General features: G+C 42.6%; 2 protein-coding genes across 5 annotated transcripts in view; one reads left to right on the forward strand and one right to left on the reverse strand.

Annotated features, from left to right (window-relative positions):
* Nucleotides 1–5,935: 5,935 nt before the first annotated feature.
* rab27b (RAB27B, member RAS oncogene family) lies at nt 5,936–112,586 on the reverse strand. Of its 2 annotated transcripts, none has more exons than XM_041872382.1 (7): nt 112,319–112,586; nt 37,289–37,390; nt 30,541–30,610; nt 26,867–26,952; nt 20,835–20,938; nt 9,981–10,104; nt 5,936–7,811 (listed from the first exon to the last, which is right to left on the reverse strand). In XM_041872382.1, coding segments are annotated over exons 1-7 (675 nt in total). In that variant the 5' UTR covers nt 112,321–112,586; the 3' UTR covers nt 5,936–7,624. The 2 variants fall into 2 exon arrangements, with proteins under 2 accessions (XP_041728316.1, XP_041728317.1); XM_041872383.1 differs by lacking the exon at nt 112,319–112,586 and adding an exon at nt 47,455–47,536.
* Nucleotides 112,587–132,011: 19,425 nt separating this feature from the next.
* wdr91 (WD repeat domain 91) overlaps nt 132,012–144,179 on the forward strand; it is a 44,517-nt gene continuing 32,349 nt past the window's right edge. For all 3 annotated transcript variants that reach the window (XM_045214631.1, XM_041872385.1, XM_045214632.1), the window contains exons 1-6: nt 132,012–132,081; nt 133,024–133,158; nt 135,925–136,104; nt 136,485–136,692; nt 140,097–140,179; nt 140,587–140,693. In XM_045214631.1, the coding sequence (XP_045070566.1) occupies nt 133,036–133,158; nt 135,925–136,104; nt 136,485–136,692; nt 140,097–140,179; nt 140,587–140,693 (701 nt within the window). In that variant the 5' untranslated portion in view covers nt 132,012–132,081; nt 133,024–133,035. The remainder of the gene's footprint in view (nt 132,082–133,023; nt 133,159–135,924; nt 136,105–136,484; nt 136,693–140,096; nt 140,180–140,586; nt 140,694–144,179) is intronic.

Below are 144,179 nucleotides of genomic sequence, written 5' to 3' on the forward strand. Positions count from 1 at the left end.
ACTTCACCTAAGGACTACTTAACAGAGATCAACCTGCGGATGTTGACATAAGGACTACATAATAGAGATCAACCTGCGGATGTTGACATAAGGACTACTTAACAGAGATCAACCTGTGGATGTTGACATAAGCATTTATGCACTCGTGTGGAATGATCTCCAATGAATGATCTCCAATGAATGAATGATCTCCAATGAATGAATGATCTCCAATGAATGAATGATCTCCAATGAATGAATGATCTCCAATGAATGAATGATCTCCAATGAATGAATTATCTCCAATGAATGATCTCCAATGAATGAATGATCTCCAATGAATGATCTCCAATGAATGATCTCCAATTAATTAATGATCTCCAATGAATGATCTCCAATTACCTCCAATGCACTTTAAAATAGAGGGGGACCTTCTTACTGAAGATTGTCTGTTTTTTATGATTGTGTTTTGCTTTTCATGTATGTTGTGCATAACAACGTGTATTTTAATGTTGAATGTGTTTATTGTATTGTGATGTGTATTGTGGTGCTGTACAGGGCTCACCTGGAAAAGAGATATTGGTCTTAGCATTGACTCCCTGTCAAAAGAAAGGTTAAGTCCTTATGTAGGTACCCTTCAATAAAGTGTTACCAACTATGTAGTGAGGCTGGAGTTCAGACTAACTGAGAAGAGAGGAAATGTTATGGCACCCACAGCTGGTTTGGCACTAGTCTGGGTTTGGCACTAGTCTTGGTTTGGCACTAGTCTGGGTTTGGCACTAGTCTTGGTTTGGCACTAGTGTTGGTTTGGCACTAGTCTTGGTTTGGCACTAGTGTTGGTTTGGCACTAGTCTGGGTTTGGCACTAGTCTTGGTTTGGCACTAGTCTGGGTTTGGCACTAGTCTGGGTTTGGCACTAGTCTTGGTTTGGCACTAGTGTTGGTTTGGCACTAGTCTTGGTTTGGCACTAGTGTTGGTTTGGCACTAGTGTTGGTTTGGCACTAGGCTTGGTTTGGCACTAGGCTTGGTTTGGCACTAGGCTTGGTTTGGCACTAGGCTTGGTTTGGCAGGTTGGCTAACAATAACTCAGAGCCTTTGATTCAAAATCTAAAATGTACACTAGATTGAATTACAGAAATCTGATCAAGCTTTTCCTCTGATGCAAATAAACATGCATCACTAACACCACAGTCACACAGTCACCACGGTCACACAGTCACACAGTCACACAGTCACACAGTCACACAGTCACCACAGTCACACAGTCACACAGTCACAGTCACAGTCACCACAGTCACACAGTCACACAGTCACCACAGTCACACAGTCACCACAGTCACACAGTCACCACAGTCACACAGTCACACAGTCACCACTGTCACACAGTCACACAGTCACCACAGTCACAGTCACCACAGTCACAGTCACCACAGTCACACAGTCACCACAGTCACACAGTCACACAGTCACCACAGTCACACAGTCACCACAGTCACACAGTCACACAGTCACACAGTCACCACAGTCACCACAGTCACAGTCACCACAGTCACACAGTCACCACAGGCTGCTCTTCCTCACACTACTGAGGTTCTCCACAGAAATACAGTTGAAGTCGGAGGTTTACAAATACATTTAAACTCAGTTTTTCACAATTCCTGACATTTAATCCTAGTAAAGATTCCCTGTCTTAGGTCAGTTAGGATCACCACTTTATTTTAAGAATTTTAAATGTCAGAATAATGGTAGAGAGAATGATTTATTCTCAGGTATTTCTTTCATCACATTCCCAGTGGGTCAGATGTTTACATACACTCAATTAGTATTTGGTAGCAATGCCTTTAAATTGTTTAACTTGGGTCAAACGTTTCAGGTAGCCGTCCACAATCTTCCCACAATAAGTTGAGTGAATTTTGGCCCATTCTTCCTGACAGAGCTGGTGTAACTGAGTCAGGTTTGTAGGCCTCATTGCTCGCACACACTTTTTCAGTTCTGCCCACAAATTGTCTATAGGATTGAGGTCAGGGCTTTGTGATGACCACTCCAATACCTTGACTTTGTTGTCCTTAAGCCATTTTGCCACAACTTTGGAAGTATGCTTGGGGTCATTGTCCATTTGGGAGACCCATTTGTGACCAAGGTTTAACTTCCTGACTGATGTCTTGAGATGTTGCTTCAATATATCCACATCATTTTCCTTCCTCATGATGCCATCGATTTTATGAAGTGCACCAGTCCCTCCTGCAGCAAAGCACCCCCACAGCATGATGCTGCCACCTCCGTGCTTCACGGTTGGGATGGTGTTCTTCGGCTTGCAAGCCACCCCGTTTTTCCTCCAAACATAACAATGGTCATTATGGCCAAACAGTTCTATTTTTGTTTCATCAGACCAGAGGACATTTCTCCAAAAAGTACGATCTTTGTCCCCATGTGCAGTTGCAAACCGTAGTCTGGCTTTTTTATGGCGGTTTTGGAGCAGTTGCTTCTTCCTTGCTGAGCGACCTTTCAGGTTATGTCAATATAGGACTCGTTTTACTGTGGATATAGATACTTTTGTACCTGTTTCCTCCAGCATCTTCACAAGGTCCTTTGCTGTTGTTCTGGGATTGATTTTCACTTTTCGCACCAAAGTACGTTAATCTCTAGGAGACAGAACGCATCTCCTTCCTGAGCGGTATGACGGCTGCGTGGTCCCATGGTGTTTATACTTGCGTACTATTGTTTGTACAGATGAACGTGGTACCTTCAGGCGTTTGGAAATTGCTCCCAAGGATGAACTAGACTTGTGGAGGTCTACAATTGTTTTTCCGAGGTCTTGGCTGATTTATTTTGATTTTCCCATGATGTCAAGCAAAGAGGCACTGAGTTTGAAGGTAGGCCTTGAAATACATCCACAGGTACACCTCCAATTGACTCAAATGATGTCAATTAGCCCACCAGAAGCTTCTAAAGCCATGACATCATTTTCTGGAATTTTCCAAGCTGTTTAAAGGCACAGTCAACTTAGTGTATGTAAACTTCTGACCCACTGGAATTGTGATACATTGAATTATAAGTGAAATAATCTGTCTGTAAACAATTGTTGTCATGCACAAAGTAGATGTCCTAACCGACTTGCCAAAATTATAGTTTGTTAACAAGACATTTGTGGAGTGGTTGAAAAATAAGTTTTAATGACTCCAACCTAAGTGTATGTAAACATCCGACTTCAACTGCATAACTGAGTCAGTCTATTTCTCTGGGGTTCAGATGACACTACTGAAATATATAACTGAGTCAGTCTATTTCTCCGGGGTTCAGATGACACTACTGAAATATATAACTGAGTCAGTCTATTTCTCCGGGGTTCAGATGACACTACTGAAATATATAACTGAGTCAGTCTATTTCTCCGGGGTTCAGATGACACTACTGAAATATATAACTGAGTCAGTCTATTTCTCCGGGGTTCAGATGACACTACTGAAATATATAACTGAGTCAGTCTATTTCTCCGGGGTTCAGATGACACTACTGAAATATATAACTGAGTCAGTCTATTTCTCCGGGGTTCAGATGACACTACTGAAATATATTACTGAGTCAGTCTATTTCTCTGGGGTTCAGATGACACTACTGAAATATATTACTGAGTCAGTCTATTTCTCTGGGGTTCAGATGACACTACTGAAATATATTACTGAGTCAGTCTATTTCTCTGGGGTTCAGATGACACTACTGAAATATATTACTGAGTCAGTCTATTTCTCCGGGGTTCAGATGACACTACTGAAATATATTACTGAGTCAGTCTATTTTTCTGGGGTTCAGATGACACTACTGAAATATATTACTGAGTCAGTCTATTTCTCTGGGGTTCAGATGAAGCAGTAGCTACAGTAACTGGTAGAGACCAGCAACTACACTAAAGACTGGCAGGCAGCATGCTTTACTGTACACAGTTTGACTCAATTCATGATGTGACAAGATAACAGACTTATTGGTCTTTTTTATAAATACAGTATATTCCCTGGGCTGGTCTTTTTAATAAATACAGTATATTCCCTGGGCTGGCCAAAATCAAAAAACAAGTTGGTGCCATCGATCACCAAAGAGGCTTCTTACTGGTAGTAGTAAATACAAATGTGAGTGATCCAGGAGAGAAGATGAGGGTTACTCCGCAGTATTTTTTGTCATTTAGCAGACGCTCTTATCCAGAGCGACTTACAGGAGCAATTAGGGTTAAGTGCCTTGCTCAAGGGCACATCGACAGTTCCTGGCACAACGCTCTTAACCACTATGCTACCTGCCGCCCGATTAGTGAACTAATCTAGTGGCCTATGATATCTCCTGTATTCAAATGGATAAAACAATCATCCATAAGTTTACATTTAAATTAGGGCTGTCAAATGATTAAAATTTTTAATCAAATTAATCAGAATTTTCAGTGGATTAATCATGATTAATCACTATTTGCAATTACACCTGAATCCTAACCATTTTTTTTCTGAAATGCATACCAAAAGATAAATAAAGATATGATTTACTTGAGCCAAGACCTCTTTCCTTTTTTCTTTTTCGTTTTCATAGAGCTCGTGGATTTTCTTCATAACTGTGGCTCTTGACGGTGGCTTATAGAATGAGTCTTGAGACGCCACTTGCAAAACATCAAGGAAACCTGAGTCTTCTACAATGCTAATGGGTCTACAATCCTTTGCAATCCATTTTGCTATTGTGTTGGTCAAATTATCTGAGGTTGATTTTGTTAATTGCCTGCAAACATTCAGCGTGGTCTGGCGCAAACCACTTGCTGAATCTGACGGCCCAGCAAACGCATGTTTGGCGTTGACATGGTACTTCAAGCTTGAACAGCTCCGGTGAAATTGAAACTCCTTCTTACAAATCTTGCAAATAACCTTGTACTTGTTAACTGTACCATCATCATTCTTTTTATATTTGAATCCGTCAATAGGCCCACTTTGCTCACCTTGCTCCATCTCGCCTCTAGCTCCCAACCACTTTCCTGACCTGAATAATTTGTCACACTGCGCATGCGTGAAATGCGTTAAAAAAATTGACGTAATTAACAGCAAACAACTAATTAACGTCGTTAACGCGCTATTTTTGACAGCCCTAATTTAAATATAACTTTTGGTCACCACACCTTGTTATTGGATTTTTTTACATTGCAGAACCAATTTTATTTTTTTGTAAATGGACAAAATGATTGGCACCCCGGAGCTACATAGTACTTGGTTGCACAGCCTTTGGCCGAGATAACTGCCATCAAATGCTTGTTGTAGCCATACGTGAGCTTACTGCACCTTTCTCCTGGCAAGACCCACAACCTTCAATGGAGACCCAGTTTTGGGACGCTGGATTGAACATTGGACTTCAAAACACCTGATAATCTGCAGATTTCATGCCTTGCGCACGTCCAAGGCCCCCCAGTACCAGAAGCAGCAAAGCAACCCCACAGCATTATCAAATCATCTTTGATTGTAGGGAAGCTGTTCTTTTTATTGAACGCTTCATTTGGTCACCGGTAAACATAGCACTGATCTGTATTGTCAAAGAGCTCAAATGTTGTTTCATTGGTCCACAGAACATTTCAGGGTTGTTCAGGTGGGTTTTTGAGAAGTTCAATCAGGCATTCCTGTGTCTCCTTCAGCAGCTGGGTCTTCCTATGTTTACCAACGATCAAATGAAGCGTTCAAAGAAAAGATTACACATCAAAAGGACCCTGGAATGGTTCAAAAAGAAACGCTGGACTGTTCTGGAGTGGCCAGCGAAGAGTCCAGATCTGAATCACATCCATAACCTACGGCGAGATAACAGCGCCCCTCAAACATTGAAGAATTAGAGCAGTTGCTGCTAAAGAGTGGGGCCAACTTGCCAGTAGAAAGGTGCAGCAAGCTCATTGATGGCTGCAAGAGGCATTTGTTGGCAGTTTGTCTTGGTCAAAGGCGATGCAGCCAAGTACTATCTCCGGGGTGACGATCATTTTCTCCATGCCGTTTGTCTTTATTTTCTATAATAAAAATAGTAAAACGTAAGTTTACAAAAATAAAATTGGTTCTGCAATGTTGAAATGATAATAACAATGTGCGGAGACCAAAAGTTTTTTTTCAATTTCACCTTATTTGACAAGAAATAGAGAATTATTTAAGAAAAGCTATCTCTGATAACAAATATCCACTGATGAATCTCTAATCTCAGCCAAACTCCATTGCCGTAAGTAAGGAATACAATTTTCTCTCCAAGTTATAGAACCACCAGTACACCACAGAACTCGATCCGTTTAAAGCCAAACATGACCTAAAGTATGGTACTATTGGGTTTATTAAACCAGTGATATGCAGAACAGTCACTACATTGTGGACTATGTCTTGTCTTAAAAACAACAATAGCTGTTAACACTGCCTGCCTGTCTGTCCTGGTCACTATGTATACGATCATGTTATTATTTTGTAATAGAAAAGGTGTGTTGTGGAGTTAGTCCTGTAAAACTGGTAGATGTGGCATGCTACTTCTGTAGGAACGTGAACACAGAACTACATCTTGAGTGCGCTTAGCTAACTAGCTAGATTTTACGTTAAAAGGCCGTCACACGAGATTAGTAGCTAGGAACGTCCAAGGCCCTTGGTAACAACCACAGAAGGACACCCTTGGTAACAACCACAGAAGGACACCCTTGGTAACAACCACAGAAGGACACCCTTGGTAACAACCACAGAAGGACACCCTTGGTAACAACCACAGAAGGACACCCTTGGTAACAACCACAGAAGGACACCCTTGGTAACAACCACAGAAGGACACCCTTGGTAACAACCACAGAAGGACAGACGATCCTGACCTGGACTACAGGCAATGTGAAGGTAATTTTTGGCACACAGACAGACAGATCAAAAGCAGTTATCAACAGATGAGATTTTGTGCTTGGCGATGTATTTTCCTGACTGTAATATTATTTGAGTACTGACTGAGGTGATATTACAATACGATAAAATTGTCTTTTATGCACATTTAGCTAGACACTGTTGTCAAAAACTCCTGTTATTTGGGGATTCAATTAATATGTGGAACCATAATCTAATCTAAAACAAAAAGTACACAAAAAAAACTAGAATGAGAACTTAAATTTAAATACACAAAAACTAAATTCTAAATCTAAACCATATATAAATAACTGGTCACATTTTTTATTAATATAATATTGGTACTGCAATATGGATGGGGCCTTAAGAGCCAAGGCAGTAGATTAGATTGGACAGATACTTCTAAACAACATGGGGATACAAAGTCTTATAAAGCAGAGGCCTCCGGTAGGCCAGGCTCTCGTCCCAAATGGCACCCTATTCCCTATATTAGTGCACTACTTTTGACCAGGGCCCTATGGGCTAGTAGTGCACTTTATAGGGAACAAGGTGACGTTTGGGACACAACACAGGACAGGACAGGCAGGAGAGACACATAGCCAGGACCAGCACAGTACACTCAGGCCATGCAAGGCCAGAACCACAGACCCATTGCAGTGTGGCTGACTGAGCTGCCCATCACACGTCATGCTATCGTAATGCTGCTGCACTTCTATATCTGGCCACCAGAGGGGGTGCTAGAGCACCAATCAGAGTAGGGAGAAGGGGACGTGGGAGGGGCCAGGTCTAGCATGCACACTTCTTCTGGTCAGGCGCAGCGTCCTCCAGCTTGGCGGCTCCTCCCCCGTTGGCGGGCTCGGCGGTGGGTTTGTCGACACACTGCTCCATCCTCTTCATGACCAGGTCTAGTAGGGTGATGACCGCCTTGTCCACCTCAGACCCCGTCGCTGCCGACGTCTCAAAGTACGGGATCCTACAGGGGACATACAGAACCCACATCAGACAGGACTACACCAACACCCACATCAGACAGGACCACACCAACACCCACATCAGACAGGACCACACCAACATCAGACAGGACCACACCAACATCAGACAGGACCACACCAACACCAGACAGGACCACACCAACACCCACATCAGACAGGACCACACCAACATCAGACAGGACCACACCAACATCAGACAGGACCACACCAACATCAGACAGGACCACACCAACATCAGACAGGACCACACCAACATCAGACAGGACCACACCAACATCAGACAGGACCACACCAACATCAGACAGGACCACACCAACATCAGACAGGACCACACCAACACCAGACAGGACCACACCAACACCCACATCAGACAGGACCACACCAACACCAGACAGGACCACACCAACACCCACATCAGACAGGACCACACCAACACCCACATCAGACAGGACCACACCAACACCCACATCAGACAGGACCACACCAACACCCACATCAGACAGGACCACACCCACATCAGACAGGACCACACCAACATCAGACAGGACCACACCAACATCAGACAGGACCACACCCACATCAGACAGGACCACACCAACACCCACATCAGACAGGACCACACCAACACCCACATCAGACAGGACCACACCAACATCAGACAGGACCCCACCAACACCCACATCAGAGCATTCTACCTCGTCTTACTAGTCATATCTTATGTCTAAAAGTTAAATCGAGGGACCATGTCAAGCACATCAGGGTTGTAAAAAAACAGGGACTGAAAATGATAGATTGTGAGGAGAAAATAAATAAATTCTGTTGTAATAATCAAATAGTTTTAACGACTTGAGAAGAGATCCACCAGGTCTTCTTTTAGTAAGGAATGAGATGTTAATGAACCACCAACTCCGCTAGTACAGCTCAGAATGACAAGCCCAGCACTCAGACAGCACCTTGAATATAGGGCCCATCGATTGCGTCCCAAATGGCACCCTATTCCCTATATAGTGCACTACTTTTGACCAGGGCCCATCTACAGTACGTGTATTGGTCGGCGACTATGTGGAGAGTGAGAGATGTTCTCCGTAATAAAACCCCTGACAATGACATCATCACTAGCGCTATGACAGCAGCCTCAGCAACAGTCAAAGCAAATTTAGCCTCTCTCAGACGACACTAATACTACACTTTGGACCACAATACGGTTACTGATCTTTCAGAGTAAGAGGAACCTAATGCTCATTATGCCTGTGACAGTGGTGCCGGTTCTCTCCCACCGATGAGTGTGTGTCTGTGTTTGTGCGTGTGCGTGCAAATTTCTGTATGTTTGTGTGTGCGAGCTCCAAAAGTATTGGGACAGTGACAAATGTTTGGTTGTTTTGGCTCTGTACTCCAGCACTTTGAATTTGAAATGATACAATGACTATGAGGTTAAAGTGCAGACTGTCAGCTTTAATTGGAGGGTATTTTCCTCCATATTGGGTGAACCGTTTAGAAATTACAGCACTTTTTGCACATAGTCCCTCCATTTTAGGGGACCAAAAGTATTGGGACAAATTCACTTATATGTGTATTAAAGTAGTAAAAAGTGATGTATTGGGGGTGTGATATTTGTGTGATTCATTCAGGATTATCGGTGATGATGGTAGTATCCACATTAATGTAGAAGTGTTAAGAAACATTCTATTCTTATTTACAGTAAAAGTGAATCCAAAATGACACAATACATTATTTACCATTCATTTCTATTGGGCACAAAATAATCTGAAACACAACCAAAACAAACAGCAAATGCATCCAACAAGTTTATAGAGTCACAAGCTTGATGTAGTCATTTCGTGCTAGGAATATGGGACCAAAACGTTTCACTACTTTAATATACATAAGGGAATTTGTCCCAATACTTTTGGTCCCCTAAAATGGGGGGACTATGTACAAAAGGTGCTGTAAATTCTAAACGGTTCACATGATATGAATGAAAATACCCTCAAATTAAAGCTGACAGTCTGCACTTTAACCTCATAGTCATTGTGTAATTCCAAATCCAAAGTGCTGGAGTACAGAGCCAAAACAACAAAACATTTGTCACTGTCCCAATACTTTGAGCTCACCGTATGTGTGCATGACGGGGCTAGCTCTCTCCTACTCACCCGTACTTGTCGGCTAGTTCTTTAGCCTGCTCCTCCTGCACCTCTCTCTGGTCCGCCAGGTCTGCCTTGTTGCCCACCAACACCATGTCTGGGTTTTCACAGTAAGCATTGGCCTGCAGCTGGCCTGGGGACAACATGAAACAGTTAACATTGGCCTGCAGCTGGCCTGGGGACAACATGAAACAGTTAACATTGGCCTGCAGCTGGCCTGGGGACAACATGAAACAGTTAACATTGGCCTGCAGCTGGCCTGGGGACAACATGAAACAGTTAACATTGGCCTGCAGCTGGCCTGGGGACAACATGAAACAGTTAACATGTTAACATTGTGGACATGGAATAAAAAACACTAACCACTATTTTTCTTTGGAACACCATGTGAAGCGCTGTGTGCCCACGTAGCATTACATGAGAAGCGCTGTGTGCCCACGTAGCATTACATGTGAAGCGCTGTGTGCCCACATAGCATTACATGAGAAGCGCTGTGTGCCCACGTAGCATTACATGTGAAGCGCTGTGTGCCCACGTAGCATTACATGAGAAGCGCTGTGTGCCCACGTAGCATTACATGTGAAGCGCTGTGTGCCCACGTAGCATTACATGTGAAGCGCTGTGTGCCCACATAGCATTACATGTGAAGCGCTGTGTGCCCACATAGCATTACATGAGAAGCGCTGTGTGCCCACATAGCATTACATGTGAAGCGCTGTGTGCCCACATAGCATTACATGTGAAGCGCTGTGTGCCCACATACTCATTCTATAGTTTACTAGTCACCTTTTCTACCTTCACCTTCATCTTGTGCCGTCGCTAAATCTAAAGCCAGGATGATTTATTTAACCTTTATTTTCACAGGGAAGGCATACTGAGACCTAGGTTTCTTTCACAGGGAAGGCATACTGAGACCTAGGTATCTTTCACAGGGAAGGCATACTGAGACCAAGGTATCTTTAACAGGGAAGGCATACTGAGACCTAGGTTTCTTTAACAGGGAAGGCATACTGAGACCTAGGTATCTTTACCAGGGAAGGCATACTGAGACCAAGGTATCTTTCACAGGGAAGGCATACTGAGACCTAGGTATCTTTAACAGGGAAGGCATACTGAGACCTAGGTATCTTTAACAGGGAAGGCATACTGAGACCTAGGTTTCTTTAACAGGGAAGGCATACTGAGACCTAGGTATCTTTAACAGGGAAGGCATACTGAGACCTAGGTATCTTTAACAGGGAAGGCATACTGAGACCTAGGTTTCTTTAACAGGGAAGGCATACTGAGACCAAGGTTTCTTTCACAGGGAAGGCATACTGAGACCAAGGTATCTTTAACAGGGAAGGCATACTGAGACCAAGGTATCTTTAACAGGGAAGGCATACTGAGACCTAGGTATCTTTAACAGGGAAGGCATACTGAGACCTAGGTTTCTTTAACAGGGAAGGCATACTGAGACCAAGGTTTCTTTCACAGGGAAGGCATACTGAGACCAAGGTATCTTTAACAGGGAAGGCATACTGAGACCAAGGTATCTTTAACAGGGAAGGCATACTGAGACCTAGGTATCTTTAACAGGGAAGGCATACTGAGACCAAGGTATCTTTCACAGGGAAGGCATACTGAGACCTAGGTTTCTTTCACAGGGAAGGCATACTGAGACCTAGGTATCTTTCACAGGGAAGGCATACTGAGACCAAGGTATCTTTACCAGGGAAGGCATACTGTCACGATCGTCGACTGAAGACACGGACCAAGGCGCAGCGTGATAAGCGTACATTTTATTTAACGTACTCAACACACGATCAAAAACAACAAACCAAACGATACGTGAAGTCCTAGGTTATACACAAAACCTTACGGAACAAGATCCCATAAAATACTATGTCAAAAGGCTGCCTAAGTATGGTACCCAATCAGAGACAACGAGCTACAGCTGTCTCTGATTGGGAACCACCCTGGCCAACATAGATCAACACGATCTAGAAACTAAAACATAGAAAACAAAACATAGAAAATCCACACCCTGGCTCAACATATAAGAGTCCCCAGAGCCAGGGCGTGACAGTACCCCCCCCCAAAGGCGCGGACTGCGACCGCGCCACACAAACACAAGAGGGTAGGGGCCGGGTGGGCATTCCGCCTCGGAGGCGGATCCGGCTCCGGGCGTGACCACCACTCTCTCTCTATCCCCCTGTTGCGCCCCTGGTCTGGTCTGGCCCCCCTGGCCGGAGCTGGACTGAACACAGGTGGAGCGGATTGCTCTGGCTCCGGTGTGGAGCAGCTGACCGGTGCCGGACCAGACACCGGTGGAACAGGCACGGACCGTGGTGGACTGACGACGCGCACCACTGGCTTGGTGCGGGGAGCAGGAACGGGCCGGACTGGGCTGGCGACGCGCACCACTGTCTTGGTGCGGGGAGTAGGAACGGGCCGGACCGGGCTGCCGACGCGCACCACTGGCTTGGTGCGGGGAGCAGGAACGGGCCGGACCGGCTGACGACGCGCACCACTGGCTTGGTGCGGGGAGCAGGAACAGGCCGGACCGGGCTGGCGACGCACACCACTGGCTTGGTGCGAGGGACAGGAACAGGCCGGACCGGGCTGGCGGCGCGCACCCCTGGCTTGGTGCGGGGAGCAGGAACAGGCCGGACCGGGCTGGCGACGCGCACCACTGGCTTGGTGCGGGGAGCAGGAACAGGCCGGACCGGGCTGGCGATGTGCACCACTGGCTTGGTGCGGGGAGCAGGAACTGGCCGGACTGGGCTGACGACGCGTACCACAGGTTTGGTGCGGGGGACAGGAACAGGTCGGGCCGGACTGGGAACACACACCACTGGCCTTGTGCGGGAATCAGGAACGGGCCGGACCGGACTGGAGCGGGACTGGGTTTCCTCATAAACCTCCGCTCCCTCTGCTGCCTAACCAGTTCCTCTCGCCGTGCCTCTACACTCTCCTTCTCCCTCGTGACCAATAGCCCCCGTAACCTGGTGGCCTCCTCTCCTAGTCCGCCGATTCGCCCTGTAGCTGCCTCCAGCAGCCCCGTCGTCCACGCCGTGTGCCCCCCCAAAAAAATTACTTGGGGTTGCCTCTCGCGTGACCGTCGTCGGCACGGTTGGCGCCGTTTCTCCTCTCCTGCCTGGGCATTTATTTTTGCCCATGGCCCTCTGCCCGCGAATATGTCCTCCCAAGACCACCATTCGCCCCCTTGGGACATCGCCAACTTCTCCTGTTTGGCACGCTGCTTGGTCCTCTCTTGGTGGGATCTTCTGTCACGATTGTTAAATGATTAAGCGGACCAAGGCGCAGCGTGATAAGCGTACATTTTATTTAACGTACTCAACACACGATCAAAAACAACAAACCAAACGATACGTGAAGTCCTAGGTTATACACAAAACCTTACGGAAGAAGATCCCACAAAATACTATGCCAACAGGCTGCCTAAGTATGGTCCCCAATCAGAGACAATGAGCTACAGCTGTCTCTGATTGGGAACCACCCTAGCCAACATAGATCAACACGATCTAGAAACTAAAACATAGAAAACAAAACATAGAAAATCCACACCCTGGATCAACATATAAGAGTCCCCCGAGCCAGGGCGTGACACATACTGAGACCTAGGTCTCAGACCCCTTGACTTTTTCCACATTTTGTTACGTTACAGCCTTATTCTGAAATGGATTAAATAAAAAATGTACCTCATCAATCTACCCAAAATACCTCATTATGACAAAGCTAAAACAAGTTTTTAGAATTTTCTGCCAATTTATTACAAATAAAAAACAAAAATACCTTATTTACATAAGTATTCAGACCCTTTGCTATGAGACTCGAAATTTAGCTCAGGTGCCTCCTGTTTCCATTGATCATCCTTTAGATGTTTCTACTACTTGATTGGAGTCCACCTGTGGTAAATACAATTGACTGGACATGATTTGGAAAGGCTCACACCTGTCTATTTATGGTCGCACAGTTGACAGGGCATGTCAGAACAAAAGCCATGAGGTCGAAGGAATTGTCCGTAGAGGTCAGAGGATGGTGCCGAGGCACAGTTCTGAGGAAGGGTACCAAAAAATGTCTGCAGCATTGAAAGTCCTCAAGAACACAGTGGCCTCCATCATTCTTAAATGGAAGAAGTTTGGAACCACCAAGACTCTTCCTAGAGCTGGCCGCCCGGCCAAACTGAGCAATCGGTGGAGAAGGGCCTTGGTCAGGGAGGTGACCAAGAACCCGAAGGTCACTCTGATAGATCTCCATAGTTCATCTGTGGAGATGGGAGAACCTTCCAGAAGGACAACCATCTCTGCAGCACTCCACCAATCAGACCTTTATGGTAGAGTGGCCAGACAGAATCCTCAGTAAAAGGCACATGACAGCCCGCTTGGAGTTTGCCAAAAGGCACCTAAATGACTCTCAGAACATGAGAAAAAAGTTTATCTGGTCTGATGAAACCAAGATTGAACTCTTTGGCCTGAATGCCAAGTGTCACATGTGGAGGAAACCTGGCACCATCCCTACGGTGAAGCATGGTGGTGACAGCATCCTGCTGTGGGAAAGTTTTTCAGCAGCAGGGACTGGGAGACTAGTCAGGATCGAGGGAAAGATGAACGGAGCAAAGTACAGAGAGATCCTTGATGAAAACCTGCTCCAGAGCGCTCAGGGCCTCAGACTGGGGCGAAGGTTCACCTTCCAATAGGACAACGACCCAAAGCACACGGCCAAGACAACGCAGGAGTGGCTTCGGGACAAGTCTCTGAATGTCCTTGAGTGGCCCAGCCAGAGCCCAGACTTGAACCCGATCAAACATCTCTGGAGAGACCTGAAAATAGCTGTGCAGCGACGCTCCCCATCCAACCTGACAGAGCTTGGGAGGATCTGCAGAGAAGAATGGGAGAAACTCCCCCAAAAAAGGTGTGCCAAGCTTGTAGCATCATACCCAAGAAGACTCGAGTCTGTAATCGCTGCCAAAGGTGCTTCAACAAAGTACTGAGTAAAGGGTCTGAATACTTACGTAAATGTGACATTTCAGTTTTTGCTTTGTCACTAAGGGGTATTGTGTGTAGATTGATGAGGGGGGAAAAACAATTTAATCCATTTTAGAATAAGGCTGTAGCGTAACAAAATGTGGAAAAAGTCAAGGGGTCTAAATACCTTCCGAATGCACTGTATATACAGTACCAGTCAAAGGTTTGGACACAGCTGCTCATTCAAGGGTTTTTCTTAATTTTTTTACTCTTTTCTACATTGTAGAATAACAGTGAAGCCAACCAAACTATGAAATAACACACATGAAATCATGTAGTAACCAAAAAAGTCTTCAACAAATCCAAGTATATTTTATATTTGAGATTCTTCAAATAGCCACCCTTTGCCTTGATGACAGCTTTGCAAACTCTTGGCATTCTCTCAACCAGCTTCATGAGGTAGTCACCTGGAATGCATTTCAATGAACAGGTGTGCCTTCTTAAAAGTTAATTTGTGGAATTTCTTTCCTTCTTAATGTGTTTGAGCCAATCAGTTGTGTTGTGACAAGGGGGGTATACAGAAGATAGCCCTATTTGGTGAAAGACAAAGTCCATATTATGGCATGAACAGCTAAAATAAGCAAAGAGAAACTACAGTCCATCATTACTTTAAGACATGAAGGTCAGTCAATACGGAAAATATCAAGAACTTTGAAAGTTTCTTCAAGTGCAGTCGCAAAAACCATCAAGCGTATGATGAAACTGGCTCTCATGAGGACCGCCACAGGAATGGAAGACCTAGAGTTACCTCTGCTGCAGAGGATAAGTTCATTAGAGTTACCAGCCTCAGAAATTGCAGCCCAAATAAATGCTTCACAGAGTTCAAGTCACAGACACATCTCAACATCAACTGTTCAGAGGGGACTGTGTGAATCAGGCATTCATGGTCGAATTGCTGCAAGGAAACCACTACTAAAGGACACCAATAAGAAGAAGTGACCTGCTTGGGCCAAGAAACACAATATTTTTGGTTCCAACCGCCATGTCTTTGTGAGACGCGGTGTGGGTGAACAGATCATCTCTGCATGTGTATTTCCCACTGTAAAGCATGGAGGAGGAGGTGTTATGGTTTGGGGGTGCATTTTTGGTGACACTGTCTGTGATGTATTTAGAATTCAAGGCACACTTAACCAGCATGTCCACCACAGCATTCTGCAGTGATAAGCCATCCCATCTGGTTTGGGCTTAGTGGGACAGTCATTTCTTTTTCAACAGGACAATGACCAAACACACCTCCAGGCTGAGTAAGGGCTATTTGACCAAGAAGGAGAGTGATGGAGTGCTGCATTAGATGACCTGGCCTCCACAATCCCCCGACCTCAACCCAATTGAGATGGTTTGGGATGAGTCGGACGGCAGAGTGAAGGAAAAGCAGCCAACAAATGCTCAGTATATGTGGGAACTCCTTCAAGACGGTTGGAAAAGCATTCCAGGTGAAGCTGGTTGAGAGAATGCCAAGAGTGTGCAAAGCTGTTATCAAGGCAAAGGGTGACTATTTGAAGAATCTCAAATATATTTTGATATGTTTAACACTTCTTTGGTTACTACATGATTCCATATGTGTTATTTCATAGTTTTGATGTCTTCACTATTATTATACAATGTAGAAAATAGTAAAAATAAAGAAAAACCCTTGAATGAGTAGGTGTGTCCAAACTTTTGACTGGTACTGTGTGTATATATATATATATATATATATATATATACAGTATATATATATACATATACACTGTATGTACACACACATTAGAATAGAAAAACACAGTCATGGGAAGCACAAATAAAACATCACAAATCACCCAGAAAAACAGTTACATTCCTCCACAAATAAGTACCCAGTCAATACTTTAAATTGCCCGAACGGCACCAGAACATCAAGATGAAATGTATAAAGAATTTTGTTCCAGAAATACGGTGCATCACAACTAAAAGCAGATTTACCTAGCTAGGTGGAGACCCTAGGAACCTCAAGAGTGAACCAATCCTGTGAACGGGTTAGGCAACTCAGGTGTCTATACTTCAACAGCAATGTTGGATAAGATGGACGTTTATGAAGTAGGTTCTTGTAAACAAAAACGGAGTAATGTAGAGATGTATGGGGGGAGAGGAGAGGAGGAGAGACTCTGACCCAGTGGCAGAACAGGCCCACTGCTCAGGGTGAATATGACACGAGAGGGAGAATTGTGTACCTGTAATTGTGCCCGCTAGCTGCCTACCATTCAGCTGTTTTTCTAACCTCATTATCTGAAGCGTTAACGTTAGGTAGTTAGTAGCTACTGTACTCGAAATGTAGCTAGCTTGTTGCTACCTGGATAGCTACTAAACAATAGCTGGAACGACCTTGCGAACAGACGCGAACTGGCTGAATCGATTCAGTGGCTAGCTTTGCACTTAACTGGCTAACAGTAGCTACTAAGGGTAAGTTATAACCTACATTTGTGTTTTGTTTTTACATACTGGTAACCAGAGTCATTCAAGGGAATTCGGGACATGGGTGACTAGTTAATGTTAGCTTGGCTCTCTCTGTGTGTTCGTGCTGTGGGAGGAGGGTTTTTTTCGTTGGCAGAGAGCAATGGCTAGCTAGTATGCTAACTATTCTAGCTAACTAACTGGCTGAATATGTTGACGACGGACTCACTCAAACTGTCAAAACTAACCCCAAACTTTACACAACGTTAGACACGGACACAAATGATCTGCTTGGCGTGTTAACACACTGGTGGTTTGTTGTAACTGAGTATTGGTGCTAAACCGTGTTATTGGAGGCTGGCATGCTAGTTGGCTATGGCGTCATAGGATTCGATGCCCTGGACGGTTTTCACGGAAGAATACTGTACCAAGTTAGCTAGCTGAATAAACTAAGTTAGAGTCTATTCCTAGAAAACATTGAACCGCTGTAGTTTACAACAATTATAATTTCTAAAGTGGAAGTTGGGAGAGTTATATTTGAGTGTTTCAGTGAAACGTAAGTGAGGGAGGCCCCGCTCTCTCGCTTTCCCAGATGTTTAGTTCATTTCATTCCGATCTCCTTTGCATTATTGTAGCCTTTTTCTGTAGCCTGTCAACTATGTGTCTGTCTATCCCTGTTCTCTCCTCTCTGCACAGGCCATACAAACGCCTCACACCGCGTGGCTGCTGCCACTCTAACCTGGTGGTCCCTGCACGCACGACCCACGTGGAGTTCCAGGTCTCTGGCAGCCTCTGGAACTGCCGTTCTGCGGCCAACAAGGCAGAGTTCATCTCAGCCTATGCTACCCTCCAGTCCCTCGACTTCTTGGCGCTGACGGAAACATGGATTACCACTGAAAACACTGCTACTCCTACTGCTCTTTCCTCGTCTGACCATGTGTTCTCGCATACCCCGAGAGCATCTGGTCAGCGCGGCGGTGGCACAGGAATCTTCATCTCTCCCAAGTGGACATTCACTCTTATTCCCCTGACCCATCTGTCTATCTCCTCATTTGAATTCCATGCTGTCACAGTCACTAGCCCATTCAAGCTTAACATCCTTGTCATTTATCGCCCTCCAGGTTCCCTTGGAGAGTTCATCAATGAGCTTGACGCCTTGATAAGTTCCTTTCCTGAGGATGGCTCACCCCTCACAGTTCTGGGTGACTTTAACCTCCCTACGTCTGCCTTTGACTCATTTCTCTCTGCCTCCTTCTTTCCACTCCTCTCCTCTTTTGACCTCACCCTCTCACCGCCCCCCCCTACTCACAAGGCAGGCAATACGCTTGACCTCATCTTTATTAGATGCTGTACTTCTTCTAATCTCACTGCAACTCCCCTCCAAGACTCCGACCACTACTTTGTATCCTTTTCTCTCTCGCTCTCCTCCAACACTACTCACTCTGCCCCTACTCAAATGGTAATGTGCCGTCGCAAACCTTGTGGAAGGTGGTTGTCCCACTGACTATAAGTTGAATGCACCAATTTGTAAGTTGCTCTGGATAAGAGCGTCTGCTAAATTATGTAAATGTTAATGTAAATGTATGGGTCTTTAGCAAAGTTCAGCCAACCTTTTGATATAGGACACAGTGATGAGTATCAAAACGAATAATAATAGTAATTTGATGGTATAAATATAGTATAATATAATAATATAATATAATATAGTATAATATACATATATAATATAATATAGTATAATATAATATACATATATAATATAATATGGTATAATATACATATATAATATAATAATAATATAATATAATATACATATATAATATATACTCCTGAGTGGCGCAGTGGTCTAAGGCACTGCATCGCAGTGCTAACTGTGCCACTAGAGATCCTGGTTCGAAACAACATGTACGTTTTAAATCAGCAAGGGATTCCTGCATAGCTATACAATCTGACTGTAGTTTTGACACAGCCAGATCAACAGTCGGGGCAGTAGCATACATAATAGTATCATCCACTTATAGATGAAGTGTAAAATCTTTTACAGATTGACCAATGGTGTTTATATAAATAGTGAAGAGAACAGGTCCCAAAATGGACCCCTGTGGTACACCTTTATGTACTTCAAGAAATTCAGACTTAACCCCATCAATCACGATGGCTTGAGTTCTGTCACTAAGATAATCATGAAACCATGAACAGGCGTCAGAGCTCAGGCCTATCGAGGACAACTTATTCAATAAAATAACACGATCAACAGAATGAAAAGCTTTTGACAGGTCCACAAACAAAACAGCACATTTCATTTTAGTGTCTAAAGCGTTGACAAGATCATTAACAACTAAAGTGGTTGCTGTAATAGTGCTATGGCCAGGCCTGAACCCTGATTGGTTTACATTAAATCAGGCTGATTAGAGTACAGAATGCCACAGCTGAAAACTAATACTCTGAAACCCTGATGAAGGCAGCTTGCTGTCAAAACATTGGCTAATTAATACAAGTATTGTATCAAGAGTAATACAGGGTGAGGATAACTTTTTTTTAAATGTTTTGAACCACTGGACTGGGCCTCGCCAAAGCTGGACTGGACGCTGGACTGGGCCTCGCCAACTCTGGACTGGGCCTCGCTAACTCTGGACTGGGTCTCGCCAACGATGGACTGGGCCTCGCCAATGCTGGACTGGGCCTCGCCAATGCTGGACTGGGCCTCGCCAACTCTGGACTGGGCCTCGCTAACTCTGGACTGGGTCTCGCCAACGCTGGACTGGGCCTCGCCAACGCTGGACTGGGCCTCGCTAACTCAGGTCTGCGTTTTCCCTTCTCCAGAAAACAGTTTACTACTAACCTTCGCCTACTTCCTGTGCCCTCAATCCAGGCCTAGATCTGAGGATGATTAGGGTATTGATTCATATTGATCACTGAGGAGCTGTCTGCTCTTCCAATACCTCCTTAATGAAACTGTCTTCCTTTCAAATGCCAGGATGTCACTGTCAATAAGAATGTGTTATTAACTGACTGGTTAAGTAAAGGTAAGGGGGGAAACTTTGTATTTCTATTCAATTGAATAAGTGAATTGACTGAATCCCCAACCTTGGCCTGGCCATGTTCTGTACCATTCAGGTTGAAGCATGCTGATGTTTAGAAGATAAGTTTCTTGTAAAGTGGTCCTGTGTAGCTCAGTTGGTAGAGCATGGCGCTTGCATCGCCAATGGTAATGGGTTTGATTCCCGTTGGGGACACCCATGAGAACAATGTATGCACACATGAGTTGCTTTGGATAAAAGTGTCTGCTAAATGGCATATATTATCTCAAGAGTGAGTGTGTGTGTGTGTGTGTGTGTGTGTGTGTGTGTGTGTGTGTGTGTGTGTGTGTGTGTGTGTGTGTGTGTGTGTGTGTGTGTGTGTGTGTACCTAGACCACAACTTACTCATCCAGTTGCGGACGTTGAGAAAGCTCTGTTGGCTGGTGAGGTCAAACATGAGAAGGAAGCCCATAGCATCTCTGAAGAAGGCTGTGGTTAGACTCCTGAACCTGGGGGGGACAACAACAGACGTATACAAATAGAAGGCTGTGGTTAGACTCCTGGACCTGGGGGGGTCAACAACAGACCTTTACAAATGGCGTTCCAATTTAGAACCGGGATGGTGACACAATTCTGCCCCAGGTCTCCAGTTTACAATCCTATTATTTTAACAAGGTTTGTTAGCTAGGGCCGGGGAAACGTCTGACACCAATCAGCCGAGGACTGGCTCAGAGAAGGTTTGAGAATGGTGATGGCAACATCCGTTTTGGGTTCGATTCCCGCATGGGTCACATATACTGAATATATCTCTGTCAATGTGGGCCCTGGTCAAAAGTAGAGAACTATATAGGGAATAAGGATGTAGGCTAATCTACTCTTCAACCATCAGTTGTCTGAGAAGAGGCTCAAGGAATTTGAGCCAGTGTTCATTGCGTCAAAAATACTGACTAAAATATATATGTCAAACACCTATTTTTCAGTGGCAATTGATGAGACTACAACTGACTAAACAAAACTGGAACTAATCGAAAATTATTTTTCATTTCAGTTGACTAAAACGAGACGAGACAAAGTTATATCTGACTAAAATCTGACTACAAGTTTATTGGACAAGAGTTTTTGGAGAGATTGAGAGCTTTTCAGTGATAAGCACAATTAATATTAGCAGTACAGATGCACAGTTCTGTTCAGCAGTGGACGCCACACCCTGCACACTCAGCCTACATCAGCCTACACAGCCTACATCAGCCTACACAGCCTACACAGCCTACACAGCCTACATCAGCCTACACAGCCTACACAGCCTACACAGCCTACATCAGCCTACACAGCCTACACAGCCTGCATCAGCTGGTGAGCTGCGGGGGAGCAAGCGATGAGTGTGGGCAGACAGGCAGACAGGCTCCGCTCCGGCTCCGCCTACGATTATACACATCGCGCTGGCGACTCTCTTGCTTCCCCGTAGCTAACCAGTGACCACCAGCCTTCTGGTTAGCTACCCTTTGCCTGGTTAAGAAACACAAGCTGCTTTACGAAATTAAAAACAATAGCAGCATTGAGTTTAATAGTAAAACAACAGTCTAGCTATGTTTTTCTCCCCCTTGAGTATAGAGAAGTAGTCTGTCTTTGAATTTGTAGTCTTGTTCAACCCTCCCACTTTCCTGACTGCATTTCATAGCCAGGATCTACACTATATCTGACTGGTTGGCACGCCCTGACTCATGGGACTCTTGTATGTTGAGTCAGGGTGTGGATATTCTATGTTAGTGTATTTCTATGTTGCATTCTAGGTTGTGTATTTTTATGTTTGGCCGGGTGTGATCCCCAATCAGAGGCAGCTGTCGCTCGTTGTCTCTGATTGGGGATCATACTTAGGCAGCCTGTCATTAGTTGTGGGATTAGAGGCTTGTTTTGTGTTTAGCCTTCGGACTTCACGTTTTGTTGGTTTGTTGTTTTGTTCGTGTGTTTATCGTTGTAATAAACATGTATGCCTTTCACGCTGCGCCTTGGTCTGACCCGTCCTTAAACGACCGTGACACTGGGTTAATAACTCCTCTCACCACTACACTATATCTGACTGGTAAATAACTCCTCTTACCACTACACTATATCTGACTGGTTAATAACTCCTCTTACCACTACACTATATCTGACTGGTAAATAACTCCTCTTACCACTACACTATATCTGACTGGTTAATAACTCCTCTCACCACTACACTATATCTGACTGGTTAATAACTCCTCTTACCACTACACTATATCTGACTGGGTTAATAACTCCTCTTACCACTACACTATATCTGACTGGTTAATAACTCCTCTTACCACTACACTATATCTGACTGGGTTAATAACTCCTCTTACCACTACACTATATCTGACTGGGTTAATAACTCCTCTTACCAATACACTATATCTGACTGGTTAATAACTCCTCTTACCACTACACTATATCTGACTGGTTAATAACTCCTCTTACCAATACACTATATCTGACTGGGTTAATAACTCCTCTTACCACTACACTATATCTGACTGGGTTAATAACTCCTCTTACCACCATATCTGACTGTGTTAATAACTCCTCTCACCACTACACTATATCTGACTGGTTAATAACTCCTCTTACCACTACACTATATCTGACTGGGTTAATAACTCCTCTTACCACTACACTATATCTGACTGGTTAATAACTCCTCTTACCACTACACTATATCTGACTGGGTTAATAACTCCTCTTACCACTACACTATATCTGACTGGTTAATAACTCCTCTTACCACTACACTATATCTGACTGGTTAATAACTCCTCTTACCACTACACTATATCTGACTGGGTTAATAACTCCTCTTACCACTACACTATATCTGACTGGGTTAATAACTCCTCTTACCACTATATCTGACTGGGTTAATAACTCCTCTTACCACTACACTATATCTGACTGGGTTAATAACTTTATTTGGACTCAGTGACTCAGACTTGAGCACTTGGACCAGGACTGGAGCACTGGGACTCGGACTTCAGCCATAGGGACTCGTGACTCGACATTTTGGTGACTCGGACTTGGACTGGAGCACAGAGGACCATTGCGGTGACCATATTACCGCCACACCACCGGTCATGAGTCGTGACCGCAGTCAAAATTCCACATGACCGTTGAGTCACGGTAATCTCCTTTTATGCACTCTGGACATGCGTTGGTAGCACCCAACTCGCTAACGCTCATCAGGTCGCTAATGGCCTGGTACTCAGGGCTCTATTGGCCCTCTAACCATCAGGTCCTAATGGCCTGGTACTCAGGGCTCTATTGTCCCTCTAACCATCAGGTCCTAATGGCCTGGTACTCAGGGCTCTACTGTCCCTCTAACCATCAGGTCCTAATGGCCTGGTACTCAGGGCTCTACTGTCCCTCTAACCATCAGGTCCTAATGGCCTGGTGCTCAGGGCTCTACTGTCCCTCTAACCATCAGGTCGCTAAAGGCCTGGTACTCAGGGCTCTACTGTCCCTCTAACCATCAGGTCCTAATGGCCTGGTACTCAGGGCTCTATTGTCCCTCTAACCATCAGGTCCTAATGGCCTGGTACTCAGGGCTCTATTGTCCCTCTAACCATCAGGTCATAATGGCCTGGTACTCAGGGCTCTACTGTCCCTCTAACCATCAGGTCCTAATGGCCTGGTACTCAGGGCTCTATTGGCCCTCTAACCATCAGGTCCTAATGGCCTGGTACTCAGGGCTCTATTGTCCCTCTAAACATCAGGTCCTAATGGCCTGGTACTCAGGGCTCTACTGTCCCTCTAACCATCAGGTCCTAATGGCCTGGTACTCAGGGCTCTATTGTCCCTCTAACCATCAGGTCCTAATGGCCTGGTACTCAGGGCTCTATTGTCCCTCTAACCACTCTGACATCAATGCAAATGCAATCGAAAATCACATGAAACACTAATCATCAAAACATAATGCTTTTTAAAACTCACCATTAGGCAAAACATTTTTTACATCAATTTGGAGAAAGAAGTTCAACAACAGGTTGAAACTGAGTGGGAAACATGGTCGTTGTGGATGTTGTGTCAAAGCCAAAACAACGAAATGAACGCTTTCTAAGGTGACGATTTATTCAAAACATTTAATACGTTGCATGTAGAACACTCTTACACATATTAGAGCTGATGCATATACATTTGCCTATATATTTTTGTTGTTTTGGGGGGTAGATCAGCTTTAATATTGCAGATAGTTTGTAGCTTCCATCAATGTAATTGTCTGCATAACTTCCAATCCCACATATATTTTTGGGTAAATATATACAGTACCAGTCAAACGTTTGGGCTCACCTACTCATTCAAGGGTTTTTCCATATGTGTTATTTCATAGTTTGGATGTCTTCACTATTATTCTACAATGTAGAAAATAGTAAAAATAAAGAAAAACCCTTGAATGAGTAGGTGTGTCAAAACTTTTGACTGGTAGTGTACATACATACATACATACATACATACATACATACAACACTTAGGCTTCTACTTCCAGCTTATACATACTATATACATTTTACGGACACAATCTATTTTACAATAGTTTTATTTTGTTTGTTTTTAGTCCTTCCTTAACCTCTCTCATCTATTGCTGATGTCCATCCAGTTTGATTTCTATTTGCCATATATTTTTAACTGTGCTGTTTCACAAAAGTTTTGAACCTTTATACATTTTACGGACACAGTTTATTTTACATGAGTTATCTTGTTGTTATTAGTCCCACCCGTCAGCTCCATTCAACCCCTCCCATCTTTCCCTTAACACCATCCATATTAGATGTATTTTTGCCGTTTATTTTTCCAACTGTGCTGTGATGTTTCACAAAAAGTTCTGAACCTTTCTATTCTCATAGTTTCTACAGATTGTAAATGAAATATTGTTGCTAAAAGTATTATTATATTATTGATTGATTCACTCTGACTTTTCAGATCACCCAGTAGTGCTATCTGCAGGGTTAGCTCCAGGTAAATGTTGCAATTCTTCAGCCATTCCTGAACCTGTGACCAAAAACAAGCTACACTATGGACAGTACCAAAACAAATGATCTAATGATTCTGTCTCTTCGCTGCTAAATCTGCAGAGCTGGGAAGGTTGTATCCCCCATATATATATATAACATTCTATTGGTTGCAAGAATTTTGTATAATAATTTAAATTGAACAATTCTATGTTTTGAATCCGGTGTCGTTTTGCGTATCAGTTCATAAACCTTGTGCCATGGAATCGGTACATCGAAAATATCTTCCCGACTATTTTGCAATCTATATGGCACAGCTGTCAATCTTTTTGATCCTTAAATGAAAATGGCATTCTTTTTTATTTATCACAATTTTCTTTAACCAATTATGTTCTTTAATGCAAGGCCGACAGACAAGTTCCTTACTTTCTCCTCCTTCCACTTTCCTCTTCCATTTTTGCGGTAATGCTGCAATTATTTGATTGTAATTTTGGGTAGAGCAGACATTTCCATATGTTTTTGTTCGCTGCATGTATGACATTACTCCATCAGTCCTATTTATGATATCATTTACAAATATTATACTTTTTATTAAAATGTTATGGAAAAAATATGTTTTTTTCATCAATTAGTATATTTCAGTTTAACCACAATATTTGTTGTATTATTTGTTCTGTCTTTTCTGGTGGATTAAACTGAAATTGCAACCAACTTTATATGGCTTGTTTTAAAAATAGCGATATTTTGGAAATTATTTCATTTTCAAATAATAATGGCCCGTTGTTTTAATCATTTTGACAATAACTAGACAATCATTATTCAAATGACAAAAATGTGACTTTATTTCAGTAAAAATGACTAAGACTAGTTTAAAGAGTGCCAAAATGAAAACTGGTTCGAACGTAGAGCGGTTGACTCTCAAGAAGCTTTCACTCTATTCCCTATGTAGTGCACAACTTTTATCCAGGCTCTGGACAACATAGGTCCCGTTTGGGACACAGCCTCAGTCTGTCTCTCGTTGAGGCTTTTTTTTTTGATGAACAAGACACGTCAGTTTCTCTCTCGTACGTACGGAGGTGTCAGACCCTCCAGCATCACAGCCAGATTCTGTGAAGACGCTGTGGAGACGCCTGATCGTTATGGCTGGTTAAGGCCTTGTAGAACTACATCAAGCGTCATTCTCACAAGGTAGGGGGGGGGGGGAGTGATACCTTGAGAGAATCTCACGTCGTGAGAGCTTGAGATAGTGTAGTTAAACAAAACATCAAGCTACAAACTGAATGGCAGCAGTGGTTTGTCTATGATTTCATGCTAAGCAAAGCTTAGGTAAAATAGCTATTCCCATGACTACCCTCTCTCTTTATAATGCATTATAAAGCGCATTTGTAACCCTTTATGAGCTATATGCAATGCTTTCCAATGCAGTTCCAGTACCTCTCCTGTCCAGCTGTATCCCAGAGCTGGAGGTGAACTTTAAAGGTTTTCCCTGTGGTTCCATTGGGGCCCGACGCTGTGTACACCTGAAACACACCCGAAAACACATGGACACATACAGGGTGAGAAACGCATACACTCACCTGGCAGAGGCACCGCTACATTTACATTTACATTTACGTCATTTAGCAGACACTCATATCAGCTACTATCTGACAGATGTTATTTCTCTCAGGGGAAACCATGTCGCTGTCGAGTGCAGGTTGCATGTCAGAGATTTGAAATGTAAAATAAAATTTCCATTCTGTTTTTCTGCATCACGTTAGCTAAATGTACAGATCTATGTTAGCTAAGTCACTAAATCTACAGATTTATAGTACATTAGCTAAGTCACTAAATCTACAGATCTACGTTAGCTAAGTCACTAAATCTACAGATCTATGTTAGCTAAGTCACTAAATCTACAGATCTATGTTAGCTAAATCACTAAATCTACAGATCTATGTTAGCTAAATCACAAAATCTACAGATATATGTTAGCTAAGTCACTAAAGCTACAGATCTACGTTAGCTAAGTCACTAAATCTACAGATCTATGTTAGCTAAATCACTAAATCTACAGATCTATGTTAGCTAAATCACTAAATCTACAGATCTATGTTAGCTAAATCACAAAATCTACAGATCTATGTTAGCTAAGTCACTAAATCTACAGATCTATGTTAGCTAAGTCACTAAATCTACAGATCTATGTTAGCTAAGTCACTAAATCTACAGATCTACGTTAGTTAAATCACTAAATCTACAGATCTATGTTAGCTAAATCACTAAATCTACAGATCTATGTTAGCTAAATCACTAAATCTACAGATCTATGTTAGCTAAGTCACTAAATCTACAGATCTATGTTAGCTAAATCACTAAATCTACAGATCTACGTTAGCTAAACCACTAAATCTACAGATCTATATTAGCTAAACACTAAATCTATAGATCTATGTTAGCTAAGCCACTAATCTACAGATCTATATTAGCTAAATCACTAAATCTACAGATCTACGTTAGCTAAAACACTAAATCTACATTAGCTAAACCACTAAATCTACAGATCTAAGCTACTCAGGCTCCTAGCTTTATAAACAGAAAGAAAAACAGTTTTGACATCCCACTGGTTCTGTTATCAACAGAGGTACAACATAGACTTTAGTATAAGAAAACAGTATTATCCTCGGGAGAAAATTAGTTTTGCTGCAGAATCCAAAGAAAATACTGGAACAAAATTGACATGAACAGATAAAAACGGACATGAACAGATAAAACAGGGTCATTGTAAATAAATAGATTACCAGCATTATAGGGATTCAGACAAACATTGTCCGCATGGGAGAAGAGGAACTTTGATGAGGGAAGGAGTAGCCCAGCGTTTCCCAAACCCGGTCCTCAGGAACCCAAGGGGTGCACGTTTTGGTTTTTGCCCCTAACACTACACAGCTGATTCAAATGATCAAAGCTTGATGATCATGTTGATTATTTGAATCGGCTGTGTAGTGCTACGGTCAAAAACCAAAATGTGCACCCCTTGGGGTTCCGAGGCCCGGCTTTGGGAAACCCTGCACTAGCCTAAACAGTGGATGTTTTCTCATGTATTTTGCATTCATGGACATTACAAAGAGATATTAGCATTAGCATTCTTGCTCTTTGCCTAGCTAAGGCTAGACATGCAATGGTCTGTGTCTGTCTGCAGGGCATGTGCCTCTGGATCAATGAGGTATCACTAAGCCATCACTGAGGTACTGTATGCAAAAGCAGGCAGCGTCATTATTCACTTTGCTTCTGTGTCACAGGATTACATCTCATTGATGGTCCTACTGGCACATTTCACGGTTTAGTGTCACAGTGATACGTTTTGGCTGTCTTTGACATGAGAGATTTTACTTTATTCTGGGCCGCTGGAGTCATAAAAGGACTATAGTCACATGGCATAACAGTGGCAGAGGTTCATCCTCACCCATTAATTCAACTTTACAGCTATCCTTCCCCTCCTCTTCCCTGGCCATGTCTGAACAGCCCAGTGAGTCAGCTTAACACGGATGAAGAGAAGAGAAGTGGTGACACCTTTCCTGGCTGCATACCGATTCTCCACGCTTCACCCCCCCCTGTCATGGATTTAAAGAGCGGCTGCCCCTAAAAAGCAACTCCTCGTTTTGAAAACGGCCGATGTGGCACCGATATGTCAGAAACATTTATTCTAGTGTCAAAATTGACTACAAAGTGTAAATAGGATAATTCTGGTCATAAAGTCAGTCTCGTCCAAAACTGAGATTTGTGATTATAAAAAAATTATGTCACTGAATGAAGGGAACCGGAACCGGAACAGTTTCAGCTTCCCTTAGGTTGATTTTATTTCATCCTGCCCACAGCGCAGCTCCTCCTCTCCTCTCCTCTCCTCTCCTCTCCTCTCCTCTCCTCTCCTCTCCCTCTCCCCCCCTCCCCTCCCCCCCTCCCTCTCCTCTCCTCTCCTCTCCTCTCCTCTCCTCTCCTCTCCTCTCCTCTCCTCTCCCTCTCCTCTCCTCTCCTCTCTCTCCCCCTCCCCTCCCCTCTCCTCTCCTCTCCTCTGACATTCGATATCCCTATGGGGCTAGTTAGGGACCATCAGTAAATTACACAATGAACATGGGACAATATTTAGAAATGACAACAGCTCCAAATATCAATGACTTCAACCATTATACAAGATGGAACTGTGATTGGGAAGGCTGGAGAATATAACCATTATACAAGATGAAACTGATTGGGAGGGCTAGAGAATATAACCATTATACAAGATGGAACTGATTGGGAGGGCTGGAGAATATAACCATTATACAAGATGAAACTGATTGGGAGGGCTGGAGAATATAACCATTATACAAGATGAAACTGTGATTGGGAGAACTGTCCTAAAATGTCAAAAATGTTTGCAGAAAAACATTTGTTTATGCGTGGAGAACGTTAAGATTGTGACCAATGAGTAACAATGAATTTGGGCAGATAGATACATTTGCAAGCCACTTATCCATGTAATGGCTAACCATAGCCTATGACAGAGAATAGATTGGGATATATCTCTGTGAGCTTCCTGCAAAAGAAAGTTTATGACACAAGACAACATATTGCTTAACCAAATACGCCCAGTGGGTCTAAATATTCCTGATAGTGATTAAGAATCCGGATAAGAGCGTCTGCTAAATGACTAAAATGTTAAATGTAAAATGTAATGTAAAGAAACCCATTAGCCTATTATCTAGTGTGTGCCCCCCGAGAAATGCCTCAAGAGACTGTGTGAAAAATGTACGCAAGTCGCTCAGGATAAGAACGTCTGCTAAATGACTAAAATGTAAAATGTAGCCACGTGCAAATTGAAATACAGCGGATTTAAACAATAGTAATCAGTAATAATTAATAAAGTAGTAATCAATTGGAATTAGCAACAATAGGAAACTGTGAATTCTATCATGCTTACTGTATGAAATTACAGTGAGCAATCTGACCAGCTTTACTGATTGAACTTTCCTAAACTACATGAAGATACTCACCACCCTTTGATATTGATGACAGAGGAAGGAAGGAAGGAAGGAAGATACTCACCACTATTTTGTGTGTGTGTGTGTGTGTGTGTGTGTGTGTGTGCTTACCACTCTCTTTTCCCTGAAGTCTATTCCCACTGTGGTGATGAACTTGGGGTTGAACTTGTTGTCAGTGTACCTGTAAGATAATACTTTATTAATCCCCTGAAGGATTTGTTTTCACCAGCTGATCCATACATTACCATTAATAGCTACAGTAGAAGTCGGAAGTTTACATACACTTAGGTTGGAGTCATTAAAACTAGTTTTTCAACCACTCCACCAATTTCTTGTTTACAAACTATAGTTTTGGCAAGTCGGTTAGGACATCTACTTTGTGCATGACACAAGTAATTTTTCTAACAATTGTTTACAGACAGATTATTTCACTTATAATTCACTGTATTACACAATTCCAGTGGGTCAGAAGTTTACATACACTAAGTTGACTGTGCCTATAAACAGCTTGGAAAATTCTGATAGCTTCTGATAGGCTAATTGGCATAATTTGAGTCAATTGGAGGTGTACCTGTGGATGTACAGTGGGGAGAACAAGTATTTGATACACTGCCGATTTTGCAGGTCATTCCTTTCAAAGCATGTAGAGGTCTGTAATTTTTATCATAGGTACACTTCAACTGTGAGAGACGGAATCTAAAACAAAAATCCAGAAAATCACATTGTATGATTTTTAAGTAATTCATTTGCATTTTATTGCATGACATAAGTATTTGATACATCAGAAAAGCAGAACTTAATATTTGGTACAGAAACCTTTGTTTGCAATTACAGAGATCATACGTTTCCTGTAGGTCTTGACCAGGGTTGCACACACTGCAGCAGGGATTTTGGCCCACTCCTCCATACAGACCTTCTCCAGATCCTTCAGGTTTCGGGGCTGTCGCTGGGCAATACGGACTTTCAGCTCCCTCCAAAGATTTTCTATTGGGTTCAGGTCTGGAGACTGGCTAGGCCACTCCAGGACCTTGAGATGCCTCTTACGGAGCCACTCCTTAGTTGCCCTGGCTGTGTGTTTTGGGTCGTTGTCATGCTGGAAGACCCAGCCACGACCCATCTTCAATGCTCTTACTGAGGGAAGGAGGTTGTTGGCCAAGATCTCGCGATACATGGCCCCATCCATCCTCCCCTCAATACGGTGCAGTCGTCCTGACCCCTTTGCAGAAAAGCATCCCCAAAGAATGATGTTTCCATATCCATGCTTCACGGTTGGGATGGTGTTCTTGGGGTTGTACTCATCCTTCTTCTTCCTCCAAACAAGGCGAGTGGAGTTTAGACCAAAAAGCTCTATTTTTGTCTCATCAGACCACATGACCTTCTCCCATTCCTCCTCTGGTTCATCCAGATGGTCATTGGCAAACTTCAGACGGGCCTGGACATGCGCTGGCTTGAGCAGGGGGACCTTGCGTGCGCTGCAGGATTTTAATCCATGACGGCGTAGTGTGTTACTAATGGTTTTCTTTGAGACTGTGGTCCCAGCTCTCTTCAGGTCATTGACCAGGTCCTGCTGTGTAGTTCTGGGCTGATCCCTCACCTTCCTCATGATCATTGATGCCCCACAAGGTGAGATCTTGCATGGAGCCGCAGACCGAGGGTGATTGACCGTCATCTTGAACTTCTTCCATTTTCTAATAATTGTGCCAACAGTTGTTGCCTTCTCACCAAGCTGCTTGCCTATTGTCCTGTAGCCCATCCCAGCCTTGTGCAGGTCTACAATTGTATCCCTGATGTCCTTACACAGCTCTCTGGTGTTGGCCATTGTGGAGAGGTTGGAGTCTGTTTGATTGAGTGTGTGGACAGGTGTCTTTTATACAGGTAACGAGTTCAAACAGGTGCAGTTAATACAGGTAATGAGTGGAGAACAGGAGGGCTTCTTAAAGAAAATCTAACAGGTCTGTGAGAGCCGGAATTCTTACTGGTTGGTAGGTGATCAAATACTTATGTCATGCAATAAAATGCAAAATGAATTACTTAAAAATCATACAATGTGATTTTCTGGATTTTTGTTTTAGATTCCGTCTCTCACAGTTGAAGTGTACCTATGATAAAAATTACAGACCTCTACATGCTTTGTAAGTAGGAAAACCTGCAAAATCGGTAGTGTATCAAATACTTGTTCTCCCCACTGTATTTCAAGGCCTACCTTCAAACTCAGTGCCTCTTTGCTTGACATCATGGGAAAATCAAAAGAAATCAGCCAAGTCCTCAGAAAACAAATTGTAGACCTCCACAAGTCTGGTTCATCCTTGGGAGCAATTTCCAAACGCCTGAAGGTAAAACATTCATCTGTACAAACAATAGTTCGCAAGTATAAACACCATGGGACCACGCAGCCGTCATACCGTTCAGGAAGGCGACGTGTTCTGTCTCCTAGAGATGAACGTACTTTGGTGCATAAAGTGCAAATCAATCCCAGAACAACAGCAAAGAACCTTGTGAAGATGCTGGAGGAAACAGGTACAAAAGTATCTATATCCACAGTAAAACGAGACCTATATCGACATAACCTGAAAGGCTGCTCAGCAAGGAAGAAGCCACTGCTCCAAAACCTCCATAAAAAAGCCAGACTATGGTTTGCAACTGCACATGGGGACAAAGATCGTACTTTTTGGAGAAATGTCCTCTGGTCTGATGAAACAAAAATAGAACTGTTTGGCTATAATGACCATCGTTATGTTTGGAGGAAAAAGGGGGTACCTTGCAAGCCGAAGAACACCATCCCAACTGTGAAACACGGGGGTGCTTTGCTGTGGGGGTGCTTTGCTGCAGGAGGAACTGGTACACTATACAAAATAGTTGGCATCATGAGGAAGGAAAATTATGTGGATATATTGAAGCAACATCTCAAGACATCAGTCAGGAAGTTAAAAAGCTTGGTCGCAAATGGGTCTTCCAAATGGACAATGACCCCAAGCATACTTCCAAAGTTGTGGCAAAATGGCTTAAGGACAACAAAGTCAAGGTATTGGAGTGGCCATCACAAAGCCCTGACCTCAATCCTATAGAACATTTGTGGGCAGAACTAAAAACGTGTGTGCGAGCAAGGATGCCTAAAAACCTGACTCAGTTACACCAGCTCTGTCAGGAGGAATGGGCCAACATTCACCCAACTTAATGTGGGAAGCTTGTGGAAGGCTACCCAAAACGTTTGACCCAAATTAAACAATTTAAAGGCAATGCTACCAAATACTAATTGAGTGTATGTAAACTTCTGACCCACTGGGAATGTGATAAAAGCTTAAATAAATCATTCTCTACTATTATTCTGACATTTCAAATTCTTAAAATAAAGTGGTGATCCTAACTGACCTAAAACAGGGAATTATTATAAGGATTAAAAGTCAGGAATTATGAAAAACTGAGTTTAAATGTATTTGGCTAAGGTGTATATAAACTTCTGACTTCAACTGTACAAAACAAAGGACATATAAACACTAAAAGCAGCACATCAACATATTAAAAGCAAAGTGCTCAAGGAAGTACTTGTATAGAAAGGTAGTCTTAATATATGAATAATATATATATATATATATATACACACCCGGTCAAAAGTTTGGACACACCTACTCATTCAAGGGATTTTCTTTATTTTTACTATTTTCTACATTGTAGAATAATAGTGAAGACATCAAAACTATGAAATAACACATATGGAATCATGTAGTAGCGAAAAAAGTGTTAAACAATTCAGAATATATTTTATATTTGATATTCTTCAAATAGCCACCCTTTGCCTTGGTGACAGCTTTGCACACTCTTGGCATTCTCTCAACCAGCTTCATGAGGTAGTCACCTGGAATGCATTTCATTTAACAGGTGTCTTCTTAAAAGTTAATTTGTGGAATTTCTTTTCTTCTTAATGCGTTTGAGCCAATCAGTTGTGTTGTGACAAGGGGGGGTATACAGAAGCTAGCCCTATTTGGTGAAAGACAAAGTCCATATTATGGCAAGAACAGCTAAAATAAGCAAAGAGAAACTACAGTCCATCATTACTTTAAGACATGAAGGTCAGTCAATACGGAACATTTCAAGAACTTTGAAAGTTTCTTCAAGAGCAGTCGCAAAAACCATCAAGCGCTATGATGAATCTGCCTCTCATGAGGACCGCCACAGGAATGGAAGACCCAGAGTCACCTCTGCTGCAGAGGATAAATTCATTAGAGTTACCAGCCTAAGAAATTGCAGTCCAAATAAATGCTTCACAGAGTTCATGTAACAGACACATCAACATCAACTGTTCAGAGGAGACTGCGTGAATCAGGCCTTCATGGTCGAATTGCTGCAAAGAACCCCTACCCCCGGCAGGGATGTAGCTCAGTTGGTACAGCATGGCGTTTGTAACGCCAGGGTTGTGGGTTCGATTCGCATGGGGGGCCAGTATGAAAAAAAATCAAATGTATGCACTCACTAACTGTAAGTCGCTCTGGATAAGAGCGTCTGCTAAATGACAAAAAATGAATGTAAAATGTAATAATAAGAAGAGACTTGTTTGGGCCAAGAAACACGAGCAATGGACATTAGACCGGTGGAAATCTGTCCTTTGGTCTGATGAGTCAAAATGTGAGATTTTTGGTTCCACCCGCCGTGTCTTTGTGAGACGAATAGTAGGTGAATGGATGATCTCCGCATGTGTGGTTCCCACCGTGAAGCATGTAGGAGGAGGTGCTATGGTGTGGGGTGCTTTGCTGGTGACACTGTCTGTGATTTATTTAGAATTCAAGGCACATGTAACCAGCATGGCTACCACAGCATTCTGCAGCGATATGCCATCCCATCTGGTTTGCGCTTAGTGGGACTATCATTTGTTTTTCAACAGGACAATGACCCAAAACACACCTCCAGGCTGTGTAAGGGCTATTTGACCAAGAAGGAGAGTGATGGAGTGCTACATCAGATGACCTGGCCTCCACAATCCCCCGACCTCAACCCAATTGAGATGGTTTGGGATGAGTTGGACCGCAGAGTGAAGGAAAAGCAGCCAACAAGTGCTCAGCATATGTGGGAACTCCTTCAAGACTGTTGGAAACCATTCCAGGTGAAGCTGGTTGAGAGAATGCCAAGAGTGTGCAAAGCTGTCATCAAGGCAAAGGGTGGCTACTTTGAAGAATCAAAAATCAAAAATATATTTTGATTTGTTTAACACTTTTTTGGTTACTACATGATTCCATCTGTGTTATTTCATAGTTTTGATGTCTTCACTATTATTCTACAATGTAGAAAATAGTAAAAATAAAGAAAAACTTTTGAATGAGCAGGTGTGTCCAAACTTTTGACTGGTGCTGTATATATATACACAGATATATATATATATATATATATATATATATATATATATATATATATATATATATATATATATATATATATATATATATATACAGTATATTAATAACATATGATATACTGTGTACCTGTGGAGAAAGGAATTTTTTTCCAGAGCATATAGTGCCTTCAGAAAGTATTCACACACCTTTATTTTTTCCACATTTTGATGGGATAAAATTGATTTAATTGAATTTTTTTGTCAACGGTCTATAAAATACTCATGTCAAAGTGGAAGGAAAATTCTAACATTTGAAAATAAAAATTTGAAAAATAAAACAGTAACATCTTGCTTACATAAGTATTCAACCCCCTGAGTCAATAGATGTTAGAATCACCTTTAGCAGCAATTACAGCTGTGAGTCTTTTTGGGTCAGTCTCTAAAAGCTTTGCACACCTGGATTGTAAAATAAAATATATATATATTCTTCAAGCTCTGTCAAGTTGGTTGTTGATCATTGGTAGACAATAATTTACAAGTCTTGCCATAGATATTGAAGCCAATTTAAGTCAAAACTGTAACTATGCCAGGAACATTCAACGTCGTCTTGGTAAGCAACTCCAGTGTTGATTTGGCCTTGTGTTTTAGGTCATTGTCCTGGTGAAGTGTTGTGTTGGATTTGCCCCAAACATAACGCTTTGTATTCAGGACATAAAGTTAATTTCTTTGGCACATTTTTTGCAGTTTTACTTTAGTGTCTTATTGCAAACAGGATGCATGTTTTTATTCTATACAGGCTTCCTTCTTTTCACTCTGTCATTTAGTTTAGTATTGTGGAGTAACTACAATGTTGTTTTCTCCTATCACAGCCATTAAACTCTGTAACTGTTTTAAAGTCACCATTGGCCTCATGATGAAATCCCTGAGCGGTTTCCTTCCTCTCCGGCAACTGAGTTAGAAGGACACCTGTATCTTTGTAGTGACTGGGTATATTGATACACCATCCAAAGTGTAATTAACAACTTCACCATGCTCAAAGGGATATTCAATGTCTGCTTTTTTAAAATTTTACCCATCTACCAATAGGTGCCCTTCTTTGCAAGGCATTGGAAAACCTCCCTGGTCTTTGTGGTTGAATCTGTGTTTGAAATTGTATGTATGGGGTACAGAGATGAGGTAGTCATTCAAAAAATCATGTTAAACACTGTTATTGCACACACAGTGAGTCTATGCAACTTATGTGACTTGTTAAGCATATTTTTACTCCTGAATGTATTTAGGCTTGCCATATCAAAGGGGTTGAATACTTATTGACTCAAGACATTTCAGCTTTTCATTTTTAATTAATTTGTCAATTTCTAAAAACATCATTCCACTTTGACATTATAGGGGTATTGTGTGTACGTCAGTGACACAAAATCTCAATTTACTCCATTTTAAATTCAGGCTGTAACACAACAAAACATGTGGAAAAAGGTGTGAATACTTTCTGAAGACAGTGTAATACATATGTAATATAACTAGTTGTGTGTTTACCTGTAGAGAAACGTAGTCTTCCCTACTCCAGAGTCCCCCAGAGCCAGGAGCTTGATGAGGTAATCATAGTCCCCATCAGTCATCGTGCTGACCGCGCTGAACCTGGAGTAAACAAACAAACAAACAAACATGAATTAGTCATTTTTTTAGAGCGTTTGGTATGACGCGACTGGGAATTGAACCCACAAACCTTCCAATCTCAGGACAGACACTTTAACCACAAGGCCACTGAGCGGGTGCGTGAAATCAGACTGCCGCTTCATTCCAACCCCTCTAAAAGACAAACATACACTTACAGGTTGGGGGGGGGGGAAACAAAGGGAATTGGCCTGGTGCAAGTAAAGGTTTGTCAAACAGACTGAAGTGAAACATAAATGGTATCGAAACAGCCCAAAGCAAAACAGCCTGACCTATAAAGCCATGCCTCCTAATAACCAACATAACTTTATTTGATCCAATGAAATCTAACAGATGAGAAGATCAAACCAGACAAAACGTGTTCCAGTCAGAAAAGAACAGTAGCTCACTAACGTAATGTAGTCATCGCATCTCCCGCTAACAGTTTGACCTCGGGTCTAGGTTCACTGCTCACGTGGAACATAAAAACATCCACCATTACCACGTCTACGAGAGGCAGCATTCTCAGTTTGAGTAAGTCTAGACTAAATCGCATTTGGCTCTTTACAGCGCGCGCACACACGCCCGCACGCCTGCCACCACGTGATTTGGTTATTTTTTAGGAGACAATTAGCGTTCCTGTTATTGGTGTGAACACTGATTTTGTTGTAGGCTACGTGAGGAAACTTAAGGAGCCAGCGATATGAAAGGAAAGAGTTGTCTGATGGCATGTCAGACTAGACATTCCTTCAGTCTTCAACACTTTAAAAGGTCCAGTGCAGACAATTTTTATCTCAATATCAAATCATTTCTGGGTAACAGTTAAGTACCTTACTGTGATTATGTTCAATAAAAATGTACAAAAATAAACAAAAATAGATTGTTAGCAAAGAATTTGTCAAGGAATAATTTTTCTAGGGCCGTGGGAGTGGTCTGAGTGGGGAGGGGAAACTGAAAACTAGCTGCTATTGGCAGAGAGGGTTGTAACTCTCTTTCTTATTGGTCTATTAACTAATTTACCGCCTGGTGATGTCATCAGGCAGGTCAAAACTCCCATCCCACTAAAACCGGCTGAAACTTCTGGCTGTCTTTTCAAACAGCTCTTACACCAAATGGGCATTATCATAATTTTCACAATTTCACAGTATTGTTCCAACCTTATAGTGTGGAAATATATATAAAACACAGGAAATTCATGTTTTTGACTGCACTGGGTCTTTAAATTATGTGCCGGATCTCTGGTCTAGTGGTAGCTCTCTGGGTAGTCACATAACCGTGAGGTTCGAGCCCTGTCTCTGGGTAGTCACATAACCGTGAGGTTCGAGCCCTGTCTGTGGGTAGTCACATAACCGTGAGGTTCGAGCCCTGTCTGTGGGTAGTCACATAACCGTGAGGTTCAAGCCCTGTCTCTGGGTTGTCACATAACCGTGAGGTTCAAGCCCTGTCTCTGGGTAGTCACATAACCGTGAGGTTCAAGCCCTGTCTCTGGGTAGTCACATAACCGTGAGGTTCAAGCCCTGTCTCTGGGTAGTCACATAACCGTGAGGTTCAAGCCCTGTCTCTGGGTAGTCACATAACCGTGAGGTTCAAGCCCTGTCTCTGGGTAGTCACATAACCGTGAGGTTCAAGCCCTGTCTGTGGGTAGTCACATAACCGTGAGGTTCAAGCCCTGTCTCTGGGTAGTCACATAACCGTGAGGTTCAAGCCCTGTCTGTGGGTAGTCACATAACCGTGAGGTTCAAGCCCTGTCTCTGGGTAGTCACATAACCGTGAGGTTCAAGCCCTGTCTCTGGGTAGTCACATAACCGTGAGGTTCAAGCCCTGTCTCTGGGTAGTCACATATCCTGAGGTTCAAGCTCTGTCTCTGGGTAGTCACATATCCTGAGGTTCAAGCCCTGTCTCTGGGTAGTCACATATCCTGAGGTTCAAGCCCTGTGTCACGATCGTCGATAGATGATGCGGACCAAGGCGCAGCGTGATAAGCGTACATACTTTATTCAGTACTGACACGAACAAAACAACAAACGAAACGTGAAGTCCTAGGTTAATAACACAAACCTTAACGGAACAAGATCCCACAATAAACTGGTGCCAACAGGCTGCCTAAATATGGTCCCCAATCAGAGACAACGAGCTACAGCTGTCTCTGATTGGGAACCACCCTGGCCAACATAGAAACTAAACGATCTAGAACACAACATAGAAAACTATAACATAGAAAGATCCACACCCTGGCTCAACAATTAAGAGTCCCCAGAGCCAGGGCGTGACACCCTGTCTGTGGGTAGTCACATATCCCGAGGTTCAAGCCCTGTCTCTGGGTAGTCACATAACCGTGAGGTTCTATCACTCTACTAATTATCTCTCTCTCCTTTCCACACTGTTCTTTCAAAGTCACAAGCATTTCGCTACACCCGCAATAACATCTGCTAAATAAGTGTATGTGACCAATACAATTTGATTTGATTTGAATAATAAAGGAGATCGGAATTCTGATGCTGAAGGAAGAAAACACTATTTTTATGGCAGGGGTCAGAGGTTAGACTGTGGCCCTCTGGGAAAGGGCCTGGGAGCCCGTAGAGAGGGCGTATCATGGGGAGACAATATACAGTGTGCGTGTGTACATTGTGCAATGCTATCCAATGTGATCTCACTCAGAAGATGTGGCACATGATCTCTTCCTCACATCGTCTCATCCCCATGAGGCATCAGGCGCTCCTCTGGCTGGATGGGAAAGCAGAGACATTGGTCCTGACTATACACTCTGCCTGTTCTGCCCTGTTCCAGTACCTCCTACCCTAGTTGCTACACAATGTCTACAGAACACAATGTCTACAGAACACAATATCTACAGAACACAAGGTCAACAGAACACAAGGTGTACAGAACACAAGGTCTACAGAACACAAGGTCTACAGAACACAAGGTCTACAGAACACAAGGTCTACAGAACACAAGGTCAACAGAACACAAGGTCTACAGAACACAAGGTCAACAGAACACAATATCTACAGAACACAAGGTCAACAGAACACAAGGTCTACAGAACAAAAGGTCAACAGAACACAAGGTCAACAGAACACAAGGTCTACAGAACACAAGGTCAACAGAACACAAGGTCAACAGAACACAAGGTCTACAGAACACAAGGTCTACAGAACACAAGGTCTACAGAACACAAGGTCTACAGAACACAAGGTCAACAGAACACAATGTCTACAGAACACAAGGTCAACAGAACACAAGGTCTACAGAACACAAGGTCTATAGAACACAAGGTCTACATAACACAAGGTCTACATAACACAAGGTCAACAGAACACAAGGTCTACAGAACACAAGGTCTACAGAACACAAGGTCAACAGAACACAAGGTCAACAGAACACAAGGTCTACAGAACACAAGGTCTACAGAACACAAGGTCTACAGAACATCCAGATTGTCCATCCTAGCATTCCATTTAGAATGCATTCCCTACACATTGCTTAATTCCAAGAAGTATGCTAGTGCGAATATTGGAACAGAGACCCAGTTTCCTAGCAGCTCTTTAATTGATGTTGTTAACCAGCCCTGGAGGGAGAGAGGAAAAGGAGGAGGCCGCCCAACTCATTGATCCATTGTCAGAGCATGGCCAGTGAGGACTCAGGATGTGATTATTGGACCTCACTGTCCCTCAGGGGACCCATCTGTTGTCAGCAGTAGTAAAGTTCAGGTGAGTGCAGTCACTGAGGCTTCCTCCTTTACAAACACATCTATTTTCTCACTTTGTGTACACCAAAATAACCCAATGAGTCTGCGTGATTACAATGCTTCACTGCATGCATGTACAAGTGTGAGGTGTTAAATGGAAATGTGTTTTTTGCACATCCCAACTCCCCCTTAAACACCCCCAGAGAGTAGGGTCACAGACAGGGATCAGCCATGATTGACGGCAACCCTGGGGTTAAGTCCCTTGCTCAAGGGCAGATTGACAGATTTTCTTCACCTAGTCGGCTCAGGGATTCAAACTAGCAACCTTTGCCCAACACTCCCAACGCTCTGACCGCTATGCTACCTGCCACCCCATTTTTTTCACCAACCGCTTACTAGGGTTTTGATTAGGGTTAGGTTTAAGGTCAATTGAACATCTACTGAACATCTACAAACACTCTATTTGCAGCTATCCAAATGAAGTGATACCGTTTTCTATTCTGGAGTAGTTTCAGTATAGATTATTTTCTGGAGTGGTTTCTGTATAGATTCTATCCTGGACTAGTTTCTGTATAGATTCTATTGTGGAGTAGTTTCTGTATACAGTGCATTCGGAAAGTATTCAGACCCCTTGACTTTTTCCACATTTTGTTATGTTACAGCCTTATTCTAAAATGGATTAAATTGTTTTTTCCCCCAATCTACAGACAACACCCCATGATGACAAACCAAAAACTGGTTTTTAGAATATTTTGTAAATGTACACAGCTATTTTCAGGTCTCTCCAGAGATGTTAGATTGGGTTCATGTCCGGGCCCTGGCTGGGCCACTCAAGGACATTCAGAGACTTATCCCGAAGCCACTCCTGCGTTGTCTTGGCTGTGTGCTTAGGGTCGTTGTCCTGTTGGAAGGTGAACCTTCGCCCCAGTCTGAGGTCCTGAGCGCTCTGGAGCAGGTTTTCATCAAGGATCTCTCTGTACTTTGCTCCATTCATCTTTGCCTCGATCCTGACTAGTCTCCCAGTCCCTGCCACTGAAAAACATCCCCACAGCATGATGCTGCCACCACATTGCTTTACCGTAGAGATGGTGCCAGGTTTCCTCCAGATGTGACACTTGGCAATCAGGCCAAAGAGTTAAATCTTGGTTTCATCAGACCAGAGAATCTTGTTTCTCATGGTCTGAGGAGTGGCTTCCGTCTGGCCACTCTACCATTAAGGCCTTATTGGTGGAGTGCTGCAGAGATGGTTGTCCTTCTGGACGGTTCTCCCATCTCCACAGAGGAACTCTAGAGCTCTGTCAGAGTGACCATCGGGTTCTTGGTCACCTCTCTGACCAAGGCCCTTCTCCCCAGATTGCTCAGTTTTGCCGGTGGGCCAGCTCTAGGAAGAGTCTTGGTGGTTCTAAACTTCTTCCATTTAAGAATGATGGAGGGCACTGTGTTCTTGGGGACCTTCAAAGCTGCAGACATTTTTTGGTACCCTTCCCCAGATCTGTGCCTCGACGCAATCCTGTCTCGGAGCATGCACTGTCAACAGTGGGACCTTATATAGACAGGTGTGTGCCTTTCCAAATCATGTCCAATCAATTGAATTTACCACAGGTGGACTCCAATCAAGTTGTAGAAACATCTCAAGGATGATCAATGGAAACAGGATGCACCTGAGCAAAATTTTGAGTATCATAGCAAAGGGTTGGAATACTTATGTCAATAAGGTATTTCAGTTTTTTATTTTTTATAATTTTTTATAAATTAGCTAAATTTCAACAACAAAAAAATGTTTTTCGCTTTGTCATTATGGGGTATTGTGTGTAGATTGCTGAGGATTTCTATTTATTTAATCAATTTTAGAATAAGGCTGTAACGTAACAAAATGTGGAAAAAGGGTAGGTGAGAGTAGGCTCCCCCTCCCCGTCTACCACGCATGACTCCAACTCCATCATCATCAAGTTTGCTGACGACACGACGGTGGTGGGCCTGATCACCAACGGCGCGAGAGAGCCTACAGGGAGGAGGTCAGAGACCTGGCACCAGTGTGGTGCCAGGACAACAACCTCTCCCTCAACGTCAGCAAGACCAATGAGCTGATCGTGGAGTACGGGAAAAACAGGGGGTGCACACCCCCCCCATCCACATCGACACAGAGGAGAGGGTCGAGAGCTTCAAGTTCCTCGGTGTCCACATCACATGGTCCTCTCACACCAGAACAAAGCCTCTTCTTCCTCAGGAACCTTTACAGGTTATCTTTATCTTTGATGCATCATCAAGAGCATCCCGACTTTGTTTTCTAGGTGATATGGTTTTCTGGCTGTTGCTCGAATAGCTATTGATCACTATCAAAGGTGGCTGGCTCCGGAAGAACAGGTCTGGGGTCGATGTGTGCGTGTGTGTGTGTGTGTGTGTGTGTGTGTGTGTGTGTGTATGTGCGTGCGTGCGTGCGTGTGTGTGTGTCTGAGAGAGTGTGTGTGTGTCTGTGAGTTTCACGTCTGGCACATTCCCACTGTTTCTGAGTGCACCACCATGTCGGTCAATACTGCTATCTGTGTATCTGGCCCTTGATACTGAAACAAACAGAAATGTCTTGCCCACACGCTCAATACCAATACATATTTATTCATATTCCCTGTAAAAAAATAAATAAAACGTGTCTGTCCGTTTCATTGATTTAAATCAGGGATGGGTAACTTTGATGGGAGTGGGGGCCACAAAAAATCGGAACTCATCATGAGGGGCTTTAGTGGCTCGCGGGTCTGCGTTCCCACATCCATAACCACACATGGAGTCAGAGCCGGCCTTTTGGGGGGACCTAAGTGAAATGTTGTTGTCGTCCCCCCCAACCATGATTACAAGTTTAGATAGCTAGCTAAACTAATTTACCAATCTAAATTTGTTTTGCTGACATGGACTAATTGAGTGACTGTCAGTGACTGACATAAGAGAAAAACTGCTGATGCGACCAAATATCAAAATTGCACCTTGTGTATTCTACTATTCTAACTCTCAACATTAAGTTGAGACCCCCACTGAGTAAAGGAACAATGGCCGAACACAAAACACACCTCCAGGCTGTGTAAGGGCTATTTGACCAAGAAGGAGTGTGATGGAGTGCTGCGTCAGATGACCTGGCCTCCACAATCCCCCAACCTCAACCCAATTGAGATGGTTTGGGATGAGTTGGACCGCAGATTGAAGGAAAAGCAGCAAACAAGTGCTAAGCATATGTGGGAACTTCTTCAAGACTGTTGGAAAAGCATTCCAGGTGAAGCTGGTTGAGAGAATGCCAAGAGTGTGCAAAGCTGTCATCAAGGGAAAGGGTGGCTACTTTGAAGAATCTCAAATATAAAATATATTTTGATTTGTTTAACACTTTTTTGGTTACTACATGATTCCATATGTGTTATTTCATAGTTTTGATGTCTTCACTATTATTCTACAATGTAGAAAATAGTAAAAATTAAGAAAAACCCTGGAATGAGTAGGTGTGTCCAAACTTTTATCTGGTACTATATATATTTTTTTATCTGGTTCATTATTTCAGATATAGTCATGTTACTGCAATACATGGTGCTGAAAGGGTTGATAACAAAATAACTTGAATCACCCATAATTAACTTGTTAAAACAACATGCAGCAACACTGCAGGGTGTTTGGGGTGTGTTTGTCAAACAGCGGAGGAACCCAAGCAGTGAAACAACTTTAGGCGTATTATTAGGTTTAGAAACAATGAGATCATTTGCATGTCAATACCATTTAAATGAATTACAACAAACTGCCCTTTCAGACAAATAAGGTGAAAATTCAGAGTCCCAAATGGTACCCTATTCCCTATATAGTGCACTACTTTTAACCAGAACCGCTGGTCAAAAGTAGTGCACTGTGAAGAGAACAGGGTGCCGTTTGGGATGCACATAAAGTAAACCGGCTGTAGGTCTGTAACATCATGTAAATGTCATGTCATGGGGTCGGGGTTGTGTTTAGCCTAGCTAAACCCACATCCCAAATGGCACCCTATTTAGTGCACTACTTTTGACCAGAGCCCTATGGACCATGGTCAAAAGCCATTTGGGAAACAGACTATGTATCAGCAGTTAAAGACAAGTTGTTCTCTGTGTCCTCTTCTCTGAGAGATGAGCCACAAGCATTCATTCAATATGTTGCAATGTCACATGCTGCCTTGCCTTATCAGTTAGAGAGAGAGAATCTGATAATATACTGTATCACTTGAAATGTGTATCATTTTGAAAACCTTTGTGAGCGCAATGTTTACTGTTCATTTGTAATTGTTTTTTGTCATCTCACTTTTGTTTATTTTACTTTGGAAATACAAACGTTTCCCTGAGAGAGAGAGAGAGAGAGAGAGAGAGAGAGAGAGAGAGAGAGAGAGAGAGAGAGAGAGAGAGAGAGAGAGAGAGAGAGAGAGAGAGAGAGAGAGAGAGAGAGAGAGAGAGAGAGAGAGAGAGAGAGAGGAGGGCATTAGTGAGTGTAAGAGCAGAGAACCCTGACGTAATGACACGTGTTTGTCACCTATTTATATTCAAACAGTTCATTAAACTCCATTCATTCCGTATTAGGACGTGTTCAGACAGCGGTGCTGACAACACTATTAGGACACACTGTAGCATGCAGTGCATTCGGAAAGTATTCAGACCCCTTAAAGTTTTTCCACATTTTGTAACGTTACAGCCTTATTCTAAAATGTATAACATTTTTGTTTTCCCTCATCAATCTACACACAGTACCCCATAATGACAAAGCAAAAACAGTTTTTTTGACATTTCTGCAAATGTATAAAAAAACAATGGAATTATCACATTTACATAAGTATTCAGACCCTTTACTCAGTACTTTGTTGAAGCACCTTTGGCAGTGATTACAGCACTGAGTCTTCTTGGGTATGACGCTACAAGCTTGGCACACCTGTATTTGGGGAGTTTCTCCCATTCTTCTCTGCAGATCCTCTCAAGCTCTGTCAGGTTGGATGGGGAGCGTCACTGCACAGCTATTTTCAGGTCTCTCCAGAGATGTTCGATCAGGTTCAAGTCCGGGCTCTGGCTGGGCCACTCAAGGACATTCAGAGACTTGTCCCGAAGCCACTCCTGCGTTGTCTTGGCTCTGTGCTTAGGGTCGTTGTCCTGTTGGAAGGTGAACCTTCGCCCCAGTCTGAGGTCCTGAGCGCTCTGGAGCAGGTTTTCATCAAGAATCTCTCTGTACTTTGCTCCGTTAATCTTTGCCTCGATCCTGACTAGTCTCCCAGTCCCTACCGCTGAAAAACATCTCTACAGCATGATGTTGCCACTACCATGCTTCACCGTAGGGATGGTGCCAGGTTTCCTCCACATGTGACACTTGGCATTCCGGCCAAAGAGTTCAATCTTGGTTTCATCAGACCAGAGAATCTTGTTTCTCATGGTCTGAGAGTCCTTTAGGTGCCTTTTGGCAAACTCCAAGCGGGCTGTCATGTGCCTTTTACTGAGGAGTGGCTTCTGTCTGGCCACTCTACCATAAAGGCCTGATTGGTGGAGTGCTGCAGAGATGGTTGTCCTTCTGGAAGGTTCTCCCATCTCCACAGAGGAACTCTGGAGCTCTGTCAGAGTGACCATCGGGTTCTTGGTCACCTCCCTGACCAAGGCCCTTCTCCCCCGATTGCTCAATTTGGCCGGGCGGCCAGCTCTAGGAAGAGTCTTGGTGGTTCCAAACTTCTTCCATTTAACATTGATGAAGGCCACTGTGTTCTTGGGGACCTTCAATGCTGCAGACATTTTTTGGTGCCCTTCCCCAGATCTGTGCCTCAACACAATCTACGGACAATTCCTTCGACCTCATGGCTTGGTTTTTGCTCTGACATGCACTGTCAACTGTGGGACCTTATATAGACAGGTGTGTGCCTTTCCAAATCATGTCCAATCAATTGAATTTACCACAGGTGGACTCCAATCAAGTTGTAGAAACATCTCAAGGATGATCAATGGAAACAGGATGCACAAGCTCAATTTTGAGTCTCTTTGCAAAGGGTCTGAATACTTATGTAAATAAGGTATTTCTGCTTTTCAACTCTGAACCTCTCCTCCCAAACCACAGCCCAACTCTCACACACTAAACTCTGAACCTCTCCTCCCAAACCACAGCCCAACTCTCACACACTAAAACTCTGAACCTCTCCTCCCAAACCACAGCCCAACTCTCACACACTAAAACTCTAAACCTCTCCTCCCAAACCCATATACTTCACACACTAAAACTGTCCTCTCGACTTAAACCTTCTATGGTAGGTCTGAAGTGTTCAACCTCTACTGCCTTCCCTCTCTCTCCCCTGACGAGGTCCTTCCAGCCAGAGAGAGTAAAACAGGATCCTCCTTACCGTTTTAGCTCTGTGCCTTTCACTGAAACCAGCCCTTAACCCCAGTAGCAGCAGCAGTAGCTCCTTATCTTCCAAACCACCAGCCCTGTACGGTGAGCCAGCCGACTAAACTGTAGCACCAGCGCTGTAGACCACACCCCTGGCTGTAGGCCACACCCCTGGCTGCAGGCCACACCCCTGGCTGCAGGCCACACCCCTGGCTGCAGGCTAAGCCCACTATGGTCATGCTGCAGATTGATGTTTTCTCTCTCTCTCTCTCTCTCAATTCAATTTTAATTTTAAGGGCTTTATTGGCATGGGAAACGTGTGTTAACATTGCCAAAGCAAGTGAAGTAGATAGTAAACAAAAGTGAAATAAACAATAAATATTAACAGTAAACATTACACTCAGAAGTTCCAAAAGAATAAAGATATTTCAAATGTCATATTATGTCTATATACAGTGTTGTAACAATGTGCAAATAGTTAATGTACAAATGGGAAAATAAATCAACATAAATATGGGTTGTATTTACAATGGTGTTTGTTCTTCACTGGTTGCCCTTTTCTTGTGGCAACAGGTCACAAATATTGCAGCTGTGATGGCACACTGTGGTTTTTCACCCAGTAGATAAGGGAGTTTATCCTAATTGGATTTGTTTAGTTTTTTCAAATTCTTTGTGGATCTCTGTAATCTGAGGGAAATATGTGTCTCTAATATGGTCATACATTTGGCATTAGGTTAGGAAGTGCAGCTCAGTTTCCATCTAATTCAAGTATTTTTTGCCAGATCCTAATTGGTATGTCGAATTTTATATTCCTTTTGATGGCATAGAAGGCCCTTCTTGCCTTGTCTCTCAGATCGTTCACAGCTTTGTGGAAGTTACCTGTGGCGCTGATGTTTAGGCCGAGGTATGTATCGTTTTTGGAGTGCTCTAGGGCAACGGGGTCTGATGTTTAGGCCGAGGTATGTATCGTTTTTGGTGAGCTCTAGGGCAACGGGGTCTGATGTTTAGGCCGAGGTATGTATAGTTTTTGGTGAGCTCTAGGGCAACGGGGTCTGATGTTTAGGCCGAGGTATGTATAGTTTTTGGTGAGCTCTATGGCAACGGGGTCTGATGTTTAGGCCGATGTATGTATAGTTTTTGGTGAGCTCTATGGCAACGGGGTCTGATGTTTAGGCCGATGTATGTATAGTTTTTGGTGAGCTCTATGGCAACGGGGTCTGATGTTTAGGCCGATGTATGTATAGTTTTTGGTGAGCTCTATGGCAACGGGGTCTGATGTTTAGGCCGATGTATGTATAGTTTTTGGTGAGCTCTATGGCAACGGGGTCTAGATGGAACTTGTATTCGCGGTCCTGGCAACTGGACCTTTTTTGGAACCCCATTATTTTTGTCTTTCTGAGATTTACTGTCAGGGCCCAGGTCTGACAGAATCTGTGCAGATTCTCTTTTTCTCGCTCTCTGTTTCTGTGTGTGTAAGGAAGGGGTGGGGCTGACAGGCCAGGGGGTGGGACTGACAGGCCAGGGGGTGGGACTGACAGGCCAGGGGGTGGGGCTGACAGGCCAGGGGGTGGGGCTGACAGGCCAGGGGGAGGGACTGACAGGCCAGGGGGTGGGGCTGACAGGCCAGGGGGTGGGGCTGACAGGCCAGGGGGTGGGGCTGACAGGCCAGGGGGTGGGGCTGACAGGCCAGGGGGTGGGACTGACAGGCCAGGGGGTGGGGCTGACAGGCCAGGGGGTGGGACTGACAGGCCAGGGGGTGGGACTGACAGGCCAGGGGGTGGGGCTGACAGGCCAGGGGGTGGGGCTGACAGGCCAGGGGGTGGGGCTGACAGGCCAGGGGTGGGACTGACAAGACAGGGGGTGGGGCTGACAGGCCAGGGGGTGGGGCTGACAGGCCAGAGGGTGGGGCTGACAGGCCACCTGAGTTTGAGACAGTGCTGTCAGCTAGATAGCCTGACCTGAGTTTGGGACACAGGGCTGTCAGCTAGATAGCCTGACCTGAGTTCGAGATACAGTGATGTAGTGATTATTACTGACCTGAGTTTGAGACACAGTGATGGGCATGAGTACTCGAACGGACATCAAAACTCAATCTTTAACCAGAGATCACATTTCTTTTTCAATGCAATTTAGTGAATGAGACACGGAGGGGAAAGTGAATTTCAGGAGAAGATCGGTGTGACGCTCGCCTTGGTTTATTGTTTGTTGTGCCCCGCAAATTCACATGTAGGCCCACGGAACACGAGTCAAAATGAGTTCAATTCCTGGGACCACCCTTACGTATAAAACGCATGCCTGTAAGTCGCTTTGGAAAAAAACATCTGCTAAATGGTATATATTATTATTAATATATCTACTCTATCGTTAATTGGACCCGTTCTGTCATTTTTTTTTATTATTTGTGTATTTGCGAGACATTCTAATCAAATAAAAGTTTATTGGTGGCGTACACATATTTGCAGATGTTCTCTCAGGTGCAGTGAAATGCTTGTGTTTCCAGCTCCAACAGTGCAGTAATAATAACTAACAATACAAAACAATACATACATAATCCAAAAAGTAAAAAAAAAAGAAATTAATAAATATCAGCGCAGGCAATGTCAGAGTCCGGAATATATATATATATGTATATATAAAATGGTGTCTATTGATAGTATGGACAGTATATGAATAGAAAAAGTGTGTTCAGCAGTAGTTATATAGGATGAACCATGACTAGAATACAGTATATATACATACATATGAAGTGGGTAAAACAGTATGTAAACATTATTAACGTGACCAGTATTCAATGACTCTATGGTGCAGGGTTGAGTACCGGGTGGTAGCCGGCTAGTAACCGTGACTACTTGCAGTGTTGGAGCTAGAAACATAAGCATTTCACTGCACCTGCTGTAACACTTGCAAAACGTTGTTTACGCAACCAATAAATTACATCTACAGTAACTGGTCCTCTGCTTCCCTCAGTGCCCTCTCCACGTGGAACCTTTTGTCTTCTGCAACCGTGTTTGCTGGACCGTTTAACAGGACGGACCTAATTTCCCACCACTACCCAAGCCACCATTCTATGCCCTTTTACAGCCACCCTGGTCAAAAGTAGTGAACTATACAGGGAATAGGGTGCCATTTTGGACATATCCTTTCTCTGTATCAAACCTTTTCAACTCCTATAACTACCCTCCATTCTGTAAGTAGCTTAGATGCTAATTATCTTCCAGTTATTTAAAGCTTTTCTCTCTGAAACGAGACAACGCCTCACTGCCAGACAAACTTAACACATTCTTTGACCACGCTTCGAGGAAAACAACACAACGTGGACGTCGTGGGATCCCGCCGCTCACGAGGACTGAGGGCTCCAGATCTGGAGTGTTTATGGACATATTCAGCCTCTCCCTGTCCCAGTCTGTTGTCCACACTTGCTTCAAGATGTCCACCACGTATATCCAAGCAAGCTTAGGTAACTGAACTAAATGAGAGTCTATACAAGGACCATATCACCTCCACCTTGCCCGACACCCTGGACCGGCTATTCCCAAACTGGGGAATGCCGTCGGAGGGTTACGCCAAATAAAAATGTGATTCACATTTTCAAACAGTCCATTTAGATTTTCCAACTGGGCTATACATTTGGGTGATGTTAGTAGTAGCCTCGTTTCACTTCCAAAAATAAAATTTAACCATCTAGTGTTCAGCGAAATAACAACACAACGTCAAATACAGGTAGCCTGGTCAAATAATTAACATCCAATCACATTAACCGTTACTCTCTCGTGGGAATTCCACTAACGTAGCTGCTGCTCATTCCGTTTGCTAGAAAATGGATAAATGGTTTAAAAAGGTACGGCCCGCGTCCATAGACATACCAAATCTACTGGTAGTACTGCACCTGTCGACGACACACGTTGTTCTGCTTCCACCGGCACATCCAACGCTAGCATCAGTCGTTCTACACTGCTCAAAAAAATAAAGGGAACACTAAAATAACACATCCTAGATCTGAATGAATGAAATAATCTTATTAAATACTTTTCGCTTTACATAGTTGAATGTGCTGACAACAAAATCACACAAAAATTATCAATGGAAATCAAATTTAGCAACCCATGGAGGTCTGGATTTGGAGTCACACTCAAAATTAAAGTGGAAAACCACACTACAGGCTGATCCAACTTTGATGTAATGTCCTTAAAACAAGTCAAAATGAGGCTCAGTAGTGTGCGTGGCCTCCACGTGCCTGTATGACCTCCCTACAACGCCTGGGCATGCTCCTGATGAGGTGGCGGATGGTCTCCTGAGGGATCTCCTCCCAGACCTGGACTAAAGCATCCGCCAACTCCTGGACAGTCTGTGGTGCAACGTGGCGTTGGTGGATGGAGCGAGACATGATGTCCCAGATGTGCTCAATTGGATTCAGGTCTGGGGAATGGGCGGGCCAGTCCATAGCATCAATGCCTTCCTCTTGCAGGAACTGTTGACACATTCCAGCCACAAGAGGTCTAGCATTATCTTGCATTAGGAGGAACCCAGGGTCAACCGCACCAGCATATGGTCTCACAAGGGGTCTGAGGATCTCATCTCGGGACCTAATGGCAGTCAGGCTACCTCTTGCGAGCACATGGAGGGCTGTGCGGCCCCCCAAAGAAATGCCACCCCACACCATGACTGACCCACCGCCAAACCGGTCATGCTGGATGATGTTGCAGGCAGCAGAACGTTCTCCACGGCGTCTCCAGACTCTGTCACGTCTGTCACATGTGCTCAGTGTGAACCTGCTTTCATCTGTGAAGAGCACAGGGCGCCAGTGGCGAATTTGCCAATATTGGTGTTCTCTGGCAAATGCCAAACGTCCTGCACGGTGTTGGGCTGTAAGCACAACCCCCACCTGTGGACGTCGGGTCCTCATACCACCCTCATGGAGTCTGTTTCTGACCGTTTGAGCAGACACATGCACATTTGTGGCCTGCTGGAGGTCATTTTGCAGGGCTCTGGCAGTGCTCCTCCTGCTCCTCCTTGCACAAAGGCAGAGGTAGCGGTCCTGCTGCTGGGTTGTTGCCCTCCTACGGCCTCCTCCACGTCTCCTGATGTACTGGCCTGTCTCCTGGTAGCGCCTCCATGCTCTGGACACTACGCTGACAACCACAGCAAACCTTCTTGCCACAGCTCGCATTGATGTGCCATCTTGGATGAGCTGCACTACCTGAGCCACTTGTGTGGGTTGTAGACTCTGTCTCATGCTACCACTAGAGTGAAAGCACCGCCAGCATTCAAAAGTGACCAAAACATCAGCCAGGAAGCATAGGAACTGAGAATGGTCTGTGGTCACCACCTGCAGAACCACTCCTTTATTGGGGTGTCTTGCTAATTGCCTATAATTTCCACCTGTTGTCTATTCCATTTGCACAACAGCATGTGAAATGTATTGTCAATCAGTGTTGCTTCCTAAGTGGACAGTTTGATTTCACAGAAGTGTGATTGACTTGGAGTTACATTGTGTTGTTTAAGTGTTCCCTTAATTTTTTTGAGCAGTGTATTTGGGGTCCACTTATATTGGGAGTAGTGCCTTTCCTTAGCCACGGTGTGTTATATGTGCAAAAGTACAACTCACAACTCGATGAAAACCTTCACTCTTGCGCAGACAATTTGAAACGAAACATGCCAATTTGAAAAATATGCCACAGGAGTTTGTTGAGCGAGAATTAAGACAACTTTCGAGTAGTAAGACATGTATAAAAGCAACAGATACCATTAATAAAGAAGGGTCTAGAAGCGTCTTATATGGTGAGCTACCAAGTGGCTGGGACAGGCAAGACCCATACTATTGTGGAGGACTTCATTATTCCTGCTGCCGCGGATATGGCTGGGACAATGCTGGGGGAAAAGGCCCCCCCAAAAAACTATACAGACAATGCCTTCATCAAACAACACTGTTTCACGACGCATCAGTGACATGGCAGGAGATTTTGTTTTGAAACAATTACTGCTTCGCATACAAACCAGTGAATTCTATGCGTTACAGCTGGATGAGTCAGCAGACGTGGCGGGCCTGGCACTGCTCCTGATATATGTCCGTTACGTTTATGGGGGGGGTCAATTAAGGAAGACATCCTCTTCTGCAAACCACTGGAAACCAGGACAACAGGAGAATATATTTCTTTAGGTACTGGCCAGCTTTGTGACATCAAATGTGGTCCTCTGTAGCTCAGCTGGTAGAGCACGGCGCTTGTAACGCCAAGGTAGTGGGTTCGATCCCCGGGACCACCCATACACAAAAATGTATGCACGCATGACTGTAAGTCGCTTTGGATAAAAGCGTCTGCTAAATGGCATATTATATTATATTATTATTATATTATTATATTATATTATATTATAAATGGATTTTGGTGGTCAAGATGTGTTGGTATCTGTACTGATGGCGCGAAAAGCCATGACAGGGAGACATAGTGGAGTGGTAACGCGAGTGCAAGCAGTTGCTCCCGACGCCACTTGGGTACTCTGCAACATCCACCGAGGGGCTCTTGCTGCCAAGGGAAGGCCTGGCAGCTTGAAAGACGTTTTGGACACTACAGTGAAAATGGTTAACTTTGTTAAAGCAAGGCCCCTGAACTCTCGTGTATTTTCTGCATTATGCAATGATATGGGCAGCGACCATGTAACGCTTTTACAACATGCAGAAGTGAGCTGGTTATCAAGGGGCAAAGTATTGACACGTTGTTTTGAATTGAGGGACGAGCTTAAAGTTTTCTTTACTGACCATAATTTTCACTTGTCTGACCGCTTGCATGATGACGAGTTTCTCACACGACTGGCCTATCTGAGTGATGTTTTTTTCTCACCTAAATGATCTGAATCTAGGATTACAGGGACTCTCCGCAACTATATTCAACGTGCGGGACAGAATTGAGGCTATGATTAAGAAGTTGGAGCTCTTCTCTGTCTGCATTAACAAGGACAACACACAGGTCTTTCCGTCATTGTATGATATTTTGTGTGCAAATGAACTCAAGCTTACGGACAATGTCAAATGTGATATAGAGAAGCACCTGAGCGAGCTGGGTGCGCAATTACGCAGGTACTTTCCCCGAAACGGACGACACAAACCACTGGATCCGTTATCCCTTTCATGCCCTGCCTCCAGTCCACTTACCGATATCGGAACAAGAGAGCCTCATCGAAATTGCAACAAGCGGATCTGTGAAAATTTAATGTAACCAGAAGCCACTGCCAGATTTCTGGATAGGGCTGCGCTCAGAGTAACCTGCCTTGGCAAATCGTGCTGTTAAGACACTGATGCCCTTTGCAACCACGTACCTATGTGAGAGTGGATTCTCGGCCCTCACTAGCATGAAAACTAAATACAGGCACAGACTGTGTGTGGAAAATGATTTAAGACTGAGACTCTCCAATACAACCCAACATTGCAAAGTTATGTGCATCCTGTGGTGAGTTATTCACAATTTTTGATGAACAAATAAGGTTTTATACGGAAGATGGATAACTAAAGAGCAAAAGTATTGATTATTATATTATATTATTATTTGTGCCCTGGTCCTGTAAGAGCTCTATGTAACTTCCCACGAGCCGGGTTGTGACAAAAACTCACACTCATTCTTATGTTTAATAAATGTATCGTATAGTGTGTGTGTGTGGCAGGCTTTACAATGATGGCAAAAAAAGAACATTTGAGAGTGCGCTGCCCCTGGTGCTAGAGGGGGTACGCTGGAGGTTAAATGTTTGAAAGGGTAAGGGACTATAAAAAGTTTGGGAACCACTGCCCTAGAACAACTACAATTTGCATACCGCCCCAAAAGATCCATGGATGACACAATCACCATTGCACTGCACACCGCCCTATCCCACCTGGACAAGAGGAATACCTGAAAATGTTGTTCATCAACTACAGCTGTGCTTTCAACACCATAGTGCCCTCCAAGCTCATCATTAAGCTCGGGGCCCTGGGTCTGAACCCCTCCCTGTGCAACTGGGTCCTAGACTTCCTGATGGGCCGAATCCCAGGTGGCGAGGGTAGGCAACCTCTGCCATGCTGATCCTACAGGGAAGAGGTGAAGGCCCTGGCGGAGTGGTGCCAGGAAAATAACTTCTGCCTCAACGTCAACAAAACAAAAGAAGCTGATCGTGCCCTATCCCACCTGGGAACACCTACAGTGTCTTCATATCCCTTGAATTATTCCACATTTTGTTGTGTTACAGCCTGAATTCAAAATTGATTAAATTGATTTTTTTTCTCAACCATCTACACACAATACCCCATAATTAAAGCCAAACATGTTTTTAGAATTGTTTGCAATTTATGCGTAGCGAGTAAAAATCGCCTGTCATCGGTTGCAACACTCACTACTGAGTTCCAAACTGCCTCTGGAAGCAACGTCAGCACAATAACTGTTCGTCGGGAGCTTCATGAAATGGGTTTCCATGGCCAAGCAGCTGCACACAAGCCTAAAATCACCATACGCAATGCCAAGAGTCGGCTGGAGTGGTGTAAAGCTCACCGCCATTGGACTCTGGAGCAGTGGAAACGCGTTCTCTGGAGTGATGAATCACGCTTCATCATCTGGCAGTCCGACGGACGAATCTGGGTTTGGCGGATGCCAGGAGAACGCTACCTGCCCGAATGCATAGTGCCAACTGTAAAGTTTGGTGGAGGAGGAATAATGGTCTGGGGCTGTTTTTCATGGTTCAGGCAAGGCCCCTTAGTTCCAGTGAAGGGAAATCTCAACGCTACAACATAATAATAATAATAAATAATAATAATAATAATAATAATAATAATAATAATAATAATAATATACCATTTAGCAGACGCTTTTATCCAAAGCGACTTACAGTCATGTGTGCATACATTTTTACGTATGGGTGGTCCCAGGGATCGAACCCACTACTCTGGCGTTACAAGCGCCATGCTCTACCAATTGAGCTACAGAGGACCACAACATACAATGACATTCTAGATGATTCTGTGCTTCCAACTTTGTGGCAACAGTTTGGGGAAGGCCCTTTTCTGTTTCAGCATGACAATGCCCCTGTGCACAAAGTGAGGTCCATACAGAAATGTTTTTTTGAGATCAGTGTGGAAGAACTTGACTGGCCTGCACAGAGCCCTGACCTCAACCCCATCAAACACCTTTGGGATGAATTGGAACACCGACTGCGAGCCAGGCCTTATCGCCCAACATCAGTGCCCGACCTCACTAATGCTCTTGAGGCTGAATGGAAGCAAATCCCCGCAGCAATGTTCCAACATCTAGTGGAAAGCCTTCCCAGAAGAGTGGAGGCTGTTATAGCAGCAAAAGGGGGGGACCAACTCCATATTAATGCCCATGATTTTGGAATGAGATGTTCACACGAGCAGGTGTCCACATACTTTTGGTCATGTAGTATAGCTCAATTTACATTAAGCATGGTATAATCATGAATTGGGTAGAGTTTGTATGATTTGTGTTATGGGGTTACAGGTGGTTAGATGTAGCCTGGGGACTACAGAGAACCTTCCAGACCATGTAATCAATTTAGTCTACCCCTTCTCTTTTAATCTTTACTTTTAGTAAAACTCAGGTTATCTGGAGTCATTCCACAGTGCCCTGCTGATAAATACCCCAAAGCGGGGGGTCATTTTGGGTACACAAGCATGAGGGAGGAGACACGCCTTGCGGTTATGGAGCACAACAAGACTGATGGACAGAAACCCGTGAGGGACACTGAAAGGTATAAAATCAAGACTACAACAGTAATGACACAACCACCTCATTCTCCTCTCTGTAGATTATCTTAAACACAATACAAAGACATGTCTACAAAAATGCCATGCAATGGGCTACTATTGACCAGAATGATCTGTCAAAGTCAATGGGCTTGGGGGGAAGTTTACAGACAGTACTTTGAGATGAGGAAGGGGTTTTTGGTTGTGCAGGGTTGTGTTTAGACAGTAAATGTATTGTTGTGTATGAGAGCGATTAAGGTTCCATTTCTCCTCAACCTCCCATACACAACAATTCATACTGTGTAAGAACTGCCTTCCAAAGACTTCTCACACCTTCTTTAGACCCCCAGACAATTCACTTTGTTGACTGATCTTTCTTCTCAAAAGCAGCTCCCAATGTCCCCTCATTGTCCCTAAACAATACACTAGCCGGTCCCATTCGGTTGATACCGTTACCAACAAAGGTGTGTTGCCCTACGTCTCTTCCACAAAAAGTGTAAAATGCTAACACCACAACCATGTATTTCCAGGAGACGTGCAGCACCAGGAAATCTTCCGCAAGAGGACCAAATAGTTGGTGGTTAAGAACCCCTACACCACTTTTGGCAGAGTCTTATCCAGCTGGCCGTTCACCGCAGACAGAACAAGCCCATTGCCATGAGCACAAAGAGTCTCAGCTTCCCCAGCCCACCATGCCGAACACAATTGCCAGTGTACCGAAGCAAGGATAATGGTTGCGTTTACACAGGCATCCCAATTCTGATCTTTTTTTCACTAATTGGTCTTTTGGCCAATCAGATCAGTTCTGAAAAAAAGATCTGATGTGATTAAGACCAATTAGTGGAAAAAATATCAGAATTGGACTGCCTGTGTAAACGCAGCCAGTGTGGCTCAGACCATGTAGAACAGGGGTCTCCAACCCTGTTCCTGGAGAGCTATGTCCTGTAGGTTTTCACTCCAACCCCAGTTATAACTAACCTCATTCAGCTTATCAACCAGGTAGTTATTCGAATCATGGTGCTAGATTAGGGTTGGAGGGAAAACCTACAGGACGGTACCTCTCCAGGAACAGGGTTGGAGAGCCCTGATTTAGAACCACCATAAAATAAATATGAATATTTTCTATCAATCTTTGAAATGTGTATGCCCTTATGGATTTACAGAATATATTTATATAAGCTATAGCATCAAACAGATGCTAGACATTCAGATATCCAAAGAATGTTTGTTTATTTGTCCAATTCAAAAATACAGGGGAGTGTACACTATTGAATGCTAACTTAAGAGAACTGGGTATTCAACAAGAATGTTATATGGTAAAAGTAACATACACAAATAATTGTATGAACAGCGTAGTACAGTTCAGTGTGTCCGAGTGTGTCTCAGGTGTAGAGATACTCAAGTGCAGAGAACTGTAGCTACAGATTTACACCAGATAATGTGATTTACCCAAAGATTTTTGCTGACATCTTGTCTATTTCAAGAGTCCACCACAAAGTGCTGCATGTCATGATGACAGAGACCTGGCTCCATCTGTCACGGATTCAGCCGAGGCTGCTCCTCCTCCTTGCTCGGGCAGGCTTCGGCGTTCGTCGTCCCCGGAGTACTAGCTGCTGCCGATCGATGTTTCGGTGTTTGTCTAGTTTAGTCTTTATTGTTTACACCTGTTCCCCATTATGTTTGATTGTATTCCCTATATTTACCCCTGTCTCTCATTTGGAATTTGTGTGTGATTGTTCATTGTTACGTGTGTCGTTGGTGAGCGGGTTAGTCCCTCCCTGTGTGGAGGTATTCTGTGTTGTGTTCTTTACTTTGTTTAGTAAAGTACGTTTCTTAGAGTTTCTGCGTCCTGCGCCTGACTTCTTCGTGACACCATCAATGAGAGAAGACTTGAAATAGACATGATGGCGGAGCACATATTGTTGGATTACTTTATGGAGCAAAACAATTATTTATTTTAATAACGGAGCATTTTCTAAATTCAAACTGACCCCTTGCAACTGGACACAGACATTTTACGAGACTCCTGTTTCCCTGAATCGAGGCCAAAGACGGCATCGCTAACGTTGTTAGAATATTATCTGTGCTACACCAAACAGTACCATCCTGGATACCAAACATCTTTGGTTAAGTCACATTATCTGGTATGACAATCTGTAGCTAAGAGAACTGGTGATCAACAGATGATGGGAGAGGTGGTCATAACGTAACTGCCAATCCTGTGGTCCTCTGTAGCTCAATTGGTAGAGCATGGCGCTTGTAACGCCAGGGTAGTGGGTTCAATCCCCGGGACCACCCATACGTAAAAATGTATGCGCACATGACTGTAAGTCGCTTTGGATAAAAGCGTCTGCTAAATGGCTTATTATTATTATTATTCCAAAGAAACATACAGAACAAACTGCCATTCAGCTCCTCATGAGTAATCAGTCTAATCCCTCAAGAGGGATACAGTTCACTGGATACAGTTCTGCTACAATGACACACGCAGGCAAAGGAATTATGTTTCTGTAACTAGAATCCCCTCCGGGAAGAAGCCCAGGCACCACACAGTATTGTCTGTAAGACAAAAAACAAAAACAATTGTACTCTATTGTACAGTTTGAACGACAGTTTAACCGTGCCAGCATAACATCAACATTAGGGTAGACTAGTTGAACATGCATACATGTGCACAGGCACAGAGATTACATTTACAACAATATCTAGCCTAATAGAAATAAATATGTCATAACCCTCAACCTTTGCACAGTGACCAGACCGTGCAAATGTACCTAGGTAGGTAGGCAGATAGTATCCTCCTACAGCCGTGCCTATCAAGCATGCTTAGGCAAATATTTATATAGTAAAACCAGCTTCAGTTTTAGAGATTTACAACAGTAAATTGTTGTATTATTGTTTCTCCTCACTGTTTGCTAGTAAACTTAGCTAGCTAGCCTGCTGGATATACAATACTTGTTATTTACATCTGTTTGGAATCCTATCTTGCGACAAGTCTATAATTTGATGAGATTGAAATGCATCCATGGTCATAATCATAACCAATGTCAACGCTCCTCAATTATATATTACATAGCTAGCTACAGTTGCTGATGTTACACATGTTTACAACAAGTTACAAACGCGAGGCGCGGCGCATAACAAGTTAGTAGGCGCCAGGCTAACCAGCTAGCCAACTCCAGTCATGTGCTAACGTTTGCTGGTAAACCTAACAATAGGTGGATGGTTGTAACATTGTAGCTTGCTGTTTAGTAGCTAGCTAACTTAGCAAACAGAAAAATGATTTGATTTCCCCCCCATTGTAACACAGTAGTATGTTAGCCAGCAACAATGTGGGTTTCAGTAGATAAACTAAAGTTAGCTAGGTGGCTTGCAGGAAAAATAACCTACTTAGCTAGGCACCGTATTTGTCATCTGCCGTCTTGGTGCTGGCATCGGCTGTAGTTGAGCTTCTAGCTAAATCCAACGCTTTGTTTCAAATCCTCTTCGCTATATTCCGGTTAAAACATGTATGGTTGAATGTCACCATGTAGCTAATAGATGCTCCATCGTCGAATGAGTGTCGACGAGAGGAATCACTTGAAGCCATTGCACCTGGTCAGTTCTTTCAGATTTGCCCAAAAGATTGTTGTTAGTGTCCGCCTCCTTTTAAAAAAAGCCCGCCTTGAGGGAGGGGCGGGGCCAGAGCATTAAGCACCGCCCAACACAAGTTGTAGTCTCTCAGAGACTGGAAAAAATTTGTCTGCTTGTATATTTAGCAATGAATCTGCCGATAGGAACGTCGCTGAAAGACATCCAAAGGCTATATCAAACAAGGACAACCATATCTACACCCACATAAACGTATAGTGCGATCAGTATTTTTTCACATTTTAGTCATTTAGCAGACGCTCTTATCCAGAGCGACATACAGGAGCAATTAGGGTTAAGTACCTTGCTCAAGAGCACATTGACAGATTTTTCACCTAGTCGGCTCGGGGATTAGAACCAGCGACCTTTCGGATACTGGCACAACGCTCTTAACCACTAAGCTACCTGCCGCCCCGCAGTACAACATAGAGCCTTCGCGAAATGCCACAAAGCAGGACTACATTTATTGTTAGATCTCGCCCCCTATCAATAAACCGGAAGCCGTCATAGAGTGTATCATTCAGCACGCGAAGCCCTGACCTGCCTTCCTCCTGGGCAATTATGTGTGAAACACATCTCACTGCCCTAGAAATGTCTCAGACATGATGAAAACAAGCCCAGATTCCCCCAGGGTGAAGTTCCCCTTTAATGTTTTGTACACTCAGTGAATATACGCATAGATTGCATTTGGATTACTAATACAGTGTTATTTGGGTTGTTAATTGGATTTGTTCTGACATTCGTGATTTCTTGTTTCTAGTTTATGATTATTTGTGCACTTGACATTTTACTGCACTGTTAGGAGCTAGTAACACAAGCATTATACTGCACTGTTAGGAGCTAGTAACACAAGCATTATACTGCACTGTTAAGAGCTAGTAACACAAGTATTATACTGCACTGTTATGAGCTAGTAACACAAGTATTATACTGCACTGTTAGGAGCTAGTAACACAAGTATTATACTGCACTGTTAGGAGCTAGTAACACAAGTATTATACTGCACTGTTACGAGCTAGTAACACAAGTATTATACTGCACTGTTAGGAGCTAGTAACACATGCATTATACTGCACTGTTAGGAGCTAGTAACACATGCATTATACTGCACTGTTAGGAGCTAGTAACAGCAGCATTTCGCTGCACCCACTATAACAGCTGCTTAACTGTGTACATGACCAATAAACTTTGATTTGATTTGAGTTATAGGTTGGGTAGCTTACAGCACCTCTCCAGTGTATATAACATCACAACTCAACACACTGTCTCTGGTTGAGAAGTCTAACCTCACTACTGACATCACACCCCATGGTAGTGACTTCTCTCTGGTTGAGAAGTCTAACCTCACTACTGACATCACACCCATGGTAGTGACTTCTCTCTGGTTGAGAAGTCTAACCTCACTACTGACATTACACCCCATGGTAGTGACTTCTCTCTGGTTGAGAAGTCTAACCTCACTACTGACATCACACCCCATGGTAGTGACTTCTCTCTGGTTGAGAAGTCTAACCTCACTACTGACATCACACCCATGGTAGTGACTTCTCTCTGGTTGAGAAGTCTAACCTCACTACTGACATCACACCCCATGGTAGTGACTTCTCTCTGGTTGAGAAGTCTAACCTCACTACTGACATCACACCCCCATGGTAGTGACTTCTCTCTGGTTGAGAAGTCTAACCTCACTACTGACATCACACCCCATGGTAGTGACTTCTCTCTGGTTGAGAAGTCTAACCTCACTACTGACATCACACCCCATGGTAGTGACTTCTCTCTGGTTGAGAAGTCTAACCTCACTACTGACATCACACCCATGGTAGTGACTTCTCTCTGGTTGAGAAGTCTAACCTCACTACTGACATCACACCCATGGTAGTGACTTCTCTCTGGTTGAGAAGTCTAACCTCACTACTGACATCACACCCCATGGTAGTGACTTCTCTCTGGTTGAGAAGTCTAACCTCACTACTGACATCACACCCCATGGTAGTGACTTCTCTCTGGTTGAGAAGTCTAACCTCACTACTGACATCACACCCCATGGTAGTGACTTCTCTCTGGTTGAGAAGTCTAACCTCACTACTGACATCACACCCCATGGTAGTGACTTCTCTCTGGTTGAGAAGTCTAACCTCACTACTGACATCACACCCATGGTAGTGACTTCTCTCTGGTTGAGAAGAACGTAAAACGCCACAGAGCTGCAGCCCAGAACTCCTGAGACATCCAGAGAGATTACAACCCCTGAGCAGAATCTATGTGCTTTATGAATCCAGACCAACAGCAGAACACCACTGACAGACAGACAACATTTGTATGAATCCAGACCGTGGTCCTCTGTAGCTCAATTGGTAGAGCACGGCGCTTGTAACGCCAGGGTAGTGGGTTCGATCCCCGGGACCACCCATACGTAAAAATGTGTGCGCACATGACTGTAAGTCGCTTTGGATGAAAGCGTCTGCTAAATGGCATATTATTATTGTTATAACAGCAGAACACCACTGACAGACAGAGAAGATTTCCAGCGGGGAAATAATAGGTACAAGTAGGGTAACGGTGGTAGGGTAAAGGTGGTAGGGTAACGGTGGTAGGGTAACGGTGGTAGGGTAACGGTGGTAGGGTAACGGTGGTAGGGTAAAGGTGGTAGGGTAAAGGTGGTAGGGTAACGGTGGTAGGGTAAAGGTGGTAGGGTAACGGTGGTAGGGTAAAGGTGGTAGGGTAACGGTGGTAGGGTAAAGGTGGTAGGGTAACGGTGGTAGGGTAACGGTGGTAGGGTAACGGTGGTAGGGTAGAGGTGGTAGGGTAACGGTGGTAGGGTAGAGGTGGTAGGGTAACGGTGGTAGGGTAAAGGTGGTAGGGTAACGGTGGTAGGGTAACGGTGGTAGGGTAGAGGTGGTAGGGTAAAGGTGGTAGGGTAAAGCTGGTAGGGTAACGGTGGTAGGGTAAAGGTGGTAGGGTAAAGGTGGTAGGGTAACGGTGGTAGGGTAACGGTGGTAGGGTAACGGTGGTAGGGGTGGTGGGAGAGACAATCAGCTGACATGATAAGTAGATAGCCTACTCCAATGTACATCTATTTCATTCAATTCCCAATGGCTGTAAAATGCTTAACAATTCATGGTGTTTGTATAATAAAAACCAGAGGTTGGTTGGGGGTTGCTCATCACACCAGAGGTTGGTTGGGGGTTGGGGGTTGCTCATCACACCAGAGGTTGGTTGGGGGTTTCCTTTTATACAAATGAAGTTCAATTCATGAGAGGATAGGATATATTCTAGACAGTTAATATCCATAAACCTGATGCTTGTGTAATGGATAAAAGAAACATTGACACACACACACACACACACACATACACACACAGGTCCGTTTTTTGGAGCCCACCTGCCCCACGCTGGCTACATCAATTCCCGAGCCCCACCCGATATCAGGACAGATCTTTCTCCGCAAACCAACCCACCCGCATAGAATTGTCCCGAGAGCCGATCCTTTACCCGCCAAATGAGATACATTTATTTAATTGTCTCTTCAACATTTGTATAAAAGGAAACCATGCCATGATTTAAGATTATATTTTTAATTTTCAAAATGCGATGAGTCACTCAAATCGTTTTGAGAAAGAGCCTTCTAATTAACCTTCTACTTACCTAATGAAAGCCTGTAGCCAACATGGTGCCGGCAGGTAGCTTAGTGGTTAAGAGCGTTGTGCCAGTAACCGAAAGGTCGCTGGTTCTAATCCCCGAGCCGACTAGGTGAAAAATCTGTCGATGTGCCCTTGAGCAAGGCACTTAACCCTAATTGCTCCTGTAAGTCGCTCTGGATAAGAGCGTCTGCTAAATTACTGAAATGTAAACAAAACAATACCTTTACGTTCAATGTTGTTTAGATAATCAAATAGTTTAGGTCTAATTCAAACTTAAATAAACCATTCCCAGAATCGAATATAGGCTGCAAAAATAGGCTCCATTTATTTTGTAGGCTTCTCAAACTTTTACCAGTCGCACTGGTTTACACTTTATATGGACTACGTATGGGTCTTATGAACTGATAATGAACTGAATTATCCAAAACAAATAGGCCTACCCAGTTGTTGTCCTTCCAAACTGGGGATGTCACTCACGCATCACCTGTTTCCATGGTGATGTTATAGTCTATATCCTTATCATAACCTTTCTGTTTGTTTCTCTGGTCAGGCCTCCGTTAAGACATTTAGCGTGAGCTAGGCTATCCAGGGAAAGTAAACTTGCCAACGTGTCGTATTCTCGCATTGGGAGAGGGAACATAAACTCTGCGCGTGGACAAATTAGAACATTTTAGCACCAAACAAACAAGGGACAGTTCCCGGCTCCACACTCTCAACTCATGGCTGGTAGCCTCATGTCTGCCTCGCTGCTCACACAATGGAATTCGCAACACAATGCAACACATTAAAGCTCCTGGGTTTTTAAAAAGCGTATTATCTTGATTTAAAAAAAAAATTCTGACCCGCAATGTAATTGTTCTGAACTGCGAGCCGACCCGCGGGTTGAAATAACGTTTTCATTCCACCCGCCAGCTGATTGTTTTGTGGCTCACCACCGGTAACCGTGGGTATACGACGCACACACACACACACACACACACACACACACACAAATCCTTGTCAACGGTGTGACATCACTGTCCAAGCACTAAAGGACATATTATATAAACCGGCTGGCTAATGCTATACACCTAGAGGCCCCACATGACCTGTCAGTGAGTTAACCATGGGTGGAGGAGAAAACAAAACTGGCAGTCATGCAGGCCCAATTAAACCCAGTCTTAAGGCATCTGAGGAATGTTATGTTCTATTATAAAAGGTTTGGAAAGGGAAAGACTGTTTGTGAAGGGAACTCAAGGCTGTTTACCTGACGTTTAGTGTACCACTGTTTGTGAAGGGAACACAAGGCTGTTTACTTGCCATTGCAAATTGAGGCGCAGGGTAAGCATGCATTCCTCTCGCAGGATAATAGTGACTGTTGTAATGTGAAATAGGTTACATAGAGATGCGGTCTTGAGGGCAGACATTCAGGAGGCAGAAGGTTCTGGTGCAAAGGTGTCCATATTTATTCACAGTGTTCAATAGTGATAGCTGGGCAATTAATATTTACAAGACAAATGGGTAGACAAAAGACTTCTCACACAAAATAACGAACCAAACTAAGCCTAAAACAGGTTTACCCTGTAGCTTCCATACCTTTTACAGGTTGGGGGTGTACCTGGCTCAGCAGCCCCCCCCTCTATCACCAAACCCAATCTACCCAGAAACCCCCCAAAACAGCCGCTTATATCCTCTAAGCCCCTCCCTGGGACATACCCATGTCCAATGACAAGTAACCACATAACTGGTATACAAATGTGACCGTCTTCCTCAGAATTACCCAATTGCATGCATTCCGTCTAAAACAGACGTGACCAACTTCCATGTACACCTTTGTTACATGAATGGAACCAGCGAATGGCGGCAACCCAGTAACATAGCGGTGCGCTCATGCTCCTGACGAGCAACCCAAACCGACACAGACAAGACAGGACACGCGGAGCTCCGACACAATGTTTAAAGTATGAAGAAAGGAAAGCATTAACAAAAACGAAATGAACAGTTTCTATCTCGTGAGTGTTACGATGATTCTGTGCACCGGAACAATGTTTCATTCTGGAAGACTAGAGAAAATAACTTTACATAAAAATAACATAGAAACATAGAAACTACACACCCTAGCTCAACATTTAAGAGTCCCCAGAGCCAGGGCTTCTAGAAAGAAATGGCAGAAAAATAGAACGCGCTATTCTACAATAGGGCCTAATGGCAGATTAGACAGCGTGCGTGTTCGTGACGAGTGAACGTAAAATTAACATCATCACAGTTGACAGATCCCAAAAGCAGCTGGTTCAGTGTCTTGGTGTTCCACAATTAATTAAATGATCATCTTAATTGTGATTCTTTAGAAATTAATATTCAGTGACATACAATATAGGTCAAAGCAGGATTGAATTAATTCAGATTTCTACAATTAGAGCAAGAATAAAAAGGACCACTGCTAATTTCAAATTGTCCTAATTAATCGCTATTAATGTACAGTGGGGAGAACAAGTATTTGATACACTGCCGATTTTGCAGGTTTTCCTACTTACAAAGCATGTAGAGGTCTGTAATTTTTTATCATAGGTACACTTCAACTGTGAGAGACGGAATCTAAAACAAAAATCCAGAAAATCACTTTGTATGATTGTATGGGTCTCCCATTCCTCCTCTGGATCATCCAGATGGTCATTGGCAAACTTCAGACGGGCCTGGACATGCGCTGGCTTGAGCAGGGGGACCTTGCGTGCGCAGCTGGATTTTAATCCATGACGGCGTAGTGTGTTACTAATGGTTTTCTTTGAGACTGTGGTCCCAGCTCTCTTCAGGTCATTGACCAGGTCCTGCCGTGTAGTTCTGGGCTGATCCCTCACCTTCCTCATGATCATTGATGCCCCAAGAGGTGAGATCTTGCATGGAGCCCCAGACCGAGGGTGATTGACCGTCATCTTGAACTTCTTCCATTTTCTAATAATTGCGCCAACAGTTGTTGCCTTCTCACCAAGCTGCTTGCCTATTGTCCTGTAGCCCATCCCAGCCTTGTGCAGGTCTACAATTTTATCCCTGATGTCCTTACACAGTTCTCTGGTCTTGGCCATTGTGGAGAGGTTGGAGTCTGTTTGATTGAGTGTGTGGACAGGTGTCTTTTATACAAGTAACAAGTTCAAACAGGTGCAGTTAATACAGGTAATGAGTGGAGAACAGGAGGGCTTCTTAAAGAAAAACGAACAGGTCTGTGAGAGCCGGAATTCTTACTGGTTGGTAGGTGATCAAATACTTATGTCATGCAATAAAATGCAAATTAATTACTTAAAAATCATACAAAGTGATTTTCTGGATTTTTGTTTTAGATTCCGTCTCTCACAGTTGAAGTGTACCTATGATAAAAATTACAGACCTCTACATGCTTTGTAAGTAGGAAAACCTGCAAAATCGGCAGTGTATCAAATACTTGTTCTCCCCACTGTACATGGCTCAAAACTGTGGTTCAAGAAGGAGAGTAGAGTAGAGGAATGTAGAGTAGAGTAATGTAGAGTAGAGTAATGTAGAGTAATGTAGAGTATTGTAGAGTAGAGTATTGTAGAGTAGAGTAATGTAGAGTCATGTAGATCAAGCTGATATAAAGGAGGACCTTAACTGTAGATCTAGCTGATATAAAGGAGGACTTTAACTGTAGATCTAGCTGATATAAAGGAGGACTTTAACTGTAGATCTACCTGATATAAAGGAGGACTTTAACTGTAGATCTAGCTGATATAAAGGAGGACTTTAACTGTAGATCTACCTGATATAAAGGAGGACTTTAACTGTAGATCTAGCTGATATAAAGGAGGACCTTAACTGTAGATCTAGCTGATATAAAGGAGGACTTTAACTGTAGATCTAGCTGAAATAAAGGAGGACTTTAACTGTAGATCTAGCTGATATGAAGGAGGACTTTAACTGTAGATATAGCTGATACAAAGGAGGACCTTAACTGTAGATCTAGCTGATATAAAGGAGGACTTTAACTGTAGATCTATCTGATATAAAGGAGGACCTTAACTGTAGATCTAGATGATATAAAGGAGGACCTTAACTGTAGATCTAGCTGATATAAAGGAGGACTTTAACTGTAGATCTAGCTGATATGAAGGAGGACTTTAACTGTAGATCTAGCTGATATAAAGGAGGACCTTAACTGTAGATCTAGCTGATATGAAGGAGGACTTTAACTGTAGATCTAGCTGATATAAAGGAGGACCTTAACTGTATATCTAGCTGATATAAAGGAGGACTTTAACTGTAGATCTACCTGATATAAAGGGAGGACTTTAACTGTAGATCTAGCTGATATACAGGAGGACTTTAACTGTAGATCTAGCAGATACAAAGGACTTTGACTGTAGATCTACCTGATATAAAGGAGGACCTTAACTGTAGATCTAGCTGATATAAAGGAGGACTTTAACTGTAGATCTAGCTGATATAAAGGAGGACTTTAACTGTAGATCTAGGTGATATAAAGGAGGACTTTAACTGTAGATCTAGCTGATATGAAGGAGGACTTTAACTGTAGATCTAGCTGATATAAGGGAGGACTTTAAATGTAGATCTAGCTGATATAAAGGAGGACTTTAACTGTAGATCTAGCAGATACAAAGGACTTTGAATGTAGATCTAGCTGATATAAAGGAGGACCTTAACTGTAGATCTAGCTGATATGAAGGAGGACTTTAACTGTAGATCTAGCTGATATAAAGAAGGACTTTAACTGTAGATCTAGCTGATATAAGGGAGGACTTTAAATGTAGATCTAGCTGATATAAAGGAGGACTTTAACTGTAGATCTAGCAGATACAAAGGACTTTGAATGTAGATCTAGCTGATATAAAGGAGGACCTTAACTGTAGATCTAGCTGATATGAAGGGGAGGACTTTAACTGTAGATCTAGCTGATATAAAGAAGGACTTTAACTGTAGATCTAGCTGATATAAAGGAGGAATTTAACTGTAGATCTAGCTGATATAAAGGAGGACCTTAACTGTAGATCTAGCTGATATGAAGGAGGACTTTAACTGTAGATCTAGCTGATATAAAGGAGGACCTTAACTGTAGATCTAGCTGATATAAAGGACTTTAACTGTAGATCTAGCTGATATAAAGGAGGACCTTAACTGTAGATCTAGCTGATATAAAGGAGGACCTTAACTGTAGATCTAGCTGATATAAAGGAGGACTTTAACTGTAGATCTAGCTGATATAAAGGAGAACTTTACCTGTAGATCTAGCTGATATAAAGGAGGACTTTAACTGTAGATCTAGCTGATATAAAGGAGGACCTTAACTGTAGATCTAGCTGATATAAAGGAGGACTTTAACTGTAGATCTAGCTGATATAAAGGAGGACTTTAACTGTAGATCTAGCTGATATAAAGGAGGACTTTAACTGTAGATCTAGCTGATATAAAGGAGGACCTTAAATGTAGATCTAGCTGATATAAAGGAGGACCTTAACTGTAGATCAAGCTGATATAAAGTAGGACCTTAACTGTAGATCAAGCTGATATAAAGGAGGACCTTAACTGTAGATCTAGCTGATATAAAGGACTTTAACTGTAGATCTAGCTGATATAAAGGAGGACCTTAACTGTAGATCTAGCTGAAATAAAGGAGGACTTTAACTGTAGATCTACCTGATATAAAGGAGGACTTTACCTGTAGATCTAGCTGATATAAAGGAGGACCTTAACTGTAGATCTAGCTGATATAAAGGGAGGACCTTAACTGTAGATCTAGCTGATATAAAGGAGGACTTTAACTGTAGATCTAGCTGATATGAAGGGAGGACTTTAACTGTAGATATAGCTGATACAAAGGATGACCTTAACTGTAGATCTAGCTGATATAAAGGAGGAATTTAACTGTAGATCTATCTGATATAAAGGAGGACCTTAACTGTAGATCTAGATGATATAAAGGAGGACCTTAACTGTAGATCTAGCTGATATAAAGGAGGACTTTAACTGTAGATCTAGCTGATATAAAGGAGGACTTTAACTGTAGATCTAGCTGATATAAAGGAGCAACTTAACTGTAGATCTAGCTGATATAAAGGAGTAACTTAACTGTAGATCAAGCTGATATAAAGGACTTTAACTGTAGATCTAGCTGATATAAAGGAGGACCTTAACTGTAGATCTAGCTGATATAAAGGACTTTAACTGTAGATCTAGCTGATATAAAGGAGGACTTTAACTGTAGATCTAGCTGATATAAAGGAGGACTTTAACTGTAGATCTACCTGATATAAAGGAGGACTTTAACTGTAGATCTAGCTGATATAAAGGAGGACCTTAACTGTAGATCTAGCTGATATAAAGGAGGACTTTAACTGTAGATCTAGCTGAAATAAAGGAGGACTTTAACTGTAGATCTAGCTGATATGAAGGAGGACTTTAACTGTAGATATAGCTGATACAAAGGAGGACCTTAACTGTAGATCTAGCTGATATAAAGGAGGACTTTAACTGTAGATCTATCTGATATAAAGGGAGGACCTTAACTGTAGATCTAGCTGATATAAAGGAGGACTTTAACTGTAGATCTACCTGATATAAAGGAGGACTTTAACTGTAGATCTAGCTGATATAAAGGAGGACTTTAACTGTAGATCTACCTGATATAAAGGAGGACTTTAACTGTAGATCTAGCTGATATAAAGGAGGACCTTAACTGTAGATCTAGCTGATATAAAGGAGGACTTTAACTGTAGATCTAGCTGAAATAAAGGAGGACTTTAACTGTAGATCTAGCTGATATGAAGGAGGACTTTAACTGTAGATATAGCTGATACAAAGGAGGACCTTAACTGTAGATCTAGCTGATATAAAGGAGGACTTTAACTGTAGATCTATCTGATATAAAGGAGGACCTTAACTGTAGATCTAGATGATATAAAGGAGGACCTTAACTGTAGATCTAGCTGATATAAAGGAGGACTTTAACTGTAGATCTAGCTGATATGAAGGGAGGACTTTAACTGTAGATCTAGCTGATATAAAGGGAGGACCTTAACTGTAGATCTAGCTGATATAAAGGAGGACTTTAACTGTAGATCTACCTGATATAAAGGAGGACTTTAACTGTAGATCTAGCTGATATACAGGAGGACTTTAACTGTAGATCTAGCAGATACAAAGGACTTTGACTGTAGATCTACCTGATATAAAGGAGGACCTTAACTGTAGATCTAGCAGATACAAAGGACTTTGAATGTAGATCTAGCTGATATAAAGGAGGACCTTAACTGTAGATCTAGCTGATATAAAGGAGGACTTTAACTGTAGATCTAGCAGATACAAAGGACTTTGAATGTAGATCTAGCTGATATAAAGGAGGACCTTAACTGTAGATCTAGCTGATATGAAGGAGGACTTTAACTGTAGATCTAGCTGATATAAAGAAGGACTTTAACTGTAGATCTAGCTGATATAAGGGAGGACTTTAAATGTAGATCTAGCTGATATAAAGGAGGACTTTAACTGTAGATCTAGCAGATACAAAGGACTTTGAATGTAGATCTAGCTGATATAAAGGAGGACCTTAACTGTAGATCTAGCTGATATGAAGGAGGACTTTAACTGTAGATCTAGCTGATATAAAGAAGGACTTTAACTGTAGATCTAGCTGATATAAAGGAGGAATTTAACTGTAGATCTAGCTGATATAAAGGAGGACCTTAACTGTAGATCTAGCTGATATGAAGGAGGACTTTAACTGTAGATCTAGCTGATATAAAGGGAGGACCTTAACTGTAGATCTAGCTGATATAAAGGACTTTAACTGTAGATCTAGCTGATATAAAGGAGGACCTTAACTGTAGATCTAGCTGATATAAAGGAGGACCTTAACTGTAGATCTAGCTGATATAAAGGAGGACTTTAACTGTAGATCTAGCTGATATAAAGGAGAACTTTACCTGTAGATCTAGCTGATATAAAGGAGGACTTTAACTGTAGATCTAGCTGATATAAAGGAGGACCTTAACTGTAGATCTAGCTGATATAAAGGGAGGACTTTAACTGTAGATCTAGCTGATATAAAGGAGGACTTTAACTGTAGATCTAGCTGATATAAAGGAGGACTTTAACTGTAGATCTAGCTGATATAAAGGAGGACCTTAAATGTAGATCTAGCTGATATAAAGGAGGACCTTAACTGTAGATCAAGCTGATATAAAGTAGGACCTTAACTGTAGATCAAGCTGATATAAAGGAGGACCTTAACTGTAGATCTAGCTGATATAAAGGACTTTAACTGTAGATCTAGCTGATATAAAGGAGGACCTTAACTGTAGATCTAGCTGAAATAAAGGAGGACTTTAACTGTAGATCTACCTGATATAAAGGAGGACTTTACCTGTAGATCTAGCTGATATAAAGGAGGACCTTAACTGTAGATCTAGCTGATATAAAGGAGGACCTTAACTGTAGATCTAGCTGATATAAAGGAGGACTTTAACTGTAGATCTAGCTGATATGAAGGAGGACTTTAACTGTAGATATAGCTGATACAAAGGATGACCTTAACTGTAGATCTAGCTGATATAAAGGAGGAATTTAACTGTAGATCTATCTGATATAAAGGAGGACCTTAACTGTAGATCTAGATGATATAAAGGAGGACCTTAACTGTAGATCTAGCTGATATAAAGGAGGACTTTAACTGTAGATCTAGCTGATATAAAGGAGGACTTTAACTGTAGATCTAGCTGATATAAAGGAGCAACTTAACTGTAGATCTAGCTGATATAAAGGAGTAACTTAACTGTAGATCAAGCTGATATAAAGGACTTTAACTGTAGATCTAGCTGATATAAAGGAGGACCTTAACTGTAGATCTAGCTGATATAAAGGACTTTAACTGTAGATCTAGCTGATATAAAGGAGGACTTTAACTGTAGATCTAGCTGATATAAAGGAGGACTTTAACTGTAGATCTACCTGATATAAAGGAGGACTTTAACTGTAGATCTAGCTGATATAAAGGAGGACCTTAACTGTAGATCTAGCTGATATAAAGGAGGACTTTAACTGTAGATCTAGCTGAAATAAAGGAGGACTTTAACTGTAGATCTAGCTGATATGAAGGAGGACTTTAACTGTAGATATAGCTGATACAAAGGAGGACCTTAACTGTAGATCTAGCTGATATAAAGGAGGACTTTAACTGTAGATCTATCTGATATAAAGGAGGACCTTAACTGTAGATCTAGCTGATATAAAGGAGGACTTTAACTGTAGATCTACCTGATATAAAGGAGGACTTTAACTGTAGATCTAGCTGATATAAAGGAGGACTTTAACTGTAGATCTACCTGATATAAAGGAGGACTTTAACTGTAGATCTAGCTGATATAAAGGAGGACCTTAACTGTAGATCTAGCTGATATAAAGGAGGACTTTAACTGTAGATCTAGCTGAAATAAAGGAGGACTTTAACTGTAGATCTAGCTGATATGAAGGAGGACTTTAACTGTAGATATAGCTGATACAAAGGAGGACCTTAACTGTAGATCTAGCTGATATAAAGGAGGACTTTAACTGTAGATCTATCTGATATAAAGGAGGACCTTAACTGTAGATCTAGATGATATAAAGGAGGACCTTAACTGTAGATCTAGCTGATATAAAGGAGGACTTTAACTGTAGATCTAGCTGATATGAAGGAGGACTTTAACTGTAGATCTAGCTGATATAAAGGAGGACCTTAACTGTAGATCTAGCTGATATGAAGGAGGACTTTAACTGTAGATCTAGCTGATATAAAGGAGGACCTTAACTGTATATCTAGCTGATATAAAGGAGGACTTTAACTGTAGATCTACCTGATATAAAGGAGGACTTTAACTGTAGATCTAGCTGATATACAGGAGGACTTTAACTGTAGATCTAGCAGATACAAAGGACTTTGACTGTAGATCTACCTGATATAAAGGAGGACCTTAACTGTAGATCTAGCTGATATAAAGGAGGACTTTAACTGTAGATCTAGCTGATATAAAGGAGGACTTTAACTGTAGATCTAGCTGATATAAAGGAGGACTTTAACTGTAGATCTAGCTGATATGAAGGAGGACTTTAACTGTAGATCTAGCTGATATAAGGGAGGACTTTAAATGTAGATCTAGCTGATATAAAGGAGGACTTTAACTGTAGATCTAGCAGATACAAAGGACTTTGAATGTAGATCTAGCTGATATAAAGGAGGACCTTAACTGTAGATCTAGCTGATATGAAGGAGGACTTTAACTGTAGATCTAGCTGATATAAAGAAGGACTTTAACTGTAGATCTAGCTGATATAAGGGGAGGACTTTAAATGTAGATCTAGCTGATATAAAGGAGGACTTTAACTGTAGATCTAGCAGATACAAAGGACTTTGAATGTAGATCTAGCTGATATAAAGGAGGACCTTAACTGTAGATCTAGCTGATATGAAGGAGGACTTTAACTGTAGATCTAGCTGATATAAAGAAGGACTTTAACTGTAGATCTAGCTGATATAAAGGAGGAATTTAACTGTAGATCTAGCTGATATAAAGGAGGACCTTAACTGTAGATCTAGCTGATATGAAGGAGGACTTTAACTGTAGATCTAGCTGATATAAAGGAGGACCTTAACTGTAGATCTAGCTGATATAAAGGACTTTAACTGTAGATCTAGCTGATATAAAGGAGGACCTTAACTGTAGATCTAGCTGATATAAAGGAGGACCTTAACTGTAGATCTAGCTGATATAAAGGAGGACTTTAACTGTAGATCTAGCTGATATAAAGGAGAACTTTACCTGTAGATCTAGCTGATATAAAGGAGGACTTTAACTGTAGATCTAGCTGATATAAAGGAGGACCTTAACTGTAGATCTAGCTGATATAAAGGAGGACTTTAACTGTAGATCTAGCTGATATAAAGGAGGACTTTAACTGTAGATCTAGCTGATATAAAGGAGGACTTTAACTGTAGATCTAGCTGATATAAAGGAGGACCTTAAATGTAGATCTAGCTGATATAAAGGAGGACCTTAACTGTAGATCAAGCTGATATAAAGTAGGACCTTAACTGTAGATCAAGCTGATATAAAGGAGGACCTTAACTGTAGATCTAGCTGATATAAAGGACTTTAACTGTAGATCTAGCTGATATAAAGGAGGACCTTAACTGTAGATCTAGCTGAAATAAAGGAGGACTTTAACTGTAGATCTACCTGATATAAAGGAGGACTTTACCTGTAGATCTAGCTGATATAAAGGAGGACCTTAACTGTAGATCTAGCTGATATAAAGGAGGACCTTAACTGTAGATCTAGCTGATATAAAGGAGGACTTTAACTGTAGATCTAGCTGATATGAAGGAGGACTTTAACTGTAGATATAGCTGATACAAAGGATGACCTTAACTGTAGATCTAGCTGATATAAAGGAGGAATTTAACTGTAGATCTATCTGATATAAAGGAGGACCTTAACTGTAGATCTAGATGATATAAAGGAGGACCTTAACTGTAGATCTAGCTGATATAAAGGAGGACTTTAACTGTAGATCTAGCTGATATAAAGGGAGGACTTTAACTGTAGATCTAGCTGATATAAAGGAGCAACTTAACTGTAGATCTAGCTGATATAAAGGAGTAACTTAACTGTAGATCAAGCTGATATAAAGGACTTTAACTGTAGATCTAGCTGATATAAAGGGAGGACCTTAACTGTAGATCTAGCTGATATAAAGGACTTTAACTGTAGATCTAGCTGATATAAAGGAGGACTTTAACTGTAGATCTAGCTGATATAAAGGAGGACTTTAACTGTAGATCTACCTGATATAAAGGAGGACTTTAACTGTAGATCTAGCTGATATAAAGGAGGACCTTAACTGTAGATCTAGCTGATATAAAGGAGGACTTTAACTGTAGATCTAGCTGAAATAAAGGAGGACTTTAACTGTAGATCTAGCTGATATGAAGGAGGACTTTAACTGTAGATATAGCTGATACAAAGGAGGACCTTAACTGTAGATCTAGCTGATATAAAGGAGGACTTTAACTGTAGATCTATCTGATATAAAGGAGGACCTTAACTGTAGATCTAGATGATATAAAGGAGGACCTTAACTGTAGATCTAGCTGATATAAAGGAGGACTTTAACTGTAGATCTAGCTGATATAAAGGAGGACTTTAACTGTAGATCTAGCTGATATAAAGGAGGACTTTAACTGTAGATCTAGCTGATATGAAGGAGGACTTTAACTGTAGATCTAGCTGATATAAATGAGGACCTTAACTGTATATCTAGCTGATATAAAGGAGGACTTTAACTGTAGATCTACCTGATATAAAGGAGGACTTTAACTGTAGATCTAGCTGATATACAGGAGGACTTTAACTGTAGATCTAGCAGATACAAAGGACTTTGACTGTAGATCTACCTGATATAAAGGAGGACCTTAACTGTAGATCTAGCTGATATAAAGGAGGACTTTAACTGTAGATCTAGCTGATATAAAGGAGGACTTTAACTGTAGATCTAGCTGATATAAAGGAGGACTTTAACTGTAGATCTAGCTGATATGAAGGAGGACTTTAACTGTAGATCTAGCTGATATAAAGGAGGACTTTAACTGTAGATCTAGCTGATATAAGGGAGGACTTTAAATGTAGATCTAGCTGATATAAAGGAGGACTTTAACTGTAGATCTAGCAGATACAAAGGACTTTGAATGTAGATCTAGCTGATATAAAGGAGGACCTTAACTGTAGATCTAGCTGATATGAAGGGAGGACTTTAACTGTAGATCTAGCTGATATAAAGAAGGACTTTAACTGTAGATCTAGCTGATATAAAGGAGGAATTTAACTGTAGATCTAGCTGATATAAAGGAGGACCTTAACTGTAGATCTAGCTGATATGAAGGAGGACTTTAACTGTAGATCTAGCTGATATAAAGGAGGACCTTAACTGTAGATCTAGCTGATATAAATGACTTTAACTGTAGATCTAGCTGATATAAAGGAGGACCTTAACTGTAGATCTAGCTGATATAAAGGAGGACCTTAACTGTAGATCTAGCTGATATAAAGGAGGAATTTAACTGTAGATCTAGCTGATATAAAGGAGGACCTTAACTGTAGATCTAGCTGATATGAAGGAGGACTTTAACTGTAGATCTAGCTGATATAAAGGAGGACCTTAACTGTAGATCTAGCTGATATAAAGGACTTTAACTGTAGATCTAGCTGATATAAAGGAGGACCTTAACTGTAGATCTAGCTGATATAAAGGAGGACCTTAACTGTAGATCTAGCTGATATAAAGGAGGACTTTAACTGTAGATCTAGCTGATATAAAGGAGGACCTTAACTGTAGATCTAGCTGATATAAAGGAGGACTTTAACTGTAGATCTAGCTGATATAAAGGAGGACCTTAACTGTAGATCTAGCTGATATAAAGGAGGACTTTAACTGTAGATCTAGCAGATACAAAGGACTTTGAATGTAGATCTAGCTGATATAAAGGAGGACCTTAACTGTAGATCTAGCTGATATGAAGGAGGACTTTAACTGTAGATCTAGCTGATATAAAGAAGGACTTTAACTGTAGATCTAGCTGATATAAAGGAGGAATTTAACTGTAGATCTAGCTGATATAAAGGAGGACTTTAACTGTAGATCTAGCTGATATAAAGGAGGACCTTAACTGTAGATCTAGCTGATATAAAGGAGGACTTTAACTGTAGATCTAGCTGATATAAAGGAGGACCTTAACTGTAGATCTAGCTGATATAAAGGAGGACCTTAACTGTAGATCTAGCTGATATAAAGGAGGACTTTAATTGTAGATCTAGCTGATATAAAGGAGGACTTTAATTGTAGATCTAGCTGATATAAAGGAGGACTTTAACTGTAGATCTAGCTGATATAAAGGAGGACCTTAACTGTAGATCTAGCTGATATAAAGGAGGACCTTATCTGTAGATCTAGCTGATATAAAGGAGGACCTTATCTGTAGATCTAGCTGATATAAAGGAGGACTTTAACTGTAGATCTAGCTGATATAAAGGAGGACTTTAACTGTAGATCTAGCTGATATGAAGGAGGACTTTAACAGTAGATCTAGCTGATATAAAGGAGGACTTTAACTGTAGATCTAGCTGATATAAGGGAGGACTTTAAATGTAGATCTAGCTGATATAAAGGAGGACTTTAACTGTAGATCTAGCAGATACAAAGGACTTTGAATGTAGATCTAGCTGATATAAAGGAGGACCTTAACTGTAGATCTAGCTGATATGAAGGAGGACTTTAACTGTAGATCTAGCTGATATAAAGAAGGACTTTAACTGTAGATCTAGCTGATATAAAGGAGGAATTTAACTGTAGATCTAGCTGATATAAAGGAGGACCTTAACTGTAGATCTAGCTGATATGAAGGAAGACTTTAACTGTAGATCTAGCTGATATAAAGGAGGACCTTAACTGTAGATCTAGCTGATATAAAGGACTTTAACTGTAGATCTAGCTGATATAAAGGAGGACCTTAACTGTAGATCTAGCTGATATAAAGGAGGACCTTAACTGTAGATCTAGCTGATATAAAGGAGGACTTTAACTGTAGATCTAGCTGATATAAAGGAGGACCTTAACTGTAGATCTAGCTGATATAAAGGAGGACTTTAACTGTAGATCTAGCAGATACAAAGGACTTTGAATGTAGATCTAGCTGATATAAAGGAGGACCTTAACTGTAGATCTAGCTGATATGAAGGAGGACTTTAACTGTAGATCTAGCTGATATAAAGAAGGACTTTAACTGTAGATCTAGCTGATATAAAGGAGGACTTTAACTGTAGATCTAGCTGATATAAAGGAGGACCTTAACTGTATATCTAGCTGATATAAAGGAGGACTTTAACTGTAGATCTACCTGATATAAAGGAGGACTTTAACTGTAGATCTAGCTGATATACAGGAGGACTTTAACTGTAGATCTAGCAGATACAAAGGACTTTGACTGTAGATCTACCTGATATAAAGGAGGACCTTAACTGTAGATCTAGCTGATATAAAGGAGGACTTTAACTGTAGATCTAGCTGATATAAAGGAGGACTTTAACTGTAGATCTAGCTGATATAAAGGAGGACTTTAACTGTAGATCTAGCTGATATGAAGGAGGACTTTAACTGTAGATCTAGCTGATATAAGGGAGGACTTTAAATGTAGATCTAGCTGATATAAAGGAGGACTTTAACTGTAGATCTAGCAGATACAAAGGACTTTGAATGTAGATCTAGCTGATATAAAGGAGGACCTTAACTGTAGATCTAGCTGATATGAAGGAGGACTTTAACTGTAGATCTAGCTGATATAAAGAAGGACTTTAACTGTAGATCTAGCTGATATAAGGGAGGACTTTAAATGTAGATCTAGCTGATATAAAGGAGGACTTTAACTGTAGATCTAGCAGATACAAAGGACTTTGAATGTAGATCTAGCTGATATAAAGGAGGACCTTAACTGTAGATCTAGCTGATATGAAGGAGGACTTTAACTGTAGATCTAGCTGATATAAAGAAGGACTTTAACTGTAGATCTAGCTGATATAAAGGAGGAATTTAACTGTAGATCTAGCTGATATAAAGGAGGACCTTAACTGTAGATCTAGCTGATATGAAGGAGGACTTTAACTGTAGATCTAGCTGATATAAAGGAGGACCTTAACTGTAGATCTAGCTGATATAAAGGACTTTAACTGTAGATCTAGCTGATATAAAGGAGGACCTTAACTGTAGATCTAGCTGATATAAAGGAGGACCTTAACTGTAGATCTAGCTGATATAAAGGAGGACTTTAACTGTAGATCTAGCTGATATAAAGGAGAACTTTACCTGTAGATCTAGCTGATATAAAGGAGGACTTTAACTGTAGATCTAGCTGATATAAAGGAGGACCTTAACTGTAGATCTAGCTGATATAAAGGAGGACTTTAACTGTAGATCTAGCTGATATAAAGGAGGACTTTAACTGTAGATCTAGCTGATATAAAGGAGGACTTTAACTGTAGATCTAGCTGATATAAAGGAGGACCTTAAATGTAGATCTAGCTGATATAAAGGAGGACCTTAACTGTAGATCAAGCTGATATAAAGTAGGACCTTAACTGTAGATCAAGCTGATATAAAGGAGGACCTTAACTGTAGATCTAGCTGATATAAAGGACTTTAACTGTAGATCTAGCTGATATAAAGGAGGACCTTAACTGTAGATCTAGCTGAAATAAAGGAGGACTTTAACTGTAGATCTACCTGATATAAAGGAGGACTTTACCTGTAGATCTAGCTGATATAAAGGAGGACCTTAACTGTAGATCTAGCTGATATAAAGGAGGACCTTAACTGTAGATCTAGCTGATATAAAGGAGGACTTTAACTGTAGATCTAGCTGATATGAAGGAGGACTTTAACTGTAGATATAGCTGATACAAAGGATGACCTTAACTGTAGATCTAGCTGATATAAAGGAGGAATTTAACTGTAGATCTATCTGATATAAAGGAGGACCTTAACTGTAGATCTAGATGATATAAAGGAGGACCTTAACTGTAGATCTAGCTGATATAAAGGAGGACTTTAACTGTAGATCTAGCTGATATAAAGGAGGACTTTAACTGTAGATCTAGCTGATATAAAGGAGGACCTTAACTGTATATCTAGCTGATATAAAGGAGGACTTTAACTGTAGATCTAGCTGATATAAAGGAGGACTTTAACTGTAGATCTAGCAGATACAAAGGACTTTGAATGTAGATCTAGCTGATATAAAGGAGGACCTTAACTGTAGATCTAGCTGATATGAAGGAGGACTTTAACTGTAGATCTAGCTGATATAAAGAAGGACTTTAACTGTAGATCTAGCTGATATAAAGGAGGACTTTAACTGTAGATCTAGCTGATATAAAGGAGGACTTTAACTGTAGATCTAGCTGATATAAAGGAGGACTTTAACTGTAGATCTAGCTGATATGAAGGAGGACTTTAACTGTAGATCTAGCTGATATAAGGGAGGACTTTAAATGTAGATCTAGCTGATATAAAGGAGGACTTTAACTGTAGATCTAGCAGATACAAAGGACTTTGAATGTAGATCTAGCTGATATAAAGGAGGACCTTAACTGTAGATCTAGCTGATATGAAGGAGGACTTTAACTGTAGATCTAGCTGATATAAAGAAGGACTTTAACTGTAGATCTAGCTGATATACAGGAGGACTTTAACTGTAGATCTAGCAGATACAAAGGACTTTGACTGTAGATCTACCTGATATAAAGGAGGACCTTAACTGTAGATCTAGCTGATATAAAGGAGGACTTTAACTGTAGATCTAGCTGATATAAAGGAGGACTTTAACTGTAGATCTAGCTGATATAAAGGAGGACTTTAACTGTAGATCTAGCTGATATGAAGGAGGACTTTAACTGTAGATCTAGCTGATATAAGGGAGGACTTTAAATGTAGATCTAGCTGATATAAAGGAGGACTTTAACTGTAGATCTAGCAGATACAAAGGACTTTGAATGTAGATCTAGCTGATATAAAGGAGGACCTTAACTGTAGATCTAGCTGATATGAAGGAGGACTTTAACTGTAGATCTAGCTGATATAAAGAAGGACTTTAACTGTAGATCTAGCTGATATAAAGGGAGGACTTTAAATGTAGATCTAGCTGATATAAAGGAGGACTTTAACTGTAGATCTAGCAGATACAAAGGACTTTGAATGTAGATCTAGCTGATATAAAGGAGGACCTTAACTGTAGATCTAGCTGATATGAAGGAGGACTTTAACTGTAGATCTAGCTGATATAAAGAAGGACTTTAACTGTAGATCTAGCTGATATAAAGGAGGAATTTAACTGTAGATCTAGCTGATATAAAGGAGGACCTTAACTGTAGATCTAGCTGATATGAAGGAGGACTTTAACTGTAGATCTAGCTGATATAAAGGAGGACCTTAACTGTAGATCTAGCTGATATAAAGGACTTTAACTGTAGATCTAGCTGATATAAAGGGAGGACCTTAACTGTAGATCTAGCTGATATAAAGGAGGACCTTAACTGTAGATCTAGCTGATATAAAGGAGGACTTTAACTGTAGATCTAGCTGATATAAAGGGAGAACTTTACCTGTAGATCTAGCTGATATAAAGGAGGACTTTAACTGTAGATCTAGCTGATATAAAGGAGGACCTTAACTGTAGATCTAGCTGATATAAAGGAGGACTTTAACTGTAGATCTAGCTGATATAAAGGGAGGACTTTAACTGTAGATCTAGCTGATATAAAGGAGGACTTTAACTGTAGATCTAGCTGATATAAAGGAGGACCTTAAATGTAGATCTAGCTGATATAAAGGAGGACCTTAACTGTAGATCAAGCTGATATAAAGTAGGACCTTAACTGTAGATCAAGCTGATATAAAGGAGGACCTTAACTGTAGATCTAGCTGATATAAAGGACTTTAACTGTAGATCTAGCTGATATAAAGGAGGACCTTAACTGTAGATCTAGCTGAAATAAAGGAGGACTTTAACTGTAGATCTACCTGATATAAAGGAGGACTTTACCTGTAGATCTAGCTGATATAAAGGAGGACCTTAACTGTAGATCTAGCTGATATAAAGGAGGACCTTAACTGTAGATCTAGCTGATATAAAGGAGGACTTTAACTGTAGATCTAGCTGATATGAAGGAGGACTTTAACTGTAGATATAGCTGATACAAAGGATGACCTTAACTGTAGATCTAGCTGATATAAAGGGAGGAATTTAACTGTAGATCTATCTGATATAAAGGAGGACCTTAACTGTAGATCTAGATGATATAAAGGAGGACCTTAACTGTAGATCTAGCTGATATAAAGGAGGACTTTAACTGTAGATCTAGCTGATATAAAGGAGGACTTTAACTGTAGATCTAGCTGATATAAAGGAGCAACTTAACTGTAGATCTAGCTGATATAAAGGAGTAACTTAACTGTAGATCAAGCTGATATAAAGGACTTTAACTGTAGATCTAGCTGATATAAAGGAGGACCTTAACTGTAGATCTAGCTGATATAAAGGACTTTAACTGTAGATCTAGCTGATATAAAGGAGGACTTTAACTGTAGATCTAGCTGATATAAAGGAGGACTTTAACTGTAGATCTACCTGATATAAAGGAGGACTTTAACTGTAGATCTAGCTGATATAAAGGAGGACCTTAACTGTAGATCTAGCTGATATAAAGGAGGACTTTAACTGTAGATCTAGCTGAAATAAAGGAGGACTTTAACTGTAGATCTAGCTGATATGAAGGAGGACTTTAACTGTAGATATAGCTGATACAAAGGAGGACCTTAACTGTAGATCTAGCTGATATAAAGGAGGACTTTAACTGTAGATCTATCTGATATAAAGGAGGACCTTAACTGTAGATCTAGATGATATAAAGGAGGACCTTAACTGTAGATCTAGCTGATATAAAGGAGGACTTTAACTGTAGATCTAGCTGATATAAAGGAGGACTTTAACTGTAGATCTAGCTGATATAAAGGAGGACTTTAACTGTAGATCTAGCTGATATGAAGGAGGACTTTAACTGTAGATCTAGCTGATATAAATGAGGACCTTAACTGTAGATCTAGCTGATATAAAGGAGGACTTTAACTGTAGATCTACCTGATATAAAGGAGGACTTTAACTGTAGATCTAGCTGATATACAGGAGGACTTTAACTGTAGATCTAGCAGATACAAAGGACTTTGACTGTAGATCTACCTGATATAAAGGAGGACCTTAACTGTAGATCTAGCTGATATAAAGGGAGGACTTTAACTGTAGATCTAGCTGATATAAAGGAGGACTTTAACTGTAGATCTAGCTGATATAAAGGAGGACTTTAACTGTAGATCTAGCTGATATGAAGGGAGGACTTTAACTGTAGATCTAGCTGATATAAAGGAGGACTTTAACTGTAGATCTAGCTGATATAAGGGAGGACTTTAAATGTAGATCTAGCTGATATAAAGGAGGACTTTAACTGTAGATCTAGCATATACAAAGGACTTTGAATGTAGATCTAGCTGATATAAAGGAGGACCTTAACTGTAGATCTAGCTGATATGAAGGAGGACTTTAACTGTAGATCTAGCTGATATAAAGAAGGACTTTAACTGTAGATCTAGCTGATATAAAGGAGGATTTAACTGTAGATCTAGCTGATATAAAGGAGGACCTTAACTGTAGATCTAGCTGATATGAAGGAGGACTTTAACTGTAGATCTAGCTGATATAAAGGAGGACCTTAACTGTAGATCTAGCTGATATAAAATGACTTTAACTGTAGATCTAGCTGATATAAAGGAGGACCTTAACTGTAGATCTAGCTGATATAAAGGAGGACCTTAACTGTAGATCTAGCTGATATAAAGGAGGAATTTAACTGTAGATCTAGCTGATATAAAGGAGGACCTTAACTGTAGATCTAGCTGATATGAAGGAGGACTTTAACTGTAGATCTAGCTGATATAAAGGAGGACCTTAACTGTAGATCTAGCTGATATAAAGGACTTTAACTGTAGATCTAGCTGATATAAAGGAGGACCTTAACTGTAGATCTAGCTGATATAAAGGAGGACCTTAACTGTAGATCTAGCTGATATAAAGGAGGACTTTAACTGTAGATCTAGCTGATATAAAGGAGGGCCCTTAACTGTAGATCTAGCTGATATAAAGGAGGACTTTAACTGTAGATCTAGCTGATATAAAGGAGGACCTTAACTGTAGATCTAGCTGATATAAAGGAGGACTTTAACAGTGTAGAGCTAGCAGATACAAAGGACTTTGAATGTAGATCTAGCTGATATAAAGGAGGACCTTAACTGTAGATCTAGCTGATATGAAGGAGGACTTTAACTGTAGATCTAGCTGATATAAAGAAGGACTTTAACTGTAGATCTAGCTGATATAAAGGAGGAATTTAACTGTAGATCTAGCTGATATAAAGGAGGACTTTAACTGTAGATCTAGCTGATATAAAGGGGAGGACCTTAACTGTAGATCTAGCTGATATAAAGGGAGGACTTTAACTGTAGATCTAGCTGATATAAAGGAGGACCTTAACTGTAGATCTAGCTGATATAAAGGAGGACCTTAACTGTAGATCTAGCTGATATAAAGGAGGACTTTAATTGTAGATCTAGCTGATATAAAGGAGGACTTTAATTGTAGATCTAGCTGATATAAAGGGGGACTTTAACTGTAGATCTAGCTGATATAAAGGAGGACCTTAACTGTAGATCTAGCTGATATAAAGGAGGACCTTATCTGTAGATCTAGCTGATATAAAGGAGGACCTTATCTGTAGATCTAGCTGATATAAAGGGAGGACTTTAACTGTAGATCTAGCTGATATAAAGGAGGACTTTAACTGTAGATCTAGCTGATATGAAGGAGGACTTTAACTGTAGATCTAGCTGATATAAAGGAGGACTTTAACTGTAGATCTAGCTGATATAAGGGAGGACTTTAAATGTAGATCTAGCTGATATAAAGGAGGACTTTAACTGTAGATCTAGCAGATACAAAGGACTTTGAATGTAGATCTAGCTGATATAAAGGAGGACCTTAACTGTAGATCTAGCTGATATGAAGGAGGACTTTAACTGTAGATCTAGCTGATATAAAGAAGGACTTTAACTGTAGATCTAGCTGATATAAAGGAGGAATTTAACTGTAGATCTAGCTGATATAAAGGAGGACCTTAACTGTAGATCTAGCTGATATGAAGGAAGACTTTAACTGTAGATCTAGCTGATATAAAGGAGGACCTTAACTGTAGATCTAGCTGATATAAAGGACTTTAACTGTAGATCTAGCTGATATAAAGGAGGACCTTAACTGTAGATCTAGCTGATATAAAGGAGGACCTTAACTGTAGATCTAGCTGATATAAAGGAGGACTTTAACTGTAGATCTAGCTGATATAAAGGAGGACCTTAACTGTAGATCTAGCTGATATAAAGGAGGACTTTAACTGTAGATCTAGCAGATACAAAGGACTTTGAAATGTAGATCTAGCTGATATAAAGGAGGACCTTAACTGTAGATCTAGCTGATATGAAGGAGGACTTTAACTGTAGATCTAGCTGATATAAAGAAGGACTTTAACTGTAGATCTAGCTGATATAAAGGAGGAATTTAACTGTAGATCTAGCTGATATAAAGGGAGGACCTTAACTGTAGATCTAGCTGATATGAAGGAGGACTTTAACTGTAGATCTAGCTGATATAAAGGAGGACCTCAACTGTAGATCTAGCTGATATAAAGGACTTTAACTGTAGATCTAGCTGATATAAAGGAGGACCTTAACTGTAGATCTAGCTGATATAAAGGAGGACCTTAACTGTAGATCTAGCTGATATAAAGGAGGACTTTAACTGTAGATCTAGCTGATATAAAGGAGGACCTTAACTGTAGATCTAGCTGATATAAAGGAGACTTTAACTGTAGATCTAGCTGATATAAAGGAGGACCTTTAACTGTAGATCTAGCTGATATAAAGGAGGACCTTAACTGTAGATCTAGCTGATATAAAGGAGGACTTTAACTGTAGATCTAGCTGATATAAAGGAGGACTTTAACTGTAGATCTAGCTGATATAAAGGGAGGACCTTAACTGTAGATCTAGCTGATATAAAGGAGGACCTTAACTGTAGATCTAGCTGATATAAAGGAGGACCTTAACTGTAGATCTAGCTGATATGAAGGAGGACTTTAACTGTAGATCTAGCTGATATAAAGGAGGACCTTAACTGTAGATCTAGCTGATATAAAGGGACTTTAACTGTAGATCTAGCTGATATAAAGGGAGGACCTTAACTGTAGATCTAGCTGATATAAAGGAGGACCTTAACTGTAGATCTAGCTGATATAAAGGAGGACTTTAACTGTAGATCTAGCTGATATGAAGGAGGACCTTAACTGTAGATCTAGCTGATATAAAGGAGGACTTTAACTGTAGATCTAGCTGATATAAAGGAGGACCTTAACTGTAGATCTAGCTGATATAAAGGAGGACTTTAACTGTAGATCTAGCAGATACAAAGGACTTTGAATGTAGATCTAGCTGATATAAAGGAGGACCTTAACTGTAGATCTAGCTGATATGAAGGAGGACTTTAACTGTAGATCTAGCTGATATAAAGAAGGACTTTAACTGTAGATCTAGCTGATATAAAGGAGGACTTTAACTGTAGATCTAGCTGATATAAAGGAGGACTTTAACTGTAGATCTAGCTGATATAAAGGAGGACCTTAACTGTAGATCTAGCTGATATAAAGGAGGACTTTAACTGTAGATCTAGCTGATATAAAGGAGGACCTTAACTGTAGATCTAGCTGATATAAAGGGAGGACCTTAACTGTAGATCTAGCTGATATAAAGGAGGACTTTAATTGTAGATCTAGCTGATATAAAGGAGGACTTTAATTGTAGATCTAGCTGATATAAAGGAGGACTTTAACTGTAGATCTAGCTGATATAAAGGAGGACCTTAACTGTAGATCTAGCTGATATAAAGGAGGACCTTATCTGTAGATCTAGCTGATATAAAGGAGGACCTTATCTGTAGATCTAGCTGATATAAAGGAGGACTTTAACTGTAGATCTAGCTGATATAAAGGAGGACTTTAACTGTAGATCTAGCTGATATGAAGGAGGACTTTAACTGTAGATCTAGCTGATATAAAGGAGGACTTTAACTGTAGATCTAGCTGATATAAGGGAGGACTTTAAATGTAGATCTAGCTGATATAAAGGAGGACTTTAACTGTAGATCTAGCAGATACAAAGGACTTTTAACTGTAGATCTAGCTGATATAAAGGAGGACCTTAACTGTAGATCTAGCTGATATGAAGGAGGACTTTAACTGTAGATCTAGCTGATATAAAGAAGGACTTTAACTGTAGATCTAGCTGATATAAAGGAGGAATTTAACTGTAGATCTAGCTGATATAAAGGAGGACCTTAACTGTAGATCTAGCTGATATGAAGGAAGACTTTAACTGTAGATCTAGCTGATATAAAGGAGGACCTTAACTGTAGATCTAGCTGATATAAAGGACTTTAACTGTAGATCTAGCTGATATAAAGGGAGGACCTTAACTGTAGATCTAGCTGATATAAAGGAGGACCTTAACTGTAGATCTAGCTGATATAAAGGAGGACTTTAACTGTAGATCTAGCTGATATAAAGGAGGACCTTAACTGTAGATCTAGCTGATATAAAGGAGGACTTTAACTGTAGATCTAGCAGATACAAAAGGACTTTGGGAATGTAGATCTAGCTGATATAAAGGAGGACCTTAACTGTAGATCTAGCTGATATGAAGGAGGACTTTAACTGTAGATCTAGCTGATATAAAGAAGGACTTTAACTGTAGATCTAGCTGATATAAAGGAGGAATTTAACTGTAGATCTAGCTGATATAAAGGAGGACCTTAACTGTAGATCTAGCTGATATGAAAGGAGGACTTTAACTGTAGATCTAGCTGATATAAAGGAGGACCTTAACTGTAGATCTAGCTGATATAAAGGACTTTAACTGTAGATCTAGCTGATATAAAGGAGGACCTTAACTGTAGATCTAGCTGATATAAAGGAGGACCTTAACTGTAGATCTAGCTGATATAAAGGAGGACTTTAACTGTAGATCTAGCTGATATAAAGGAGGACCTTAACTGTAGATCTAGCTGATATAAAGGAGGACTTTAACTGTAGATCTAGCTGATATAAAGGAGGACTTTAACTGTAGATCTAGCTGATATAAAGGAGGACTTTAACTGTAGATCTAGCTGATATAAAGGAGGACCTTAAATGTAGATCTAGCTGATATAAAGGAGGACCTTAACTGTAGATCAAGCTGATATAAAGGAGGACCTTAACTGTAGATCAAGCTGATATAAAGGAGGACCTTAACTGTAGATCTAGCTGATATAAAGGACTTTAACTGTAGATATAACTGATACAAAGGAGGACCTTAACTGTAGATCTAGCTGAAATAAAGGAGGACTTTAACTGTAGATCTAGCTGATATAAAGGAGGACTTTACCTGTAGATATAGCTGATATAAAGGAGGACCTTAACTGTAGATCAAGCTGATATAAAGGAGGACCTTAACTGTAGATCTAGCTGATATAAAGGAGGACTTTAACTGTAGATCTAGCTGATATAAAGGAGGACTTTACCTGTAGATCTAGCTGATATAAAGGAGGACTTTAACTGTAGATCTAGCTGATATAAAGGAGGACCTTAACTGTAGATCTAGCTGATATAAAGGAGGACTTTAACTGTAGATCTAGCTGATATAAAGGAGGACCTTAACTGTAGATCTAGCTGATATAAAGGAGGACCTTAACTGTAGATCTAGCTGATATAAAGGAGGACTTTAATTGTAGATCTAGCTGATATAAAGGAGGACTTTAATTGTAGATCTAGCTGATATAAAGGAGGACTTTAACTGTAGATCTAGCTGATATAAAGGAGGACCTTAACTGTAGATCTAGCTGATATAAAGGGAGGACCTTATCTGTAGATCTAGCTGATATAAAGGAGGACCTTATCTGTAGATCTAGCTGATATAAAGGGAGGACTTTAACTGTAGATCTAGCTGATATAAAGGAGGACTTTAACTGTAGATCTAGCTGATATGAAGGAGGACTTTAACTGTAGATCTAGCTGATATAAAGGAGGACTTTAACTGTAGATCTAGCTGATATAAGGGAGGACTTTAAATGTAGATCTAGCTGATATAAAGGGAGGACTTTAACTGTAGATCTAGCAGATACAAAGGACTTTGAATGTAGATCTAGCTGATATAAAGGGAGGACCTTAACTGTAGATCTAGCTGATATGAAGGAGGACTTTAACTGTAGATCTAGCTGATATAAAGAAGGACTTTAACTGTAGATCTAGCTGATATAAAGGAGGAATTTAACTGTAGATCTAGCTGATATAAAGGAGGACCTTAACTGTAGATCTAGCTGATATGAAGGAGGACTTTAACTGTAGATCTAGCTGATATAAAGGAGGACCTTAACTGTAGATCTAGCTGATATAAAGGACTTTAACTGTAGATCTAGCTGATATAAAGGAGGACCTTAACTGTAGATCTAGCTGATATAAAGGAGGACTTTAACTGTAGATCTAGCTGATATAAAAGAGGACCTTAACTGTAGATCTAGCTGATATAAAGGAGGACTTTAACTGTAGATCTAGCTGATATAAAGGAGGACTTTAACTGTAGATCTAGCTGATATAAAGGGAGGACTTTAACTGTAGATCTAGCTGATATAAAGGAGGACCTTAAATGTAGATCTAGCTGATATAAAGGAGGACCTTAACTGTAGATCAAGCTGATATAAAGGGAGGACCTTAACTGTAGATCAAGCTGATATAAAGGAGGACCTTAACTGTAGATCTAGCTGATATAAAGGACTTTAACTGTAGATATAGCTGATACAAAGGAGGACCTTAACTGTAGATCTAGCTGAAATAAAGGAGGACTTTAACTGTAGATCTAGCTGATATAAAGGAGGACTTTACCTGTAGATATAGCTGATATAAAGGAGGACCTTAACTGTAGATCAAGCTGATATAAAGGAGGACCTTAACTGTAGATCTAGCTGATATAAAGGAGGACTTTAACTGTAGATCTAGCTGATATAAAGGAGAACTTTAACTGTAGATCTAGCTGATATAAAGGAGGACTTTAACTGTAGATCTAGCTGATATAAAGGGAGGACCTTAACTGTAGATCTAGCTGATATAAAGGAGGACTTTAACTGTAGATCTAGCTGATATAAGGGAGGACTTTAAATGTAGATCTAGCTGATATAAAGGAGGACTTTAACTGTAGATCTAGCAGATACAAAGGACTTTGAATGTAGATCTAGCTGATATGAAGGAGGACTTTAACTGTAGATCTAGCTGATATAAAGGAGGACCTTAACTGTAGATCTAGCTGATATAAAGGACTTTAACTGTAGATCTAGCTGATATAAAGGAGGAGCCTTAACTGTAGATCTAGCTGATATAAAGGGAGGACTTTAACTGTAGATCTAGCTGATATAAAGGAGGACTTTAACTGTAGATCTAGCTGATATAAAGGAGGACTTTAACTGTAGATCTAGCTGATATAAAGGAGGACTTTAACTGTAGATCTAGCTGATATAAAGGAGGACCTTAAATGTAGATCTAGCTGATATAAAGGAGGACCTTAACTGTAGATCAAGCTGATATAAAGGAGGACCTTAACTGTAGATCAAGCTGATATAAAGGAGGACCTTAACTGTAGATCTAGCTGATATAAAGGACTTTAACTGTAGATATAGCTGATACAAAGGAGGACCTTAACTGTAGATCTAGCTGAAATAAAGGAGGACTTTAACTGTAGATCTAGCTGATATAAAGGAGGACTTTACCTGTAGATATAGCTGATATAAAGGAGGACCTTAACTGTAGATCAAGCTGATATAAAGGAGGACCTTAACTGTAGATCTAGCTGATATAAAGGAGGACTTTAACTGTAGATCTAGCTGATATAAAGGAGAACTTTACCTGTAGATCTAGCTGATATAAAGGAGGACTTTAACTGTAGATCTAGCTGATATAAAGGGAGGACCTTAACTGTAGATCTAGCTGATATAAAGGAGGACTTTAACTGTAGATCTAGCTGATATAAAGGGAGGACCTTAACTGTAGATCTAGCTGATATAAAGGAGGACCTTAACTGTAGATCTAGCTGATATAAAGGAGGACTTTAATTGTAGATCTAGCTGATATAAAGGAGGACTTTAATTGTAGATCTAGCTGATATAAAGGAGGACTTTAACTGTATATCTAGCTGATATAAAGGAGGACCTTAACTGTAGATCTAGCTGATATAAAGGAGGACCTTATCTGTAGATCTAGCTGATATAAAAGGAGGACCTTATCTGTAGATCTAGCTGATATAAAGGAGGACTTTAATTGTAGATCTAGCTGATATAAAGGGAGGACCTTAACTGTAGATCAAGCTGATATAAAGGAGGACCTTATCTGTAGATCTAGCTGATATAAAGGACTTTAACTGTAGATCTAGCTGATATAAAGGAGGACCTTAACTGTAGATCTAGCTGATATAAAAGGACCTTAACTGTAGATCTAGCTGATATAAAGGAGGACATTAACTGTAGATCTAGCTGATATAAAGGAGGACTTTAACTGTAGATCTAGCTGATATAAAGGAGGACTTTAACTGCAGATCTAGCTGATATAAAGGAGGACCTTAACTGTAGATCTAGCTGATATAAAGGAGGACTTTAACTGTAGATCTAGCTGATATAAAGGAGGACCTTAACTGTAGATCTAGCTGATATAAAGGAGGACTTTAACTGTAGATCTAGCAGATACAAAGGACTTTGAATGTAGATCTAGCTGATATAAAGGAGGACCTTAACTGTAGATCTAGCTGATATGAAGGAGGACTTTAACTGTAGATCTAGCTGATATAAAGAAGGACTTTAACTGTAGATCTAGCTGATATAAAGGAGGAATTTAACTGTAGATCTAGCTGATATAAAGGAGGACTTTAACTGTAGATCTAGCTGATATAAAGGAGGACCTTAACTGTAGATCTAGCTGATATAAAGGAGGACTTTAACTGTAGATCTAGCTGATATAAAGGAGGACCTTAACTGTAGATCTAGCTGATATAAAGGAGGACCTTAACTGTAGATCTAGCTGATATAAAGGAGGACTTTAATTGTAGATCTAGCTGATATAAAGGAGGACTTTAACTGTAGATCTAGCTGATATAAAGGAGGACTTTAACTGTAGATCTAGCTGATATAAAGGAGGACCTTAACTGTAGATCTAGCTGATATAAAGGAGGACCTTATCTGTAGATCTAGCTGATATAAAGGAGGACCTTATCTGTAGATCTAGCTGATATAAAGGAGGACTTTAACTGTAGATCTAGCTGATATAAAGGAGGACTTTAACTGTAGATCTAGCTGATATGAAAGGAGGACTTTAACTGTAGATCTAGCTGATATAAAGGGAGGACTTTAACTGTAGATCTAGCTGATATAAGGGAGGACTTTAAATGTAGATCTAGCTGATATAAAGGAGGACTTTAACTGTAGATCTAGCAGATACAAAGGACTTTGAATGTAGATCTAGCTGATATAAAGGAGGACCTTAACTGTAGATCTAGCTGATATGAAGGAGGACTTTAACTGTAGATCTAGCTGATATAAAGAAGGACTTTAACTGTAGATCTAGCTGATATAAAGGAGGAATTTAACTGTAGATCTAGCTGATATAAAGGAGGACCTTAACTGTAGATCTAGCTGATATGAAGGAAGACTTTAACTGTAGATCTAGCTGATATAAAGGAGGACCTTAACTGTAGATCTAGCTGATATAAAGGACTTTAACTGTAGATCTAGCTGATATAAAGGAGGACCTTAACTGTAGATCTAGCTGATATAAAGGAGGACCTTAACTGTAGATCTAGCTGATATAAAGGAGGACTTTAACTGTAGATCTAGCTGATATAAAGGAGGACCTTAACTGTAGATCTAGCTGATATAAAGGAGGACTTTAACTGTAGATCTAGCTGATATAAAGGGAGGACTTTAACTGTAGATCTAGCTGATATAAAGGAGGACTTTAACTGTAGATCTAGCTGATATAAAGGAGGACCTTAAATGTAGATCTAGCTGATATAAAGGGAGGACCTTAACTGTAGATCAAGCTGATATAAAGGAGGACCTTAACTGTAGATCAAGCTGATATAAAGGAGGACCTTAACTGTAGATCTAGCTGATATAAAGGACTTTAACTGTAGATATAACTGATACAAAGGAGGACCTTAACTGTAGATCTAGCTGAAATAAAGGAGGACTTTAACTGTAGATCTAGCTGATATAAAGGAGGACTTTACCTGTAGATATAGCTGATATAAAGGAGGACCTTAACTGTAGATCAAGCTGATATAAAGGAGGACCTTAACTGTAGATCTAGCTGATATAAAGGAGGACTTTAACTGTAGATCTAGCTGATATAAAGGAGAACTTTACCTGTAGATCTAGCTGATATAAAGGAGGACTTTAACTGTAGATCTAGCTGATATAAAGGAGGACCTTAACTGTAGATCTAGCTGATATAAAGGAGGACTTTAACTGTAGATCTAGCTGATATAAAGGAGGACCTTAACTGTAGATCTAGCTGATATAAAGGAGGACCTTAACTGTAGATCTAGCTGATATAAAGGAGGACTTTAATTGTAGATCTAGCTGATATAAAGGAGGACTTTAATTGTAGATCTAGCTGATATAAAGGAGGACTTTAACTGTAGATCTAGCTGATATAAAGAAGGACCTTAACTGTAGATCTAGCTGATATAAAGGAGGACCTTATCTGTAGATCTAGCTGATATAAAGGGAGGACCTTATCTGTAGATCTAGCTGATATAAAGGAGGACTTTAACTGTAGATCTAGCTGATATAAAGGAGGACTTTAACTGTAGATCTAGCTGATATGAAGGAGGACTTTAACTGTAGATCTAGCTGATATAAAGGAGAGGACTTTAACTGTAGATCTAGCTGATATAAGGGAGGACTTTAAATGTAGATCTAGCTGATATAAAGGAGGACTTTAACTGTAGATCTAGCAGATACAAAGGACTTTGAATGTAGATCTAGCTGATATAAAGGAGGACCTTAACTGTAGATCTAGCTGATATGAAGGAGGACTTTAACTGTAGATCTAGCTGATATAAAGAAGGACTTTAACTGTAGATCTAGCTGATATAAAGGAGGAATTTAACTGTAGATCTAGCTGATATAAAGGAGGACCTTAACTGTAGATCTAGCTGATATGAAGGAGGACTTTAACTGTAGATCTAGCTGATATAAAGGAGGACCTTAACTGTAGATCTAGCTGATATAAAGGACTTTAACTGTAGATCTAGCTGATATAAAGGAGGACCTTAACTGTAGATCTAGCTGATATAAAGGAGGACTTTAACTGTAGATCTAGCTGATATAAAAGAGGACCTTAACTGTAGATCTAGCTGATATAAAGGAGGACTTTAACTGTAGATCTAGCTGATATAAAGGAGGACTTTAACTGTAGATCTAGCTGATATAAAGGAGGACTTTAACTGTAGATCTAGCTGATATAAAGGAGGACCTTAAATGTAGATCTAGCTGATATAAAGGAGGACCTTAACTGTAGATCAAGCTGATATAAAGGAGGACCTTAACTGTAGATCAAGCTGATATAAAGGAGGACCTTAACTGTAGATCTAGCTGATATAAAGGACTTTAACTGTAGATATAGCTGATACAAAGGAGGACCTTAACTGTAGATCTAGCTGAAATAAAGGAGGACTTTAACTGTAGATCTAGCTGATATAAAAGGGAGGACTTTACCTGTAGATATAGCTGATATAAAGGAGGACCTTAACTGTAGATCAAGCTGATATAAAGGAGGACCTTAACTGTAGATCTAGCTGATATAAAGGAGGACTTTAACTGTAGATCTAGCTGATATAAAGGAGAACTTTACCTGTAGATCTAGCTGATATAAAGGAGGACTTTAACTGTAGATCTAGCTGATATAAAGGAGGACCTTAACTGTAGATCTAGCTGATATAAAGGAGGACTTTAACTGTAGATCTAGCTGATATAAGGGAGGACTTTAAATGTAGATCTAGCTGATATAAAGGAGGACTTTAACTGTAGATCTAGCAGATACAAAGGACTTTGAATGTAGATCTAGCTGATATGAAGGAGGACTTTAACTGTAGATCTAGCTGATATAAAGGAGGACCTTAACTGTAGATCTAGCTGATATAAAGGACTTTAACTGTAGATCTAGCTGATATAAAGGAGGACCTTAACTGTAGATCTAGCTGATATAAAGGAGGACTTTAACTGTAGATCTAGCTGATATAAAGGAGGACTTTAACTGTAGATCTAGCTGATATAAAGGAGGACTTTAACTGTAGATCTAGCTGATATAAAGGAGGACTTTAACTGTAGATCTAGCTGATATAAAGGAGGACCTTAAATGTAGATCTAGCTGATATAAAGGAGGACCTTAACTGTAGATCAAGCTGATATAAAGGAGGACCTTAACTGTAGATCAAGCTGATATAAAGGGAGGACCTTAACTGTAGATCTAGCTGATATAAAGGACTTTAACTGTAGATATAGCTGATACAAAGGAGGACCTTAACTGTAGATCTAGCTGAAATAAAGGAGGACTTTAACTGTAGATCTAGCTGATATAAAGGAGGACTTTACCTGTAGATATAGCTGATATAAAGGAGGACCTTAACTGTAGATCAAGCTGATATAAAGGGAGGACCTTAACTGTAGATCTAGCTGATATAAAGGGAGGACTTTAACTGTAGATCTAGCTGATATAAAGGAGAACTTTACCTGTAGATCTAGCTGATATAAAGGAGGACTTTAACTGTAGATCTAGCTGATATAAAGGAGGACCTTAACTGTAGATCTAGCTGATATAAAGGAGGACTTTAACTGTAGATCTAGCTGATATAAAGGAGGACCTTAACTGTAGATCTAGCTGATATAAAGGAGGACCTTAACTGTAGATCTAGCTGATATAAAGGAGGACTTTAATTGTAGATCTAGCTGATATAAAGGAGGACTTTAATTGTAGATCTAGCTGATATAAAGGAGGACTTTAACTGTATATCTAGCTGATATAAAGGAGGACCTTAACTGTAGATCTAGCTGATATAAAGGAGGACCTTATCTGTAGATCTAGCTGATATAAAGGAGGACCTTATCTGTAGATCTAGCTGATATAAAGGAGGACTTTAATTGTAGATCTAGCTGATATAAAGGAGGACCTTAACTGTAGATCAAGCTGATATAAAGGAGGACCTTATCTGTAGATCTAGCTGATATAAAGGACTTTAACTGTAGATCTAGCTGATATAAAGGAGGACCTTAACTGTAGATCTAGCTGATATAAAGGACCTTAACTGTAGATCTACCTGATATAAAGGAGGACATTAACTGTAGATCTAGCTGATATAAAGGAGGACTTTAACTGTAGATTTAGCTGATATAAAGGAGGACTTTAACTGTAGATCTAGCTGATATAAAGGAGGACCTTAACTGTAGATCTAGCTGATATAAAGGAGGACTTTAACTGTAGATCTAGCTGATATAAGGGAGGACTTTAAATGTAGATCTAGCTGATATAAAGGACGACTTTAACTGTAGATCTAGCAGATACAAAGGACTTTGAATGTAGATCTAGCTGATATGAAGGAGGACTTTAACTGTAGATCTAGCTGATATAAAGGAGGACCTTAACTGTAGATCTAGCTGATATAAAGGACTTTAACTGTAGATCTAGCTGATATAAAGGAGGACCTTAACTGTAGATCTAGCTGATATAAAGGAGGACCTTAACTGTAGATCTAGCTGATATAAAGGAGGACTTTAACTGTAGATCTAGCTGATATAAAGGAGGACCTTAACTGTAGATCTAGCTGATATAAAGGAGGACTTTAACTGTAGATCTAGCTGATATAAAGGAGGACTTTAACTGTAGATCTAGCTGATATAAAGGGAGGACTTTAACTGTAGATCTAGCTGATATAAAGGAGGACCTTAAATGTAGATCTAGCTGATATAAAGGAGGACCTTAACTGTAGATCAAGCTGATATAAAGGAGGACCTTAACTGTAGATCAAGCTGATATAAAGGGAGGACCTTAACTGTAGATCTAGCTGATATAAAGGACTTTAACTGTAGATATAGCTGATACAAAGGAGGACCTTAACTGTAGATCTAGCTGAAATAAAGGAGGACTTTAACTGTAGATCTAGCTGATATAAAGGAGGACTTTACCTGTAGATATAGCTGATATAAAGGGAGGACCTTAACTGTAGATCAAGCTGATATAAAGGAGGACCTTAACTGTAGATCTAGCTGATATAAAGGAGGACTTTAACTGTAGATCTAGCTGATATAAAGGGAGAACTTTACCTGTAGATCTAGCTGATATAAAGGAGGACTTTAACTGTAGATCTAGCTGATATAAAGGAGGACCTTAACTGTAGATCTAGCTGATATAAAGGAGGACTTTAACTGTAGATCTAGCTGATATAAAGGAGGACCTTAACTGTAGATCTAGCTGATATAAAGGAGGACCTTAACTGTAGATCTAGCTGATATAAAGGAGGACTTTAATTGTAGATCTAGCTGATATAAAGGAGGACTTTAATTGTAGATCTAGCTGATATAAAGGAGGACTTTAACTGTATATCTAGCTGATATAAAGGAGGACCTTAACTGTAGATCTAGCTGATATAAAGGAGGACCTTATCTGTAGATCTAGCTGATATAAAGGAGGACCTTATCTGTAGATCTAGCTGATATAAAGGAGGACTTTAACTGTAGATCTAGCTGATATAAAGGAGGACCTTAACTGTAGATCAAGCTGATATAAAGGAGGACCTTATCTGTAGATCTAGCTGATATAAAGGACTTTAACTGTAGATCTAGCTGATATAAAGGAGGACCTTAACTGTAGATCTAGCTGATATAAAGGACCTTAACTGTAGATCTACCTGATATAAAGGAGGACTTTAACTGTAGATCTAGCTGATATAAAGGAGGACTTTAACTGTAGATTTAGCTGATATAAAGGAGGACTTTAACTGTAGATCTAGCTGATATAAAGGAGGACTTTAACTGTAGATCTAGCTGATATGAAGGAGGACTTTACCTGTAGATCTAGCTGATATAAAGGAGGACTTTAACTGTAGATCTAGCTGATATAAGGGAGGACTTTAAATGTAGATCTAGCTGATATAAAGGAGGACCTTAACTGTAGATCTAGCTGATATGAAGGAGGACTTTAACTGTAGATCTAGCTGATATAAAGAAGGACTTTAACTGTAGATCTAGCTGATATAAAGGAGGAATTTAACTGTAGATCTAGCTGATATAAAGGAGGACCTTAACTGTAGATCTAGCTGATATGAAGGAGGACTTTAACTGTAGATCTAGCTGATATAAAGGAGGACCTTAACTGTAGATCTAGCTGATATAAAGGACTTTAACTGTAGATCTAGCTGATATAAAGGAGGACCTTAACTGTAGATCTAGCTGATATAAAGGGAGGACCTTAACTGTAGATCTAGCTGATATAAAGGAGGACTTTAACTGTAGATCTAGCTGATATAAAGGGAGAACTTTACCTGTAGATCTAGCTGATATAAAGGAGGACTTTAACTGTAGATCTAGCTGATATAAAGGAGGACCTTAACTGTAGATCTAGCTGATATAAAGGAGGACTTTAACTGTAGATCTAGCTGATATAAAGGAGGACTTTAACTGTAGATCTAGCTGATATAAAGGAGGACTTTAACTGTAGATCTAGCTGATATAAAGGAGGACCTTAAATGTAGATCTAGCTGATATAAAGGAGGACCATAACTGTAGATCAAGCTGATATAAAGGAGGACCTTAACTGTAGATCAAGCTGATATAAAGGAGGACCTTAACTGTAGATCTAGCTGATATAAAGGACTTTAATTGTAGATATAGCTGATACAAAGGAGGACCTTAACTGTAGATCTAGCTGAAATAAAGGAGGACTTTAACTGTAGATCTAGCTGATATAAAGGAGGACTTTACCTGTAGATATAGCTGATATAAAGGAGGACCTTAACTGTAGATCAAGCTGATATAAAGGAGGACCTTAACTGTAGATCTAGCTGATATAAAGGGAGGACTTTAACTGTAGATCTAGCTGATATAAAGGGAGAACTTTACCTGTAGATCTAGCTGATATAAAGGAGGACTTTAACTGTAGATCTAGCTGATATAAAGGAGGACCTTAACTGTAGATCTAGCTGATATAAAGGAGGACTTTAACTGTAGATCTAGCCGATATAAAGGAGGACCTTAACTGTAGATCTAGCTGATATAAAGGAGGACCTTAACTGTAGATCTAGCTGATATAAAGGAGGACTTTAATTGTAGATCTAGCTGATATAAAGGAGGACTTTAATTGTAGATCTAGCTGATATAAAGGAGGACTTTAACTGTAGATCTAGCTGATATAAAGGAGGACCTTAACTGTAGATCTAGCTGATATAAAGGAGGACCTTATCTGTAGATCTAGCTGATATAAAGGAGGACCTTATCTGTAGATCTAGCTGATATAAAGGAGGACTTTAACTGTAGATCTAGCTGATATAAAGGGAGGACCTTAACTGTAGATCAAGCTGATATAAAGGAGGACCTTATCTGTAGATCTAGCTGATATAAAGGACTTTAACTGTAGATCTAGCTGATATAAAGGAGGACCTTAACTGTAGATCTAGCTGATATAAAGGACCTTAACTGTAGATCTACCTGATATAAAGGAGGACTTTAACTGTAGATCTAGCTGATATAAAGGAGGACTTTAACTGTAGATTTAGCTGATATAAAGGAGGACTTTAACTGTAGATCTAGCTGATAGAAAGGAGGACCTTAACTGTAGATCTATCTGATATAAAGGAGGACCTTAACTGTAGATCTAGCTGATATAAAGGAGGACCTTAACTGTAGATCAAGCTGATATAAAGGAGGACCTTAACTGTAGATCTAGCTGATATAAAGGACTTTAACTGTAGATCTAGCTGATATAAAGGAGGACCTTAACTGTAGATCTAGCTGATATAAAGGAGGACTTTAACTGTAGATCTAGCTGATATAAAGGAGGACTTTACCTGTAGATATAGCTGATATAAAGGAGTACTTTAACTGTAGATCTAGCTGATATAAAGGAGGACCTTAACTGTAGATCTAGCTGATATAAAGGAGGACCTTAACTGTAGATCTAGCTGATATAAAGGAGGACCTTAACTGTAGATCTAGCTGATATAAAGGAGGACTTTAACTGTAGATCTAGCTGATATAAAGGAGGACCTTAACTGTAGATCTAGCTGATATAAAGGAGGACCTTAACTGTAGATCTAGCTGATATAAAGGAGGTCCTTAACTGTAGATCTAGCTGATATAAAGGAGGACTTTGATTGTAGATCTAGCTGATATAAAGGAGGACCTTAACTGTAGATCTAGCTGATATAAAGGAGGACCTTAACTGTAGATCAAGCTGATATAAAGGAGGACCTTATCTGTAGATCTAGCTGATATAAAGGACTTTAACTGTAGATCTAGCTGATATAAAGGAGGACCTTAACTGTAGATCTAGCTGATATAAAGGACCTTAACTGTAGATCTAGCTGATATAAAGGAGGACCTTAACTGTAGATCTAGCTGATATAAAGGAGGACCTTAACTGTAGATCTAGCTGATATAAAGGAGGACCTTAACTGTAGATCTAGCTGATATAAAGGAGGACCTTAACTGTAGATCTAGCTGATATAAAGGAGGACTTTAACTGTAGATCTAGCTGATATAAAGGAGGACTTTAACTGTAGTTCTAGCTGATATAAAGGAGGACCTTAACTGTAGATCAAGCTGATATAAAGGAGGACCTTATCTGTAGATCTAGCTGATATAAAGGACTTTAACTGTAGATCTAGCTGATATAAAGGAGGACCTTAACTGTAGATCTAGCTGATATAAAGGACCTTAACTGTAGATCTAGCTGATATAAAGGAGGACCTTAACTGTAGATCTAGCTGATATAAATGAGGACCTTAACTGTAGATCTAGCTGATATAAAGGAGGACCTTAACTGTAGATCTAGCTGATATAAAGGAGGACCTTAACTGTAGATCTAGCTGATATAAAGGAGGACCTTAACTGTAGATCAAGCTGATATAAAGGAGGACCTTAACTGTAGATCTAGCTGATATAAAGGACTTTAACTGTAGATCTAGCTGATATAAAGGAGGACCTTAACTGTAGATCTAGCTGATATAAAGGAGGACTTTAACTGTAGATCTAGCTGATATAAAGGAGGACTTTACCTGTAGATCTAGCTGATATAAAGGAGGACTTTAACTGTAGATCTAGCTGATATAAAGGAGGACTTTACCTGTAGATCTAGCTGATATAAAGGAGGACTTTAACTGTAGATCTAGCTGATATAAAGGAGGACCTTAACTGTAGATCTAGCTGATATAAAGGAGGACCTTAACTGTAGATCTAGCTGATATAAAGGAGGACCTTAACTGTAGATCTAGCTGATATAAAGGAGGACCTTAACTGTAGATCTAGCTGATATAAAGGAGGACTTTAACTGTAGATCTAGCTGATATAAAGGAGGACCTTAACTGTAGATCAAGCTGATATAAAGGAGGACCTTAACTGTAGATCTAGCTGATATAAAGGACTTTAACTGTAGATCTAGCTGATATAAAGGAGGACATTAACTGTAGATCTAGTTGATATAAAGGAGGACCTTAACTGTAGATCTAGCTGATATAAAGGAGGACTTTAATTGTAGATCTAGCTGATATAAAGGACTTTAACTGTAGATCTAGCTGATATAAAGGAGGACCTTAACTGTAGATCTAGCTGATATAAAGGACCTTAACTGTAGATCTAGCTGATATAAAGGAGGACCTTAACTGTAGATCTAGCTGATATAAAGGAGGACCTTAACTGTAGATCTAGCTGATATAAAGGAGGACCTTAACTGTAGATCTAGCTGATATAAAGGAGGACCTTAACTGTAGATCTAGCTGATATAAAGGAGGACTTTAACTGTAGATCTAGCTGATATAAAGGAGGACTTTAACTGTAGTTCTAGCTGATATAAAGGAGGACCTTAACTGTAGATCAAGCTGATATAAAGGAGGACCTTATCTGTAGATCTAGCTGATATAAAGGACTTTAACTGTAGATCTAGCTGATATAAAGGGAGGACCTTAACTGTAGATCTAGCTGATATAAAGGACCTTAACTGTAGATCTAGCTGATATAAAGGAGGACCTTAACTGTAGATCTAGCTGATATAAATGAGGACCTTAACTGTAGATCTAGCTGATATAAAGGAGGACCTTAACTGTAGATCTAGCTGATATAAAGGAGGACCTTAACTGTAGATCTAGCTGATATAAAGGAGGACCTTAACTGTAGATCAAGCTGATATAAAGGAGGACCTTAACTGTAGATCTAGCTGATATAAAGGACTTTAACTGTAGATCTAGCTGATATAAAGGAGGACCTTAACTGTAGATCTAGCTGATATAAAGGAGGACTTTAACTGTAGATCTAGCTGATATAAAGGAGGACTTTACCTGTAGATCTAGCTGATATAAAGGAGGACTTTAACTGTAGATCTAGCTGATATAAAGGAGCAACTTAACTGTAGATCTAGCTGATATAAAGGAGGACTTTAACTGTAGATCTAGCTGATATAAAGGAGCAACTTAACTGTAGATCTAGCTGATATAAAGGAGGACCTTAACTGTAGATCTAGCTGATATAAAGGAGGACCTTAACTGTAGATCTAGCTGATATAAAGGAGGTCCTTAACTGTAGATCTAGCTGATATAAAGGAGGACTTTAATTGTAGATCTAGCTGATATCAAGGATGACTTTAACTGTAGATCTAGCTGATATAAAGGAGGACCGTAACTGTAGATCTAGCTGATATAAAGGAGGACCTTAACTGTAGATCTAGCTGATATAAAGGAGGACTTTAACTGTAGATCTAGCTGATATAAAGGAAGACCTTAACTGTAGATCAAGCTGATATAAAGGAGGACCTTAACTGTAGATCTAGTTGATATAAAGGAGGACCTTAACTGTAGATCTAGCTGATATAAAGGACTTTAACTGTAGATCTAGCTGATATAAAGGAGGACCTTAACTGTAGATCTAGCTGATATAAAGGACCTTAACTGTAGATCTAGCTGATATAAAGGAGGACTTTAACTGTAGATATAGCTGATACAAAGGAGGACCTTAACTGTAGATCTAGCTGATATAAAGGAGGACTTTAACTGTAGATCTAGCTGATATAAAGGAGGACCTTAACTGTAGATCTAGCTGATATAAAGGAGCAACTTAACTGTAGATCTAGCTGATATAAAGGAGGACTTTAACTGTAGATCTAGCTGATATAAAGGAGCAACTTAACTGTAGATCTAGCTGATATAAAGGAGGACCTTAACTGTAGATCAAGCTGATATAAAGGAGGACCTTAACTGTAGATCTAGCTGATATAAAGGAGGACCTTAACTGTAGATCTAGCTGATATAAAGGAGGACCTTAACTGTAGATCTAGCTGATATAAAGGGCCTTAACTGTAGATCTAGCTGACATAAAGGAGGACTTTAACTGTAGATATAGCTGATACAAAGGAGGACCTTAACTGTAGATCTAGCTGATATAAAGGAGGACTTTAACTGTAGATCTAGCTGATATAAAGGAGGACCTTAACTGTAGATTAAGCTGATATAAAGGAGGACCTTAACTGTAGATCTAGCTGATATAAAGGAGCAACTTAACTGTAGATCTAGCTGATATAAAGGAGGACTTTAACTGTAGATCTAGCTGATATAAAGGAGGACCTTAACTGTAGATCTAGCTGATATAAAGGAGCAACTTAACTGTAGATCTAGCTGATATAAAGGAGGACTTTAACTGTAGATCTAGCTGATATAAAGGACTTTAACTGTAGATCTAGCTGATATAAAGGAGCAACTTAACTGTAGATCTAGCTGATATAAAGGAGCAACTTAACTGTAGATCTAGCTGATAGAAAGGACCTTAACTGTAGATCTAGCTGATATAAAGGAGGACCTTAACTGTAGATCTAGCTGATAAAAAGGACCTTAACTGTAGATCTAGCTGATATAAAGGAGCAACTTAACTGTAGACCATATCACCAGTGGCTAAATCCTCCATGGCAGCCGACCGAGGATGAAAAATGATGAAATATTCCTACATACTGTATCAGGCCCACAGGACTGAGTAATAGAGAGTGAGAACGAGAGAGAGAGCGAGCGAGAGAGCGAGAGAGGATATTCCTGAACAGTTAAAAATGCATGAAGCACTGGCCTCCAGGCTAGCAGACAGACAGTGTTCAGGGAGGTACAGGAAGGATGAGTTAACTCATCTGCCACCACTGGTTTCATTAGTTGATCATTATCTCTGGGGTACGTACAGTTGAAGTTGGAAGTTTACATACACTTAGGTTGGAGTCATTAAAACTAGTTTTTCAACTACTCCACAAATGTCTTGTTAACAAACTATAGTTTTGGCAAGTCGGTTAGGACATCTACTTTGAAAATGATGTCATGGCTTTAGAAGCTTCTGCTAGACTAATTTACATAATTTGAGTCAATTGGAGGTGTACCTGTGGATGTATTTCAAGGCCTACCTTCAAACTCAGTGCCTCTTTGCTTGACATCATGGGAAAATCAAAAGAAATCAGCCAAGACCTCAGAAAACAAATTGTAGACCTCCACAAGTCTGGTTCATCCTTGGGAGCAATTTCCAAACGCCTGAAGGTACCACGTTCATCTGTACAAACAATAGTACACAAGTATAAACACCATGGGACCACGCAGCCGTCATACCGTTCAGGAAGGCGACGCGTTCTGTCTCCTAGAGATGAACGTACTTTGGTGCGAAAAGTGCAAATCAATTCCAAAACAACAGCAAAGGACCTTGTGAAGATGCTGGAGGAAACAGGTACAAAAGTATCTATATCCACAGTAAAACAAGTCCTATATGGACTTAACCTGAAAGGCTGCTCAGCAAGGAAGAAGCAACTGCTCCAAAACTGCCATAAAAAAGCCAGACTACTGTTTGCAACTGCACATGGGGACAAAGATCGTACATTTTGGAGAAATGTCCTCTGGTCTGATTTAACAAAAATAGAACTGTTTGGCTATAATGACCATCGTTATGTTTGGAGGAAAAAGGGGGTGCTTGCAAGCAGAAGAACACCATCCCAACCGTGAAGCCCGGGGGTGGCAGCATCATGCTGTGGGGGTGCTTTGCTGCAGGAGGGACTGGTGCACTTCACAAAACAGATGGCATCATGAAGAAGGAAAATTATGTGGATATATTGAAGCAACATCTCAAGACATCAGTCAGGAAGTTAAAGCTTGGTCGCAAATAGTCTTCCAAATGGACAATGACCCCAAGCATACTTCCAAAGTTGCGGCAAAATGGCTTAAGGACAACAAAGTCAAGGTATTGGAGTGACCATCACAAAGCCCTGACCTCAATCCTATAGAAAATGTGTGGGCAGAACTGAAAAAGCGTGTGCGAGCAAGGAGGCCTACAATCCTGACTCAGTTACACCAGCTCTGTCAGGAGGAATGGGCCAAAATTCACCCAATTTATTGTGGGAAGCTTATGGAAGGCTACCCGAAACGTTTGACCCAAGTTAAACAATTTAAAAAGGCAATGCTACCAAATACTAATTGAGTGTATGTAAACTTCCGACCCACTGGGAAATAAAAGCTGAAATAAATCATTCTCTCTACTATTATTCTGACATTTCACATTCTTAAAATAAAGTGGTGATCCTAACTGACCTAAAACAGGGAATTTTTACTATGATTAAATGTCAGGAATTGTGAAAAACTGAGTTTAAATGTATTTGGCTAAGGTGTATGTAAACTTCCAACTTCAACTGTAGGTGATGGTTTCATTAGTTGATCATTATCTCTGTGGTAGGTGAAGGAGACACCTCTGTCTTGTTTGAAGCCATTCCATATCCAGACATCCGGGTCACAAGAAGCATCAGCGTGCGTCCAAAATGGCACCCATTTCTTATACAGCGTTCTACTTTTGACCAGGGCATAGGGGCTGGTCAACAGTAGTGCACTATATAGGGAATAGGGTGCCATTTGGGACAAGGAAAGAAAACCCAATGGAGTCACTACAGGAGAAAGAAGGAGGCGAACAGACAGCCAACAACCCCTGCAGTTCGCCGGGGTCGTATTCGTTAGTGCACAGTGTAGCAAAACGTTTTTTGCAACAGAAAATAAAAACAAGAGTTTCGTATTGTACAAGTTGTACAGGTAGACCCTCCCCGTTTTGGCTCCTTTGCTTCCGTTTCGTTCCTAGTGAACATGACCCAGCTACCAATCAGGTCATCAGCAACATTCAGATGGAGCATGACGAAGGATACCCTGTGGTCCAGCCTCCAGCCAAAATGACATTTACCTGATTACTGCCAGCACAATTCAACTCAACATGACATCTCTATGGAAACGTATTTTCTAGCAGTAATGCACTGGGTCAGAGCTGTTGTTACCAAACGAGCAGAGACAGCGCAACCCGCAACCCTTGGAATGCGGCTAGGTTCGGTGTTAAAGGGGATACTTCGGGGTTAACTCCTAAACAGCTCGGTTCTGTGTTAAAGGGGATACTTCAGGGTTAACTCCTACTTCTTAAGACTCAGATGAACTTGTAGATACCATTTTTATGTCTCTGTATCCAGTATGAAAGAAGTTACAGGTAGTTTCGCGAGCCAACGCTAACTAGCATTAGCGCAATGACTGGATGTCTATGGGTATTGACTCTGGGGAAGTAGATATGGGGCCTCATTGCCAAAATCCCATAGTATCTATTTAAATAAACATCTCTAGGTTGCATCCGAACTCTCTGGGCTTTCTTCCACTACTCCCGCAATGTTTTATAAACAGCACTACACTCTATTCCTGTTTAATGAAATCCTCCTCCAAGCTATAGAAAAAACACATCAACAATACAGAGTAGGAGGAGATAGACAGAAATGATCTAATCTATGAGTCATGATTACATAGACAGGAGGCATTTTGCTGATATTGTTCATTACGATAAGGAACCTATACTGGAGAAATGTGAAGTGAGAAATAAGTCTCTCTCATCTGACTACATTTTACATTTTAGTCATTTAGCAGACTCTCTTATCCAGAGCAACTTACAGGAGCAATTAGCAAGTGCCTTGCTCAAGGGCACATCGACAGATATTTCACCTAGTCAGCTCGGGGATTAGAACCATCGACCTTTCGGTTACTGGCACAACGCTCTTAACCATTTAGCTACCTGCCGACTAGAGAGCTCTTTGGCAACGCCCTAGATAAGGTCAACCGCATCATGAACTTTACCCAGTACAAGGACATTTCAGCCAAAAACCTGTTTGCATCTGCCAGGAGGCTGAAACTTGGCCACAAGTGGATCTTTCAGCAAGTCCGTAACCCCAACCACACATCAAAATCCACAAATAAATGGTTAATTGGACACACAATCAACATTTTGCAATGGTCATCTCAGTCTTCGGACATGAAACCCATTCAAAACCTGTGGTTTGAATTGAAGAGGGCAGTCCATTAGTGCAGATTCTGTATGGAGGAATGGTCTAAGATCCCTCTCAATGTAATCAATTTTGACCCCTACCTTTTTAAGAATGTTTTTGTATTACTAAATCTCTTTCTCTAAGCAATTATTAGTATAAAATAACTTCCCCACTTTTTTTAACTCCCCTCACTCGGTTCCTCCCTCCCCCACCCGCTTCCCTCGCTCGGTTCCTCCCTCCCCCTCTCTTGCCCTCGCTCGGTTCCTCCCTCCCCCTCTGTTGCCCTCGCTCGGTTCCTCCTGCCTCTGCTGCCCTCGCTCGGTTCCTCCTGCCTCTGCTGCATCCCCTCGCTCGGCTGACTGCCTCCCTGCCTCTTAACAGCTCCCTGTACAGTAGGCTAAACAGTAGCTGGACCAAGACAACACTCCTGAGTCCTTTCCTATCCTTCTTCACAACACAAACACTCCTGAGTCCTGTCCTAGGAGAAACACAAAGGGGATACTCCTCAGTCCTCCTAACCTTCTCCAGGGAAACAAACACCCTCCTCCACATTTGACATCAATCGTGGATGAAGCAAAGCAGGGGAGAGGGGAGAGTATAGAGTAGAGCGGGGAGAATAAAGAATAGAGAGGGAAAAGCAGAGAGGGGAGAGTAGAGAGTAGAGAGTAAAGGGGAGAGTAGAGGGGGAAAAGTAGAGAGGGGAGAGTTTAGAGTAGAGAGTAAAGGGGAGAGTAGAGAGGGGAGAGTAAAGAGTAGAGGGGAGAGGAGAGAGGGGAGAGTAAAGAGTAGAGGGGAGAGGAGAGAGTAGAGAGGGGAGAGTAGAGAGGGGAGAGTAAAGGGGAGAGTAAAGGGGAGAGTAGAGAGGGGAGAGTAAAGGGGAGAGTAGAGAGGGGAGAGTAGAGAGGGAGAGTAAAGGGGAGAGGGGAGAGGAGAGAGTAGAGAGGGGAGAGTAGAGAGGGGAGAGTAGAGAGGGGAGAGTAAAGGGGAGAGTAAAGGGGAGAGTAGAGAGGGGAGAGTAAAGGGGAGAGTAGAGAGGGGAGAGTAAAGGGGAGAGTAGAGAGGGGAGAGTAGAGAGGGGAGAGTAAAGGGGAGAGTAGAGAGGGGAGAGTAAAGGGGAGAGTAGAGAGGGGAGAGTAGAGAGGGGAGAGTAAAGGGGAGAGTAGAGAGGGGAGAGTAAAGGGGAGAGTAGAGAGGGGAGAGTAGAGAGGGGAGAGTAAAGGGGAGAGTAAAGGGGAGAGTAAAGGGAGAGTAAAGGGGAGAGTAGAGAGGGGAGAGTAAAGGGGAGAGTAGAGAGGGGAGAGTAAAGGGGAGAGTAAAGGGGAGAGTAGAGAGGGGAGAGTAAAGGGGAGAGTAAAGGGGAGAGTAAAGGGGAGAGTAAAGGGGAGAGTAAAGGGGAGAGTAGAGAGGGGAGAGTAAAGGGGAGAGTAAAGGGGAGAGTAAAGAGTAGAGGGGAGAGGAGTGAGTAGAGAGGTGCTGTACTGTACTCCCTGTTACTGTACTGTCCTCCCTGTTACTGTTCTGTAATCCCTGTTCCTGTACTGTCCTCCCTGTTAATGTATTGTCCTCCCTGTTACTGTACTGTCCTCCCTGTTACTGTACTGTCCTCCCTGTTACTGTACTGTCCTCCCTGTTACTGTACTGTCCTCCCTGTTACTGTACTGTCCTCCCTGTTACTGTACTGTCCTCCCTGTTACTGTTCTGTCATCCCTGTTACTGTATTGTATGTCACATCTGTCAAATAGTATCACTCTCTATTATTTTGACAGTTTGTTGACTAATAGCTGAAGTGTAAAATAATTTAGTGCCAAATCTTAACTTGAGATACGTAAAATACGAGTTCCGTGTGAATCTTAACTACAGGATCGGCGTCCCTATACCTGCTCTATATGCGATATGTGACTAGAATGGCTTCGTAAACAGCCTACTTTCCGGGACATAGACATGTCTTATAGGGGCAGAAAGCTTATATTCTTGTTACTCTAACTGCAGTGTCCAATGTACAGTAGCTATTACAGCTAAAAAAATACCATGCTATTGTTTGAGGATAGTGCACAACAACAAAACACTTTTGTCATGGCAACTGGTTTGGTACATTCACCTCTGAAGGTAAATAATGTACTTACATTCAGTTATCTTGCTCTGATTTGTCATCCCGAGGGTCCCAGAGATAAAAATGTAGCATAGTTTTGTTTGATAAAATCATTTTTTATATTCAAATGTAGGAACTGGGTTCTACAGTTTGACCCCCTGTTGTCTCTGGCACATTTCCACAAACTTCAAAGTGTTTCCTTTCAAATGATATCAAGAATATGCACATCCTTGCTTCAGGTCCTGAGCTACAGGCAGTTAGATTTGGGTATGTCCTTTTAGGAAAATACATTGAAAAAAAGGGTTTCGGGCCCATGATGTTAGTGTAAACATACACACTAGAGTCCTACTGTAAATCATGTTGACAGGTGAACAACAACTGAACTGGGCCTTTATAAAAAACTATATTTGATCTATTAATGCTTTGTAATCACAACCCATTGTTGAGTCAACAGTGGATGTGTTAGCGATATGAAACAACCGGAACCAATAAGGCAGGAAAGACTACAAGCTCCCTGAGACTGTGTTTGTTCAGTGATTCATAGGAACAACTTGACATTTTTACCTGACGACACCGACTGTGATCCCAAATGGCACGCTCTGGTCAAAAAGTAGTGCACTATGTAGGAAATAGGGTGCCACTTGGGACAGACCGACGGTCAGAGAAGGATGATTACCGGAGCTATCGCTTATCATAGGACAGGAGTGAGATGACTAATTGGCAAAATATAATTGAGCGTCTAAAATTATATTCTACATGTCAGAACCTGAGGGGAGAACAGGACCTCTTGCAGGCACTGACATTCATTTAAAACAGGAAAGGATGTAATTTCACTCACGAATTAATTAAAGATTAGACATCACTCAAAACAAACTGCAGAAGGTTTAGAGATTTGGGGAGTGTTTTCTCCAATGTAATATTCCTGTAACTCTCCCAATAAGTGACACTTATCGCGGGCCAACATAAACTGATTGGATTAAGAGCTTTTTGGATTATCAGTATTATCCCTAGCCTAAAATGGGTTATCCTTTGTTAATGTATTATGAAACAGGGAGAGAGGTATGACAGAAGGAAAAAAAAAACGATTTTTTAGTTTTCTGCAATGTACACACACAGCGCGAGACAGACAGACAGACATGCAAATGAATAACCCTTTTTTCTATACACATTTTTTTTTTTTTATAAGCTACATATTTTTGCAATGCATTGTTTTTGCAAGGTGCAGTTGTCGGTAAAGATGCAGCTGTTTTTTCCACAGGCTGCCATCAGTGGGCTGGGTTGGAAGAGTGTGACTCACAGTCTACGTCGAGGTTAGTGATGACTCATCAGCGCAAAACGTGACAGCAATGTAGCAAAATGTTCATTTCAAACAATGTATCTTGAAGCACACTTATGGTAACAATGTAACGAACAATGTAATAACGTAAAATTCTAGCGTTTGCACTTACATTATAACACTGCTTGCGACTCAAATCTTGTTTGCAGGTGTCTGCTGCCTAGCCGACGTTTCTTTACCACTGAAGCGATCCATCTTCACAACCTGGGTAAAGCAAGTACCACGACAACATAACGTTTCATTTCAGCACAACAATGCCGTCGACTGTTTGCGAGAACGAATGTTCATGGATCCATGTCAGAAATATTTCAACGTGCCTTTCGCAAACTATTTGATCTGCATGGTGCTTATTCGCTTCCTTGTGAGGATGGCTGACTTGTCCGTCGTGAACAGTGAACACACAGCCACTCTCTAGAAGAGTGGGAGATCCAACACGGTCCTAGTGCGGATGGGTCTCTTGCGCTGTCGCTTCACATTCAACAGGTTAACTGTCCCATCCACTGGTCCCACTCTACACTCTTAACCATTAAACACACCGAGAATGTCACCGCAGATAGGCACTTATCACAGTGGAAGTATGGAGATAAATCACTGACATAATGATTTGAGTTTGTAGAATATATTCTTAGTTGTAAACACAATTTTGCAAGTGTGTAACTGAGTTGTGAACGTGAAAGAATAATATGTAGTTGTAAACACATACTCAAACGTGTAACTGATGAGTTGTGAACATGAAAAAAAAAAACATTTGTAGTTAGATTTTAGTCATTTAGCAGACTCTCTTATCCAGAGCGACTTACAGTTAGTGCATACATTTTTATTTTTTATACTGGAATCAAACCCACAACCCTGGCGTTGAAATGCCATGCTCTACCAACTGAGCTACATCCCTGCCGGCCATTCCCTCCCCTACCCTGGACCAATTGTGCGCCGCCCCATGGGTCTCCCGGTCGCGGCCGGCTACGACAGAGCCTGGATTCAAACCAGGATCTCTAGTGGCACAGCTAGCACTGCGATGCAGTGCCTTAGACCACTTCGCAATCTTGTTAGTTAACATTTGCCAGCAATAATTGCATCTGTACACATGCACTCAGACTTTTGGCAGTACTTTTACTGTGACAAAAATATGTGTAGATGTTCAAACAGACATTTGCAAGCAAAAGAGAGAGAGAGCGAGAGCTGGAACTCTGGGAGGTGGGACCTGTTTATTCTAACCAATTAGATTAGGATTTCATAGACCTGCATACTCTACACTGGTTGGTTGGTGACAGCTCACATGTGCCGTGTTGTCTGGCGCAACCTGTCAATCACGACGTGTCTTAGCAGTTTACCACTGATTGCACAATGTCCACCAATGAATCCCGGCTGTTAGCTGCAGGGCCAGTGCCAGAATGAATCAGTTGGACAGGCATTTGATTTATATAGGCATGCCCGTTTTTTTCACAGGACCTCCTGTGTGCACGCCTGCATGAATTGTCTTAATGGGTGTTATAATTAGGCAATAAGGCCAGAGGGGGTGTGGAATATGGCCGATATACCATGGCTAAGGGCTGTTCTTCGGTATGACACAACACAGAACTTAGTCCTGCTATATACAACAAATCCCTGAGGTGCCTTATTGCTATTATAAACTGGTTACCAACATCATTTGAACAGTAAAAAGTAATGTTTTGTCATACCCCTGGTACAGGGTCTGATATACCACGGCTTTCAGCCAATCAGCATTCAGTGTTCGAACCACCCAGTTTATAATAAAGAGTATAGGTAGCTCGTGAGTTTCAAGTTTGAGGAAGTGTAACCGGTGTGAAATGGCTAGCTAGTTAGCGGTGCGCTCTGAGACCTTGAAGTAGTTGTTTCCCTTTGCTCTGCAAGGGCCGCGGCTTTTGTGGAGCGACGGGTAACGGTGCTTCGAGAGTGACTGTTGTCGATGTGTGCAGAGGGTCCCTGGTTCGAGCCCAGGTAGGAAGCAACACTGTTACAGAAGCTTACAATTTATCCTAGCATGTCTACTTAGCTGCGTGCGAATTATGATTATTTTTATATGTACATTTTGGTGGAACAGTTTCATTTTTGATAATGTTTTAATTTCTCAAAATTATTGTCATGGTTAATCATAAAAATCGTAATAAAAAATCATAAAATTCTAAAAGTTAAAATTAAACTAATGCAAGAGCACCAGCCTTTGCCATATGGACACATTGGTACACCGTGATCCATTGGCGGCTAAACTCAGAGATAGCCAATAGGCCAATGCAGCAGTAGGCCTATAATTTCCATCGTTAACTAAGTAAAATACATAGGCCTAAAGCCAACAAATAAAAACGGTAGAAAAATATCCTGATGAAAATTCTGGTTCTTTTAATCTCATTAATCTCTCTACTCCGCCTGTCTGCCTCTCTTTCTATCTGCCTTGACTTGAGCTATCCCTAGTGAAGTGCAACATGGTATCAACTCAGCAGGTTGGCGTGCTCAGGCGCGCGCTCCCTCAACGTTATCAGGACAGAAAAACCACACACTCTAAACAAAAGACAATGGAAAAAATTGACAAAACTCCTAAATTATGGTTATGAAATAAACCAAAACTTGTTTCTCACAAGTGTATCAGGTTGGGAACTCTGCAAACAATGTTTCCACTCCGAGAATGAGAACGGTAAATGACTGTAAAACATGCATTAACATAAATTAATGTAGCCAAATGACAGGGATTAACGGTACATTTACTAGGCCTACTGGTTACATACGTAATGGAAATTTATACATAATAAACAATCAAAGAGCAAGTCACACAATTAAACAATGAATGTGCAAGAATTAGCGGGAGACAGCGGAGCACATTCTGGAGAGCTGAGTGCATGCATTCTGGAGAGAGATGCCCATATCTTCGCTACACAGCCCTTCTTTTCTCAACATTTTAATTTATACTGCACAAATTGCTGGCATTCCCAAATAGGCATTTGCACTTGTGATTTGAAACAATCCACAGCTATAAAAATAAAATAAAAAATAAAAAAAAGATAATTATCCTCTGTGGCTAAGTCAAGCTCTCTGGTAAAGTATTTTTGAATGATTTTAATTAGACAGGAGCAATTATATAATTTTGACAAAACATCAATTTACTTTAGGGGAAGCCAGCATCCGAACACTGCACTGTGCACCCGCCAACTTTGCTGAAACCAGAGATCTGTATATAATGACGAGATGCTAATGTCTCCGCCCTAACAATGCGAGTCGTTGTCCCGAAGGCGGGAATGCAGGCGACAAGCTTAGGTCTGCATATTATGCCCATAGAAACGCATTGGGTTTATTCAGGACAGAAAAAGTATGACATGCCATACTCCTTTTGTCCAGACAGCATCAGATACATGGTCTACACATACGGAGACAGAGGGGCGCTGTTTCGCTCGCTTGGATGCTTTATCTGAGATTGATGCGTCTTTCTGACGGCGCGTGTCTCGGTCAAATAAATGATCAATATTTCAATATTTTATTTGGACGGGCAAGGAGGTACGGTAGGTGCGGGCCAGGACCCCTACGTCCCGCCCATAACGCCGGCCCTGGTTAGCTGTCATGGCAGGTACATTTAAATGTCTTTCTTTTATGGCTAGGTAGCAAGTTTTTTTCTTCTTTGTAGTATGTTTTTGGAAGCAATTGGCCAAGTCATTGTTAATAAAGCTGCAACATGTAACTTTTTGGGCGACCCGACCAAATTCACATAGAAATGGGAGTTATAGATCTGTCATTCTGTGCACTTTCTTCAGATTCGTTTTTTTTGTGCCTCTTTTACTTTCGGTTGTGTACATCCCTGGATGTAAACAGGTAGTGGCAGGTAGCTTAGCGGTTAAGAGCGTTGGACCAGTAACCAAAAGGTTGTTGGTTCGAATCCCTGAGATGACTAGGTTCGAATCTGTCAATGTACCCTTGAGCAAGGCATTTAAGCATAATTGCTGTTTGGGATGATCTGGATCGACGTGTACAACAGTGTGTTCCAGTTCCTGCCAATATCCAGGAACTTTGCACAGCCATTGAAGAGGAGTGGGACAACATTCAACAGGCCACAATCAACAACCTGATCAACTCTATGTGAAGATTTGCCACGCTGCATGAGGAAAATAGTGGTCACACTAGATGCTGACTGGTTTTCTGATCCACGCCCCTACCTTTTATTTATTTTAAGGTATCTGTGACCAAGAGATGCTTGTCTGTATTCTCAGTCATATGAAATCCATAGATTAGGGCCTGATTAATTTATTTAAATTGACTGATTTCCTTCTATTAACTGTAACTCAATAAAATCTTTGATATTGTTGCATGGTGCGTTCATATAACTAATCAGTTACACATTTACCAGTCAAAAGTTTGGACACATCTACTCATTCAAGGGTTTTTCTTTATTTTTACTATTTTCTACATTGTAGAATAATAGTGAAGACATCAAAACTATGAAATAACACATATGGAATCATGTAGTAACCAAAAAAGTGTTAAACAAATTAAAATATATTTTATATTTGAGATTCTTCAAAGTAGCCACCCTTTGCATTGATGACAGCATTGCACACTCTTGGCATTCTCTCAACCACCTTCACCTGGAATGCTTTTCCAACTGTCTTGAAGGAGTTCCCACATATGCTGAGCACTTGTTTACTGCTTTTCCTTCGCTCTGCGGTCCGACTCATCCCAAACCATCTCAATTGGGTTGAGGTCGGGGATTGTGGAGGCCAGGTCATCTGATGCAGCACTCCATCACTCTCCTTCTTGGTAAAATAGCCCTTACAAAGCCTGGATGTGTGTTGGGTCATTGTCCTGTTGAAAAACAAATGATAGTCCCACTAAGCCCAAACCAGATGGGATGGCGTGTCGCTGCAGAATGCTGTGGTAGCCATGCTGGTTCAGTGTTCCTTGAATTCTAAATAAATCACAGACAGTGTCACCAGCAATGCACCCCCTCACCATACCACCTCGTCCTCCATGCTTTGCGGTGGGAACTACACATGCGGAGATCATCCGTTCACCCACACCGCGTCTCACAAAGACACGGCGGTTGGAACCAAAAATCTCAAATTTGGACTCCAGACCAAAGGACACATTTCCACCGGTCTAATGTCCATTGCTCGTGTTTCTTGGCCCAAGCAAGTCTCTTCTTCTTATTGGTGTCCTTTAGTAGGGGTTTCTTTGCAGCAATTCGACCATGAATGCCTGATTCACACAGTCCCCTCTGAACAGTTGATGTTGAGATGTGTCTGTGACTTGAACTGTGAAGCATTTATTTGGGATGCAATTTCTGAGGCTGGTAACTCTAATGAACTTATCCTCTGCAGCAGAGGTAACTCTGGGTCTTCCATTCCTGTGGCGGTCGTCATGAGAGCCAGTTTCATCATAGCACTTGATGGTTTTTGCGACTGCACTTGAAGAAACTTTAAAAGTTCTTGAAATTGTCCACATTGACTGACCTTGATGTCTTAAAGTAATGATGGACTGTCATTTCTCTTCCCCCTTTGAAGAGGGGGATGACCGCGGCAGGTTTCCAATCTCTGGGGATCTCAGACGTTACGAAAGAGAGGTTGAACAGGCTAGTAATAGGGGTTGCAACAATTCCGGCAGCTAATTTTAGAAAGAAAGGGTCCAGATTGTCAAGCTCAGCTGATTTGTAGGGGTCCAGATTTTGCAGCTCTTTCAGAACATCAGTTGTCTGAATTTGTGTGAAGGAGAAGTGGGGGTGGCATGGGCAAGTTGCAGCGGAGGGTGCAGAGCTGGTGGCCGGGGTAGTGGTAGCCAGGTGGAAAGCATGGCCAGCCGTAGCAAAATGCTTGTTGAAATTCTCAATTATTGTAGATTTATCGGTGGTGATAGTGTTTCCTAGCCTCAGTGCAGTGGGCAGCTGGGAGGAGGTGCTCTTATTCTCCATAGACATTACAGTGTCCCAAAACTTTTTGGAGTTAGTGCTACAGGATGCCAATTTCTGTTTGAAAAAGCTAGCCTTTGCTTTCCTAACTGCTTGTGTATATTGATTCCTAACTTCCCTGAAAAGTTGCATTTCGCGGGGGCTATTCGATGCTAATGCAGTACGCCACAGGATGTTTTTATGCTGGTCAAGGGCAGTCAAGTCTGAGGAGAACCAGGGGCTATATCTGTTCTTAGTTCTGAATTTTTTGAATGGGGCATGCTTATTTAAGATTGAGAGGAAAACACTTTTAAAGAACAACCAGGCATCCTCTACTGACGGAATGAGATCGATATCCATCCAGGATACCTGGGCCAGGTCAATTAGGAAGGCCTGCTCGCTAAAGTGTTTTAGGGAGCGTTTGACAGTGATGAGGGGTTGTCGATTGACCGCAGACCCGTTACGGACGCAAGCAATAAGGCAGTGATCGCTGAGATCCTGGTTGAAGACAGCAGAGGTGTATTTAGAGGGTAAGTTAGTCAGGATGATATCTATGAGGGTGCCCATGTTTACGGATTTAGGGTTGTACCTGGTAGGTTCCTTGATAATTTGTGTGAGATTGAGGGCATCTAGTTTGGATTGTAGGATGGCCGGGGTGTTAAGCATACCCCAGTTTAGGTCACCAAGCAGTACGAACTCTGAGGATAGATGGGGGGCAATCAATTCACATATGGTGTCCAGGGCACAGCTGGGGGCTGAGGGGGGTCTGTAGCAAGCGGCAACAGTGAGAGACTTATTTCTGGAAAGGTGGATTTTTAGAAGTAGGAGCTCAAACTGTTTGGGCACAGACCTGGATAATATGATAGAGCTCTGCAGGCTATCTCTACAGTAGATTGCAACTCCACCCCCTTTGGCAGTTCTATCTAGATGGAAAATGTTGTAGTTGGGGATGGACATTTTTGGTGGCCTTCCTAAGCCAGGATTCAGACACTGCTAGAACATCAGGGTTGGCAGAGTGTGCTAACGCAGTGAATAACTAAAACTTAGGAAGGAGGCTTCTGATGTTAATGTGCAGAAAACCAAGGCTTTTACGGTTATAGAAGTCAACAAATGATAGCTCCTGGGGAGTAGGAGTGATACTGGGGGCTGCAGGGCCTGGGTTAGCCTCTACATCAGCAGAGGAACAGAGGAGTAGAATAAGGATACGGCTAAAGGCTTTAAGAACTGGTCTTCTAGTGCGTTGGGTACAGAGAATAAAGGGGGCAGATTTCCGGGCGTTGTAGAAAAGATTCAGGGCATTATGTACAGACAAGGATATGGAAGGATATGAGTACAGTGGAGGTAAACCTAAGCGTTGGGTAACAATGAAAGAGATAGCATCACTGGAGGCACCGATTGAGACGGTCTCGGCGTGTATGGGGGGTGGAATAAAGGAGCTATTTGAGGCAGTTTGAGAGGGACTTGGGGTTCTACAGTGAAATTGTATAATAACAACTAACTGGAACAGCAATAGGCAAAGCATATTGACATGGGAGAGAGGCATAAAGCAATCACAGGTGTTATTAGAGAGCGCTAAGACAACAACTGGTAATGGCGATGAAAGTTTGGGCTGAGGCTAAACAGATAAACAGGACAGGGTACCGTGTAAAGGAACAGTCCAGCAGGCATCAGCTGTGCAGCTGAGTGATCATAAGGTCCAGTGAACAGCAATATGTGAGTCCGAGAGCAGTTCGAATTGGTGCTACAGCCCAGCGAGCAGGAAGCACGGCTGTTGTTTGCGTGTGCTAGCGGGCCGGGGCTAGCAGATGGATCTTCGTGGTCGTCGCAACGGGAAGCCTGTTGAAACCACAGATGATTACGTCGGCAGACCAGTCGTGATGGATCAGCGGGGCTCCGTGTCGACTCTAGGAGGTCCCGTCCGGTTGACAGGGAGGTAGATAGCCGGGAGATGTGCCTGACTCAAGGCTAGCTCAAGGCTGATTAGCCAACAATAACGTTCATTTGGTTGCAGCTAGCGAGTTGCGATTATCCAGTGCTAAAGGTCCAGTGATTCAGTGATTCCGGCAGAAAATCCGATAGGTTCTGGGTCGATATCGCGATGTGCAGACAGTGCAGACTGGCCGATAATAGTCCAGGCTAGAGCTGGCTGGTAGGTAGTGCAGGCCACGGACAATGGTGAAAAACCGCTAACGGTGGCTAATAGCAAGTAGCTAGTTAGCTGGCTAATCCCGTCCGGTAGACAAAGAGGTAGATAGCCGGGATATGGGCCTGGCTCGAGGCTAGCTCAAGGCTAACTGGTGCTTGCTTCGGGGGCAGTGGTGATTAGCCTACAGCAATATCCATTCGGTTGCGGCTAGCTAGTTGCGATCCGATGTTAAGGTCCAGTTAATATTCCGGCAGAAAATCCGATGTTCTGGGTGAAAACCGCTAACGGTGGCTAATAGCAAGTAGCTAGTTAGCTGGCTAGCTAGTTTCAACTGGAGATTCTAGATAAAGGTGAGTAAATAATAGAACCCGTTCCACATTGAGTATGTGTTACACCTTTGCTGGTTGCCATCTCATTAGTGGGAAGGTGTTTCACCTGTGCTGGCCCAGGTGCTATTTAAGAGTGGCTGGCCCAGTGCTCCAGTTGTCTTGGTAGATGTGGAGGGTTAAAAGTAGTTTAGTTTAGTTTAGTTGGTGGTCCCTATTTTGTATTTCTACACAAACATCCTTTATCTGACTTTGTTTTGCTCCAACTTTTTGGTTTTCTTCCTGTCTTTAAGTTTGGTGTGGGTTTTTCTTTAGTTTGCCTCTACTTAGGTCCCAGTTGTTGTTGCTATGCAAATTTCAGTGGACAACCCCACGAGTGTGTTACGTGAATTATTTAACAAACTATTTCAGTGTTTCTGTGCGTCTCCCAAAAGGTTGTAAGTAACTTTTGGGATTTAAGTAACGGACAGAGTCTCGATCTGCATAGTCAGAGATTTATTCATTGAGAATTCTGCCATCACAATTTCAGAGTCCATCTTTTATACTCATATGTCATACAAAAAGAAATCCCTCCCCTCTGTAGGCGGGCTGTAGTTTTCCACTCTAAAACTGCTCTCCTGACCATCAGTTCACACATACACACATACAGTGGGGGAAAAAAGTATTTAGTCAGCCACCAATTGTGCAAGTTCTCCAACTTAAAAAGATGAGAGAGGCCTGTAATTTTCATCATATGTACACGTCAACTATGACAGACAAAATGAGAAAAGAAATTCCAGAAAATCACATTGTAGGATTTTTAATGAATTTATTTGCAAATTATGGTGGAAAATAAGTATTTGGTCAATAACAAAAGTTTCTCAATACTTTGTTATATACCCTTTGTGTCACGATCGAGGTAAGGAGTAGACCAAGGCGCAGCGTGATGAACAAACATGACTTTAATTAGTTAAAGCACGAAACAAAACAAGAAACGACTCGTGACGTCCACGGTATCAATGACCGAACACGGAACAAAAACCCACAACCACAAAGGGAAAACATACAGTTTAAATATGGCTCCCAATCAGAGACAACCAGCCAACAGCTGACACTCGTTGCCTCTGATTGGGAGTCACTCAGGCAAACATAGAATACAACAAACTAAAAATACCAACATAGAAATACACACATAGAAATGAACACACCCTGGCTCAACATAATGAGTCCCAGAACCAGGGTGTGACAGTACCCCCCCCTAAAGGCGCGGACTGCGACCGCGCCTCAACTAAACAAACCAGGGGAGGGCTGGGCGGGCATACCTCCTCGGCGGCGGTTCTGGCTCCGGCCTTGACCACCACCCTCCAATACACCCCCCATAGTGCCCCTGGTCCAGTCTGGCCCCGCCGGCTGGAGCAGGACTGGACTTAACAGGAGCGATCCTTACCAGGCTGTCGACTCGCACCCCTGGCTTGGTGCGTGGAGGAGGAACGGGCCTTACCAGGCTGACGACTCGCACCCCTGGCTTTGTGCGTGGAGGAGGAACGGGCCTTACCAGGCTGACGACTCGCACCCCTGGCTTGGTGCGTGGAAGAGGGGACGGGCCTTACCAGGCTGGACGACTCGCACCCCTGGCTTGGTGCGTGGAAGAGGGACGGGCCTTACCAGGCTGACTTCTCGCACCCCTGGCTTAGTGCGAGTGGCAGGAACAGGCCGGACCGGGCTGGCGAGCGCGCACCGTAGGTTTGGTGCGAGTGGCAGGAACAGGCCGGGTCGGGCTGGCGACGCGCACCTTAGACTTGGTGCGGGTGGCAGGAACAGGCCGGACCGGGCTGGCGACGCGCACCGTAGGTTTGGTGCGAGTGGCAGGAACAGGCCGGGTCGGGCTGGCGACGCGCACCGTAGACTTGGTGCGGGTGGCAGGAACAGGCCGGACCGGGCTGGCGACGCGCACCGTAGGTTTAGTGCGTGGAGCAGGGACAGGCCGGGCTGGGCTGTCGACGCACACCGTAGGCTTGGTGCGTGGAGCAGGGACAGGCCGGGCTGGGCTGTCGATGCACACTGTAGGCTTGGTGCGTGGAGCAGGGACAGGCCGGGCTGGGCTGTCGACGCACACCGTAGGCTTGGTGCGTGGAGCAGGGACAGGCCGGACTGGGCTGGCGACGCACACCGTAGGCTTGGTGCGTGGAGCAGGGACAGGCCGAACCGGGCTGTGGAGACGGATAGGAGGCCTGGAGTGAAGAGCGGCCACCACCCGTCCTGGCTGAATGCCTACCCTCACACACTCTGTGTGAGGCATCCGCACAGGACGTACAGGGGCGGTGAACCCCTGGCCTGGTGGCCTTCTGGATCCGCCCCCTTTTCTCCTCCGTCAGCCCCGTCGTCCATGCCGTGTGCCCCCCTAAAAAATTTCTGGGGTTGCCTCACGACCGTCCGGCGACGACCCTGATCACGCCGTTGCTCCTCTCTCCGTCGCCTCTCCACCGTCTCACTCCATGGCCGGCGATCCATCCCGGCCAGGATTTCCCCCAAGTCCAGGACCCTTTACCGTCCAATATCTCCTCCCATGTCCAGGCTGCCTGCTCCTGGACACGCTGCTCCTCTTTCGCCAGGGCCTTTCCCGGCGCTTCCTCCCATGTCCACCCCAAGGGCTGCCCCTGGACACGCTGCTTGGTCGTTGCATGGTGGGTTTTTCTGTCACGATCGAGGTAAGGAGTAGACCAAGGCGCAGCGTGATGAACAAACATGACTTTAATTAGTTAAAGCACGAAACAAAACAAGAAACGACTCGTGACGTCCACGGTATCAATGACCGAACACGGAACAAAAACCCACAACCACAAAGGGAAAACATACAGTTTAAATATGGCTCCCAATCAGAGACAACCAGCCAACAGCTGACACTCGTTGCCTCTGATTGGGAGTCACTCAGGCAAACATAGAATACAACAAACTAGAAATACCAACATAGAAATACACACATAGAAATGAACACACCCTGGCTCAACATAATGAGTCCCAGAACCAGGGTGTGACACTTTGTTGGCAATGACACAGGTCAAACGTTTTCTGTAAGTCTTCACAAGGTTTTCACACACTGTTGCTGGTATTTTAGCCCATTCCTCCATGCAGATCTCCTCTAGAGCAGTGATGTTTTGGGGCTGTCGCTGGGCAACACGGACTTTCAACTCCCTCCAAAGATTTTCTATGGGGTTGAGATCTGGAGACTGGCTAGGCCACTCCAGGACCTTGAAATGCTTCTTACGAAGCCACTCCTTCATTGCCCGGGTGGTGTGTTTGGGATCATTGTCATGCTGAAAGACCCAGCCACGTTTCATCTTCAATGCCCTTGCTGATGGAAGGAGGTTTTCACTCAAAATCTCACGATACATGGCCCCATTCATTCTTTCCTTTACACGGATCAGTCGTCCTGGTCCCTTTGCAGAAAAACAGCCCCAAAGCATGATGTTTCCACCCCCATGCTTCACAGTAGGTATGGTGTTCATTGGATGCAACTCAGCATTCTTTGTCCTCCAAACACGACGAGTTTAGTTTTTACCAAAAAGTTCTATTTTGGTTTCATCTGACCATATGACATTCTCCCAATCCTCTTCTGGATCATCCAAATGCACTCTAGCAAACTTCAGACGGGCCTGGACATGTACTGGCTTAAGCAGGGGGACACGTCTGGCACTGCAGGATTTGAGTCCCTGGTGGCGTAGTGTGTTACTGATGGTAGGCTTTGTTACTTTGGTCCCAGCTCTCTGCAGGTCATTCACTAGGTCCCCCCGTGTGGTTCTGGGATTTTTGCTCACCGTTTATTTACAGGCCTCTCTCAAATTACAGGCCTCTCTCATCTTTTTAAGTGGGGGAACTTGCACAATTGGTGGCTGACTAAATACTTTTTTCCCCCACTGTACATACACACACACACACACACTTTCTTATCATAGCCTACTCCCTGCATTCCTCATTTATGTCCGTTTTCACAATATTCTGCACCATGTTTTCATAACAGTTTCTCCCCTCCCTAAATTGGGAGGCCTCTTTATCTTGGTTTCTCAGTTGTCTGTAGACAGTTCTCCTTGTCCTTTGTCTGGCCTAACTCTTACTCACATTGCTGAGTCTTTACTGGTCCTACACTCACACATTTCTAACACATTATAAACAGTTTCAGGGTGTAATAATTAGTCATTAATAATGAATCTATCAGAGTGTCTTTCAGAACCCCTCCTGAAACCCCCACCTGTTTCGTTTTGGTTGTTGTCAGTGACTCTTTGTTAGTTCCCCTTTCTGTTTGACATAATTTTTTGTGGGGGGTTTTCTTGTTGGGGAACGTAACACCACACACAAGTTTAATACCTTCCTCCTATAAACGTTATCTATTTACTCCCCTGTTGTCATGGATACTGTCACGATCGTCTGAAGGAGCGGACCAATACGCAGCGCGTGGAGTGAACATGATGACTTTATTTAATTAAAGCAACCACGAAAAAACAACAAATGACGATACGTGAAGTCCTCTGTGACACCGACAGAACATACAACACTGGAACAATAACCCACCAAACAAAGGAGAAAACACACAGAATATATATGGCTCCCAATCAGAGATAACGAGCCGACAGCTGACACTCGTTACCTCCGATTGGGGAGTCATAGACCAATCACCACTAGACACAAACAAAATGAAACTCACCCATCCCCAACACCACCAAATGAAATACACCCAAACCAATGACAATGAACAACCCTGGCTCAAATATCAAAGTCCATGGAGCCAGAGTGTCACAGTACCCCCCCTAAAGGTGCGAACTCCGGGCGCACCAATATCAGGACTAGGGGAGGGTCTGGGTGGGCGTCTGTCCACGGTGGCGGCTCTGGCCCCGGTCGTGATCCCCACCCCACCACAGTCACAACCTGCTTCGGTAGCCTCCTCCCAATGACCACCCTCCAACTAACCCCACCTGGACTAAGGGGCAACACCGGACTAAGGGGCAGCATCGGCCTAAGGGGCAGCACCGGGATAAGGGGCAGCACCGGGATAAGGGGCAGCACCGGGACAAGGGGCAGCACCGGGCTAAGGGGCAGCACCGGACTAAGGGGCAGCCCCGGACTACGGAGCAGTACCGGACTAAGGGGCAGTACCGGACTAAGGGGCAGTACCAGGCTAAGGGACAGCACCAGGATAAGGGACAGCAACAGGATAAGGAGCAACACCGAGCTAAGGGGCAGCACCTGACTAAATGGCGGATCCTGGCTGGCTGGCTCTGGCGGATCCTGGCTGGCTGGCGGATCCTGGCTGGACGGCTCTGACGGATCCCGGTTGGACGGCTCTGGCGGATCCCGGCTGGACGGCTCTGGCGGATCCTGGCTGGACGGCTCTGGCGGATCCTGGCTGGACGGCTCATGGCTGGCTGACGGAACTGGCTGCTCATGGCTGGCTAACGGATCTGGCTGCTCATGGCTGGCTAACGGATCTGGCTGCTCATGGCTGGCTGACGGATCTGGCTGATCCTGTCTGGCAGAAGGCTCTGGCTGATCCTGTCTGGCAGAAGGCTCTGGCTGATCCTGTCTGGCAGAAGGCTCTGGCTGATCCTGTCTGGCGGAAGGCTCTGGCTGATCCTGTCTGGCGGAAGGCTCTAGCGGCTCCGGTCTGGCGGACGGCTCTGATGGCTCATGGCAGACGGGCGGCTTTGCAGGCTTTGGGCAGACGGGCAGTTCAGGCCCCGTTGGGCAGACGGCAGACTCTGGCCGTCTGAGGCGCATCGTAGGCCTGGTGCGTGGTGCCGGAACAGGAGGTACCGGGCTGAGGACACGCATCTCAGGGCTAGTGCGGGGAGAAGCAACAGGGCATGCTGGACCCTGGGGACGCACCGTAGGCCTGATGCGTGGTGCCGGAACTGGAGGTACCGGGCTGAGGACACGCATCTCAGGGCTAGTGCGGGAAGCAGCAACAGGGCATGCTTGGCCCTGGGGGACGCACCGTAGGCCTGATGCGTGGTGCCGGAACTGGAGGTACCGGGCTGAGGACACGCATCTCAGGGCTAGTGCGGGGAGTCGGAACAGGGCATGCTGGACCCTGGGGACTCCCATAACGCCTAGTGCGGGGAGCCGGAACAGGGCATGCTGGACCCTGGGGACTCACCTCACGCCTAGTGCGGAGAGCAGGAACAGGCCGGGCGGGGCTGGCGACGCGCACCGTATCCCTGGTGCGAGTGGCCGGAACAGGCCGGGCCGGGCTGGCGGCGCACCGTATCCCTGGTGCGTGGAGTAGGAACAGGCCGGGCTGGGCTGGCGGGCGCACCGTATCCCTGGTGCGTGGAGTAGGAACAGGCCGGGCTGGGCTGGCGGCGCACCGTATCCCTGGTGCGTGGAGTAGGAACAGGCCGGGCTGAGCTGGCGACGCGCACCGCATACTTGGTGCGTATGGCAGGAACAGGCCGAACCGGGCTGGCGACGCGCACCTTACACTTAGTGCGAGGGACCGGAACAGGCCGTACCGTCACGGGAACACACACTACTGGCTGCACCTCGGGACTAGGAACGGGCCGGACCGAACTGGTTACACACCCCAGTACCTCACGCCGTGCCTCAACACCTTCCTTCCCTGCTTTACCCAGTAGCCCCCCTTGACCTGGTAGCCCACTGAATCCGTCCCTTCTCTGCCTCCGTCAGCCCCCTTAACCTGGCAGCCCTCTGACTCTGCCTTGTGGCAGCCTCCTGCTGCTCCGTCGCCCAAGCCATGTGCCCCCCAAAAATTTCTTGGGGTTGCCTCTCGTCCTTCCGACGTTGGCTCTGCCGACGCCGTTGCTCCTCTCTCCGTCGCCTCTCCTCTGTTTCGCTCCATGGACGGCGATCCATGCCGTCCAGGATTTCTTCCCACGTCCAGGACCCTTTACCGTCCAACAGTTCCTCCCATGTCCAGACCCTTTGCTCCTGGACGCGCTGCTTGGTCCTTTTTTGGTGGGTTATTCTGTCACGATCGTCTGAAGGAGCGGACCAATACGCAGCGGCGTGGAGTGAACATGATGACTTTATTTAATTAAAGCAACCACGAAAAAACAACAAATGACGATACGTGAAGTCCTCTGTGACACCGACAGAACATACAACACTGGAACAATAACCCACCAAACAAAGGAGAAAACACACAGAATATATATGGCTCCCAATCAGAGATAACGAGCCGACAGCTGACACTCGTTACCTCCGATTGGGAGTCATAGACCAATCACCACTAGACACAAACAAAATGAAACTCACCCATCCCCAACACCACCAAATGAAATACACCCAAACCAATGACAATGAACAACCCTGGCTCAAATATCAAAGTCCATGGAGCCAGAGTGTCACAGATACTCTTTATTCTGCTGTGAACACCTGTGGGGGGCAGGTATATCGTTTGTAGACAGAGCCGTCTATAGTTTACTGTACTGATGAAGATGACGCTCAACGAGGACTGACATTCTGGTTAGATCAAACAAAAATGCTATAATTCTGGCATATCACCAATTCCAGAATCAAAAGAGGTATAAATAAAACATATTTCCATGAAAACTTTTAAAAAGGAAAGCTTTGGCCAACACTGTCTATTCGATGTCCAATTAGTCTGAATACTGATAAAGGAGAATGTTCCGATGTCAAAGGGATCTGGGTGTGTGGTGTGGCCTAGCTTTAGGTAGTTGGAATATTTTTGAAGGTACCGTTGCTTTCTGAGTGGAGCAGAGGGTGAAAATGAGAGCTTTACCACCAGACGAAAAATATACTACAGACATCAAAAAAGTTTCCATGACAACAAAACCTGGATGCGGAGAAAGCATGAATATCCAAATCCATGCATGCATGCATACATTATACAGTTCACTCCTCAGAAAGTCTAACATATTGAAGCGGAATATTGATTCTAAAAGATTGTATCCCAAATGTACATTGACATGCACATCTCACACCTGTGCATTCCCTTGTAAACTCAGCAAAAAAAGAAACGTCCTCTCACTGTCAACTGCGTTTATTTTCAGAAAACTTAACGTGTAAATATTTGTATGAACATAAGATTAAACAACTGAGACATAAACTGAACAAGTTCCACAGACATGTGACTAACAGAAATTGAATAATGTGTCCCTGAACAAACGGGAGGGTCAAAATCAAAAGTAACAGTCAGTATCTGGTGTGGCCACCAGCTGCATTAAGTACTGCAGTGCATCTCCTCCTCATGGACTGCACCAGATTTGCCAGTTCTTGCTGTGAGATGTTACCTCACTCTTCCACCAAGGCACCTGCAAGTTTGCGGACATTTCTGTGGGGAATGGCCCTAGCCCTCACCCTCTGATCCAACAGGTCCCAGACGTGCTCAATGGGATTGAGATCCGGGCTCTTCGCTGGCCATGACATTCCTGTCTTGCAGGAAATCACGCACAGAACGAGCAGTATGGCTGGTGGCATTGTCATGCTGGAGGGTCATGTCAGGATGAGCCTGCAGGAAGGGTACCACATGAGGGAGGAGGATGTCTTCCCTGTAACGCACAGCGTTGAGATTGCCTGCAATGACAACAAGCTCAGTCCGATGATGCTGTGACACACCGCCCCAGACCATGACGGACCCTCCACCTCCAAATCGATCCCGCTCCAGAGTACAGGCCTCGGTGTAATGCTCATTCCTTCGACGACAAAACCGCGACTCATCAGTGAAGAGCACTTTTTGCCAGTCCTGTTTGGTCCAGCGACGGTGGGTTTGTGCCCATAGGCGACGTTGTTGCCAGTGATGTCTGTTGAGGACCTGCCTTACAACAGGCCTACAAGCCCTCAGTCCAGCCTCTCTCAGCCTATTGCGGACAGTCTGAGCACTGATGGAGGGATTGTGCGTTCCTGGTGTAACTCGGGCAGTTGTTGTTACCATCCTGTACCTGTCCCGCAGGTGTGATGTTCAGATGTACCGATCCTGTGCAGGTGTTGTTACACGTGGTCTGCCACTGCGAGGACGATCAGCTGTCCATTCTGTCTCCCTGTAGCGCTGTCTTAGGCGTCTCACAGTACGGACATTGGAATTTATTGCCCTGGCCACATCTGCAGTCCTCATGCCTCCTTGCAGCATGCCTAAGGCACGTTCACGCAGATGAACAGGGACCCTGGGCATCTTTCTTTAGGTGTTTTTCAGAGTCAGTAGAAAGGCCTCTTTAGTGTCCTAAGTTTTCATAACTGTGACCTTAATTGCCTACCGTCTGTAAGGTGTTAGTGTCTTAACGACCGTTCCACAGGTGCATGTTCATTAATTGTTTATGGTTCATTGAACAAGCACGGGAAACAGTGTTTAAACCCTTTACAATGAAGATCTGTGAAGTTATTTGGATTTTTACGAATTATCTTTGAAAGACAGGGTCCTGAAAAAGGGACGTTTCTTTTTTTTTGCTGATTTTAGATCCCATGTGTCTCTCTGCCTCTTAACTCCAGTGTAAACAGTCTGAAAATGCAGTGCTGTGCAGAAAATATTGCAATAAATCAGTTAAATGGTTGTTTTTTGGGAGGAAAAAATCCCTGTTGCACGTTCATGGAAAAGCTCTAGCAAATGGATTTTAGATCTGGAGATACCTTCCTTTATTAATATAGGATAGGCCTACGGAGCTGTGAGGGGAACGGCACCTCCGTACCTTCAGGCTCTGATCAGACCCTACACCCAAACGAGGGCATTGCGTTCATCCACCTCTGGCCTGCTGGCCCCCCTACCTCTGCGGAAGCACAGTTCCTGCTCAGCCCAGTCAAAACTGTTCGCTGCTCTGGCACCCCCAATGGTGGAACAAGCTCCCTTACGACGCCAGGACAGCGGAGTCACTCACCACCTTCCGGAGACACTTGAAACCCCACCTCTTTAAGGAATACCTATGATAGGATAAAGTAATCCACCCCCCCTTTGTAAAGTGGTTATCCCACTGGCTATAAGGTGAATGCACCAATTTGTAAGTCGCTCTGGATAAGAACGTCTGCTAAATGACGTAAATGTAAATTCCTATTGCATTGTACTGTAGTGGGGAAATGAATATGATTCATGGTTCAGTACAGAGTACTGTAGGAGGAACGTATATCACATTGGCCGTCTCCCAAATTGCACCCTATTCCCTACACGGGCCCTGATGAAAAGTAGTGCACTAGACAATGAATAGGGTGCCATTTGGGACACAAATATGGTTCAGTACAGAAAAGAAGGAAAACATATAATTGAATTACTCATAGCTGTGTTCATTGACAATAACGTTTCACTAGAACAAACAGGAGAGAAAGACGTTACCAGAAACGATCGACACTTTAGGGTTATAATCATGTTTGATTTGCAATGGTCTACACCACCAGCAGCATGCTGTGACAACACACAAGGCCTTCACATCTATCCTGGGGAAAGAGATTCAATGGAGGCTATACAGCCTCTTCTGGACACTGTGTTTATTCATGTCTGAGGCTACGCAGCCTCTTCTGGACACTGTGTTTATTAATGTCTGAGGCTATGCAGCCTCTTCTGGACACTGTGTTTATTCATGTCTGAGGCTATGCAGCCTCTTCTGGACACTGTGTTTATTCATGTCTGAGGCTATGCAGCCTCTTCTGGACACTGTGTTTATTAATGTCTGAGGCTATGCAGCCTCTTCTGGACACTGTGTTTATTCATGTCTGAGGCTATTCAGCCTCTTCTGGACACTGTGTTCATTCATGCCTGTTCTCCTTTTTCTTTCCCCTTCTCCTAGCATCACAATAACGTCCACGTCCCAAATGGCACCCCATTCCCTACATAGTGCACTACTTTTGACCATAGGTCTATGGTCAAGAGTAGTGCACTATATAGGGAATAGGGTGTCATTTGGGACACAGCCTATGACTGCCAGTTGTCTAAGAGTAGATTTCTGAGATACAACAAGTATGCTCATCACCATGACAATGGTGTAAATGAAGTTAGATAATGTGTTGATTTAGCTGCAAGCCTATGTGTAAAATAGCACAATATGTAACGGCATGTGATGAACTGCAACAACACTGTATTTTGTGTTGTGATCTAGTCAGTCACATTAGGGTAGGCGCAGTCCTGATCAGACATTGGAGTAATGATGAGTCACAGTAACGTTTTGAATCGCTGTGTCGGGCCTACAGGGAAGCATCATGCTTGGGTGAATGCCTGAAGATCTAACCACCTGATCTGTTTTGTAACTTTAGTTATAGGATTTAATCATTCTATTGGGGACAGTTGATCATTCTGGTCAATTTGCATGTATTTCTAACGCGTTATCTTCTCCTGCACATTATAAATTAGCTGCAATGCTGCCAGATTGCAATATCACTTTTAGGCTACCATATTTACTTACTGCAGCGACTGGTCAGTGCTCGGTCGCCTATTATTAGAATGCGTATTACCGGTCCAATAGTAGCTGTTTATGCCCTCTAGCGGACCACAGGCAAAAATGACCCTCCTGTCACATGACGTCACACGAATTCGATCACATGATAGCCTCGAGAAAAAGAAAACAGGAAATATTTCAGCCAGCGCTTTCACTTTGGTAAGTTTTGCCACTAAATACAGTGTTTATAAAATGTTGATCTCACTATTACCAAGAGAGTTACTCATAAAAGAGTAAATTACACTAAACCTCATCGTATTTGTTGTTGAAAAATCACCACTCGTCTAACCAAACTAGCTACTCTTGTTTAGCTAGCGATGGGCTCATGCAATGCTGCCTGTCCAGGCAGAAAAGCAACCTCCTCTAGCTATGCAATTTGAAAATGTGAACGGTTGTATGTTGATTTATGTGTACATGAATAGTTAGCATGCAGTTATAGCCTGTCTGTTTGCTTCAATGTTTATTACTTTACTTACACATGAGTGGTCCTCTGTTGCTCACTTAATAATAACAATAATAATATGCCATTTAGCAGACGCTTTTATCCAAAGCGACTTACAGTCATGCGTGCATACATTTTTGTGTATGGGTCACTTGGTAGAGCATTGCAACTCCAGGATGGTGGGTTCGATTCCAGGGACCACTCATACGTTAAAAAGAATGCATGCACGCATGACTGCTTTGAACACCGACCGTGTCTTTGCGTTTTGGTACACCAGAAGTACAGTCATTTCCCATGGAACGCCGCGTTTGCCTTGCAGCATTGCGTTCTGTGTGGCGCATACGTTGGATTTATCGAACGTATGCGTCAAACTGTATGCGTCGACGGCTTGACAGAAATGGTAGCAGAAGGTGAATGTCGAACTTTTGTTGCACACATATCTAGATGATGCTGCGTACCATTTTGCGCAATGACAAGGCGTAATTGCGCAAAATGGTACGCAGCATCTTCTGGATATGTTTGCAACGAAGCAAACGCAGCGTTCCATTGGAAATTAATGTACTTCTGGTGTACCAAAAAAGCAATGTCGGTGTGATCGAGGCGTAAGTCGTTTATATATTATAACCCAATCACCCTTTTGTGTCATGGTGGTCCGACAGGGGGAGAGAAAGATGGGGTCAGCTGTCGAAAGGACGGATGAACATGTCCGAGAATACTTGATATATCGCGGTTTCACCAGCACACTGAAGCACCTAGACTCTGATATAAAAGCAGACAAGGAGAAAGGATTCAGAGTATGTATGAAACAGTGTATTTGAAGTCATTTAACCATCCAGGTATTGCAAAGCACAACAGCCGTAGCTTGGTCCCATCGTTGGCAAGACAGCACAAACAGATGTGGGACCAGGCTATAGCAGTAGCTTATAGCCTTGTCACTCTGACCGATGTAGACAGGTGAGAAGTTAGATCTTTGTATGTACACTGTATATACAAAAGTATGTGGACACCCCTTCAAATTAGTGGATTTGGCTATTTTCAGCCACACCCGTTGCTGACAGGTGTATAAAATCGAGCACACCGCCATGCAATCTCCATAGACAAACACTGGCAGTAGAATGGCCTTACTGAAGAGCTCAGTGACTTTGAACGTTGCACCTTCATAATGTCTGCCCTGGTAGAGCTGCCCCCGATCAACTGTAAGTGCAGTGATTGCGAAGTGGAAACGTCTAGGAGCAACAACGGCTCAGCCGCGAAGTGATAGGCCACACAAGCTCACAGGACTGGACCGCTGAAGCGCCTAGCGTGTACAAATCGTCTGTCCACGGTTGCAACACTCACTACCGAGTTCCAAACTGTTCGTTGGGAGCTTCATGAAATGGGTTTCCATGGCCAAGCAGCTGCACACAAGCCTAAGATCACCATGAGCAATGCCAAGCGTCGGCTGGAGTGGTGTAAAGCTCGCCACCATTGGACTCTGGAGCAGTGGAAACGTGTTCTCTGGAGTGATGAAGCACGCTTCACCATCTGGCACCATCGCCCAACATAAGTGCCCGACCTCACTAATGCTATTGTGGCTGAATGGAAGCAAGTCCCCGCAGCAATGTTCCAACATCTAGTGGAAAGCCTTCCCAGAAGAGTGGAGGCTGTTATAGCAGCAAAGGAGGGACCAACTCCATATTAATGCCCATGATTTTGGAATGAGATGTTCGAAGAGCCGGCGTCCACATACTTTTGGTCATGTAGTGTATATGTATATACCAGTGGAGGCTGCTGAGGGGAGGACTGGCTCATAATAATGTCTGGAATGGAGTCAATGGAATGGTATCAACCTCATGGAAACCACGTGTTTGATGTGTTTGACGCCATACCAATGACTCCATTCTAGCCATTATTATGAGCCGTCCTCCCTTCAGATGTCTCCACTGGTATATACAGTTGAAGTCGGAAGTTTACATACACTTAGGCTGGAGTCATTAAAACTTGTTTTTCAACCACTCCACTAATTTCTTGTTAACAAACTATAGTTTTGGCAATTCGGTTAGGACATCTACTTTGTGCATGACACAAGTAATCTTTCCAACAATTGTTTACAGACAGATTATTTCACTTATAATTCACTGTATCACAATTCTGGTGAATTTTGGCCCATTCCTCCTGACAGAGCTGGTTTAACTGATTGAAGTTTGTAGGCCTCCTTGCTCGCACACGCTTTTTCAGTTCTGCCCACAGATTTTCTACACGATTGAGGTCAGGGCTTTGTGATGGCCACTCCAATACCTCCACTTTGTTGTCCTTAAGCCATTTTGGGACAACTTTGGAAGTATGCTTGGGGTCGTTGTCCATTTGGAAGACCAATTTGCGACCAAGCTTTTAACTTCCTGACTGATGTCTTGAGATGTTGCTTCAATATATCCACATCATTTTCCTTCCTCATGATGCCATCTATTTTGTGAAGTGCACCAGTCCCTCCTGCAGCAAAGCACCCCCACAGCATGATGCTGCCACCCCCGTGCTTCACGGTTGAGATGGTGTTCTTCGGCATGCAAGCCTACCCCTTTTTCCTCCAAACATAACGATGGTCATTATGACCAAACAGTACTATTTTTGTTTCATCAGACCAGAGGACATTTCTCCAAAAAGTAAGATCTTTGTCCCCATGTGCAGTTGCAAACCGTAGTCTGGCTTTTTTTATGGCGGTTTTGGAGCAGTGGCTTCTTCCTTGCTGAGCGGCCTTTCAGGTTATGTCGATATAGGACTCGTTTTACTGTGGATATAGATACTTTTGTACCTGTTTCCTCCAGCATCTTCACAAGGTCCTTTGCTGTTGTTCTGGGATTGATTTGCACTTTTAGCACCAAATTACGTTCATCTCTAGGACACAGAACGCATCTCCTTCCTGAGCGGTATGACGGCTGTGTGGTCCCATGGTGTTTATACTTGCGTACTATTGTTTGTACAGATGAATGTGGTACCTTCAGGCATTTGGAAATTGCTCAGAAGGATGAACCAGACTTGTGGAGGTCTACCATTTGTTTTCTGAGGTCTTGGCTGATTTCCTTTGATTTTCCCATGATGTCAAGCAAAGAGGCACTGAGTTTGAAGGTAGGCCTTGAAATACATCCACAGGTACACCTCCAATTGACTCAACTGATGTCAATTAGCCTATCAGAAGCTTCTAAAGCCATGACATCATTTTCTGGAATTTTCCAAGCTGTTTAAACCCACTGGAATTGTCATACAGTGAATTATAAGTGAAATAATCTGTCTGTAAACAATTGTTGGAAAAATTACTTGTGTCATGCACAAAGTAGATGTCCTAACCGAATTTCCAAAACTATAGTTTGTTAACAAGAAATGTGTGGATTGGTTGAAAAATGAGTTTTAATGACTCCAACCTAAGTGTATGTAAACTTCCGACTTCAACTGTATTTATGAGGTACTTGTCAAAACATTTTGCTCTGTATTTTTATCCCAGGGTAAACTTTTACATTATATGAAACCTGTTCCGTTTCACTTCATGATATTAAGGTTTATTGTACCTCTGGACTATATATTTTCAGGTGGATAAGATCATTGATCAGCTTCAGCTGTTCATCCATAGCTTTGACCTGAATGGCCTGAAGGACTACTGGGGCTATCTGGACCGGAGACTGTTCTGTAGGCTAGAAGACGTCTACAGACCCACAGTCTCCAAGCTACGGACCAGTCTCTTCAGATACTACGTTGTTTACACTGTACAGGTGAATCTTCTTCTTCTTCTTCTTCTTCTTCTTCTTCTTCTTCTTCTTCTTCTTCTTCTTCTTCTTCTTCTTCTTCTTCTTCTTCTTCTTCTTCTTCTTCTTCTTCTTCTTCTTCTTCTTCTTCTTCTTCTTCTTCTTCTTCTTCTTCTTCTTCTTCTTCTTCTTCTTCTTCTTCTTCTTCTTCTTCTTCTTCTTCTTCCATTATGTGTGGATAGCCCAATGTTGTTGACTGATTATTGATATACAGCATGGCCTTTCCCTCTCTCCTCATCCCTCCTCCCTCTCTTCATCCATCCCTCCCTCCTCTCTCCCCTGTCCCTCCTTCTCTCCCTCCATCCATCCCTCCCCACCCCCCTCCCTCTCTCGCTCTCTCCTTCCAGTTAAAGAACCTAGAGAAGACCCAGGAGTTTTTCCAGCGTCAGGCTCAGGATCTGCAGGGCCAGTCGGAGTGGCGTGATTGGTTCATCCTGCCGTTTATCCCCGCCCCCGAGCAGAATCCCGTCTTCTCGCCATACTTCTCCCGTCAGTGGTCTGACACCTTCCTGGTCTCACTGCACAACTTCCTCTCTGTGCTGTTCCAGTGCATGCATATCCTTTTGTTCTGGGCAAGACTACAGTACTGACACACTATGACCACAGACACACTATGACTACAGACACACTATGACTACAGACACACTATGACTACAGACACTATGACTACAGACACTATGACTACAGACACACTATGGCTACAGACACACTATGACTACAGACACACTATGACTACGGACACACTATGACTACAGACACGCTATGACTACAGACACGCTATGACTACGGACACACTATGACCACAGACACACTATGACCACAGACACACTATGACTACAGACACACTATGACTACAGACACACTATGACTACAGACACACTATGACTACAGACACACTATGACTACGGACACGCTATGACCACGGACACGCTATGACCACAGACACGCTATGACTACAGACACACTATGACCACAGACACACTATGACTACAGACACACTATGACCACAGACACACTATGACTACAGGCACACTATGACTACAGACACACTATGACCACAGACACACTATGACCACAGACACACTATGACCACAGACACACTATGACCACAGACGCACTATGACTACAGACGCACTATGACCACAGACACACTATGACCACAGACACACTATGACTACAGACACACTATGACTACAGACACACTATGACTACAGACACACTATGACCACAGACACACTATGACCACAGACACACTATGACCACAGACACACTATGACTACAGACACTATGACTACAGACACACTATGACCACAGACACACTATGACTACAGACACACTATGACCACAGACACACTATGACTACAGACACACTATGACCACAGACACACTATGACTACAGACACTATGACTACAGACACACTATGACCACAGACACACTATGACCACAGACACACTATGACCACAGACACACTATGACTACAGACACACTATGACCACAGACACACTATGACTACAGACACTATGACTACAGACACACTATGACCACAGACACACTATGACCACAGACACACTATGACCACAGACACACTATGACTACAGACACACTATGACTACAGACACACTATGACTACAGACACAATATGACCACAGACACACTATGACTACAGACACACTATGACTACATACACTGTGACTACAGACACACTATGACCACAGACACACTATGACTACAGACACACTATGACTACAGACAATATGACTACAGACACACTATGACTACAGACACACTATGACTACAGACACACTATGACCACAGACACACTATGACTACAGACACACTATGACTACAGACAATATGACTACAGACACACTATGACTACAGACACACTATGACTACAGACACACTATGACTACAGACACACTATGACTACAGACACACTATGACCACAGACACCATGACTACAGACACACTATGACTACAGACACACTATGACTACAGACACACTATGACTACAGACACACTATGACCACAGACACACTATGACTACAGACACACTATGACTACAGACACACTATGACCACAGACACACTATGACCACAGACACACTATGACTACAGACACACTATGACTACAGACACACTATGACCACAGACACACTATGACTACAGACACACTATGACCACAGACACACTATGACCACAGACACACTATGACCACAGACACACTATGACCACAGACACACTATGACTACAGACACACTATGACCACAGACACACTATGACCACAGACACACTATGACTACAGACACACTATGACCACAGACACACTATGACCACAGACACACTATGACTACAGACACACTATGACCACAGACACACTATGACCACAGACACACTATGACTACAGACACTATGACTACATACACACTATGACCACAGACACACTATGACCACAGACACACTATGACTACAGACACACTATGACCACAGACACACTATGACTACAGACACTATGACTACAGACACACTATGACCACAGACACACTATGACAGACACACTATGACTACAGACACACTATGACCACAGACACACTATGACCACAGACACACTATGACTACAGACACTGACTACAGACACACTATGACCACAGACACACTATGACTACAGACACACTATGACCACAGACACACTATGACTACAGACACACTATGACCACAGACACACTATGACCACAGACACACTATGACTACAGACACACTATGACCACAGACACACTATGACTACAGACACTATGACTACAGACACACTATGACCACAGACACACTATGACCACAGACACACTATGACCACAGACACACTATGACCACAGACACACTATGACTACAGACACTATGACTACAGACACACTATGACCACAGACACACTATGACTACAGACACACTATGACTACAGACACACTATGACTACAGACACACTATGACTACAGACACACTATGACCACAGACACACTATGACCACAGACACACTATGACTACAGACACACTATGACTACAGACACACTATGACCACAGACACACTATGACTACGGACACACTATGACTACGGACACACTATGACTACAGACACACTATGACTACAGACACACTATGACTACAGACACACTATGACTACAGACACTATGACTACAGACACACTATGACTACAGACACACTATGACTACAGACACACTATGACCACAGACACTATGACTACAGACACACTATGACTACAGACACACTATGACCACAGACACCATGACTACAGACACACTATGACTACAGACACACTATGACTACAGACACACTATGACCACAGACACACTATGACTACAGACACACTATGACTACAGACACACTATGACTACAGACACACTATGACTACAGACACACTATGACTACGGACACACTATGACTACGGACACACTATGACTACAGACACACTATGACCACAGACACACTATGACTACAGACACACTATGACTACAGACACACTATGACTACAGACACACTATGACCACAGACACACTATGACTACGGACACACTATGACTACGGACACACTATGACTACAGACACACTATGACTACAGACACACTATGACTACAGACACACTATGACCACAGACACACTATGACCACAGACACACTATGACACATACTCTCAGAGGCAAACCATCAGGTTAATATCTGGTTAATAATTGACTCACATTCACTCACACTGTTTTTGCTTGACTTGGCAGATGTCATGCTGCATCTGCATCACCCCAGGTTGTGTTAACAGAATGCCAGATCTAGTAAATAGGAAAATGGAATCGTTTCAAAACAAGAAAGTAAAGTAAATGGCAACTAAACAATTTCCATTTAAATGGAAACAAACTGTACATACGAGCTTTGAGTAGTTTGTTCCTTGACAGCTAACCACCCCAGCCTGTGCTCTTGAGCTTTGACGCTGAAGTCCAGAGGACCACTGGTCTACAGGAGGAGAACGAACAGTTCAGACATGTGGTATGTCTTCTCATCTAAAAAAAAAAGTGCCATATCCTTGCGAGCAAGTTTGTGCTAAATACCAGAGAAGTTTGAAACCGAGACACTCCAACATTTGATTACTTCCTGTAATGCCCGGCGAGGTATACGCACACCAACGTGTTTTGGAGTTTGATAGTTACTTCCATACTGGTTATTTAAGTAATCACTTGTTAAGTCTCTCCGTTTCAAACCTGTGGCGCTAGCATATACTGCTCCCCTCAAAAGGCCTAAGGATGGCTGCTAAAGCTCTCTCTCCTCTCTCTCTCTGTCTCTCTCTCTCTCTCTTCCAATCTCTGCCCCCCCCTCTCTCTCTCTCTCTTCCAATCTCTGCCCCCCCCGCCCCCCCCTCGCTCTCTTCTCTCTCTCCCTTCCCATCCTGCCTCCAGCTATTTTCCCTGCAGGGGGAGGCTAAACTAAAGAAGCAGGAAGAGATGATGCATCACAAACTCCCCCCCTACGTACAAAACATGGACCGCCTCGGAGACACTGAGCTGTGAGGACTAACTTTGAGATTGGATTGACCCCCTTTGGGTTTGAGGGGGCGGGGGGGGGGTTTAGTGAACGTTTTACTAATAATTGTGTGATTATAGTTATTTGTTTAGTATTTTCTCCTCTTCGTACGATACTGTAGATGTACTATTTAACTAACTTATTGTTAAAATAATATTTATTAAACTGTTTTAATGTGTTAACGTGTTTTACATATGGATAAGGACGATAAATAAACAATTCACCCTGAATTGTTGTTTTTCACCATGATTAGTTTCAGTTGTTCTGTCTGTTTGCTCTATGCAGGGATGCAAAGCTCCGATCCCTGAGGGTCTCAGCGGCTGCTGAAATGTCTGGAGCCCTGGGCCTGTATTCACAAAGTGTCTCCAAGTAGAAGTGCTGATGTGCGATCGGGTTCCCCCCCATCTTGTTACTACAGATTATATATATATATTTTTTTTTAAAGGCAAAACTGATCCTAGATCAGCAGAGACGCTTTGTGGACACGGGCCTTGGTGTGAATGGTATGGGGTTGACTACAGTCAGGGCCTTGGTGTGAATGGTATGGGGTTGACTACAGTCAGGGCCTTGGTGTGAATGGTATGGGGTTGACTACAGTCAGGGCCTTGGTGTGAATGGTATGGGGTTGACTACAGTCAGGGCCTTGGTGTGAATGGTATGGGGTTGACTACAGTCAGGGCCTTGGTGTGAATGGTATGGGGTTGACTACAGTCAGGGCCTTGGTGTGAATGGTATGGGGTTGACTACAGTCAGGGCCTTGGTGTGAATGGTATGGGGTTGACTACAGTCAGGGCCTTGGTGTGAATGGTATGGGGTTGACTACAGTCAGGGCCTTGGTGTGAATGGTATGGGGTTGACTACAGTCAGGGCCTTGGTGTGAATGGTATGGGGTTGACTACAGTCAGGGCCTTGGTGTGAATGGTATGGGGTTGACTACAGTCAGGGCCTTGGTGTGAATGGTATGGGGTTGACTACAGTCAGGGCCTTGGTGTGAATGGTATGGGGTTGACTACAGTCAGGGCCTTGGTGTGAATGGTATGGGGTTGACTACAGTCAGGGCCTTGGTGTGAATGGTATGGGGTTGACTACAGTCAGGGCCTTGGTGTGAATGGTATGGGGTTGACTACAGTCAGGGCCTTGGTGTGAATGGTATGGGGTTGACTACAGTCAGGGCCTTGGTGTGAATGGTATGGGGTTGACTACAGTCAGGGCCTTGGTGTGAATGGTATGGGGTTGACTACAGTCAGGGCCTTGGTGTGAATGGTATGGGGTTGACTACAGTCAGGGCCTTGGTGTGAATGGTATGGGGTTGACTACAGTCAGGGCCTTGGTGTGAATGGTATGGGGTTGACTACAGTCAGGGCCTTGGTGTGAATGGTATGGGGTTGACTACAGTCAGGGCCTTGGTGTGAATGGTATGGGGGTTGACTACAGTCAGGGCCTTGGTGTGAATGGTATGGGGTTGACTACAGTCAGGGCCTTGGTGTGAATGGTATGGGGTTGACTACAGTCAGGGCCTTGGTGTGAATGGTATGGGGTTGACTACAGTCAGGGCCTTGGTGTGAATGGTATGGGGTTGACTACAGTCAGGGCCTTGGTGTGAATGGTATGGGGTTGACTACAGTCAGGGCCTTGGTGTGAATGGTATGGGGTTGACTACAGTCAGGGCCTTGGTGTGAATGGTATGGGGTTGACTACAGTCAGGGCCTTGGTGTGAATGGTATGGGGTTGACTACAGTCAGGGCCTTGGTGTGAATGGTATGGGGTTGACTACAGTCAGGGCCTTGGTGTGAATGGTATGGGGTTGACTACAGTCAGGGCCTTGGTGTGAATGGTATGGGGTTGACTACAGTCAGGGCCTTGGTGTGAATGGTATGGGGTTGACTACAGTCAGGGCCTTGGTGTGAATGGTATGGGGTTGACTACAGTCAGGGCCTTGGTGTGAATGGTATGGGGGTTGACTACAGTCAGGGCCTTGGTGTGAATGGTATGGGGTTGACTACAGTCAGGGCCTTGGTGTGAATGGTATGGGGTTGACTACAGTCAGGGCCTTGGTGTGAATGGTATGGGGTTGACTACAGTCAGGGCCTTGGTGTGAATGGTATGGGGTTGACTACAGTCAGGGCCTTGGTGTGAATGGTATGGGGGTTGACTACAGTCAGGGCCTTGGTGTGAATGGTATGGGGTTGACTACAGTCAGGGCCTTGGTGTGAATGGTATGGGGTTGACTACAGTCAGGGCCTTGGTGTGAATGGTATGGGGTTGACTACAGTCAGGGCCTTGGTGTGAATGGTATGGGGTTGACTACAGTCAGGGCCTTGGTGTGAATGGTATGGGGTTGACTACAGTCAGGGCCTTGGTGTGAATGGTATGGGGTTGACTACAGTCAGGGCCTTGGTGTGAATGGTATGGGGGTTGACTACAGTCAGGGCCTTGGTGTGAATGGTATGGGGTTGACTACAGTCAGGGCCTTGGTGTGAATGGTATGGGGTTGACTACAGTCAGGGCCTTGGTGTGAATGGTATGGGGGTTGACTACAGTCAGGGCCTTGGTGTGAATGGTATGGGGTTGACTACAGTCAGGGCCTTGGTGTGAATGGTATGGGGTTGACTACAGTCAGGGCCTTGGTGTGAATGGTATGGGGTTGACTACAGTCAGGGCCTTGGTGTGAATGGTATGGGGTTGACTACAGTCAGGGCCTTGGTGTGAATGGTATGGGGTTGACTACAGTCAGGGCCTTGGTGTGAATGGTATGGGGTTGACTACAGTCAGGGCCTTGGTGTGAATGGTATGGGGTTGACTACAGTCAGGGCCTTGGTGTGAATGGTATGGGGTTGACTACAGTCAGGGCCTTGGTGTGAATGGTATGGGGTTGACTACAGTCAGGGCCTTGGTGTGAATGGTATGGGGTTGACTACAGTCAGGGCCTTGGTGTGAATGGTATGGGGGTTGACTACAGTCAGGGCCTTGGTGTGAATGGTATGGGGTTGACTACAGTCAGGGCCTTGGTGTGAATGGTATGGGGTTGACTACAGTCAGGGCCTTGGTGTGAATGGTATGGGGGTTGACTACAGTCAGGGCCTTGGTGTGAATGGTATGGGGTTGACTACAGTCAGGGCCTTGGTGTGAATGGTATGGGGTTGACTACAGTCAGGGCCTTGGTGTGAATGGTATGGGGTTGACTACAGTCAGGGCCTTGGTGTGAATGGTATGGGGGTTGACTACAGTCAGGGCCTTGGTGTGAATGGTATGGGGTTGACTACAGTCAGGGCCTTGGTGTGAATGGTATGGGGGTTGACTACAGTCAGGGCCTTGGTGTGAATGGTATGGGGTTGACTACAGTCAGGGCCTTGGTGTGAATGGTATGGGGTTGACTACAGTCAGGGCCTTGGTGTGAATGGTATGGGGTTGACTACAGTCAGGGCCTTGGTGTGAATGGTATGGGGTTGACTACAGTCAGGGCCTTGGT

The sequence above is a fragment of the Coregonus clupeaformis genome, unplaced genomic scaffold (genome assembly GCF_020615455.1).
Source record: "Coregonus clupeaformis isolate EN_2021a unplaced genomic scaffold, ASM2061545v1 scaf0289, whole genome shotgun sequence".
Classification (NCBI taxonomy): Eukaryota; Metazoa; Chordata; class Actinopteri; order Salmoniformes; family Salmonidae; genus Coregonus; species Coregonus clupeaformis.

What these genes read in the sequence shown, in the direction of transcription:
- rab27b (XM_041872382.1), bottom strand. An exon ending in CAACGTCCGCAACTGGATGA is followed by an intron (nt 10,105 to 20,834) that starts GTAAGTTGTGGT and finishes TGTTGTCCCCAG; the next exon opens with GCCAGCTGCAGGCCAATGCT. An exon ending in GAACTAGCCGACAAGTACGG is followed by an intron (nt 7,812 to 9,980) that starts GTGAGTAGGAGA and finishes TGTCCCCTGTAG; the next exon opens with GATCCCGTACTTTGAGACGT.